The following is a 121,896-nucleotide window of genomic DNA, read 5'->3' as shown; positions in this document are numbered from 1 at the left end:
TAGCCAGTTCCCACCCTCCTCTACCCAGGGCTCCAGCGGCGCTCTGGGAGCACCGGCTGGGAAGCCAAAAAGGGCTTGGAGGCGTTCGTGGAGGCGTGTTCGTACCCAAAACCTTACAGGTGCCAAAGCAGACCTGAACTGAAGCACGTTGCGCTGCACCTGGACTTTCCGCGGGATCTCGAATCCAACCCACTTCCCAGAAACCAAACAGCAGCCTGGGGATATTTTTGAACGATGCTGCCGATTTCTTCTATCAGCTTCATCCAAATCGGCAAACTAGCCTGCCTCTTTCGCCAAATCCGAACTGGAGCTAAAAAATCAGGAAAGGGGAGGAGGGGACGGAGAAAACCTTGCCCTCGCACTTGTCGTCTCAGCGGGGTTGGGAGGATGTCCCTCAGGGACCCCTCAAACCCCGAGATCTCCACCGCGGGGCGTCTGCTCGCGTCCCAGCGCCGCGCGCCCCACCTTTCCCTAACCGCGCGCCCCCTTGCTGCCGGCGCCGCTAGGGTTAAAAGTTACCTCTCGGTTTCTTCTGCCTGCAGCCCCCCCCCCCCGGGGGCCGGATGATGTAACCCCCCTCTCCGCGCCCTCCCCGCCCCCATCCACCATGTGACACTTTAATTAATAATAGCGCCGTCAGCACAACAAACGCACAACACAAGGAGAAACTTGTGTCCAGGAGAGGCCCCCGGCGGCTGGAGCGCAGCGGCGGCGGCTGCGGCGGGCGCAGAGGCCGGAGGAAGAGGAGGCGAGGGGCGGCCCGAGCGCGGGGAGGGAGCGAAGCGAGCGATCATGTGCCCGTGCCCCCTACACCGCGGCCGCGGCCCCCCGGCCGTGTGCGCCTGCAGCACGGGCCGCTTGGGGCTGCGCTCGGCCGCCGCGCAGCTCACGGCCGCCCGGCTCAAGGCGCTTGGCGACGAGCTGCACCAGCGCACCATGTGGCGGCGGCGCGCGCGGAGCCGGAGGGCGCCGGCGCCCGGCGCGCTCCCCTCATTCTGGCCCTGGCTGTGCGCGGCCGCGCAGGTGGCGGCGCTGGCGGCCTGGCTGCTCGGCAGGCGGAACCTGTAGAAACGCGAGGCTTCTTGGTGGGGCCGGAGCCGAGACCCAGCCGGAGCGAGCAACAGGTACGCGAGCGAGCGAGCGCCCGGGCGCGGCAGCTGGGCGCAGAGACGCCGAACGGGCCCGGGTGGCGGGAGAGTGGCAAGTTTGGGTTTCTTCGTGTCTCTTCCACTCCTTCCTCTGCTCCGCTTTCTTGCAGGGATCTGCGTTCCCATCTCCTCCTGAGGATCAGGTCCACTGCTGTGTACCCTCTGTCCCCGTCTCCTTGAGGGCATCTTGCCACTCCCTCCAGCGCGGTGGATTTGGGGGTGGGGGTGGGATCTCAGCCACCAAAATTGCCCCCAGCCCCACAAATACACACAAGATAGCAGTGTAAAGTGCCCTTGCCATGGGAACGAAGTCATTACCTAGCCAGAAATTAACCATTGCACTTTCAGGGCCGATCTGCCCCTTCCAAGTCGCCTGCCTGCCCCATCACTCGACTCGGCAATCCCCTGTCCCGAAAGACCCACGTCTCCGGTGGCGTATCCGCACCGCGCCCCTTCCTCTGCCTCCAGGGTTCTGGCTGTTCGCGTCTTTCTCCTTCAGGCCCGCACATTTAGCAGTTCTCTGTGGTGCCAACTTCGGACCTCTGCATCAAGCTGTCCCGTGTGGGAAGCTTGGCTTCGTCCCCAGACGGTGGTGGCTGTGAGGAGGAACTGTCCCAACCCTGGGCTGGGATTGGAGACTCTTAGGGAAACTCCAAGGGAAGCCTTCATCAGGAGCTGCCCTGAGTTCGTCGCTGGACCTGGGCATTGTTGATGGAGGGGCCGTTTTAAGTGCCTGCTGTGCTGGGTGCTACACAGGAGTGGAAAGGGGTAGTGAATACTGAGTACCAGTGTGTTTGGCATCGGTGGAGGAAAGGTAGGAGTCCTTGGGCAGGGAAGTTAATGGGCACTGGCTGTGTGTCTGGCACGGTACTGAGCACTTTGAGAGAGCTGAGATCGTCTCTCCAAGGTTCTGCAGCAAAAAGGATCGCGGCAGAGAGTGAGGGTGGAGAGGGTTAGGCAGACCACTCCCACACCCCACACCCCTCTAGGGAGTGGCCAAGGAAGGAGAGCAGGAGTTGAGATGAGAAAGAGGCTTGGGATGTCTGGGTCGCAGACGAGCCCCGTGGCGCGCAGACACCTTGGGCCCGAGTGTGTGCGCAGGCGGAAAGAGGCGGCAGCCGGAGCGTGGGGGGTGGCAGTGCTTGGGGAGCTGCGGGGGTGCACGGGGTGTGAGCCGGGAGCGCGGGTGACAGATGTCGCGTGGGTGCGCTTCGGGGCGCTCTCTGCCCTGCTCTCGGAGATGCCCTCTGCCAGTCCCAGACCAAGGGCTTCTCCAAGGGCATGGCTGGACGCTCTTCGGCCCCGGAAAATCTAGCCCTGGCAAGCTGAGCCAAACTTGGGAAGGAGCGCAGGGAGCAAAAGGGAGTCAAAGCTCAAAGCGTGGACTTTGGGAAAGGAAAAAAGAAAAAGATGGGAGGAAACGGGAAACTTATAAAGGGTGAAGTGAGAAGGAGGGAAAGTTAGGTCCAAGGGCCCTGGGAGAGGCCGGAGAGGTGGCGAGCCAGAGGGGAACGACTGAGAAGTCTGATGAGCACAGGGAAGGGCGCTGATCTTGGAGTGCTGGACAATTTGGGCACCAGGCGGTGCATGTGGAGGGCGCCCAGCGCTCCGCGGAGACATCGCTGGCTGAGTGCGCGCGTTCCGGCTCCCCACTGCTGGGAGGATCTGGAAAGCCTGGGTCCGCAAGGCCTGGGCATCCCGAGAGGGCAAGTCATCGCGTTGATGCCGCCCCCTCCTTTGCTTCTTCCTTAAGAGTTGCTTAGTTCTGCCTCGGGACTCAGAATGACCCCCTGCTGGCCCCTGGGCTCTAGGAGGGGGGCCCTCCTCCCTGGGTTGGGTCCCTCCGGGGAGTCAGCCACGCCCTCCAGAGTCCTGGCGCCCAGACCCTCCCACCCCCGCTGGCGCTTCCTGTTCTTGCTGGAGTGAAGGATCCTGTCTGCGGCCACATCCCGCAGCTCCTGTTTTAGGTTTGTGGCTTATTTGGGGGAAAACCCATCTTGCCCTAGCCCTATTCAGTTAGATAGACGGGCAAGGTAATCCGTGAGCGAAAGTGTCTTGGCAGAGCTCTGTCCTAGAGAGAGGTTGCTTTCTGGGTTCTTCATTCCCAGGAGAGGTGGGAATGGCTACACCTTACCTTAGGTGTGGAGGGAGGCCGGTGCCAGTCGTGGAGGGCGGGGAGTCACCAATTTCCTGAGAAGAGTGGCTTAAGCTGCCTGCTGGGGTCATAGATAAAACAAACTGTGAGCCAGCGAGGCCTTTCGCAGAAGTCATGGTTAACAAGAAACCAATTAGAAAGAACCACCCAAGACTCAGTTTTCACGTATGTAAAATGGGAACAAGAATAGATCTTATGTGTAAGTCTTAAGACAGTTGATTGAAGACATACATGGGAATAGTGCCTGGAACAAAAGAAGTGAAAGTCCGGGTGTGCCCCTGAGATTACTATAGCTTGCTTAATTCCCTTTTTTCCCTACAAAGTAGTAAACAAGTTACCATCCTTCCATGGCTGGCAGCTGCACACCATGCCCCCCTGCCTGCTTGGGAAACCATAGTGTCAAGGTGATAGGGTGGTTAACAGTGTGCGCTTAGGGGTCTGGTGTAGCTGGATGCAAGGGTCGAGCCACTTGCTGGCGGAGTGACCCGGAGTAACAAGCATTGTCTTTCTGCTCTGCAAACTAGAGCCAACCTCCTCCAGGGTAGAGAGGCGGGGAGATAAGAGAGCATTCAAGCACTGGGTCATGCTTGGCCCACAGTGAAGTCAAAGGAAGATATTCTGCCTATAGCAAAGGGGAAACTGAGGCAGAGTGCATTCTCACCCCGCAGTTGGAACTGGAACTGCTGTCTTTGAGGATGGGCCCACCGTGGCACCTGCATCCTGGGGCGGCTGGCAGAGGTGGGGGTCACGGAGAGGAGTTGGGGAGACTTACCCAGTCACCGCTGTGAGAGTGAGAGCTAAGGAACAAAAGACGCTTTCTGGAGAGAGTGCTGGCTGGTGCCTGCAGTGTGGGAGAGGTGGGAGAATTTTGCCTTGGGAGAGGGTGGGGAGAGAGTGAATGAAGCTGGGGACTCTGAACGGGAGAGGGGGCCAGGACCAGGCAGAATTCTGCCCTGGGATTAGGGGAAAGGGGAGGGGGGCTCTGTAGGCCCCAGAGGTAGGGTGGTCAGCAGCAAGGAAGATAATGGGCCTGGCAGGAGCCTGCGTTAATGAATTAATGAGGGGTTGGCTGACCCGCCAGACATGCTAACTGTTCTTGGCAGGTACTCTGGGGATCAAGTGGTTAAACCTGGAGGCAGGCCTCCCTCCCAGCCCACCACACCTCTGCCAGGACGACCTGGGGAGGGGGCTCGGAAGCCCCAGCTTCTGCTTAGGCTGGGGAGGGCTGGGGCTGGGGGAGGCCAGCTACCAGGAGGCAACTCCACAGAAGGGGCCAGATGTGCAGCCCCCTGTAGGAGGTAGGGGGTCATTCGACACAACCCCAGATGTGGGCTGGGTGTGTTGGCCACTGCACAGCTTTTCAGACAGGTGGGCAGTGGAGAGGGAAGCTGGGAGGAGGGAAGGGCATGGTGGGTCAGGGGCCTCTGATTCCCCTCTGCCTGGTGGCACTGGCATTTGCAGGGTAAGATTTCACAGGTGCATCAGGCCACGCCATGGGGACATGGTACCCACACAGTAACTCTATGCTGAATAAACAAAATCAGTTGGAAACTACACAAGATACTATGGTTGCCCAAACCCCACTCCTTTGCCTTATTCAGCTTGTGAGTACTCAGTGCCTACTGTATGCAGGACACTGAGGATACAGGAAGGACTATGACTTGGAAACCTGCGGTCTTGGTAAATTAGCGACAGGAAACTCTGTTCTGATCATAATCGCTATGTAATGAATGACTCAAAACCTAGGGACTTAAAGCAGCTATTCCACAATGCTCCTACAATTCTGAGCTAGCTTCTGTGTTCTGTGGGTTAGTTTCCACATTCTGTGATTCCATGAGCTAGCTCCCGTATCCCATGAGTTAGTTCCTACATTCTATGAGTTCTCACCTACATTCTATCAGCTAGCTCCTATGGTGTCTGAACTAGTTCCTACATTGCATGAGCCAGTTTCTGGGCTAACGCTACAGTGGGTTAGTTTCTACATTGTGAGAGCTAGCTCCTACATTCTCTGAGCTGGATCTTACAGTCCATGAACTAGCTCCTGCGTTCCGGGAGCCAGGAATGTGACAGCGGCCTGAGCTTCCTCATAGCCTGGCAGCCTTGGAGTAGTTGGGTTCTGACATAGTGACTTGGAGCTCCAAGAGCAACTGACTGGGAGAACAAGCTGGAAGCAGCTGCTGGCCATACTTGACCCGAACAGTTCCCCAAGTCACCTTGGTTAGAAGTGAATTGCAAGGTGGCCCACATTTAGGGGAGCAGTGTGAGATTACACTCTCTGGGCAAGGTTCTAGAACAGCATTTAGAATTGGTGCTATTGTTGTGCCTATGAGGAACATATAGTCTTACCCAGAGATCATTTCAAAAGGTTATGTGGGCACCAGGGGAATGTAATAGAGAGTACCCTGGTGCATGGAGGGCTCCTCTCCCATGGGAGAGGGTTGCGGTGGCCCTAGGGGCCAGTGCACTTGAATGTGCAGATCTGGGAAGTCTTGGAGGATGGCTAGTCCAGAGTCCTGGAGGAAAGACTGCAGAGTGTGTGTAAGAGCCACAAGCAGTGCAGCCTGGTGCTGGAGTGGGCACAGGTAGACACAAACAAGCCCTGACCCCACACTTGATCGGAAGAAACCAACCTGGCTTTGACCTTGTCCCAACCTTTTCAAAGAAACAAACCAGCATGCCTCTTAACAAGACATGATCTCTGTATGGCTCATGGAGGCCCTCAGGCAGGGAACACACTGGCCACCCACTGGGTTTTCCTTACCTAAGAACTTTCTTCAAGGGAGGAAGAAGTGGGGGCTGGAAAGAGGACGGCTAACAGATAGCAAAACATACTATGAAGGAGGGATCCATCTGTTTTGTAGCAAGGTAGGAGATCACGGGTCTCCAACAGTCTGATGCATTTCAAAAGAACTAGAAGAGTTAACAACACAGAGAAATGGTCCATATTTGGGAAGAGAGAAATGGCAGTATCCTGATTTGATCATATACCTCACATACAGGTATTGAATGATTGTACTGTGCCCCACACATGGGTATTACGTGCCGACTTAAGAATGGCTAAGGGGGAAGCTGTTTGGTAGAGTGATTATGAAGATGGGTTGCCTGTATTCCATATTGCAGGGCCTGGGTTTGAGTCCCAGCCCCTCTGCTTCCAATTCCAGCTTCCTGCTCGTGTATACCCTTCGATGTAGAAGATGATGACTTGAGTACTTGGGTTGCTGCCACCCATATGGAAGAGCTGGAGTAAGTTCCTAGCTCATGGCTTTGGCCTGGTCCAGACCTGGCTATTGGGAATCTTTGGGATGTGACCCAGCAGAGAGATAGTCCTGCCTTTCAAATAAAGGAAAATAAATGAATAAATTACTTTTTTCTTGATTACAAAAAATATTACAAGTTCATTGGCAACTATTTAGAAAATGTTAATAAAAGAACGTTGTAGCAATGCCAGCATCCCCTATGGGTGCTGGTTGAAGTTCTGGTTACTCCATTTCCCATCCAGCAGCAGAATATGGTCCAAGTACTAGGGCTCTTGAGACACCCAGATGAAATTCTAGGTTTCTGGCTTCAGCCTAGTGCAGTCCTTCCCATTGTGGCCATTTGGGGAGTGAACCAGTGGATGGAAGATCTCTTTTTCTTCCTGCACCCTCCGCCTTCTCCCACCTCAGTAACTCTGCCTTTCAAATAAATGAATAAATCTTGGGCCCAGCACGACAGCTTAGTGGCTAAAGCCCTTGCCTTGCTTGTGCTGGGATCCCATATGGATGCTGATTCATGTCCCGGCTGCTCTACTTCCCATCTAGCTCCCTGCTTGTGGCCTGGGAAAGCAGTAGAGGATGGCCCAATGCCTTGGGACCCTGTACCCACATGGGAGACCCAGAAGAGGCTTCTGGCTCCTGGCTTCGGATCAGCTCAGCTCTGTCCATTGTGGCCACTTGGGGAGTGAACCAGCAGACAGAAGATCTTTTTCTTGCTGTATCTGCCTTCCCAGTAAAATAAACAAATCTTTTTAAAAAATAAATCTTTGAAAAAAGGAAACAAAAGAAAATAATCTCTTTTCCTTTTGAGAAAGGAGGTTCCGCTTGGAGCAGAGGACCAGGGAAGCAGATGTCACTGTCTCCCCTGGCCTCCTTGCTGTGTGGAGACCAGAGGGCTCCTCCTGAGCCTTCCCACTGGGACAGCTCTGGCCCTGGCTGGTGCAGTCACGAGGGACTCTAACTGAAGCTGATCACCCTTCTCAGGAGATGCTTCCCATCTTCAGCTGGATGAGAATTGTGGGACCCTGACTTTTCTGTGTCTTCCCTGTCCCCTTTACAGGGAACCCCGTCCCTTAGAAATGCCCACCCCCTCCCGAAAACTTTCAGATTCCTGAAGCAAATGTCTCCATGGCAAAGCTGCAGAAAAAAACTTGTTCTTCTTCAACTTTGTTGGACTCTCAGCCTCTGAGCAGGGAGGGGCTCCCTGTCACATGTGATCAAAAGAGAATGTTCTATTGTTTAAACAGCATCTCCTAAAAATGTGAAGGCTGCTTCCTAGAGGCACTGATTTTTTTTAAGAGACAACGTATTCTATTTCCAAGTCATGTTAGTGAGAAGATGTATATGTATGTCTAACTTTCTTAATAAAGATCTATATGTAAGTGTGGAAAGAAAATTATAATGGAGTGCTTTTATTGCACCATGCATTGTTAACGTTGTGGTATATTTCTTTTCATTTGAAAAAAAGAATGCATGGACAGGTTCTTTAGCAAATGGACTCACTCTAAATGTATTACCTACAGCCCGACTTGTGCAATATATCATGGTCATTTCTCTGTGCTTGGTGTCTGTGCGGCATACTTCCAAGAGGCTGCTTGCGTTGCAATTATTTGTATCAGTAACATTGCTCATCCACAACTGTTGCATAGTTAGATGATTTTGCACATCACAGATGTTTTCTTTCTGAATAATGATTTATTCCAGTGTGTGTATCGGGGGTGGGCAGGGCGCCTGCCCGCTGGATCAATCCCCAAATGTCCGCTATGACCCAGGCCTGGCTCTGGAGGAACCCAGAATCGGGCTCTTGGTGCACATCTGCATGGGTGATACGGACCCAAGTACTCAAGTCATGTCCAACTGCTTCCTTGGGTCAGCCCTGGCAGGAAGCTGGAATCGGGAGCCAGATCCAGGTGTAATCCAGGCATTTTGTGAAAGGGTACAGGTGTCCCAGGTGGCATTTGAAACTGCTAAATGCCCACCCCAGAGCACCATTTGCAAAGGCAGCTCAGACTTAAATATTTTCACTTGTTGCTACAGCATGGGTCTTAAGTCTCAAGTCAATAAGATTGAGCTGCTAGCAGCTGTTTTTCTTATTCACCCATATTGTATGTAAAATTAAGGCAGATCGGTAGAGGTGGCACCAATGTGGGGATTAGGCCAATGCTCAGAGAAAGTTTCCACCTGCCGTTTGTCAGGGTCAGCTCTCCTGATGTGCAGGTGACTGTGAGAACTGACCCTGCCTTGTCTGGAACTGGGTGGAAGCTATTAGTGTAATGGAAGGCATGCCCCTGACATTCAGAGGGTGAGTGGGTGTGCAAGTGTGTTTGGGTGGTATTCAGAGGAGTGAGGGTGAGTGTGTATGTGTTGTTCACAGGGGTGATGGTACGTGTGTGTGTTTGGGTAGTGTTCACAGGGGTGAGAATGAATGTGTGCATTTGTGTGTTTGGGAGGCATTCAAAGGGGTGAGGGTGTGCGTGTGTGTGTGTGGGGGGGTGGTATTCAGAGAGGTGAGTGTGTATGTGTGTGTGGGTTGTGTTCAGAGGGAAGAGGGTGGGCCCAGTGTGGCGGCCTAGCAGCTAAAGTCCTTGCCTTGAACGTGCCAGGATCTCATATGGTCGCCGGTTCTAATCCCAGTGGCTCCGCTTCTCATCCAGCTCCCTGCCTGTGGCCTGGGAAGGCAGTCGAAGCAGGCCCAAAGCTTTGGGACTCTGCACCCGCATAGGAGACCTGGAAGAAGTTCCTGGCTCCTGGCTCTGGACTGGCTCAGCTCCAGCCGTTGTGGTCACTTGGGGAGTGAATCATCGGACGGAAGATTTTCCTCTCTGTCTCTCTCTGTATATCTGACTTTCCAATAAAAATAAAATTAATCTTAAAAAAAAAAAGAGGGCAGTGGGTGTGTGCGTTTTTGGGTGGCGTTCAGAGTTGTGTGTGTGTGTAGGAGGGTGTGGTTCTTTTCTGGTGCAAAATTTAGTCGATGGGACGTTATTCTAAAATGTAGGTGGGATTTTCTGAGCATTTGGTTATAACAGTTGCTAAATTGCCTACCCGGAAATGCTATTCAGCCACTCTGCCAGGACTGGAGGAACTTCCAAATGGAGCTTCCTAACCTAGTTAGCACTAGTCTGGGTGCCACAGGATACAAAACAACACGCCTCTTTCTCTTCATTGCATCCCAGCTCTGGGGCATGGTGATGGATGGAGTGGGCGTTTATTACCTTCTGAATGAAATGATGTGGACAGCAATGAGTGGATGTGGGGGAGGCTTTGGGATTTTTGTGAGCCCCTATACGTCAGGTCAATCACATTGGCCTATCTCCTTAGTCCTTGAGAGAGAAATCTCAGTTTTTGTTTCAGCTCACAAAAGATTTATGGCCCCCAGAAGGCTCTAGAAACGTAAGTAGAGCTGGACAGGACTAGATACTGATTTTATTCACTTGACAAGAAGAGAGACAAGATCGTATCTCCTGGCTCATCCCCCTTAATATCCACAACAGCCAAAGCCAAAAACCTAGAATTCCACCCAGGTTCCCCATGTGGGTGGGCAGCAACCAAAGCCATCACCTGCTGCCTCCCAGGGTGCACTTTAGCAGGCAGCTGTAGTGGGGAGTGGAGCCAGGATTTGCATCCATGGATTTCAGCATGGGAGGTGCATAGTGATAGGTTAACCTGCTGCCATCCATGAAGGGGCTTCTGAGATCGTGCAGTTCAATGCCTTTACCTGGCACATGGGGACACAGGAGCTGAGCCATCGCCACTGAGGGTTGAGATGAGGCGGGCTGCACTGCCAGCTGATTTGTCCCTGTCTTTGAGACCTTGAGGGGTTGAAAGCAGGTAATCCCCAGCTGTATCTGATCTGAAGTGAACTTGGTTTACTGTGGAATCAGGCATGCCTATGTAGAAGCCTGGATTTCCAGTATTTTCTGAGAAACAGAAATATCTAGCAGCCTCCCCACATGGCAGCAAGGGGTGGGAGATGGGCTCTGGAACCTCTTTGGACAGGACGCAGCCACTCTAGGCAATTCCAGGTCTCCCCCAATCCGGGTATGCATTTTAACTCCTGATCCCTGATTTCCAGGACCATCCCACAAGGCCTCCCTTTGGGGGCATATGCCTACCCATGCACATATCCTATTTTTAATTAAAGGAGCTCATCCTGTGCATGTGGTTTTGCTATCTGCTTTTTCCTTAAATAAAAATAGGTGGTTGAGATCCACACTTCTTTTTCATGACTGTGTGGCGGGTCATGGTTTATTTGGTCGCTTCGCTAAAAAGGGACATTGACCCACTTGCCTGTTTTCTGTCAGTGCCCACAAAGCCTCTTTGCACTTTACCGTGTGTCTCTAATACTGGGGCATGGTGGCCTGCAGAGCAGGCACACACTGACATCCTTGTTTGGCAAACTATGCAAACAAAAAGTGCAAGTTCCTAGAGATCACATTGTCTGATCAATGAATGTGCCTAGAAGGAACTTCCAAAAGTTGATGGAAAATAGAGTTAAAAGATCAGTTGAAAGCTCAGCATGGTAGCCTAACAGCTAAAGTCCTCGCCTTGCATGCACCAGGATCCCATATGGGTACTGGTTCGTATCCAGGCTGCTCTACTTCCCTTCTAGCTTCCTACTTGTGGCCTGGGAAAGCAGTCAAGGACGACCCAAAACCTTGAGACCCTGCACCCATATGGGAGACCTGGAAGAAGGTCCTAGTTCCTGGCTTTGGATCAGCTCCGGCCATTGCCACTTAGGGAGTGAACCTGCAGACAGCAGATCTTTCTCTCTGTCTCTCCTCTTTGTAAATCTGACTTTCCAATATAAATAAATAAATATTTTTAAAAAATCTTAAAAGGAAAAAACGGACCAGAAGATATGAGTGTTTTTTCCTCCTTAAAAAAGAGTTGATTTTGGTGCAAAAAATTTCACGACCCATTGTGTAGCTTTGTTATAATACACAGGAGCTTTCTAGAAACTCCCCTCATGTTCTAGAACATGAAAAAATATGCTGGCATGACTCTCTTTATGGCCACAGTTTGCTTCAGAAAGGGTCTGTCCATCCCATTTGGTGTTGAGTCTGTGCAGAGCTGTTTATTTGTATGGCATTCAAGACCCACCAGCTGTAACTGGCAATGTGTTCTTGGGTCTCTCCCTCTTTTTTTTTTTTTTTTTTTTTTTAGGCTTTTATTTATTCTTATCGGAAAGGCAGATGTACAGAGAGGAGGAGACACAGAGAAGATCTTCTGTCCGCTGATTCACTCTCCAAGTGGTGCAATGGGCAGTGCTGAGCCAATCTAAAGCCAGGAGCCAGGAACCTCTTTTGGGTCTCCCATGCTGATGCAGGGTCCCAAAGCTCTGGGCCGTCCTTGATTGCCTTCCCAGGCCATAAGCAGGGAGTTGGAAGAGAAGCGGGGCCACTGGGACATGATCTCGTGCCCATTTGGTATCCTGCCCGGTGCGTGCAAAACAAGGACTTTAGCCACTAGGCTACCTCCCCGAGTCCCAAGTATCTTTCTTTGATTCAATAACTGTTCACTGAGGTGGGCATTTGGCCTCGTGGTTTTGATGCCCGCATCCTAATTGGGGTGCCTGAGCTCAGTGTTTGGTTCAGATTTCTGATCCCAGCTTCCAGCTAATGCGCACCTGTGAAGGGTTCCTGCCACACCCTCACGGGAGACCTGGGTGGAGCCATCAGCACCTGCCTTTGGATATGGCCTGCTCTGTACGTTTGGAGAGTGAAATCAACTGTTGGGAACTCTGTTGATCTGTCTCTCAAATTAATTTAAAAAAATCTTTTTAGATTAAAAATCACTTTTTACTTCTAGTATTAATAACTATCCCCTGCTAGCCAGGGGCTGGGCCAAGGGCACTGAACTTCTTCCAGAAGCTTCCAAATGGCTTTTTCTCACATACCAAAAAATGCCACCTGCTTTTGCAGGCCCCTTCGCGCAGCCCCCTCCGTGCCAGGCTCCCCAGCTGGTCAGTATGAGAGCCACAGATGGGGATTTAAGCAGTGCTCTGACACGAGCAATCTTCTTCCCTCTCAGAATCTGCCTGGAAAGCTTTTTCTCCCAGTCTTAGGCACTAGGCCTGCTGGCATGACCTTCATTCCTGGGTCAAAATTGAAGACTGGGGAGCTGGGAGGCTGCATCTTGAGTCACTAGCGACACATGGTGATAGCGAAGTGAGCACCTGTTGTGTGCGTCACTCTGCACATAGCATGTTTAGAGAAGGAATGCAGAAGGCATTTGGTGCAGCAGTTGACTCTGGAATTCCTTTATCTGAGTGCCTGGGTTTGAATCCCTGCTCTGCTGCTGGTTCCAGCTTCCTGTTGATGCACAGCCTGGGAGACAGCAGGGGATGGCTCAAGTCACTAGTTATGGAGAACTGTATGAGCATATGTACAAGATAAATGTGATAGAAATAAGCACATTAAGTAAACATTGCAGGTCCTCTTCTGCTGTACCCACAGATTCACTCTGCTGGAGGAGACAGGGTAATGTACTGAACAGAAAAGAACTCTTCCAAGAATAACAGTAATAGAGACTGTCCTATGTTTCCTCCCTACATGGAGACTTGGAGGCTTGCCTTGGTTCTGTCTCCCTTTTGCATCTAAGGACATTGAAGTCGCCAGAAAGGTGAAGTAACTGGCCCAAGGTCACACTGCTTTTGAGTGTCTGGATCAGGGTTTTCAGTTCATGTGTCTCTGCTCCAGTATCTGTGATCTGAACCAATTTGGGAAGTAATAAAGTGATCTCCTCCACTCTCTCCTATATCACTTGTTTGTATCGTTCACTTACATGGGAGGTCTTAGACCCACATCTGAGGAACATGTAAAATCCTATCTCTTCCATTATATTGCAACCATAAAGTTCACCCCATTGAAGGTGTACAAACTGGTGATCTTTAGTAGATTCACAGAACCAACTCTACAACATTCTTTCCTTTAGTAGGCACTCTGTTGGTTCCCATTCCACATAGCCACAGGCCTCTGTTATTTTATTCTCATTCTCTTTTTACTACCTAAAATCTTCTGGGCCTTTCCCATACATGCAATCACACCTCTTTGTCCTTTTGTATCTGGCTTCTTTAACTTAGTTAGCATCATGTCTTCAAGGGGCATCCCTGCTGAGCAAGTGTAAAAATACTTTTTCCTTTGATGGCTGAGTAACAGTCCATCCAGGCACCTGTGGACATTGGGTCATTTCCACTTGCTGGCTCTTATCCATCATACTGCATTCACATCCAAGTCTCTGTGGTGTCCTTAGGTATGTGCCATTTTTGCTACACTGCCTCATTTGTTCATCCTGGCTCCTTCCCTAGTAACTCTGATTCTCGACAACGCCTAATACCTGTTTGTCTGAGGAGACTTCTCTGACTCTTCCTGCCCCTGAAACTGTCTCTCCATGGGGACTGCTAGAGCCCTAGTTTGCCCAGATGCTTTTCAGTGTGTTTCTTCCCATCTCCCTCTGTTGGTCTCTGAGGCCAATAAAGGCAAGAAAATGACGTCATTGCAACTGGAGCACCTGGCGCAGTAGTTGGCATGTTTGGAATGGATGAATGAACCAATAGATGGTGAATGAATGAAGGAAGAGAGCAGAGGTAGTTATATGACTCTCCCTTGAAAATGTATGAGATGAACGTCTGCTTCTAATTTGGAGGGGCAAGAAGATAGTGTGGCTCCAAAGTATAATATTTGCATCTCAGAAGATACCTGTATAAACATTTCAATTTGGAAACAGAAGTGTGTGTGTGTGTGTGTGTGTGTGTGGGAAACAGAAGTGTGTGTGTGCGTGTGCACACACATGCAAATGTTAATTTTATCCTTCATTTTGAAAGGCAGAGAGACAGACAGACAGATCTTCTACTCCCTGGTTCACACTCCAAATGTCCACTACAGTCTGGGCTAGGCCAGGCTGAGGCCAGGAACTAGCAACTCAATCCAGATTTCCCATTTAGGCGGCAGGGATCTCTGCCTCCCAGGGATGCACATTAGCAGGAAGCTGGAATCAGTAGTGGAGCTGGGACTTAGCTCACGCACTCCAGTATGGGATGACAGTATCCCAAGCAGTGTCTCAATTGCCATGCTCATTGTCCTCCACAAATATCTATTTAGGGAAGGTTGCTCTAGGGACAGAGCTCTGGGGAGAGGGGATGCAGTAACACCAGTTTGGGGAGATCTTCCTTACAAAACTAGTGCTTGGCCTTAACTGCACTCCACCCCCTCGCCCCACCTTATCCTGACATCCTCGGCTGACTATGCAGAGGGCCAGTCTGTTTGGGCTACAGCAACATCACCCCACCAATGACCATAATGCAAATCTTTGTCTCTGCAGGTTGGTGAAATCCCTGTGTCCTTGGAGAAAGCTGGTTCCCGTTTTCCTGAGGGGGAGCCCAGAGCTTGAAAGGCCGCGGTTGGCACTTCGAGAAGGAAGTGGAGAATAAAGTCAGCGCCTGGAGCAATCACAGAAACACGGAATGGGACTGGGGAAGCCCTTCGGAATTCCAGCTGCAGGAACAGACACCCCAATGCTATTTACATATAGCTCTATATATAAGAAAGAGAAAATATGAATATTCCTTATCCATGCATGCCTTGTTGAGGACATGGTCCCCTCCCCTTCCTGCACCTTGCCTTGTGAACTCTGTAATGTCTGGGGCACTGGAAAAGCGATGCCTGCTGTGTACCTAGACCATTTGCAAAGACCAATGGGAATCAGCCTCAGCAGCGACCAGCTGTCTGGGGATAGATGTTGGTGGAGTAAGAGGTAAAGTTGCAAAAGGCAAGGTAGAAGAAGAACGTGAGGAGGACTCGGGCCGACTGGCAGGGGCAGGAGGGCATACTTTTGTTGCCTGACACATGCTGACCTCCCTCTCTCCCCGTCTAGGTAGGTGGCTAGCTCCTGCTGTCACATCAAGAGAAATGGGATTTTTCCCCCTACCCCTGTGGTGCTTCACCAATCTCGCTGGTGCTAAGTATGGTCTCGCTGGCGCGCAAAGCCCAGGGGATGAGACAGATTTCCATTTTGCTGTTCCAGGAGGAGTTGCAAAAATGCCACTTCAGAGTCTCTTCTTTTTCCCAGTGTGGGGGACAACGATCCAGGGTGGTACTGGAGTATACTCTGGTGGGTTGCAAGGTTGGGAGGGAGTGTTGTTGAGTGGCCCTGCTGACTGTAAGATACAAAGCTGATCTTGGGCACAATGTGGCCGCTGACTTTCCTGCCTCTCCTAACAGTATCCTGGGGGCTGGATTCATAGCCTCCCCAGACTCCAGGGAATTTTATGGTTTAGGTTATGACTGAGAGAGGCAAGAAATAGCTGTGGTCTGGTTGAGGGTGATTTATACAGCAAGGGACACTGGAGCAGGGGCAGGGGTCACTTACATGAAATGCACCAGCATCTCATTGACTGACAGGTCTGAATTTTTTCGTCCCCAGGATAAACTATTATTTTCAGAAATTTCTAGAAGGGCTAAAAAAAAATTGTGGGACCAAGACTCGGCTGCAGACTCTTCAGGGAGCAGTGGGGTTTAGTTTTTATTTCTTGGCTTTCACTTTAAAAAAATACAATACGAACAGGTGTTACACCACAGAATGCATTTTCATGACTGAGATGGAAAGTGACTTTCCCAGGCTGTATTCATTCACACAGGTCCAACACTTAGGACAGAGGCATCTGGTAGGTTGGGTATCACACACCGGCAACAGTATCAGCAGCTCTAAAGCTGCCTAGGGTTGAGTTGGGCAGTGCCCTGCACAGCCAGTGCTGAAGACCACAGCTCCTTCCCCATGCAGAGCCCTACAGGGCTGCTATAAGCTGGGGGCTGGGTTCTTTTTTTGTGTGTTTTCCTAAAAAGCCCTTGAATGAAAAGATGTACCCCAGAATGACTGAAAGTGAGGAAAGTACCCACCCCAGCTTTGCACTTAGCAGAGCCAACAAGAAAGCCTGTTTCTAGGGAATTTGTTTTTCTTCCTGGCTCCAGCCCGTTCCTTCTGTTGATGTTTACAGGGGACCAAGGACCAGGCAGGGGCTTCAGAGAGCAGCAGGCGACAGCCCTCATCACCTCTTCCCCCTGCTATGTTTAGTCACTTCCCTAGTCAGAATCAGCTCTGACTCATTCTATTCCTGGGTTGGGGGCTTTCCTTGCTGTTGTTTTACACAGTCACAGTTCCCTGCTGGTCACCTAGACACAGGGGAAGGGTGAAAGGATTTATTTTCCAATGCTGATTTGTCTCTTAGCATATGGCGCTTCCCCTGCAGGGTGTAAACTTCAAAGGCACGGGTTGACATTCTGATTTTGATAGCACTGGAACCACACTGCTGAGGACCCTGGGCACCCACTACCTTTCAGGGCGGAGCCTCACAGCCAAGTCCCTTGTATATATCCTCATGTCTTGTTAGAAGCCGTGTATTTACCAGATCCTGGCTTTTTCTTGCACATCATTCATTGGAGTGCACTTCTCGACTGCCCCGATTTTTGTCAAGGGGTTGTTTTTAATGTTTGTTTTTATATGAGATTTGACTTCTTGGTGGATATTTGTATTAGGAAATGGGGGCATGATGGATATATGTATATATCATCTCCACTGCCTCTTGTTGCATTACTTGGATTGCATGAGATAGTGGGGGGTGTTATTTTTTTCTTAAAAAAAAAAGAAAAAAGAAACCACATTTCTACCCTGTGCAAAGTGCTGGCACCACCCCTTCCATCCTGCCTGTCTCTCCTTTTCTCTCTGGCTGCCAAGGAGCCATTGATTTTGATTAGTTTCGCTGCAGAGCGTCTGTGAAGAGAGAGGGAGGGAGGGAGGCTTTGAAATAAATTTTAAAAAAGACCTCATCTCGGGTTTCAGCAGACAGCAGTGTGTGTGTGTGTGTGTGTGTGTGTGTGTCCATGCAAAGCCAATGGAGGACTCTGAGATCATCGGTTTGGGAGCTTGCTGCATAATGAGGTGAAGGCTGTTCGCCTCCTTCCTGATGGTGCTACCTGCTCTCAAAGGGTAGGGATCTGGGAGCCACAGGGACTGGAAACCCCTGGGGACTGCACCATTCCAATGAGATCCACTCCCTTCTGGAGGCTTCTCTTCTCCACCCCAACCCCCACAAGCCTGTATGACCTCTTTTCAAATATAAGTTTCTAGGTCCTATTCCCTTTGTCATAGATGCAGCCTGAGTAATTCATTAGCCCTCTTGGCTGCTGTCCATGGTCCTGAACTGTAGGTGTCTCCCAGAGCCCGATTCTTGGTGCCCTGTCTCTCAGTCTTTCATTGAGAATGTAAAGTCTTTCTTTTCCACCGTTTCCAATGGATTCCTTTTGTTCCATTTCAATGGGGGAAATGGCTGTCACAGAACAAGGGAGCTGTACTATTTATATAGCTGATCTCATGTAGTCCTAACTGGATGCATGTTTCTTGCCGGAACAAAATATCACACTCCCTCACTGAGAAACTGGGGGAGTCCTCTTCCATCCACCTCCCACACAAGTATCGTTTAAGGACACTGGCTCACCAGGGTGGGTTTTTTTGAGTGTCCATCTGGTATCAGAAGCTGCAGTGATCAGAACACAGGTTTTGTTCCTGTGTGTTGATAGCAGCTTTCTGTTCTGAATGTTCCCTTAAGTCACCCTGTACAAGTGGAGTCACAAGTTGGTTCCAGGGTGAGGGACATTCTAGCTACAACCCATGGAAGCTGGTTGAAAGGCTCCAAGGAGGGAGGACACTGATGTCAAAGTGTCATTTTAAAGCGTAAGCTGTGAGATTATTGTTTTAAATTTCCATTCATTTAACACATATTTGCTGGGCATCTACAATGCACCACGTTTGAATTCCATCTCAGAAGAGTTCACTTCTTGAGGGTGGAGGGGTAGCTCTGTTTGGAACCAGACCATGTGAAATGTCCCTGTCTGGTCTGGTTCACAATTTTGAACAGATTTCTCAGGTCACCATTGTGACCCCCCTGCCTTGCCGACGGGTTGCTACATAGTATTTGCTTAGAGCCACATTGTCAGCTGACGATGATGAAAAGGCATGCAACTGTGACTCACCCTGGCATGGAAAGGCTGGTCCTTGCAGCTTCCCACAGTAATCACACCACTCTTCTGTGAGTGCTTGCCACTGCTGAGTACTGTGCCACGTGTTCATGGTCTCTCCTTTTGGGAGGCCTTGTGCCTGCTCCAGCAAACACTACCGTCTTCATTCTCCTTTCACAGTCATGGAAGCTGAGGGTTGGCAACCTAGCAGTGAAGAGGCTGGGCCAAGATTTCAACCTGAGTCCATGAGCTGGCTGCTGTGCTCCTCTGGATCCCTTCAGGAAGTGATTGCTTAGCATGGCTGGTTCAAGGGTGAGCACAGTTCATGTGGCCCAGCAGGGGGTCCTGGGGAGCTGTTCTGGACACAGTGTCACCATTAACGACACCCAGGGCAGGCTAAATGGTTTAGTAGTGGTCTTGATATATTCACTCCTTACTTGCTGCATCCCTGATTTCTACAAGGTCCTGGGAAGGAGCATTTAACTTACACTGCTCTCTCCAATTTATTTCCCAGAACATGGGAAACTTTACTTACCTCCTCCTTGCCCCCTTCTCCCAACTGCACTCCTAAGTTACTCCCCGCAAGGTCTTTTGCACTATAAGCCAAGGAGCCTGTGTGCATGTCAGGGATGGCTGGCTGTGAGGGCAATGGGAACCTCGGTGAGGCCTCTGGCCCAGCCGCGGAGGCAATAAAGCTTGGGGACATTCCGTTCTGGGTTCTGATGTTGATGGGTCATTGTGCTCTTTTGTAAGAGGAATTTCATACCTTGGAGATGCTTTGTACATATTTGTAATGACTTTATTATTAAAAAAAAACTGATTGTGCACTTCTAGTTAAAGGCCTTTGTGTTTTCATTTCCCCTTGGGAGGTTGGTCCACAAACCCTGGGAGAACCCCTGTCCTTGGGTCTTGTACACTTGAGTCTTGCTGGGGCAGAAGCCTCTAATTCCTCTAATATCTCTCTTCTCGAATTTCTGAGAACTCTTCAAAGGGAGGTTTACCTTGAAACAATCCTCTTGGATTAGGTAAAAGGTTGGAGAAATTTGCCCAACAACACAAGGTCAGTATATAAATTCACCATTTGTGCATGGCATCACGTGGATAAGCTAATGAGCTTGTGGACTAATGTCCTTAATTATGCCTCATAGGCCACCATGGTTGGGCCCGTTTTATCTGCATTCACCTGATCAGAGACAGGCCAGAATACCAGGTCACTTTCTGAGAATGGTGGGTGGGCTGACAGCAGGTTGGCCTTTTCCTTTAAAAACTTACCCTTTCACCCTGTTCAGTCCATAGAACTCAGAGGGGGTGACTGCCTCCGTCATACGCCCCAGTTCCTAGCTGCAGGGCTCAACATTCCACCCAAGCTGGCCACAGGTCCACATGCCACAGGGCATAACTGTTGGTTTGGGGACAGGTGAATGCAAGCCCATCTCAGGACTCTTTGCTGGAGCTCTGGGGATGAAGAAGACTCCTTTTGTTGGGGTGACTAAGCGGCTACGTCATACACACAGGGCTTTTAGGGGTCATCCTGCCACCCACAAGAGACCCCAACTGCTTGAAAACCAAACTGAGGGAAAGTCAAGGAACAGAGACAGGATTCTTTCGTTCCTGCAGTCCACATTATGTTCTCTTCCTTGAGACAAATATATTTGAGTTGGCTTCATTTTTTAATTTTTGTTTTATTTATGTGAAAAGCAAAGACAGAGAAATCATCCATCCATTAGGCTCCGAAACTGTTGGGGCTGAGCCAGGCATTCCATCAGAGTCTCCCACATAGGTGGCAGGGACCTAAACACTCGGGCCATCTTCTGCCTTACGAGGTGCATGAGCAGGGAACTGGATTCAGAGGCAGAGTCGCCAGGACTCCAACCAGCTCCCCAATAAAAGCATGCCAGCCCCACTTATGAGCTGATTTTGGACAATGGCAACCAAAACATTCTGCCTGTTTCCATGGCCAGTGTCATCACGTTGTCTTCAGAGGCACAAACAGCCACCTAATGCCATCAGCACATTTACATATCCATTCTAATCTGGCAAACCCTTCTTAAAACAATCCATGCATTCTGGGGCCAATCAGTAGCTAACTCCTACAGTAGGCAATAGAAGTACAGTAATGAAGCCCCATTACATCCTTTTTACCAGTTTTGTATTCTGATCCTGTATATGCGTATGCTCTCTCAGCCCCTAAGAACTCTGGAGCTTGCCCTTGGACATGGGGCACTCTTCAGTGAAAACCCCAAAGTGCCTGGGAGGCTTCCCATCCACCCAGAGCCAATGGGCTGGTGTGTTTTCTTGAATACAAAAGCCAGGGGCCGGTGATGCAGGCTTTTGGTGCAGTGGTTAAGATGCTGGTTGGGATACCTGTAGAGTGTCTGAGTTCAAGTCCTTTCTTCCCTTCCAGTCCAGCTTCTTGATTATGTACACCTGACAGGCAGCAAGTAACTGCCCAAGTTTTGGTCCCCAGTATCCATGAAGGAGACCCGGACGAGGTTTCTGGCTTCAGCTAGCTGGAGCAGGTCTTTAGGGAGAACCAGCTGTTGGGAAATCATCAATTTCTGAATCAGTGGACAGAAAGTCTGTCTCTCCTCTTCCTTTCAAACAAAACAAAATAACAAAAAACCACAATAAACCCCCATTGTGGGTGGGGACAATCTTTGAGACAGCTCCCCACGTGACCCAGCTGAAACTGGGACTCCTAGCCTGGCTTTCTCTTCTTCCCTCTTCACTTCATTCATTCCCTTGCTGGTTTCTCCTGGGAGCACCTCCTAAGTCAGTCCCGCACACTTCGCCAGAACCTTTGAAAGTTCATCTACCCATTCCACCACATGCCTCTCCACCCATCTCAGTCAGTGTGCTTTCTTCAGTAGTCGGCAGATCAAGGCCAGGAATAGAATCACGTCAATACAAGATCTTTACTGTCAGCAGACACTAACAAACGGCAGGCACTGTCTGGCCCACAGCACAAAGCTTAGAGATCCGAGGATTCCCAGCCTTGGCCTTCTCAGAAGCCTGCATGGCTCCCTAAGCCTCAGTCTCTTCTTTTCCAAAGATGCTGAACCTGCTCATGCCAGGCCCAAAGCTTGTCTTTCTCCCCTCGACCCCCACATTTATTATTCTCAGGATGCGTTGTGCGAATAGGACCATTTCTGAGTACTACATGGAACTTGAGTCAGTGAGTTAGAAAACATTAGGAGCAGGATCCTTGGACTCTTGATACTGATTAATCCTGTTGATGATGACAAAAGTCTCATGAGCCAACAGGAGGAGAGCCCATTGTTTTTTCCAGTGGAGTCTCTTGGTTGCTTCTGCCAGTGTCTGGGAAGTCACCAGACCTACTGCTTGAAAGGTTGCATTAGCCATGGTCCCCACCTAGGTGGAAGTGAAATCTACCCAGGAAAGACCCTCCAGACAGGACAGCCCCCAGAGGTGGGGGAGTGAGTCCAGCCCTAAACTAAACCGTCTCACCTGCCCCTGGCTTTCCCCTCCACATGTCTTTCTTTACAGTGTTGGAGTCTGGCTCATTGCAGGATGTTAGAGAAGTTTTTCTTTGGGTTTGGTGAGCCTATCCACCAGTTCAGACCACTTTGTGCATTGCCTTGATTCTGGTGGATAATCCAGTAGGTTGTGTCTCCTTGGAAAAGACCACAGAGGGACAGTGGCTTCCCAGAGCCATGCAGAGTTTCAGGCCTCGGTATTTCAGGTCTGTTGAGACTGCTCCATCACATGCTGGGGCTTCAGTAAGCCTCTTGTGGCTGCCTTCCCTTGTGCTTCTTCAAGGGCAACTTTGAGCTTGGGGAGATCTTCCTGGGCCTCCCTTCAGTTCTTCCTCAAGAGGGAAGACCCGAGCAGCCTTGTGCCCTCAGCCTGTTTCCCCTCCACTTCCTCTTCCTGCTTGTTTACCCATGCAAGTGGGACTGTAACACCATGACGATTGTCATGGCAACAGAGCTTGAAAGATACCATGTGATCCTGGAAGAGATGTCCTACTGGGGTCCAGCAAGAACCAGGCTGTCAAGCAAAGCAGAAAGTCCAGGGTGGCAGGGCACAGGGGACCAACAGCCTGAGTCTGCTGTGGAGGGAGGAGGTGCTAGCACTGGGGGATCCTCGGGCTCCCCCAGTTTCTCTTGGGACTTATGTGCTCATCTGCTCATTGGCTACATGGATGGTTCTCCTGCCATGCTGTCCTTGGCACTGGTTCGTGGTGCTGAGGTTGACAATGAGAGAATAGAGTTGGGAGAGGAGAGAGGTGGGCACAGCTCCAGCAGCTTCTGTGTGGTCACCTGTGCCGGCTCATTCAGATGTCAGAGCAGAGAGAGTTCCACAGGCAGACACAATCTGGCTGGAGACACTGGCAGTGCATTGCTTACAGAGATGACAGGAACAGATTGTGGCTGTGCTCTGTGCCACCACCCTGACTCTGAGGAAAACCCTGATGGGGGTCATCCCTGCTACTCTGAAGGCTACTAGGGGAGACAGCAACATCAGCAGGAACTACTGAATGACTTGGGATTTCATGAGGGACAGGATGGAACGGGAGGCAGAGCAGCAGGGAAGAAAAGAAACTCAGGGTCCCCAGGTCTGGGCTGAAGCTGACCTTTCCTGAAATCCCTTTGGGTTTGGGCACAACAGTCATGGCCAAGGGGAAGAAGACAATTCTAAGGGCCACAGCTGTGTGGACGCAGACACAAGGGGATTTCAGGAGGCAGCACTGACTGCTCATGCTCTGTGCCATCTCTGTACCTGGGACACTCATTCTCCCCACCAGGGATGGCCTCAGGTCCTGCGCTTCTGATAAACTCCATCAGCCAGGTCTCATCCCCGCAACTTCTGAAGCCAGAAGCCAGGCTGGCCAGACCTGTGCTGCAAATGGAGACACCACCACACTGAGCCCTGAGCCTCAGTTTCCCTATTTGTCAAATGGGGACAACCAACAGAATCCCCCATCACTGCACTGACAGGAGGTGACTCACACAGGAGGCAGCCTGCTGGAATTGGCATACAGAGTGTTCACTCCCTTAGGTTGGTTCAGGTACTTGGCAGAGGTCATCTGCCGACATAACTCACACTGACTTGAGTCTGCAGGACTGGGCCCACAGGGGGAAGGCAGTAACTTCTAGGTTTTGCCCTAGTTTGTACCATCAAGTACTAGGTACCATGTACTAAGATAAAGTAATCAGTCGATGGGGCCTTCTCACAGCGCCAAGTCCTTGGCATGAAGGGAGAATGGATGGCCTACCTGGGAGGAGACTGGAGAATCTCCTGTCAGGAGGCGGCAGTGTACACGGTTTCATGGCACAGGGGAGGAGGGTGAAGGAGGGGAGGATGGGGCCTGGGTTGGGGCTGGCATTGCTGGAAGGCAGGAGACAGATGCTAAGTGGTTGACGCTGCTTCCAGGAAGTCTTCAGGGCTGGACCTAGGGACGCTGACCCTCCTGCACCTCCCCGGGTGGCGCTAATACACCTGGAAGTGTGCGGAGGTGGCCCCATCCTTCCAGCAGCGCAGGGTGTCCACGGCGACCGAGCGGCAGAGTGGGCAGGTGCGCTCACGATCCAGCCACAGGCAGAGGCACTCCTCACAGAACACGTGCTGTGGGGACAGCACTCGGCATGACCAAGAGCTCTTTACTGAGTGTCCACCTCGGTCCTAGAAGCTGGAGGTGCTGTTGCAAACCAAAGAAATCATCCCTGCCCTCCAGGCAGGGCACAACCCTCGCCAGGGATCTCTAGGCTACAAGAGGCCAGGGTAAGCACTAAAGTGAGAAGGCAGAGAAATGACATGAGGTGCGTGTGCGAGGGCTCAGGATCTGAACGAGGTGGCTGGAGACACTGTTGTCTGGGTAAATCTTGAAGGAGGGTGCCGAGGGAGCCCTGATGATATCTGGGAGGGATCCTGGCAGAGGGGACAGTTTCTGCTAAGGCCCTGAGGTCTGCAGGTCCCCTGCTGTGCTAGAGAAAGAGCAAGGAGAGCTGGCTGAATGTTGATGGGGTGAGGAGATGGGGAGGCAGCTGCAGGCAGGGCAGGGCCTCATGGGATGTTGTAGGAACTTTGGTTGCTATCCTAAGGGGAATGTGGAACTCCAGGAGGGGCGCTGAGCAGGGGATTCATGAGACTGAAGATAGAAAGTCCCTTTGCATGCTGGGTTGACAAGAGAACAGAGTCAAAAGAAAGCAGAGAAACAAACAAGATCAACAGGCTCCCTCATCCTCTGGCTAGGCCCCAGGGACAAGTGACTTAACACCTCCATGCTTCAGCCTTTTAGTATGTAAAACGAGATAGCACCCTCCCTCTCCTCTCCTCTGCACCCCCATAGGAAGATAGTGTAAAAACACTGGAAGGCCTGGCATCTGGCTTGATGCTTCAAGGCACCTGTTAAGACGCCCATATTCTGCACTGGAGCGCATGGGTCCAAGTCCTGGTTCCACTCCTGATTCTAGCTTCTTGCTAACACACATCATAGCAGGGAGTAGGTAATAGCACAGATACTTGGGTCCCTGTCACCCATAGCAGAGACTTGGATTAGGGTTCCTGGCTCTCTGCTTAGGCCTGACCCAGCTCCAGACGTTACAGGCACCTTTAGACGGAACCAGTAGATGGAAGCTAAGAATCTCTTTGGTTCTTAAACTCACAATCTATTATCAGGGGACTGGCATTGTGGTAGAGTGGGTAAAGCCGCCACCTGTGATGAACCATCCCATAGGGGCACTGGTTCAAGTCCTGGTGGTTATACTTCCAATCCAGTTCCCTGCCAATGTGCCTGGGAAAGCAGCAGAACATGACCCAACAGCTTGGACCCCCTGCTATCCATGTGAAAGATCTACAGGAAGCTCACAGCCAGCTGTGCCCACTGTGGCCACGTAGGGAGTGAGTCTGCAGATGGAAGATTTTTCTCTTTTGCTTTCCTCTGTGTTATTCTGCCTTTCAAGTAAATAAATAAACACATCTTTATAAACAAACAAACAAAAATCAGCCCTGGGAAGACCTGAATCCTGCCAAGAGCCACACGATGGGTCCTGCAGGTGAGCATGGCCGTGGTCAATACCCTATTACGTCCTGTGGACGGGGTCCTGCTGCAGGGGATGTGGGCTTGCCTTCCTGACCCGCAGATGTGGTGAGGTCGTAATTGTTTTTCACTTGAAGTCCGTAGGTGGTGAGGTGATTCACTGTGCACCACTGTCAAATGATACCGGAACTGCCCAAATCCACATCAGGCGCTCTTGCCCGCTACACTCAACTGTGTGATGTTCACACACGGTGGGTGGCAGGACCGGGGTTTAAAGCACTTATTTCTGGAAAGTGATATCACTGAAAATATGACACAGAATATAATGACACACACCTCCCTAACTACAGGTCTCTTCATTGCACACCAGCCCAGCCACGTCCACAGTTAAACACTAATGCTGAATCCTGTATGACAAGCTTTGGTGTTCAAAACTCATACAAAGCTACACACAGCATTTTACATGACTGACTCAACAAAACCACAAGCTGTTCAGGGCAAGCACTTTCACTCCTGGGTGACAGATGACACGCCGCTCAGGATTGTCATGTTGGTGCTTGGGGTCCTGTTGCTGCTGAGCAAGTGAACAGAGGAGGGGTCAGAAGCAGGTGTTCAGAGCTCCTGGTGTTTCAGCTCAGCTGAGCACTTGTTCTGAGGAGGTGTGGTATACAGGCTCAACTCGACACAGCACAACCCAAGGCCGGGAGTTTCCGGGACAAGGACTCTGTTCTTAATGAAACTTCTGGGAGACCTCAGAGCAAGAGGCCAAGCCTCATGGAAAGGGCTTGGCCAATGGTGTTCAAGGCTCAGGCTTTAACTCTTGATACAGCTTCCAGGAGCAGTGAGACTCAGGCTCCTGGAAACAGGGGCTGGCGCTTCCCTGCAAGGTGTCTGGAAGCTGGAGACACACAATGCACACTGTGAGGAATGGGAATCTATTGGAGCTGATGTCTCCCAGTTCAATTTCACACAACGTGTGGAATTCTGAACTCACTGTCATCAAGGCTGTGAGGGCAGTCTGTTTTCTAAACATCTGCTTGTTCTTCCTTGTGGCAAGGAATCCTTCAAATAAACGGGGTTTCTCATGCTGCTCAAAATGCCCTTTACTTGGTCACCTACAGTCTGGTGGGGCCACACCAAAAATACTGGCAGAGTGACAATCTGGGTGAGTGCCCGTGCAGAGTGCTAACCTCTGTACACACTCTGACCTGCTTGCTGAGCATCGGCCTGAATCTGTCTCCAAGCCCTGGTTTCTGGTGGGGTGGGGGGATGGGAGTGACACCCAGTCGCGGGTTGGTGATCTTCCCTTCCTTTCATCCATCCATCTACTTCATTCACTCATCAATCCCCATCAATGCATCCATTCATCTATCCACCTACCACCTATTTACCAACCCATACGTCCATCTATTTGTCCACCCACATGGTCATCCTCTTCTTATACCACAAAAGTACTTACCCCTGCATATCTTCACCCACTCCTCAACCTGGTCACCATCCCATCCATCCTTATATCCAATCATCCATCCTACCCATTCAGTCACCTACCCATCCAATCATCATCCAATTGATTCACCCACCCACCCACCCCTTAATCATCATCTACTGAGCCAGAACTGAGGTTTCTGTTACTAAGCAAGACAGGCATGGTTTCTGGTCTCAAGTTCCTTATAGTTTGGCTGAGGGGAAATAGACCCGGTACAACCAGTTACAAACTACCATTGCTAAGTGTGGCCAAAAGTATTTTTAAGAAGGCAAAGCACAAGGAACTATAGCCAGGAGCACAGCTAGTCTGGGGAGGCAGAATCAGCTGAGCCATTCATTTATTCATCCCCTGAGGGAGGTCGGAACCAGCAGGGCCCTTTCACCTGTGCTGAGTCATCCCCAGCCTTGCAGGCCCAGCAGCAGGGCTAGGCTAGCATGGATGCTCAGCCTGGTGATGGCTGTCTTTAACCACCACTGAGCTGAGACAATGGCATCTGGTTGTCTGGCTGGAGCCCTCCTAAGGATGTCTAACCCAGCTGAGGGAAGGCACCGTGGAACCAAATGAGAAAAAGGCCCACAGACTGTGGCTGAGAGAGACTGCCAGAGAAGAAAGACTTCTACCTTGACGTCATGTGCAAACAAGCCCTGCTCTTGAGAAGGAGACACAGATGGCTCGGGAGGATCTGAAAAGATGCTCAACCAGGCTCATAATTAGGGAAATGCAAATTGCAAGTACACGGAGACAACATTTGTTACCTGTCAGATGGGCACAGCTCAAAGAGGAGCTGGAGAACACCCGAGTGCTGCTGAGGAGGGAGCGGGAGGCCTGTCACACCCGGAGCTGGGAGTGCATGCGGGTGCCTTCTCTGAGGAGGGTAATTTCACAATAGCTGTCAAAACTGCGCACCCTCCGACCCTGTGATTCTATGCTAGAAATTTATCCTACCAAGAGCCTGTGAATGTGTGAAATGGAATGTGCGCCCATAAGGACTAATATTTATTGAACTCTGACCATGTGCCAGGTGTCGTTCTAAATGCTACACTTGAAATAACTCATTTAATCAACACAATGGGCCCAGGCAGGTGCAATTGATCGGCCCATTTCAGATCGCTTCCGACAGTCATATTTGTCATAACAAAAGATTAGAAGCTACTAATGGTCTATCAATAAGAGAACGATTAAACAAACACTGGTCTATCTATGCAATCGCATGTTCTACAGCTATCATATACAGAAGCAGCAATTCTGAAGACAGAATTTCAAGTTAAAAAGGCAAGGTGTAGGAAGCAGCTTGGGTACAATATGCAACAACTTATGTTGTTTTAAAAAAAGAGGGGTCTGTGTGTGTATACACATGTACATATATGAATATGTAAATATATGTAAATTGTATAAAAACATGTCTTGAAAGACACCAATGGATCTGGTAATGGTGGCTGCCTGTATGAGTAGATTATTAGGGTATTGTAGGAGGCTGGTCCCCATTCTTCCTTTTCTGTCTTTCAATGCATTTTAAAAATATTTTACTCTGAAATCACTTGAGACTTTACAGAAAAGTTGTAAAGATAGAATGAAAAAGCTCTACACACCCCTCACCCACTTTGCCTCCTTGAATGTCATCAACTTACATTCCCATGGCACCTTCATCAAAGCCAGAAGACCCACCTTGACATGTTCCCATAATTACACTGAAGACTGGATGTGGGGTTTAGCAAACAGCTGTTCTACTAAACACCTTCTTTCCCTTCCAGAATCCAACTCTGGCTCCACAATGCATTTACTCATCCTGTTTCCTGAGGTTGTTTCTTGAGTCTCAATTTATACAAATAAGTGATCAAGTTGAATGGAAAAAGAGTTAGGGGAGGGCATTTGGCCTGGGAGTGGTGAAGACATCGGCATCCTGCAGGCAAAGTGGTTGAGTTGGAGCCCCAGCTCTGCTCTCGATTCCTGCTAATGTACACTCCGGGTAGGTGCAGATGGTGACCTAAGTATTTGGGTCCCTGCCACCTCTATGGGAGATCTGGAATTCATTCCTGGCTCTGGCTTCAGCCTGGCACAGCCCTGGCTGCTGCACGCATTTGAGAAGTGAATCAGAAAATGTGTTTGCTGTCTGTCTCTGTTCCCCACCTCAACTAAAACAATCCCCCTCCAGTATCTTTAATCAGCAATAACAATTTTTGTCAATGCCGAAGGAGGACGCCCACCTTCTTCCTTTCCCCCTTCTGGAAGTTGGTGAGGGGAGCCATCTGCCTTTCTCTTCCTCCATGTCTCCAGGCTTTGGTCTTCTCCACACAGCCTCCTGCCTCCCTACCCTTGGACTTACGGGTCTCTATCCCCTGGGATGCTGCATGAATCTCTCTTCCACAGCGCTGAGCACTGCCTGCCTTGGCTCACAGTCATTAAAGTGTCTGGCTCTCTGGGGACACCAGGAACTCTCAGAGCAGGGAACAGGCCTTGTGCCCTCACTTCCCTGGAGTCTGATGGGATGCTTTTGCCTTTTGCCCAACACACATCTGGTGACCTGACACCCAGCCCCTGGGATTGGGGGTGGGGAGCAGGGATGTGCAGAAGGAGTTCAAACATGATGGACAACGCTTCCTATTGTGAACTGATGACCCACCTCTAACAACAAAAACAAATGGTAGTAACAATGACGCTGATCATATAAAGCTAGCAACTTCTATGGCTGAGTAATTCAAACTCGGCTTTTTCCCACATATGGCCCTATTCCGTGGTTGCAATAGCTCTAGGATAGCAGGTGTTGCTCTCATGTCCATTTTACAGAGGAGGAAAAACCAAGTCTCAGTGGGATGGAGTGACCCACTAAGGGTCCAGAATGTCTCTGAGATTCACACTTGGGATACTCTGATGGGACACTACTTTGACCAAGGAAATGGGTGATCAGAGAGGGTAAGTAACCTGAGCAAAGCCACTCAGCTAGTAAGAGGCACAGCTGAGATCTGGGTCTGGCTGACTCCAGTCTTGACCCACACAAGCACGCAGCATTTTGGTCATGCAGCAGACCGCAGCTCGTCTCCAGGGTCCTGGCCCTGCTGTCCTGAGCTTCAGCTCCACTCACCTGGCACAGGAGTATCAGAGGGTCTCGGAACTCAGCCTGGCAGATGGCACAGATGTCCCCGGCTTCTGTGCACTGCTGCCCTGTGGCTCGCACCCCATAATTCTGTTTGAGGCAAGGGAGAGGCAAACACAGTTATAGACCGTGTGACAGTGAGATTCTGGGGAGCACCATGAGATCTGCAGGCCAGGGAGGAGCTGTCGCTGCTTCCACTTCCTGGTTCCTGCGACCTCAGCGGGGTCACCCACTCACCTGAGAGGTGCAGAGTAGCTTCAGGGCTTTCCTCACTCCGCCCACGCGGCCACAGATGTCGAAGGACTGTGAGGAAAGCAGGACCACTGTTGAAAGCATCCGGGGGTTGTTCAGGGTCCCCCACCTCCCAGAGCCTCCCCACACCCACTGTCTGACTCGGACCATTTTCAGGACATTTCTTCTTGTTTGAATTCTTCATTCTCACTAGTTTCACTGCCTGATGCCAACAGTCTCCCCAGCTCCCTAGGTCAAGATAGCTGAGAAATGGCACACACACTGCCTTTCCCAACTCCTGAGGCTGGGGCAGGCACTGCTAATCAATCACAGAAGTATGCCACCGAGTCCAGCGCGATTCTGAGAATCTTTCTCCATTCCATAGTTAGCCACTGCCAGTTGATCAGAAATAGCAAACAGGGTAAGTTCCAATGACAAACACTGCATGGTTACACGTGCCGGGGAGAGGAAAACAGAATATATGCCTTCCCCAGGAGTAACTAGTGTCAGAAATAGAGAAGGAAGAGGAAGGTGCAGTTTTGAATTTTCCATCTAAGTGTGGGGGAGAGGACTTTAACCCACTGGTTCACTCCACAAATGCCACAATGATGGGGCTGGGTGAAGGACAAAGCCAGCAGCTGGGGAGTCAGTCCAGCTCTCTTCATGAGCCATCACTGTGCCTCCCAACATCTCCATGAACAGGAAGCGGGCATGAATGTCAGGAGCCAGAAACGGGTATTGAACCCAACAGCAGATGTGGGTGTCTTAACTACTAAGTCAAATGGCTGCCTTTGGACTTAAGGGCGGGGGAGGAACCATGATCTAAAGCAACGATAAAAAGAAAAGCACTGGCAAATTCAGTGGCAATGTGGTTACCAGATCCCAGCCCTGTAGGCAACCGGCCTGTGCCTGACGCTGTGTGGCTCAGTGATCACAGGCAAGGGACTTTACGTCCCCAGGCTGCAGATTCCTCACCTCTGGGGCGGGGGTAATTATGGAGTCTGTGTTGAATGGCTGCTGTCAAGAGGAGGAGAATGCAAAAGGAGAATAAAATGATGAGCTGCTTCAGCGAGATGCCAGGTGGGCGGAGCCCTAAGTGCTGAGTGAGTGGTGATCCGCCTAGAAGATGCCCATGGCTTTTACTAGAGAACCTTGGTGCAATCCCAGGCTTTGGCTCCTAATTCCAGGTGCCTGAAATGCAGCAGGTGACAGATAGCCCAAGTACTTGGGTCTCCCTGCCAGCCACGTGGGAGACCCAGACAGAGGTCCAGCTTCCAGCTTCAGCCCCAACCTAGCCCCACTGGTTGTGGCCATTTGGGCAGTGAAACAGTGGGTCTGAATTCTTTCCCTGCCTGTTTATTTTTCTGCTTCTTACAAAAAATTTTTAGGGCCCAGTGCAGTAGCCTAGTGGCTAAAGTCTTTGCCTTGCAGGCTCCTGGATCCCATTTGGGTTCCAGTTCGTGTCACAGAGGCCTGCTTCCCATCCAGCTCCCTGCTTGTGGACATGGGAATGCAGTGGAGGACAGCCCAAAGCCTTGGGACCCTGCACCAGCGTGGGAGACCTGGAAGAAGCTCTTGGCTCCTGGCTTCAGATCAGCTAAGCTCCAGCCGCACAGCCGCTTGGGGAGTGAATCAATGGATGGAAGATCTTCGTCTCTGTTTCTCTTCCTCTCTATATATCTGACTTTCCAATAAAACTAAATCAATCTTTAAAACTATTTAAAATATATTACAATATGGATGACCTACAAAGGCATTACACTAAGTTAAAGAAGCCCTATGCCAACAGGCAGACATTGTCAGACTGTTAAGATGAAGCCGTTAGAAAGTGGACCAGTGGCTGCCATGAGCTGGGGAGGGGGTGGGGTGGAACAGTGGGGAACAGTACTTGAGGGACACAGGTCTTCTTTTTGGGGTGATGAATGTTATCTTAAGCAAAGGTGTTGGCTGCATGCCTCTAAGTGTCCTGGCAGTATACGCTTTGAAAGAAGAGTGGGTTTGTTGAGTGCCATGTAGATTTCACATCAATCACATGATGACTGGGTTTCCGGGAGCCGGGGGTGAGTGGGCCCTCCCCCAGCACCTCACCTTGCAGAGACTGTAGAGAATGATCAAGACTCCTCCCAGGAAGTAGCTGTTGGAGGCATCATCCCCCATGATGTACTTGTACCACAGCTGGATGGGGACCAGCGAGCGGAAGAGCTGGCTCAGTTCCTCGATGATCAGGTAGAACTTGCCCTGCAAGCACACAGGGGGCAGCCATTACCATCCCAGAGGGCAGGACCAAGTGGCCACATGTTCTAGTCCTCGCACAGACCACGTGTTCATCGGTTTCAGGGAGCACGCACAGTAAATGGGGACAGGACTAGGCAGAACAGCATGCTATCCAGAGGTGGACGAAGGAATGTGGCTCTGGGTGCTTCCCGAACATCCAGCACACAGCAGGTGCTCACTTAACTCTGAAGTTAGAGTCTACCCTCATTACTTGCATGAGCTTCCTAGATGGGAAAGAGCTGGAACACCTCCCTCCACAAGCAGGCACGGGTATGCCAGAAATTAAAGTGCAGGCCACGAGTGCCGCCACAGCACCAGGGTAAAGGCAGCAATTAGCTTTGAGAGGGAGCATGAGCCATCGGGGAAAACTGGGCATTTCCCAGTGAAACTTTCACTCGCTAATTAAGTCGTGTTATAATTCCAGGTTTCGTGAGCATGTTATTTCTGAAGACTACTGAACGGAACATGGAGCTTCTCTGGGGTGTGGGAGAGCCAGGAGAGCGATCAGATTATATGGCAGCAATAGCTGTTGTCAAGGAATTTGCTGGGCAAGCACTGGCTCTTGGCTTGGATTCTGATGGAAGGAGGCGGGCATGGTGGAGTTGGGAAGGTGGAGTCTACTCCCCAGGGCCAGGAACAGGGGCGGGGAAGACAGGGAGTGCGGGAAGCCAAGCAAACAGCGGAGGGCTCCCTCCAGGAGGGGCTGGCAGATGAGGGAGAGCCAGGTGCTGCGAACCAGAAGACAAGGATGGAGAGGAGTGTTTGAGAATGCATTGATATGGGACAGTTGTCTTGGGGAACTGTGGGAAAGGGGGCAGGGGAGATGTCATCAGACACCTGTTAAGCCCAGCTAGGGAGGGAAGGCTTTCTCTCCGCCTCAGGATGAATAACGGGTATTTATACAGCTCTGCTGTTTCTGAATCTCTTTCACACACATGTGCTTGGCTACGGGGGCTTAAAGGCCTGGTGGTGATGGGCATGGGATTTGGCATTCTGAGGTCACATTTGATATCTTACTAGAGTGCTTAATGTAGAAAATAGTTTTTGTTTATTTGTTTGCTTGTTTTAATTTGAAAGGCAAAGTTGGCGAGAGAGAAAATCTTCCATTCACTGGTTCACTGGTTCACTGTCCAAACTTCCCAAATGGCTGCAACGGCTGGGGCTCGGCCAGGCCGAAGCCAGAAGCCAGCAGCCAGGAGCTTCATTCGGGTTGCCCACGTGGGGTAGATGGGCTCAAGCACTTGGGCCATCTTTTGCTACTTTCCCAGGTGCATTCATAGGGAGCTGGGTTGGAAGTAGAACAGCTGGGACTACCAGAGGCCATATGGGATGCTGACACTGCAGGCAGCAGCTTTACCCACTGCTCCACAGTGCTGGCTCCTGATGTGGGCAATAATGTAACCTAAATACTTCTAGAAGATCAGGGGAAAATATGGAGTGGGTGATTGAACCTAGGAGTGAAGATGCTTGGGTCCCAGAACAGAACATCCAGAGTGGACGGACAGTGGATCCTGACCCTGACTCCAGCACCCAGCTAATGTAGACCCTGGGAGATCACGGCTGCACTATAATTGGGTTTCTGCCACCCCTATGGGGAGACCTGGATGGAGTTCAAGCTCCTATGTCTGGTTCCAGCTCTGGCCCAGTCCCAGCCACTGCAGGCATTAGAGAGTGAAGCAGAAGATGAGTGACCTCTGTGTTTTAGCCTTTCCAAAAAAGAAAGAAAGGAAGAAAGGAAGAAAGGAAGGAAGGAAGGAAGGAAGGAAGGAAGGAAGAAAGAAGAGAAAAAGAACTCAAAGAAAACAGTTGAATGTATGATTGATTTTTGGTGCAAAAATTTTGAGTTCTGTAAATAGTTTTTTCATAGTATACATTCTCAATGCAACTTTTTGGAGACCTTCCTATGTACGGATTTCACATCATAGTAGTTTAGCTTAATCCCTCCACGAACATTTGGAAGCACTACTTGCAGATACATACATATACATGTATGATGAGAGACAGAGATGATTTGCACATAAATAATATACACGCAGAGATGTGCTGGTAGATTGAACCTCTTGGGGGAAAATGGTTCTGATTTGCATGTTTGCCAATTTCTGGGGTGTAAATACTCCCACAAGGCCCACTTGAAGCCACCAGTGTCTTAAGGAGTGCTCACAAACTTCCTGGAGATTACTCTCAGCTCTCACAAGGCATAACAACCCAGATCCAGCACAGCAAAACAACTGTGAAAATTAAGTGAGTGCAGAAATGTAAAATACAGGTGCACAGCCTAGGAACAGCTGGTTGCGACTTCTGATAAATGAGGAATATGACTGTTCTGCTGATTTCATGCAGTTCAGGGATAAGCAAAGACAAGTTCAAAGAACTAAGGAACACTGAAATGGAGACTGAAGATATCTGGGGCTCCAAATTTAGGCCTAAAGCAACCCAGCAGCACGGCCCCCTCCCCTCACTGGATCTGCTTCCTCCAGCAGCCAGGTTGGGAGAAATTAGCCAATAGGGAGAGCTGGGGAAGTGGCCACGTGGAGAGGGGATGGCTTCGAGACTAAAGAGAGGAGGAGAAGCAAGGATCTCAGCTCACTGTGCGCCCCGAGAGTTCCAATCCAGGACTCCCACAAGCCACACCAGCCAAGGTAGATGCCCGGGACTCAGACGCCATTGTGGGTGGTCCAGCCCCAACATGTACCATGTGGAAGAGGAACTAGATGTCCTCCTGGAGCCCTGACCAGAAAAAAAAAAAAAAGAAATCCCATTTAAGGCCATGTAGCAGGTACTGTGGATTGAATGTGTCCTCCCCCATCCCATTTCATGCATCGAAGCCCTAATCCCCATGGTCCAGCCCCGTCTTAGTATCCATGGGAGACAGGTTCCAGGACCTCCTCTAGACACCAAAATCCACACACGTGCAATTCCCTGATGTCAAATGGCCTAACACTGCATGGAGCCCACCTGCATCCTCCCATTGTACGTCATATCTTCTCCTCACGCTTTTTAACACATCATACAGGGCAGACAGCAGTTCTGCTGTACTGCCTAGGGAAGAGTGAGTGGGGGAAACTCAGCTTCAGTACAGATTCACTTTCCCAAAAATATTTCTCTTAAAAAAATGATTACTGGGTAATTATTAGTGGTAGCCTAGTAGCTAAAGTGCTCACCTTGCATGTGCCGGGATCTCATATGGGTACCAGTTCTAATCCCAGCTGCTCCACTTCTCATCTAGTTCCCTGTTTGTGGCCTTGGAAAGCAGTGGAGGATGGCCCAAAGCCTTGGGACCCTGCACCTGCACATGGGAGACCCGGAAGAGGCTCCTGGCTCCTGATTGGTTCAGGGCTGGCCGTTGTGGCCACTTGGGGAGTGAACCAACGGACAGCAGATTTTTCTCTCTGTATCTCTTTCTCTCTGTAGATCTGATTTCCAGTAAAAATAAAGCAAATCCTTAAAAAAAATAATAATTACTTATTTGAATGGTAAGTAATGGTAAGTACCTCCACAGACTGGGTTTGCAGGAGACAGAGAGATATCTTTCATCTGCTGGTTCACTCCCCAAATGTTTCCAACAGCCAAGACTGGACCAGGCGGAAGCTGGGAGCCAGGAACTCAATCCTGGTGTCCCACATGGGGACTGAGCCATTGTGCCATCCTCTGCTGCCTCCCAGGTGCACAGCAGGGAGCTGGATGGGATCAAGTTCACGGCCCGCCTACTCCACTTCAGATCCAGCTTCCTGCTAATGACTTGGGGAAAAGCAGCGAAAGATGGCCCAAGTTGTTGGGTCCCTATACCAGCTAGGAGTTTTTCAGAATTAAACGGTCCCAAAGCCAACACCTCTGAGGGGCTGAGCTGATGAGCACAGGGGTTCGGGGGTCTACTTCACAGAGCCTGGGAAAGTGGTGGTGGGGGTGTGATGGCCAAGAGCTGTGGTGGCTAGGAGCAGTGGAAGGAAGAAGTGGGGCAGGCTGAAGGTGGGGAGGAAGGAGAGAGAAATGGGAGGGGACAGAGGGACTTTGGGCAAGCAACATGATGAAGGTCCAGGCCAGAAGGAGCTAGAAGGAATGGTGAAGGGGTAGAGGAAGGGAAGCCGGCCCTGCTCCTCCTGGGGACGGTCCTGACCAGATCTCCTTTCCCAGATCAGAAAGCTCCAACTCAGAGACAGGGAAAGGAGCAGGGCAGGAGAGCAAGCAAGCCTAACTCCACAGGCCGACAACGGGTGAGAGAAGAAACTTGCAGACCGAGAAGGGTGTGGGCCTGCTGAGCACGCAGGGCCTGCATGCTGCCCCAGGCTCACAAATCCCGGGGATGGTTATCATCAACCCCAGCTCACAGGTGAACACGCAGTCCAAAGTCGCTAAACGGGGATGGGGGATGAGGCCAGGATTCAAGTATAGCCCGGTTCCCCAGCTGGTGCTCTGGGCCACTGGCAAGGAACACAAAAAGAGAAATCCCAGGAGAGAAAAAGTGAGATGCAGCGAAGGAGAAAGAAAAACAGCTTGGGGGCGAGGAATGAGGCCAGGCAACTGGAGAGGGATGATGTTTTCAGAATCACAGGGGGCCCTTGGTGGGCCACGGGAAGGCGAACATTGCACGTTTGTGATGTCCCTGGGTCCCACGTGGCTGCTGAGCTCTGGAGAGGTGGCTGATCAGGAATGAGATGTCAAGTAGAAAATGCACAGGGAACTTCAAAGCCTTGGAAAAAACCACAACAAAGAGGCAGCACTATAGCTCCCAACCTTCGCCTGTCAATCATGCTGTTCACAAACTCAGTGTCACCTGCCAGGGCCCTGCAGAGGCCTGGATCTGGGACGGATACACTTCGATACAGGATCAAAGAGAAACAGCAGAGCAACGCAGGATGCAGAGAGCAAAGCACGGTAGGCGGAGGGGGGCGGGGCTCGGGGAGCGTGCGTCGCCTGGCAACGGGTGTTGCGGTGATGTCACCAGCCGCTGGCAGCCACGACTCTCCTTCTGGGTGGAGCGGGTGGGTTGGGCAACCTCCCCCTCCTCCTCCCCGGGGCCGGGATGAGATCACTGCGGCAGGCGGCAGGCTGTCCCCGCGCTCCCAACAAATCGACTCCTTTGCGAGCACCGAGCACCGACATCTCATGATCTCATGGCCCCACGGGACGGCGCTGGCAGATGAGGTCAGAGCCCGTGTCCCGGGCTGCCTCGCTCGGCTCTGCACACCTCGGCTTTGCGAACCGCGGGATGGGGGCCCCTCTTTGAGAGACTCTCAGCCTCCCCGCACAAAGGAGCAAAGCTGCCTCTACCATTCTTGTCCCTGCCCACAACGGGACTCTCCTGCACCTGCACCATTCCCAGCTGATGAGCCAACCTGCAACAAACCGGGAACCGGGGAACAGGCACTTGAAGTGCACCAAGGGTTACGCTCTGTGGCTCTGGGTTAAGGCGTGGCCGCCACAGGGAAGCTGAGAGGCAGTTATTAGCAGTCCCACATTGTAGGAGAGAAAATGCGATTTCTTTGAACTACATTCACGTAGCAATGGGGTACAGATTTTGGCTCAATGTCATGATGACCCAAAGGCCTTTCTATTTAAGCCTTCCATGGATTCTTGAACTTTCTTCCTGGTGTTTGTCACAATTTGAAGTTTGGTGTTTTTAATGGCGATCTCCCCATGGCAGCGGGGTCCCTGTCTGTCAGGGCTGGCCTGCTTCCTTCACCCTCATATTCCCTTACCACACAGCACCTGTCTTTCAGTAGGTGCTCAGAACATATATTTTTTGGAATGAATGTGAAGAGCCAGTGGCTCTGGCTAGTGGATAGTGCTAATGAGGTCCAAGTCCTTTGGCACGGGTATCTAGCTCACAGTCATGACCCTCTGGTGCTTGCCCAAAGCCTCTCTATTTGCGAACTTCCTGCAGCACTGACAAGTCAGATGTTCTGACTTCTTAACCTACAGTGTCCTGGCATCATAGAGAGGGGAGGCAAGAAGCAGCAGCCTGTGGGAAGTCAGGTAAGGAAGGGAGGTTATAGATGCTTACACCTACCTACACTGGGCTTTCTAATCAGAGATCAGCCAGAAAGCAGACGTGAATACCACAAGAACAGGGCCAGTGCAGGGGCTTAATATGCTAATCCTCTGCCTGCAGTGCTGGCATCCCATATGGGTGCCGGTTCAAGTCCCAGCTGCTCCACTTCCCGATCCAGCTCCCTGCCTATGGCCTGGGAACGCAGTGCAGGATGGCTCAAGTCCCTGGTCCCCTGCCACTCACCAGGGAGACCCAGAAAAAGCTCCTGGCTTAGGATCTGCTCTACTCTGGGTATTGGGGCCATTTGGGGAGTGAACCAGCAGACAGATCTCTGTCTGTCTCTCCCCCTCTCTGTAATTCTTGATTTCCATGTTAAATAAGTAAATCTTTGAAAGAGCTTACGAGCTTACAAGGAAAACGAGGGGATGAGCGGGATCATGCTGCTCTGGCATTTTGGGGGTAAAGGGAAGAAAGGAGGTGTGCGCAGTAGGGTTCTGAGGCAGCCAGAGCTAATACTTAGGTGTCAGGTTTTGTTTTTATTCCTTACATATGTTATTAAAAAGCCACTAGCAGGGCCCGGCGGTGTGGCCTAGCGGCTAAAGTCCTCACCTTGAAAGCCCCGGGATCCCATATGGGCACCGGTTCTAATCCCGGCAGCTCCACTTCCCATCCAGCTCCCTGCTTGTGGCCTGGGAAAGTAGTTGAGGACGGCCCAATGCATTGGGACCCTGCACCCGCGTGGGAGACCTGGAAGAGGTTCCTGGTCCCGGCTTCGGATCGGCGCAGCACCGGCCGTTGCGGCTCACTTGGGGAGTGAAACACCGGATGGAAGATCTTCCCCTCTGTCTCTCCTCCTCTCTGTATATCTGACTTTGTAATAAAATAAATAAATCTTAAAAAAAAAAAAAAGCCACTAGCTGACAACCTGCTTGTTGTTGTCCCAACTGATGATAAAATCCGCACTAGCCAGGACAACTGGGTACTCCCAATCTGGAGATGAGGCAAACAGAGCCTAGGGTCTCAGAGCTGGAAGTGGCAGAGGAGGTATTTGAATGCAGGTCCATCCGAAGTCAGCACACTGCCACATCTGCCTGCCGACAGCTGGATGCCCCGGAAAGCGGGTGTCACATCCCCCCTCGCATCCCTGACCTCCGACACTGTCTGCTCCTCTGAGGCCAGCATGAGGACTCAGGCAGTGAGTATGGCTGGGGCTGGAATCGGGCCCTGCTGCTGTGGCCCCATGGGTGGCTGACAACCCAGCTGAGGTTTCTCCTGGGTGCCAGGCTAGGTAGAGAATTTTGTTTATGGACAGCAGCCGCCAGGCATCCAGTTATATGGGTCCTGGCCCCAGGCACAGGAGTAGCTGGGTAACTGCAGCAGGAACCTGCTCCCTGGCACCCAGGAGAAACTTCATTATAAGATGTTGATGATGAAGCCTGAACTGGCCTGGGCTCCGGTGAGCTGTGGACAAGGGGAGGTGGGTGGACATGCTTTCCTGTCCCCAGGTCAGCTGTGATGAGCACGGATGCTCTGGACTGAACTGCCCAGACCCGGGTACCTCCACAAGCACCACAGACTGGGTTTGCAGGGGAACATGCCAAGGAGAGGAGGCAGGAGACAGATGGACAGAAGTGCTTCATTCCCTAGTGGCTGAGAGACCAGGGCTTCCCAGCACACGGGCGCCAGCCCAGCTGTGGATCTGTTCTTTTCCTCTGAAGGTGACCTGGCCCACGTCACATGATTCTCATCAGCCCCAGCTCCCTCTTCTTTAAGGCAAGGAGACACTCTCCCCTGGATCTGCTGGAATGGGCAACCCTGCTGCCATCTTGACTTTAGCCCCGTGACATTGACATTGGACTTCTGCCCCCCCCCCCCCCGAACTGTAAGATAATAAAACCATGTCGTTTTCAAAGCTGCAAAAGGGTAATGAGTTACGGTAGCCAAACGCAACTTCTACAGGGAAGAAACAATTACTGTTGTCACCAGAACACCCACAAGATGGGCTGGCTGAAGCATTCAGGGTGGGCTGGCACCCATGGTACAATGGAAGGCCAGAAAGCACACTCTGGGAGTGTAGTCCGGGCCACCACTGAGGCTGCATCTCCTGTCACCAGCATGTGTGACACCAGTGTAGACTGGAATTCAAGGCTTCTGTTTTAAAAATGAAGAATTTCAAGACAGCCACATAATACATCTTTGCAACACTCCCACCTGCTACTCCAAGCATCTACTTTGTGCCATACACCATGCTGGGGATAAAACGACATATATAAGAGACCTGACCTCTGTTCTCACCTGCAGGAAAACCCAGCGATGTTGATCACAACATTGTGTGATACATTCCAAACAGAAGCAGCCTAGGGGCCACAGAAACACACAGGTGAGTCACCCAACCCCACCTGGGGCCAGGTGAGTGCTGGGCTTCTCAGTGGAAGTGACAGAGACACCAGGAGGATAGGGTGATTAGGGCTCAGCCACATGGGACTGAAGGGGCACCAGCAGAGGGACCAGCCATGCGAAGGCCTGGAGGTATGAGAAGAGCATGATGTGGGGGGTGCCAGGTGGTGGCTGAGTGAGGCTGCAAACATCTGGCAAGTGATGGAGGCGGCGAGAGGGGCCAGGCAGGTGACCAAAAGGACAGCCCTGTGAATACCACTGAGAGGCTGCAGGATTGGGGACAGGGTACATAAGCACACAGGTTTCCTCCTCTTCACATGCAATAGCCACAGACACAGAAGCCTGGCTGCAGGGACTCAGTCCCCTGCTCCCTCCTAGCATGGGGATGGATTGAGGGTACAGTCAGGACACATCCTAGCAGTCAAGACCGAACAGACACAGAAAACTGTGCGCCAAGCCTTCTCAACCCATGGCCTCCTTTGCTCCTCATGGAGCCCTTCTAAGGAGGGAGAGAAGAAACTGAGCAACTGTAAGCAGAAATCAGATTACAGGTGGTCAACCTGGACACTCCAGGCCACCACTCTCAGCTCTGGAAATCTCTGAAATCAGGAACACTTCTGCGCTCCAAGCATTTTGGGTAAGATCTTCAGGCTGTGCTGTCTGTCCCAGGGACGGAGGCAGCCACAGAACTGTCTGAGGACGCATGGCTAACGGCAAAGCCAGGCTGCCCCCAGACCAAGCCCAGGGCCAGCTCGGATAGATTATTAGCAAGGAAACATTTCCTCATCCTCCTGCTTCTATCTGTTGTTCACCCTGTTTCAGCCCTGAGAGTTAAACACCACGATTTCCTTTTTTCACAGATGAGAAAACCAGCAGGGGAGAGGGGCAAGGACTGACCAGAGGCCTGATGCAAATAACCCAGTCAGGAATCAAACTCACATCCACTGACTCCAGAGCCCTAGCTCTTTCCCAGCTACTCTGGAACCTTCTGGACAGACTCACACTGTGGAGGAAAATGACCCACAGAACAGCAGCCCTGGATCAACGGAGACCCTCCAGCCCTGGGGGCAGGGGATGAGGCGGGGGGGGGGGGTGAACCTCAAGGCCACGTCCCCAACCTGCAGCATTCCAGGGAGGGGTCGCTGACCTGTCCAGACAGCGTGGTTTGTTATGGTACGACAGGGTGTGTCTGACAGCCAAGTGCATGTCCTGAGGTACAAACACATCCCAGCCACTCCCACTCCCTCATCCCTTCACATCACAACAGGACCCAGTGCACAGCATGAGCAAGGCGGGCATCAGCTTTGCTCTTCGGAGCTGCCAATCCACCAGGATGAGATATCTGAGAAAGTTCTGGAAAAAAAATGCAGGCGCCAAAACAGTCACCCACTTTTATGCCATGGCTCTGGCTGACCCTTTCCTGGGCAGACCCTGTAGGCTTCGCATTGCCTGGCTGACTCCTACCCAGGCCTTGAAACTCAGTCATGTGGTTCCCTCCTTCTCTAGGAAGACTTTGCTGGGGTTTGGAGAGCCCTTCCGAATTCCTAGAGGGCCTGGAGTTACTGGTTCCTTGAGCTCCTCCAGCTCATGAGCTTCGAACTCAGAGGTTCGGGGGTGGGCAGCTCCTGTACCCAGTGTGGTGCCTGGCACGCAGCTGATGTCCAGTGACACAGAATGGGACAGATCAGGTGACCTGGCAGCAGTCACTCTGGTTCCTTTGGTCTCCTTTGCGCTCGGCCCTTCTCTAACTTCCCTATGTGCATAAGTCACTCAGGGTTTGGTTAAAATGCAGATTCCAAGGCAGCAGACCTGGGGTGCAGGCCTCAACTCGGCTCCCAGGCATTGGATGGCAGCTGAACATCCTCAGGTGGTGTGCCCAGCTACTTGGTTCCTCCTGGTGCCTGCCTGGGATGCCCAGTGGTGGGCAGGGGATGGTGGGCCTTGGGATGGGGATGACAGAAGCTGGGGCAGAGCCAGGCCCCACTCTTTAGCAGTGACCACGCACGAACTGGTGAAAGGTATCATCTTTCAACCTGGAAATCGATTTCCCAAGGCCCCCAGCGGCCGGGGCGTGGGGGCAGGAGGAGGGTAGGAGAGGGCGGGAGCATTAAACTAGCAGCTGTGTTCCTAATTTCCCCAGGAGGAGGCCTGGCCGCCCCTCCTCCCTGTTGAGTGTTTGCCATTAAAAACAAACAGCATCATTTGGTTCAATATAAAATGAATTAAAGGAAATTAAACCACAGGGGCCATGTGGTGAGCCTTGTCCTCCGTTGTCTGTGGCCGTTTTTCATCTTCCCCAGTGTGGTACGACAGCTTGGGGGGTGTGGAGCGGGCAGGACTCAGCGGCTAAATAAATAAATAAATAAATAAATAAAGCAAACGGTGTTACCCTCCCACCCTCCACTCGAGTGGTGGCCACCGGGGTGTGGGGAAGTTCCAGGTGCTCACTGGGGCTTGGGCCCCACGGTTTCCTTGGTGGCAGAAGGTAGACTTTGAGAGTCTCCCAGGGAACAGAGGGGAAACACACCACAACAAAACAACAACAACATGACCCTGCAGGCCCAGGGGACAGCCAGGGACCTGAAGAGGGCACAGGGGAACAAAGGTATGTGGCGCCTGGGGCTGCTGGGACGGTCCCTCAGCTGTGCACAGCGCAGTGACCGCAGAGGTGGGCAGAGGAGGGACAGAGGCAGGAGCCTGCAGAGGCAGGCATTTAGGCCAGTGGTTAAGGTGCCAGGTGAGATGCCTGTGGCCACTGCTCTTGTGGCATTCTAGCTCTTGCTCCTGACTCCAGCTTGCTGCTAATAATGCACAGCCTGGGAGGCAGTAGTGACTGGCTCAAGTACCAGGGTTTCTGCTGTCCGGGCGAGAGACCAGGATGAAGCTCCTGGCTTATGGTGGGCACTTTAGGGGTGAAACAGCAAATGGACACGCTCTCTCTGCCTCTGCAACAACTTTTTAAAAAGGAGAGAGAATGTGTGCACCGGACACATTCTGTGGCAGGGCATGAAAATTCTGGCAAGGCATGTGGCCTCTCTGTGCCTCAGTTGGCTCATCTGCAAATTGGGGATAATCAGAGTCCTAAAGAGGGTGATGGTGAGAATGGTCTAAATGAATGCAGGGGAAGCCCTTATAAGAGCAGCAGGCATGGAGCTGGCCATGTGGCATAATAGGAAAGCTGTTGCCTGTGATGCGAACATCACATATGGGCGCTGGTTCGAGTCCCAGCTTCTACACTTTCAATCAGCTCCCTGCTAATGCCCCTGGAAAAGCAGCAGAAGATGACTCAAGTGCTGGCCCTGCACCCACATGGGAGATGTGGATGAATTTTCTGGTTCCTAGTTTTGACCTGTCTCAGCCCTCATCATTGCAGCCATCTGGGGAGTCAGCCAGTGGATGGAAGATCCAACTGTCTTTCCCTCTCTTTCTGTAACTCTGCCTTTCAAATAAATAAAAAATAAATCTTGAAGGGAGAAAAAAGCACACCAGGCACATTATCTGTGTATTATTACTACATTGCACTATTCTGTAACATTTATTTTTCTATTACTATTGCTATTTTTAAAAGCTTTATTTTAGTTTAGTTTTTATTGGAAAGTCAGATATATAGAGAGGAGGAGAGACAGAGAGGAAGATCTTCTGTCCGATGATTCACCCCCAAGCGGCCGCCATGGCCAGAACTAAGCTAATATAAAACCAGGAGCCAGGAGTCTCTTCCTGGTCTCCCATGCAGGTGCAGGGTTCCAAAGCTTTGGGCCATCTTTGACTGCTTTCACAGACCACAAGCAGGCAGCTGGATGGGAAGCAGGCGTGGGGGGGGGGGGGGGCAGGATTAGAACTGGCGCCCATAAGGGATCCCAGAATATACAAGGCAAGGACTATAGGTTACTGTGCCTGACCCTAAAGCTTCTGTGTGTGTGTATGTGTATGTGTAAGGTAATTACAGGAGAGAGAGAGCAAGACACACAGATCTCCCATTTGTTGGCTCACTCCCCAAATGACCCCAATGACCAGAACTAGGCATCTGAGGACAGGAGCCAGGAGCTTCTTCCATGTCTCCCATGTGGGTGCAAGAGCCCAAGCACCTGGGTCATCCTCCACTGTTCTCCCAGGTACATTGACAGAGAGCTGGACTGGCAGTAAAGCAGCCAGGGTGCCCAGATGAGATACTGGTACCACTGGCAGTGGTCTCAACTCCCTCACTGTACTGCCAGCCCCACATTTTCTACTACTATTGCTATTATTTCTATTATGAGTCGGTTGGCACCTGCAGGACATGACCTCCCAATCACAGCGCTGCTGCAGCCTGACTGTGCGACCCAGGGAAAGTGAATACCCCTCACTGGGCTTTAGGTCCCTCCTCTACAAACAAGGCTCTATCATCCTGGCACCGAGACAGCAAGAACCTCCCATCTCCCTGCTCCCCTTCCTCTTTCAAAATGAGAGTCTGTATTTCTGCTTAGCCACCATGCAGTCTGCCATGCAGGTAGGGTGGCTGTGTGGTCACCACCACAGAGGAACACTGAAGAACGGAGAAGTCACAGCACGTGGCACCTCGGGGCACAAGGGATGATGTTTCCTGATCAAAGGCATTTACTTCAGGAGTGTGAGGATTGCAAGGAAATCCAATAACACGGCCCTGCATCACAACAGACAGAAAGGAGGAAACACAAATGCTCCTTGGGCAAACTCAACACCCATCTCTGATTTTAAAATGTTCTGAAAGTTGGACTCGACTTTTCTTGCTATGATCAAACATTGGCCTTGGCCGCAGAGCTGGCATCTGGGTCACTGGGGGCCTGGGGTGGTTGGTAGCCCATGTTTGACATCACAAATGAGGCTGCAGTGCTGGTTCCGCGCCCACATCCTGACTCAGGTGTGGCTGGATGGAGGTTCCTCAGCACCCAGTCTAGCAGTCCAGCTTCCAGGTGGCTGTCACAGACACTCGTCACCGTGATGTCTGTCAGAGCAAGGACAGGACAGAGAAACCACAGAGCACTGTGATGCTGCACTCACGGTGAGTAAACCTGAGGACGGGAGCTGCAGTTGTGCACGCCAGGGGTTCTCAGATGTCACCCGGAGGGGCCCAGAGCCAGTGACTCTGGGGCAGGATCTGAGAACTGGCATGTTTAAAAACGTTTTTTCAAAAATTTATTTGAAAGAGAAAGTGAACAAGAGAGAAAAAAAAATGATTCACCTGCTGGTTCACACCTCAATGCCCACACCAGCCAGAGCCAGGCAAAAGCCAGAAGTCTAGAATTCAACTCAGGCCTCGCACATGGGTTGGCAGAACCCTGCCTCCCAGGGTATGCCTTAGCAAGAAGATGGACTTGGCAGCAGAGCTCAAACTCGAACCCAGGTCCTCTGTTACAGGGTAGGGGTGCCCCAAGCAGATTCCTAACTGTTATACTGAATGTTCACCCCAGGGTCTGCACTTCAGACAAGCTGGCCAGGTGAGATGCAAGCCGCTGGACGTGGGATTACAACGGGACTGGCACGATGCACCAGGTGACTTCAGAAAGCTCATGAAAAATGGAAGTCCCAGACCCTCGTGGTTCTCAGGATGGTTCCTGGACCAGCCACATGAGCACCCCCTGCAAGGTTATTAAAGAATCAGCACCTCAGATGCTTCCAGGAAAGTGTTTTAATCAGATTCTCTGGGGGTTGCGGCCCAGGAATCAGCATTTGAATGATCTGTATATCCACAGTGAGAGAAACTCTAACAGATGATGGTTTCACTCGTGGAAGAAGCGTGGATCCCTAATACACCACATGGAGCAGTGCACATGAGCTGTCCCGCACTGGACTGTGACAGCTAACAGGAAACTGTGGCTGGCCTATGCCAGTGATCTGCTCTAGTTCACACTGTTCTCATTTCTGGAGGTTCCAAGGCTGAGACCAAGATGTCAGCCACATTGCTGCCTCCTGAGGCCTCCCTCCTTGGCTTGCATGTCGCCTGCAGCTTCAGCTGGTCTCCCCTCTGTGTCTAACTTTCCCTTTCATGTCAGAATTGTGGTCATACTGGATTAGAGTCCACCCACTGATTTCATGTGTTTTTACTTTGGGGATTTTTTAAAAATTAACTAATTTTATTTGAAAAGCAGAGTTACTGAGAGAGACAGAGATCTTGCACCTGCTGGTTCACTCTCCCAAATGATTGCAGCAGTTGGAGCTGGGCAAATCTGAAGCTAGGAACCAGAAGCTTCTTCTAGGTCTCTCATGTGGGTGGGTACAGGGGCCTAAACACTTGCTTTCCCAGGCATATAGGCATGGAGCAGAATTGGAAGTAGAGCAGCCAGGACATGAACCAGCGCCCATTTAGGATGCCAGCACCACTGCAGGTAGAGGCTTTACCTGCTATGCCTAGGTGCAGGCCATTACTAACCTCATCTTAACTTTACCTCTTCATAAGTCTAAGTCTAAATACAGCCTCACCCTAAGGTACTATAGGTAGGAAACTCAACAAAGAAGTTTCTGGAGACATAATTCAGCTCATAATGTTAGGGGAGCTGACCCGGGCCCTAGAGCAGCGCTTTATCCCAGAGTTCCTGCCCTCAGCCCTACTACCATTGGTGCCAGATGGTTCTCACTTGCAGGGTGTGAACAGCTTGTCTGGCTCTGTCCTTGACTACAACTAAAAATGCTCCCAGAACTGTCCTATGTGTCTCTTCTGGCTGCAACAGGTGTGGCTGGCTCTCCACGAAGCTTCTCATTTCCTTGGGGTGGCCTTCCATCTCTGCACCCAGGAAGGAGTGCTATGAGAACCACAGTGTAAACCTGGGAAACACAGGGCTGCCCAGGTGTAGACAAATGTCTGCTGGGGCAGGAAGAGGGGGAGTGGGAGAGTGGGAGATATCTGACCTCCAAGAGGGGAAAGGACACAACCAATGGAAAGCCTCCCAAGTGCTGGATTTAGGACCTAGAAAAAGTAGGGATTTAATGGCACAACATGTCCCATGAATCACCTCAGTTCTTATGTCTGGCAGACATTGTCTTCATTATGCCCATGCCTCAGAGTAAAACCAATAGGTCTGGAAGCTCAGGGAATCTGACCTTGGCAGAGCCTCTTGTCAGAAGGTTTGGCTAGGCAAGCTGAACTAGAATCCAAACACTTAGATAAGGAATGTTCAAGCTGTGTTTTAAGAGTGGGAGACATTTTTGGGGAATAGGGGATTTGGCTTCTTAGCTAAGTTTGGATGAGGTTAAAAGAAAGACAGGGGCAAGGGGCTTACTCAGGAGGCCTGTATCCCATATCAGAATGCCTGACTCTACTTGTAATTCATCCTTCCTGCTAATGCACACACTGGGAGGTAGCAGGAGTGATGGGCCAAGTAGTTAGCTTTCTGTTACCCACGTGGTGGGGACCTGGATTCAGTCCTTGGCTCTCAGCTTCAACCTGGCCCAGCCCCGGCCACTGGGAGCATTCGGTGTATGACCCAGCAGATGGATGATCTCACTGTCTCTGTATCTCTTCTTCTCAAATAAACACACAAAACAATGTTCATTTGCAGAATCCAAGAGAGTAGGTGAATGGTAGGTCAGGTGTCCAACTTGCATATTTTGGGACCTGGCACTGCCCCTGCAAGTACACAGGCCTGGACACATGTGCGAGCTGTGAGAGGCAGCAGTGGCAGCTGGGAGGAGGCAAGCATGGTTTTCAGCCTCCGAAAGATAATACAGATCAGGCTCTTGGTTCAGCCTATGACATCTATACTGTGCTCTCTGTGGGTCAGGAGAGAGACCCAAGGGACCTCGTGCCTGAAAGTTCCAAGTTCTAGTGATGGAGACAGAAAACAAAGACAAAACAGGCCAATCATTTCAGATCCTAACATGCTAAGGAGGATAAAAAAACAAATGGAGAAAACCACTTTCAGTTTGCTGTGGTCAGGGAAGACTTCCCAGGGAAGGTGACACTAGAGTCTGGAACTGATCACTAAGGAGACAGCCCCGGGACCTCAGGCGAAGGGTACAAGTGCTGGCAGCCTGAGAGAGAAGATGATGGGTATACTAGGGGTGCCATGAAGTCAGTCAGAAGTGTGACTGGTCCACAGGGAGTAAGGGAGAGGGATGTGATGTGGGTGATGAGGTCCCAAGAGGTGGAGAGGGAGCCAGGCTTGGTGAGGCCAAGACACACAAGCTATAGAGCAGTTTGCTGGGTTTGTAACGAGAGGCAGCACTAAGGTGCCTGGCCAGTGGGATGGTTGGGGATGAAGCCCCAGATCAATGGGCCCCACCTTTGACCCTCTTGGCTGGCCAGTGAGAGTGGCTGTCCTTGGACTCCCAGGTGCAGATTTCTGATGGACTTTTCTGGTTTGGGTGGGTGGGTAGGGGGGGCATTTGGGAATTGGTACTAGCAGAGGACTGATTAAGAGGAGGAGGCAAATGAAGGGAATCCCAGAGTCCCCAGACAAGAGGGCTGGCTGAGCCTCACATGTCAAGGCCATCAAGCAGACCTAAATGCCACAGCTCTTCCAATGCAGGCATTATGATATTAACAACTGAGCCGCCTGCTCCATGGATGGCAGGGAGCCCTGGGTGGGAGCATCTGGGGCTGTGAGCCACTCGGGGTCCCTGACAGATGTGCTGGGCCCCCACTCCCATGCCAGCTGCAGACAAGGCCCGTCCTTTTCTTCCCCTTAGACAAGGATTGATGAGGATCTGGGAGAGCACTCAGACAGGCAAGGAAAGGCTGTGAACCCCTTCCAGGCCTGCAATTTATCTTGGGTACAGCCTTCACAGCTCCTCTCACAGCCTGTATGGTGCGCTGACCTGGCACATCAATCTCACCGAATCAAATAATAATAATTTGAAAAAGGGAGCTGGACGGCAGCCAGGGAGGCATTAGTAACTGTCGCTCACACCTCGGAGGCGCAGGGAAGGTGTACCGGCTGCAGTCCTGGCCTTCACCCCCAGGAGTGCCCATGGAGGGGAAAGCAAGGAAGGAAGGAGGGAGTGAAGGAGGAAGGTAGAAAGGAAGGAAGTGAGGGAGGGAGGGGACTCTGGCTGGATATGGGGGAATTAAATGGAGATGGTGTAGGGAACTTGTTTCTGGAATCAACTCTGAGGAATGTCCTTAACTCAGGGAATTCTTGTGGGAATCAGGACAGAGGAGGGGCCCTGGAGTCAAGTTCAAGTCCCTGTCAAGCCACTTACAAGCTGTGTGACTTTGGGCTGTTTTCTTAACCTCTCCCTGCTCTTGTTTCTCCTTCTAGGAATGGAAAGCAGCTCAGCTCCCACAGAAAAACAATGTGAGAGTTCCCCAAAGGGTTAAACAGAACGACTTGAGAACTATCCACTCCCAGCTATTTACCAAGAAATCTGTGTTCAGGCAAGGACTTGCAGACAGATATTTACAGTAGCAGAGTAGCCAAAAAAGTGGAAACAGTCCAAACGCCTAGCCATGGATAAATGGCTAAGCTGACGGTGGCTGGCAGGTGCCACTGGCGGTGGCTCCATGTATTCCATGCACTGACATCAGCTCTGCCCTTGCTCGGATGACACCCTGAATCCCCTGCAGGATCAGCACCAGCGGGACTACGGGTAGCCACAAGCAGATCTTACCTTAGACTTGACTTTCAGGATGATCTTGGGCAAGGCCACAATCAGGCACTTGAGGGCGATGGTAATGTATTTCAGCACAAAGTCCGCAATCCCCACGATCCACAGCAGATCAAATAAGTCCAGCGTCTCCAGGTTGGGCTTCAGGAAGATAAGGCTGTGAGGAGGATTCAGAGAGTCATGAGCTTCTTTGAGCACCAAGGAGCCCCACAGATGTCACCTGTGGGAGCAAGCTGAACTGGGAGTCAGATACCTGTGCCTGAATCTGCTATGCACCTGCTGTGGGACCTCAGGTACGTCCCTTAACCTCGCTAAGCCTCAAGTCCCTTGAGAGTCAAGTGACAAGATTGGCTAGGAATATTGTTAAGCTCCCCTCTTGTTTCTAAGAGTCCACAACAGGATGTGCCAGAGGGAAGAGGAAGGAGAGAGGGAAACGGACACATTAGGCACTATACTAGAGCTCTTCTAAGATTTACTTACTTGAAAGTTGGGTGTTACAGAACATCAAGTCAATCTACCATCTGCAATACTGGAATCCCATATGGAGGCCGTTTCAAGTTCCAGATGCTCTACTTCCAGTTAAGCTCTTTGCTTATGTGCCTGAGTAAACAGTTAGAAGACTGGCCAATGCTTGGGCACCTGTCATCCCTCTGGGAGATCCAACTGAGTTTTGGGCTTCTAGCTTCGATGTGGCCCAGCCTTGGCTGTTGGGGCCACTTAGGGGAGAGAATCAACAGATGCAAGTTTTCTCTGTGTCTCCCTCTGTCTGATAACTCTATCCTTTAAATAAATAAATAAACCTTTCAACTGTAGTACCCTAGGAATAAACTGTTCTTAAGAGCGGTTTCTTTGAAAAGCAGAAAGGGAGAGGGAGAGAGAAACAGACACACATGCCTTCCATTGGCTGGTTCATTCTCCAAATGCCTCACAATAGCTGGGGCTGAGCCAACCTGAAATCTGGAACCAGGAACTCCATCCAGGTCTCCCACATAGGTAGCAGGGGCTCAAGTCCTCGGGCCACCAACTGCTGCCTCCCATGGAAGGGCTTGTGATTGGCACGTGATTTGTCCCCAAAGGACTGGTGTCTTGGGCGCTTGCTCCTCAGCATGGTGACGGGAAGGGTGGTCCTCTCCCTGGCTTCCTGACTTGCAAAGGTGCCCACTACTGCCACGCCAGCCACTGCGAGGCCCCCTGCCACAGCCCAATCCCCGACCTCCAGAACCCTGACCTATAGGAACCTAAGGTGCTCAGCCTCTGGCATTTTGTTAGAACAGCACAGAGCTTCAGTGAAGTCTCTACCTTGCCAGACATGCGTGCGAGCAGAGAGTGAGATCATGGCCCTGGCATACAAGCACGCTCAAGACAGGTGGCGTCAGGAAGAAGCCTCCACTCTGCAGCTTTGCTCATAAGCTGCATTCTCTTTCTCCCTCTGTGCTGCCAGTCTGACTCAGCCCTGGCTTGACAGGGGCATAGAGGTCTGTGCCTGGGAATCCCATTGTGCCCAGAAAATGGCATGAGCTGGAAATCCAAGCATGGTTCTGGGAAACCCCCCCTCCCTGCTGTCTGCCCCTGGACCTGGGTGTCTCCTGCACCCCATGCTGTCCCACACATGCAGGGTATGAGTGCATGTTGATGCCTTGGAACTAGCTTTCCCAACTGCCTTTCTGAGGTGGCCTTGGGAAACACAGGAACTGCTCACTCCTCAAAGTCCATTTGCAGTGGGAGTGGATGTGATCTGAAAGCCTGAGTTCCAGCTCTGACTGGGCTCTAACTGGCCAGTCTTCCTCAGTGCCCACCAAAACATCTTCTCTCAATCTGGACACCCCTGATGGTTGCTATTCACAGTGATCACCTGCAACCGGGTGACATGTCACATTCGGTGATTTCCAGCACTCTTAAAAATGCATTTATTTATTTCACATACAAATACACAAACCCCAGAAAAGGGATGGAAGAGACTGACAGAGAAAGAACCCCCACTAATTAATTTATTTCACAAATGCCCACAAAGACCAGGGCTGGGCAAGGACCCAGCCAAGAGTGGGAAAACTCAATCTGAGTCACTCATGCAGTTGCCAGGTCTGAACTATTTGATCCACACCTGCTGCTACCCTAATCGTACGTCTGTAGGAAGCTGGATTGAAACTGGAGGTGCTGAGACTTGAGTCAGGCACTCTGGATATAAAATGTGAGTATCCTAAGTGGTAAATTTAACCACTACACCAAATGCTTACTCTCTCGAAGTTATTATCTAAGTTTATCAATATATATTAAAAAAAAAAAGGCAGGGAGAGAGAGAGATCAATTGATCTTCTATCACTGGTTTACTCCCCAAATGCTTGTAACACCTGGGGCTGGGACAGGCCAAAGCCAGAACTCAGTTCAGATCTCCAAGGGCAGGATCTACACACAGGAGCCATCATCTGCTGCCTCCCAGAGTGGGCATTAGCAGGAAGCTGGATCAGAAATGGAGGCAGGACTTGATCCAGGCACTCTGAGAGGTAATACACCAGTCCCAAGAGGCATCTTAGTGGTTGAGCCAAATGCCTGCCCCCCTCTCCTGGATTTTAAAGCAAAAAGCGACAGCTAATGAAAAGTTAAACCATGCTAAGAGCTGGACTTCAAGAGCTTTCCATGAATTAATTCGGAATGCCAAATTCCAAGAATTTCCTTGGTTCCTCTTATCTAGGCCTAGCTGATCTGCTTTTCCTAGAATTGCTTGAAGCCCTGCACGGAGCAACGCCTGGTAAATATTCTCTTTGGCTTAAACCTGCAGCCCAAATGCCCTTTTTGGCATTTTTTTCTTAGCATAGTCCTTAATCTTCATTTTAAAACAAATAAACTTAATTTTAAAAAGTCCCTTTGCTATAAATGTGTTTCGGCTTGCTGGGTGGTAGGAATATTTTTGCTAAGCTGATGATAACTCACAGTTACATGTTCATTCCATTTCTTTCTCTGCCCGCCCCCTCCTGCCACAATGCTACTCAGATCTCTTAGTAAAAAAGTCACACAACCACAGCCGAAAGCAACTGTCTAGGTTGCCCTGTACCTAGTAAGTGTTGTACAGAAAGGCAAATAGCTGGCTGGCATTCTGGGCCTGGTTCATGTCAGCTCTGTGTTAACTATACCAGTGTGCCACCAGCATAGTTGCTTAATTGTTTAACGTTAAATCTGCAGGGCAGGGGCAGCAGACTGCAACCATCTGCTTACTGGAGACCCCAGGCTTGGGTAAGGGCCACTGTGGGCTTCTAAGGAGGGTAGAGTTGCAGTCATGGGCCTCCCTGGACCAGAATGCCTCACCTGCTGGTATGTGCAAGAGCTGGGGATAGGGATAGGCAGGGTCAGGGGCCTAAACAGCTGGTAAGCTTGGCTCCCTACAATAGGCTGAAGCATCCACCATCAGAGGAGATCCACCAATGGCTTTTGGCATTGGCAAGCAGCAAGTTCTTTCATCTCATGTTGGCCTCAGAAATGTCAGAATCTCTGATCTCAGGGTCCAGGATCCATGGGTGTGGTCTGGCCCTGGCATACAGGTTGCATGACTGGACTATCTACATTGCTGACTTCAGTGCAAAATAGCCAACGACACTGTAGAGTAATGATAGAGATGCAGGGGACATAGAAATTGGCACTGAGTGGAAATTCTCTGGCCCAAGAGAGAGATCTATTAGATGAGATAGAGTTCTCAACTCAGGATAGGCAAGCCTTATGCCCCTAATAAGCAGGAAGTAACTACCGAAGATGTGATGAATCTGCCTCTTGCAGGAATCCTTAGAGTAGGAGCTGAAAATCTCTGTGGTAGGAAATGAAATGAAATGGGACAGGTAGGCAGTAACTTAGATTCACAAACTGGAAGTCACACTCCCCAGGCTATTTGTAAATCCCACCCACCTACCAATACCCCAGGAAATACTTCCCTCACCAGGGACCTGTGGGGCTATCATGAAACTACTCCGCTTTCCAAGATCATACAATGACTGGCAATAGGGAGGGACAACCTTTCTCTTCTGGCAGACACAGAATGAGAGGCCAAAATATTTCCTGCTCTCTCACGCTTCTCTTTTTGATTCTCTCCATCCTTGAACAAGTCAGATATGGATGGCCAACTGTTCTGGGTCAAATAAATTTCTCATTAAAATGGCTTTCACTTGTTTCTTTTTCATTTTCTTAATGTGGGAACTAACAAATGTCAGCTTACCTGTGTGGCTTGCATTGTATTTCTAATAGAGAGAGCTGCTCTAGGCAAGCATGTGTCCTAACAGCAGGTGGGAGCTGAAAGGTCCCATGAGACAGAGCTGCTGTATCTTTCCCAAGTGAAGGGTGTGTGCCCCAAGTCCACAAAGCTCCTCAACTCTGCTGCGCTCACCTGTTATACAGCTGCTGGGAGCTGAAGGTGTAGAGCACATACAGGGTGTTCCCCGCCAGAAAGGCCAAGATCCACAAGATGACCAGCACCGACCTCTTTTCCTAGAGACAAAGCAAGAGACATGTGGGGACACTGAGATGGAACAGTCTAGAATTTTCCCTGCTGAATCTTCAAAGCTTTGCAGGAAGCATGGCTTATGGTAATGGGAAGGGCACTGGCATCTTTCTACCCACCTGGGAACCATGAGTGGTTACAGAAAAGCGAACAAGGTGTAAACTGTTTTGCGGAATCCTCTGGAACGACTAGAAAGCACTGTGGTATGCAAAACAGATTCCAGAGCCAGAGCGCCTGGATTCCAATCCTCAGTCAACTATGGGGGAACCATCCCGCCCCAGGCAAGTGACTTACACTTCCTTTCCACATCTGTATAGAGGAGAGAACCTCACCAAGTTCAAGGAAAAATGGAATTAAAAGTATGAGTTTAGGGTAGGCATTTGGGGCACTTGGACACTCATATCATATCAAAGCGTCATATCAAAGCTTCTGGGTTTGAGTCCCCACTGAACTGATTCTGGCTTCTTGCTAGTGGGTCCCCTGGGAGGCAGCCGGCTATGGCTCGAGGCCCCGCTAGCCACACGGGAGACCTAGATTAATTTTCCAATTTCTGGCTTCAGCCTTGGCCAGCCCACATTGCTATGGGCCTTTATGGGATTGAACTAGCAGATGACAGATCTGCCTCTGTCTGCCCCTCAAATAAATAAAAGTATTTCTATTTACGTACTAACTAGTAATACTATATACTAGAAAGTATTTTTATTTATATACTAAATAAAAGCAAACGTAAAGAACAAATTTTTAAGTTTAAAAAAGGAATGAGTTTATTTTGAAACAAAAAGATATAAGCCATGCATAGGTTTTTTTTCTATTATTGTATTTTCTATATAGTAGGAAAATAACATCGCTAACACACATGCAAAAACAAACACATGCATTTAACTTCCTTTTCCGTGAGCTCTGTGAAGAACGCCTGCATCACTGACTGTCTTACAGAACTGTGAGAACTCATGTACATCAATGCTTCTTGGGAGAGTGCCAAGCATGCGACAGTGGCAGCTTACATTCACTGTCAGCACTGAGACACAAAACACTAGATAATTCTTGCTCAAGGGCACACACCCAAGCTTTGCTGTCCTCATCTGAAACTTAGGGTGTGATGAAGGTCAAATTTATACACCTAAATATTGAGCTGAGGGGTGGGCCTTTGGCGGCATGATTAAGATGCCTGCATCCCATATCAGAGGGCCTTCATCTGATTCTGATCCAGTTTCTTGTTCACACAGACCCAGCGGGGTTCCTGCTACCCATGTGGGAGATGTGGATTGAGGCCCTAGCTCCTGGCTTCAGGCTGGCCCAGCCACAGGCATTGTGGGTATGTGGGCAGGTGCCAGGGTCCGTGCAGTAGGTGTGAATGACACAAAGGTGTGAAGAGAACAGCTCCCTGCATGGCAGGGCCCAGGGAGCTTCCAGCTGTTTGGCAGGGCCCAGCGGATTTCTCTCTGACCACCTTGATGCAGTCTCACCACCCTTTTGCATGGACACTCAAGCACCCCACTAAGAATCCTGTAATCTATTGAGGCATTGTTTGCCCCTGTGAGATGGCTTTGGCAAATAATATCAGCTTGAGAGTTAATGTTACTGATAATGTCTTGGTGAGTGAGCCTTTAACTGCACACAGGAGCACAATCAAGCCCATGCTGTTTCCAGACACCTTATTGTGTACCTACCCATTGCCATAAAATCTGGCCTGGACATTTAGCATGCTTTCTGGGAAATGGCTTGATAAGAATTTTACAAACTAATGGAAATGATGGGAGTATGGGTTAAAACTGCCATGACAAAAAATATAGCTACTGGGACCCTAAAAGCTATCTTGTTACTGGGACCCTAAAAGTTATCTTGTTACTGTGACCCTAAAGGCTATCGTGTTACTGGGACCCTAAAGGCTATCCTGCTAAAGCAAAAAATATAGTTACTGTGACCTTAAGGGTTAGCCTGTCCTTGCAACTCTTTAGAACATAGAAACTGTAGTTGCTTTAGCTGCTTTCATAATTTCTAACTAGAGGAAATATAGGCTGATTTCACTAACATCACAAAGATATACTTTTGATTATTGTTTGATCACTTATGAGGTTGTAGAACCTGCAGTTGTAGAGGAACTTAATGTTTGAAACCTTTTGTCTCAGATCTTTGTTTTTTTCTCTTTTGATGTATTCCTCACATTAAGTGATGGTTAAGTTGTAGAATAAGAATTGTAGCAAGAGTGTATTACTGAATAAGATGCGTTGCCTACTGAGAAATTCTTGGCTGCAATGTTGGAATGAATAATGCCCTGTCTTAAGGTGAAACAATTTGTAGAATTATCTTTGGAAACACTCACTTGTCCATTGTAGAATTGAAACTTATATGGAGTAAACTTGGCTCATTGCTAATTACAATTCTTTCCGCCGTTATAACTCTTGCTTTACTTGTTCAGATAACAAACTGTGTGAGCTTGCTGACCTAATGGCCTTTAGTGCCAATGGCCCGTAATCCCCATACACCAAGACCCCGGACTTACTAACCCATACATAATTCAAGGTAGGGGCCTGGTTGTCACAGGTGGCGCCAAGGTTAGAGCCCAGACCTGAGGAGAGCGGATGAAGACTGGCAAACCAAGATAAGCAAGGAATGTGGGACCCTTCCTCAATCATTTCTCAAGAAGTTGTAAATTGTGCCCCCCTGAAGCTTTGTCAAAATGCCCCTAAAAGAAAACTTTGTACTGCTTCTGTATAAATAAAGCGGACAGCTTTCTTGCAATGTCCACAATCATCAAGGAATCCTAGTGGTCCGTCTCTCCTTTCTTTCTCTCTTCTTCTTTCTACACCTATCTCATGCACCCTTCTCGAGCTCCGAACTCTCGGCTGGAGCTGGACTCCGGCAGGCAGGGAAGCAGAGGGGAGCTCTTTTCCTCTAGAGCTTTGACTTTCTCTTGGCCTATCACTTCAATGAATAACCAGCGCAATACAGACTCACATCTCAGGTTTGCCCCTGGGTGGGGCCCAGCAGTAAACTCAGAGCTAGAAACTATTGTTCTCCCTTTTTCTAACACAGACACTTACACCGCCACCCTACACTGATTGTTCGCCGTTGATCTATGCTGACAGCATCAAACTCAAACTCACGCACATGACCATCAACACGCTTCACAATCCAGCCCTCTCTTTTTCCTAGCTTTCTTCCTGTTAAGAGCCCAGAAAGAAAAGCCACAGCACATTCTGTTTTCTGCAGCTTCTGGGCAAGTGAGCCTTCCTAAGAACTGTCTGGATGTGGGCGTAGCCATGGGTGTGTTCCTGCCTGTGGACCCCTCCGCTGTTGAGTGTCAAAAGCTTGTCTTTTCCTGGACCAGGAGGCTGCATTGCTGGAACAAGATGAGGTCATAACTTTCCCAGTGTAACCTTCCCTGTGGTTTCGGTAAATGCTCAATACGTGCTGTCTCCAGACACAGCCCCAGCGACCCATGCACTGTTTGGACACACATTTCTAAGGAGCGGACAAAATAAATGCATCTCCAGCCACCCATTATGCCAAGAGTGGTCAAGGTTAACGATTCTGAAAACCACCTGCAACCAACTGACTGCTCTTATCAGTGTGATTAATCCACTTGGCAGCCCTTTTACCCCGATAAATAATAGATCCCAGTTTGATTCTTCAGACTCAAAGGAATGGTGGGACAGAGAGGGACGGAGCAAAAGCCTGAGAAGACACATTCAGATGAACAAAAGGGGCAGCTCTCCAGTAGAAAGCTCTGATGCCTACACTTACAGGAGGCCATCCAGACTCTTTTCTCACAGGAAATACTCATAAGCTGGCAACACACACATGTGTCTTCATAGAGTTCAGGCCCCCAGCAGGCCTGCCCAGGGATCCAGGCATCCACTTGGCCCCTAAAATGTCCATATCGAGGTATCACTTGGATGTTGCTACACTTGTGAGAGAGGGGTAGCCTCCATCTCCTCTCTGTATGGAGTTGAACTCACCTGTTGTTTAAGAGAGCAGCAGGTGAGGATTTGTGCCAATACAAGACTAAGGGTCAAGAAGAATCTCTGGCTCTGGGTCCAACCCTGGTGCACATGGAGACTGAACTGCCATCTACGTAACACGGAGGACCAAGTGCTAGTAAGCAAGCAGCTGATGCTACATAACGGACGGCTACGAGCAGCAGTGCAAGCATGGCTCAGCTAAACACTGCCTCTAACACATACCAGGCATTGCATGAACCACCTACTATGTGCCATCTCACTAACTCCTCCAGAGTAGTCTAAGAACGGGCATGAGCACAGGTGCCCCTTCACTCACAGTACAGTGGGGTTACATGCTGATATTCCCATGCTAAGCCAGAATCACAAGTCAAAACACACCAGCTAGACCTAACCCTCTGGAGCTCCAAGCTCAGCACAGTGTCTGTACACGACAAGTTGTTTTCCTCAAGGCTGTGATGCTGACTGGGAGCTGTGCTTGCTACGGCTGCCTGGCATCCCAAAGAGGACTGGACTGGGTATCGCTAGCCCGGGGAAGGATCCCAAAGCATGTTTTCTACTGGATGCCTTTGATTATGCATAATCCTAAGGTTGCAAAATCTAAATGGATCCTCGTTAAGGCCACTGATAGCCTTGTTCCTACAGGCTAACCCATCTGAAGGCTTACAGGTGGGTAGTGGAGCTGGATTTGCATCAACAATGAGCACAGGCTCTCTACTGGCAGGTTCAACAGCTGTGACTTCAAGTGAGAAACTTAGCCTGTCTGTTCCATAATTAGGACAACAGACCCAGAGTGTGTCCCCTCCTGGTTGCTATGCTGCATCTGCAAGAGATGAGAAGGGGCTCAGTGCTGAGCTGATGGCAGACAGTGCTGCAGCCGTGTCCCTGGGGTGGCAGTGGTGGAATCGAAGTGGTCCTAACCCTCAGGAGGGGATGTGGGTGAGCCAATGGGCTGAATGTCAGGAGAGAACAGGGCTGGATTGGGGCATGTGGATGAGAGGCTAGAGAAACTGGTATGGACAGCTGCAGGGGAGTCAGAGCGCACACCCAAGGATCTGCCTGGAGTGGCAAGATGGGTGGTGTTCCCCAGGTGCCCACACTCCAATCCCTGAGGCTTGTGACTGTCAGGCCCCTGGCGTCAGAGGGAAAGAAGGTTGGCTGCATCTGAATTGAGGTTGGGAGTCAGCACTGGCAGGCCGGTATAAGCATAAGAGCCCTTACAGATGAAGTGAAGTGAGATGCAAGCATGAAGGATGTGGAAGGTTATAGAGGTGCAGCACCATTGGCCCAAAGTGACAGGAAGGAAGAGGCCAAAGCCAGAGGTGGCAAGCGACCTCTAGACCCCAGAAAAGGCCAAAAGAGACCCTTCCTCTGGGGACCTCCAGGAGGAACTTGGCCCTGAGGGACCCGGGGTGGACTTGTGACCCTCGCAATAGTGAATTGAGCCTGTAGCCAGAGACTTACCTTCAGGGAGACCTGCTCGCGGAGCGTGGAGTTGGCGTAGGCGAAGGTGCTGGCCATCCCGATGCACACAGCAATGCCTGTGGGACACAGGAGCACCCGACACTGCTATTTAGTCTCATGAGGCCCAGCCCAAGTCTGTGAGACATGATGGACAGAGTCACATCTGGGTTCCCTGGGAGGTGGCACGCTACCCACACACAAGGGAGAAGATCCTGCTTCTGGGGATTGAGTGCCTATGAAAATCACTGAGAACCCTGAGCCTTTCTGGCTGAGGGTGCAGTAAGACCACCAGGGGTGATAATTCATACCACTAGGATGGGAGCATGGACTGGGCAGGTTGTCAAGACCTGGCTTCAAACCCCAACCCTGCCACCTCCTCTCTGTGGGCCTGGGTAAGCTATTCCACCTGAGTTTCCTCACCTGTGAAACGGACAGAAGAGTAACAGTCCTTTCCTAGTGAAGGGATAATTAGAGAACGTGATCTGTAGTGGTTGGGAACAATGCTGCTTACACTTCTCACTTTCTTTTTAAAGATTTATTCATTAGGGCTAATGCTGTGGCTTAGCGAGTAAAGCTGGTGCCCACAAAGCTAACATCCCATATGGGTGCCAGTTTGAGTCCTGGTTGTTCTGTTTCTAATACAACTCATTGCTAATGCACCTGGGAAAGCAGCAAACAGCCCAGGTCCTTGGGTCCCTGCACCTAGATGAAGTTCCTGACTCTTGGCTTCGGTTCAGACCAGCTCCAGCTGTTGTAGCCATCTGGGAAATGACCCAGCAGATGGAAGATCTCTGTTACTCCTTCTCTGTGTAACTGATTTTCAAATAAACAAATCTTTAAATGTATTTATTTGAAAGGCAGACCGACAGAGAAAGAGATTTTCTAACTGCCGCTTCATGCTCCAAATGGTTACACGAGCTGTGGTCCCAGAACTTAGGTCTCACGTGAACAGTAGGGACCCAAGCACTTGAGTCATGACCTGCTATTTCCCAAAGTGTGCATCAGCAGGAAGCTGGAATAGGGAGCAGAGTGAGAACTTGAACCCAGGCACTCGATATGGGATAGTTATGCTAAGGGATGTCTTAACTGCTGTGCCAAACATTCACCATTGTTCCTACTTTCAAAAGAGAATCTGAAGTGTGTTATTTGTGATAAAGCATACACATATAGCAAAAGAACACAACACCATAAGGAAATAAAATTTAATGTTAAAGGGGGAAAAAATCCTGGCTAACAGGCAAACATGACCCAGGCAGATGGGAGAACGGAACTGAATTTTATCCCACAACTCATTTAATTGCTACTGTTTGCCAAGCTTCAATCTTGGACTGCTTCTTGAATAATGATTTTCAAATGTTGTTGTTGTTGTTGTTTTGGTAGAAAGGATTCTGTTTTCATATAATGTTCTTGGAGTTTTAATGCTATGTATACTTCAGGTATCTGAGATGTAACTATTAACCACATACTCCATGTGTAAAAAATGTATTTGTCAATCCAAGAAATAAAATGAATAATGCCATGATATTTTTTTTTTCTATTCTTTTCTTTGGTTAATAAGAGAGCAAACAAATGGTGCTAGCGTCAGGTTAAGCAGCCGCTTGCGACATGAGCATTGCAGTCATATCAGACCACTGGTTAGGGTCTGAGCTGTTCCACTTCTGAGCTAGTTCCCTGTGGGTGTGTGTGTGAGGGGGCAACAGTTGATGGCTCAGGTGCTTGGAATCCTGCCACCCCTGTGGGAATCCCAGGTGGAATTCTGGGTTCTTGTCTGTAGCCCGGCTCAGACATGGCGGTTATGGCCCTTTGGGGAATGAATTGGTGGCTAGGAGATCTCGCTCTGTCTCTTGTTTCTCCTTCTGTCACTATGTCTTTCAAATAAGTAAAATCAATCTTTCGTTCTTTTTCTTTTTTTTTTTTTTAAGCAAACAAAGAAAAACCTGCACAACTGCCAAGCACAATGACTACACTTGAGAATATAAGTCCCTTGTACATGATGGCATGGCACTTGCATGTGAACCATGCACCTTCTCTGAGCTCTGCTTTCTCTTAATGACTTATAACACCTGCTACCATGCCATTCTCTGAGTATTTTCCATCTGCACATGGTAGATTCTGGGTTCAGAGCCCATGACTGTGGCACGGGGCAGCTTGTACATCCTACTATAACCCCCATCTTACAGATGATGGGCTGAGGTTCTGTATTGTTCCCAATGTTGCAAGGCAAAGTGGGGTTAAGGCCCCAGCAGTGGGAGTTCTTGGCTATTCTGATGTTTGCTCCTGCCTCACACCAACCAAGCAGTTCAACAACTGTCTGTTACTGTCCCTCATAGACAGATGAGGAAACGGAGGATCAGAGAGGCCCAGAGATGTGCCCTAAGTCACACAGCCAGTTGGTCAGATCTGAAGCCAGGTCTTATAAAACACAGGAAGGCCCTTCCCACCCCGCCCCTTGCAGGCTGCAGCGCTCCTCCACATGGAGCCCCCAGGTCCTCACCAAGCTTATGCTGGAAGCACACTTTGGCCAAGAGGATCAGGATGAAGGGCAGGCCTTTCTGTAGCCAGCAGATCACAGCCTTGAGCTCGGACAGGGCAGGCGCCGGCGTCCCCGGCTGCTCATCAGCTGCCTCTTCTGGGTGCCCGCGGTGGTCACCACCCACGTGCTGCAGCAGGGAGCCCCCGCGGGTGCCAGTGGCATGGTGGAAGTGGTGGTGGGGCGGACGATGGTGGAAGGTGCCACCCTCGCTGCGCCCACTGCCCTCCTCGCGTGCCGTGGGCATCTGGATGAACACGTCTCCGCCGCCAGCTGCGGAGCCCAGCACCAAGCTGGCAGGGAAGGGGCTGGTGGGCAGGCCACTGGCGAGGCCGGAGAAGAGCGCAGGCGGGGAGGTGGCTTCTGCCTTCAGACTCTCGAAGACACCGCCCCCATCCACGCTCGCCTCGGAGCTGTGCGCCTGGGTGCGATTTCTGCAGGACAGGGGCCGAGAATGCGCATGTTAATTTATTTTTATTTTCTTCCTCACATGGACACAGCAGATGGGGCTGGGCTAAGCCAAAGCCAGGAGCTAGGAGCTCCATCAGGGTCTGCCAAGCGGCTGCAGCAGTCCAAGCACTTGGGATATCACCTGCTGCCCCACCCCACCAGCCAGGGTGCACACCAGCAGGAAGCTGAAGGAAGACCAAGAGTGGAACCTGAGTACTGGATAAGGGATGTGGAGTCCTGGGTAGCATCTTAACCACTGGGTCACGTGCCCACCCCTCAACTTCTTATGCTGCAGTCCTGACCCCCAGTATTTAGGAATGGGACCTCCTGTAGAGACAGGTGTTAACCCAGACAGCAACAACTAGAATGAGCTAGGGCACTCGCTTTCTAAGACAAATGTCCTGATGAAGGATGAGGACAGAGACACACAGTGAGGACCACGTGCAGTCATGGGGAAAAGTGGCACCCACAAGCCAAGAACAGAGGATTCAGAAGCAAACACCCACCACACACACACATCAGATCTTGCTTTCTGGTTCACAGAACTGAGGGAAAGAATTCCTGTGGCTCAAGTCGCCTGGTCTGCAGGAACTCGGAAGGATGGCCCTTAGCCATGATCTTCACTGAAAACTTGCTCCGTGTCAGACCCTCCTGTATGCACCTGACTTCCACTAACTCCTAAAACCCGTTCACCACCCAAGAATTAGGTACCAGCAAAATCCCCATGTTATAGGTGAAGAAAAAGAGGCACAGTGGAGACTGAGTGTTGCATGGCTAATAAAGGATGGACCAGGGTGGGGGGCGGGGATGTCAGACCCAAGCAGGCCCACTCCAGAACCTTTCTCCATGCCCACAGCACTCTTCTGACAAGGAACACAGAATTCTGCATGGTTCTAGAATATTCTCAGGAACCCAAGGACCCCATGGCTCTGAAACCTTCATGTTCAGTGACTCCCAAGTCCCCAGAAAAGCAAACCTTGGTCATAGCTGGCATTTGGTGGGCAGCACACAGGAATGGCAAGAAGAAGCCCACTCCAACTCCATCTTCTCCCTCTGCACAGCGCTTGTCCACCTGACAAATGAGGGTCAAGTCCACTCATGTCTAGAATTTCCAAGGGATCAAATTTAGAATACTTTTTGCCAGGCCCCTGGTACATCCTCAGGGTTCTCTCACACGTGGGTTTTCAGCCTTCTCCAGTCCTGAGCTTGGGCTCCGGGGCTGGACTCAGAAGAGGAACTCAAAGAGTTCTTTCAGAGAAGAGGCTGGGTTGTGCTCTCACACATGCGGCCAGTCCTTCCTTCGTTCTAAAGCACATCAGAGAGCAGACAACAGGGTACTCCTGCCAGCCCCCTGAGCCCAGCAGCCTCACACAAACCAGCCAGCCCTAAAAAGTGCACCAGCCCCTGCCCTTCCGTCTCATGAACACATGATCAAGGCTGTGGCCTCTGTCCTCTCCTCGCTGCCTTACGACGGACATGGAACATGACCCTTGTTCCTCCTGCCACCTTGGGAAAGGTGAGCAAGAAAAATCAATCCCCGTGTAAGATCACTGGCCTCCCAGTATTATGGACCCAATGTCTGTGGGCCTTCCACAGTCCCTCAGTGAAATCCGAAAACCCAACAAGACGGCATTAGGAGGCAGGGCCTTCGGGGAGTGATCAGGTCACAAGGTGCAGTCCTCATTAATGGGATAAGTGCCCAGGTACAAAACATAGTGGTGCAGCACATTGAGCTGCCACCAGAGACACCTGCATCCTGTACTGGGCGGCCTGGCTTGAGTCCCGGCTAACCCCTGAACTCCCAATTCAGCTTCCTGCCAACACTCCTAAGAGGCAGCAGGTGATGGTTCAAATACTTGGGTGCCTGTCACCCATGTGGGAGACTCTGGGCTCTGACCCGGCCACCCTGGCTGTCTGTTGTGGACATTCGGGAAGTGAACCAGCAGATGGATGATCTCTCGCAACTCGGCCTCTCCACCTTTCAAATCAATTAAAAAAAAAAAAAGCCACCAAGAGATCTCTGGCTGCTAACACCCTGTGAGGACAGGTCCTGCCAGAGCTGTCACAGTCTGCAGAGCTGTGGCAGTAATCCCTGTTGTCAGGGAAGCCCCAGGGCTGGAAGCGCTGCTGTTTGTTGTAGAACAGCAGCCTGTAAGGATGCAGGCAGCACCAGCAGTCAGAACCCCACAGGGGGCTGTCACTGCGAGAAGGTGCCCCCGGGGGGCACCTGTCACAGGGTTGGGAGAATTCACCACCACAGCAACAGCCACTGTAGGCATTTGGACCATACTGCCAGGTCGTCGCTGCGCATAGCAGCATCCACTCCCACCATCTCGTGACTTCCTTCCACGGGCCCTCACTCAGAGAGGCAGGCACTATTCAATCCAGTTTGGGGTTCCATTTTGCCACTAGACACTCACAGCCCGCAGGTAGTAAGGGAACAAGGGCATCCCTACCTTTCAGGCGGGATGTTTTCCGTGTTGCTGCTGTGGCGTCTCTGCATCTTCCTCAACACCTGAAAGCCAACACACAGGTGAGTCACGACCGTGCAACCCACCCACTGCTTACCCGGTTGCCATGGGAACCATCACTCAGGCTGACTCTGAGGGTTCCCCCATGGAGCTCACTGATGTTTCATAATCCCACCAGAATTTTCTATGTGTCACCCAGGCTTCACTCTTTCAACCGCACAAGGAAGTGTTATGCCCCCTTTCCCAGGTGAGGATGACTGACGAGACCCACGGGTGGAGAGGAACAGGCAGTGACTTGCACAACTGGACAAGGTGCACTGAGCAGTGGGCTGGGCTTGTCAGGAGACAAGCATGCTGGACTGACACTGCCCCTAACTTGCCATGGGACCTTAGACACATCAGCAATTCCACTGGTCCCTTAGGAAGGGTGGGGGAGGGGGTGGTGAGGACGTGAATTCTCATGGACAGAGTCACCTGGTTCACTGTGAGGAGCCACATGGATTTTAGAACGCCATGCTGACCATCCCCAGGGCAGACTTCGGTGCTCCCAAAGGGGATGTGACTCCTGGATCCTGGAGAAAGTAGGCCTCCCCTCCTCTTCCTCTCCAGAGAACTGCACAGGTCAGGGGAGCTTCTTGGGGTGTCCAAACCCTGGATGGCACAGACACCTGTTTAACACCCTGAACCCCATGAAGTCTGAAAACACCACTGGCTGCAATGAACAAATGCTTTCATCAGCTCAGCATCCTCTGGCCACTGCCTCTTGGCAACTCTCAAGCAGTTAGGGTCACATATTTCACTCCATCGTCAAACCATAAGATCTGACCAGGGTATGGGAGGAAATATGGTTGCATTCTCCCAATACAATCAGAACAAACAAGCTCTTACAGTCCACAGGTCCTGCCTGAAGCAGTATCATCTATTTTTGTTGTTGTTGTTATTATAAAGTCAGATATACAGAGAGAAGGAGAAAGAGAGAGGAAGATCTTCCGTCTGATGATTCACTCCCCAAGTGAGCACAACGGCCGGTGCTGCGCCAATCCAAAGCCAGAAGCCAGGAGCTCCTCCAGGTCTCCCATGCCGGTGCAGGGTCACAAGGCTTTGGGCCGTCCCCGACTGCTTTCCCAGGCCACAAGCAGGGAGCTGGATGGGAAGTGGGGCAGCTAGGATTAGAACCGGCAACTATATGGGACCCCAGGCGCTCAAGGCAAGAACTCTAGCCACCAGGCCACTGTGCTGGGCCCTACCCGTTTTCAACCTTATTTCCTTCCACGGCCCCTCTGTGCCTCCCTGTTTGTCCAGTTGGTCAGCTTGTCTCTGCTTTAGTGCTTTTGATGTCTGCGCTCTGGAAACTGCATGTCAAAAGTCACCTCCATGGGGCTGATGCGATGGCTCAATTGGCTTACCCTTCACCTTACAGCACCATTATACCATATGGGTGCTGGTTCATGTCTCAGTTTCTCCACTTCTAATCCAGGTATGGCCTGGGAAAACAGTGGAGGACGGCCCACTGGGCTCCTGCACCCAGGTGGGAGATCTGGCTGAAGCTCTTGGCTCCTTGCTTTGGGTCAGCTCAGTTCTGGCTGTTGCGGCCATTTGGAGGGATGAAACAGAAGCTGGAAGACTTCCCCTCCTCTCTCTCCTTCAGGCAGTCCTGTTGCTGTTATTAAGGTCACCGAGTAGACACACAACCCATCAGCCAAGCCTCCTTGGCTTTAGTGCTAAGACATGGGTCAGCAGCCCACTACGTCCGTACACAAAGGAAAGCTCACGAAACAGAGTTTTCCAGCATTGCTTATGGGTCAATGCTTCTCATGGCCCTGGTCCTCCTCCAACACCTGCAAATTCTGGGAGCTAACACAGCATTCCAAGGTTTCACTCCTAGTGGAAATGCTTGCTTTCCAAGGCGTTTCCCAGTCTCTGCTGGAAGCAAGCCATAGGTGAATGATTCCAAAACGGAATTCTGTGGTAAACGCTCGCACGCGGGAGGGAAGCCTGTGACAGAACCTGTCAGCCCTTATTTTCAGTCCACCCTACTAGGGAGGACCGCGCCGAGAGGGTCTGAGGCCCGCGACGTGGTCAGTCATGCATTGCTTGTTATGGGAGCAGGCAGGGGCACCGGGTACAACGCCGCAAGCGCTTTCCATTCCCACCACCAAACGCACAGGACCCAACGCTCTGGGCCTGCAAGTGCGGACCACACAGGCGAACCCGGTTTAAAAAAAACAAACAGCGGTTCTCTTTTTACCTGCCCAGACAATTTAGCAATCACAGCCGCATCATTCACGTCCAGCCAAGCCAATCCTTCGTGCGTCCCGGCCAACACGTGACTTCCGAGTGCTTCCGGTTTCTCCTCAGCTTTCTCCTGGCTGCTCCCTAGGACCGCCGCTCGGCTACTCTGGTCGCTTGGCTACACGGCCCGCCCCCTTGCTTCAGCCAATAGCAGACCGCTACTTCTCTGCAAGGAACCAATGGCAAGGGAGGAAGAGCCGCAGGGGCAGGGAGGCGGGGCCGCGCGGGGCGTCACGTGTTGCGCCGGCTCCGGGGGCCTGTCGGGAGCTGGACTTGGACTGTAGCTTCCGAGGCCGGCGCTCCCCGAGAGGCATGGAGCTAGTAGACGTGTAAGGGGCCATGCCGCCGGGTGTTCGGGCCTGTCACGCTTCGCCCCCCGGCCGCCGCGCCCCGCGTCCGCGCCGGGATGGTGAACTTGGCGGCCATGGTGTGGCGCCGGCTGCTGCGGAAGAGATGGGTGCTTGCCCTGGTCTTCGGGCTGTCGCTCGTCTACTTCCTCAGCAGCACCTTGAAGCAGGTCAGTGACGGCCGGGGCGTCCCAGGGGAGTGAAGGGTGGTGGATCTTGGGGTTTCCCGGGAGCGAGAGGCGTTGCTGGGCCCTGGGACACGCCCCTCAGCGGCGGAGGCTTCCTGCATCCGTGCTTCGGTGCCTTACACCTGCCGGGGCGGGTGCTCCAGGGGCGCGTGCGCTCTCCCAGATCGCCCCCGCAGCGGCGCTGGGCAAGTGGGGTGCAGGGGTGTCCTCGCATCACGCTGAGGACACGAGGGAGGGAGGGTGGCTGTGGGGCGTGGAGGTGAGCCAGCAGCTCCTGGTTTTAGCTTGTCGGCTGCTTGGCGAGTCCACCCGAGTGATTCAGAGGTTGCGCCAGGTGCTCCCTTTGCGGGCGTAACTTAGCTTAATGGAATTTTCTTTCTTTTCTCTGTTTCTGAACCCTCTCGTTTTCTTGGCATGTGAGAAATTCTGGGAGAAATGGCAGGGAGCTTTGGTGAGAGACGGTCCCCCAAGCCTGCGGGAGTTTTTCCCCTAAACAGTGAGTGAGCGAGCACACCTTCTTAGACTGCACACAGGAAGGCCTTGGGTTGATTGTGCTGCTTGTCCGTAGCAATCATTAATTCACTCTCCCGGCTCGTGATAGAGTAGATAGAATATAAACACAGCTTGTCACCCTTGTTTTATAGCCGATTAGCAGTGCAACTATGGAAAGACAAGGTGTGAATTGTATGCAGACCTGGGCAAACAGAAGCGGTGTGTTGCAAGCCTGTTAATGGCAGAGTTGTGTAGGTGAGGGTGTGACTTGCGCAGTCACGTGCTGTCACTTCGCTGGCTGAAACAGTGTTTCAGGTTCCATATTATACTATACAACACATTTTTGTTAACAATCTTATTGAGATGTAATTCACATACAACTAGCAATCAAAGTGCATAACTGGGTTTTTGTGTATTCACAGTTGGTAGCTGTCCCCAAAATCTTGTTTTAGAACACTCTAGTCTTTGTACCCCTAAACAGGCATCAGCCCTAAGCAATTACAAGTGTTCTTTCTGTTCCTATAGATGCCTATTCTGTATATTTCATGTGCAGGGAATCATAATATGTGATGCTTCCCTGTTTTCCAGGCTCATCCTTTTTTTGCAATATGTACCTATGCTGCAGTGTTATGTGCAGACTGTTCCACCGTGTGCACCTGTTGCGTTCTTGGTCTGTTTGTCATTAGTGTGCATTTCCGTGGTTTCTGCCGCTGCCTCCTCTGGGTAACGTTGCTGTAAACATTCGTGCTTGAGTTTCCAAGTTTCCGTGTGGACATGTGTTTTCCTTTTTCGTGAGTGAGGTGGTAATCCTGTATTTAACATTTAGGCCGTTTTCCAAAGTAACTGCACTGTTTACGTTGAACTTTGTAGAAACTGTGCTTGCCTTGGATGCTTTATTTGGTGTCCATAATTTTCTACAGAAGCTGCTACCACACACTTCTCTGTTCTGGTGCAGATGGAAGGCCGAAGTAGCTAGCTATATGACCCAGCTGTCTTTTATTAAGCCAGATGTTAGGTTTGCAGAAATCTGAAACATTGTTTCTCTTAATTTTTGAAACCTTTTTCACAGAAGTTGTGCTAGCATGCAATGAATTCATTGTTTTTAAGTGGATGTCGGACTTAAAATATTTTAAGAATTTAAGTTCTAATTTTTCACCTTGGTATGTCACTGTCTGCAGCTCAACGAAGACCACATGGTAGGGTCCTTGCTGCTTTCATTGTGTGAGAATGGGCGACCATGTGCAGTGGTCAGGATGCCAACTGGGATGACCACATCCCACGTCCAAGCGCCTGGCTCTCGCTCCGTGTGCCATTTTTATTTCCACTTTCTTGCTTAAGCACATTCTGGGAGACAGCAAGAGATGACTTAAGTACTCAGGGTCCTGCCATTACATGGATGGCCCATGTCGAGTTCCTGGCTCCTGACTTTGGCCTGGTCCAGCCCACATTGTTGGAAAAATGTGGGGAGCAAAGAAGCTGATGAACCATGTCTCCATCCCTCTCCTGGTTTCTAGCTCTCTGCCTTTCAAGTTGGAAAAAAAAATCAAAGTTTTGAGGAAAAAAAAAAAAAGCAAAAAGCTTGTAAAGGGTTGTGGGACCAAAAACAGTGCCGCTGCACAGCCCTTCTGACTGGTGGCCGCTGCAGGTGTGCGAGGTGGCAGCTCTCATTGGCTCCTGTCTTGGGCATCACCACGCACCAGCTCTGTGCCTGCAGTTGTTTGCTGCGTGTGACTCCCCTTCAGGTCATTCCACTGTACACAGAGCTGGTTCTCATCTGGAACTGATCTGCTGTGGGGACTCCTTAGCCTGTGGGGGCAGACTCGGCAGCGTTTCATCTGGAGCGGCTGATCATCCTCCGCTGCCCCAGTCCCTCCTCTGTGCTTTCCATGTTAAGGAATGCTTTGGGGGGAGATCCGGAGCACAGGAAGGATTAGGAAGCCACTGCATGAGGGCCTTGGGAGGGGCAGGTGGTGTGGGCTGACTTGGATGTGTTCCTTTAACCTGCATGTAGTGGATGCCGAGTGTATGCCTACAACTCTTCTGCCGCTGCGGGAGCACCAGTGCAGGACCAAGCAGACGAGTGTGCACTCTGGTGCTGGGGACAGGGCTGAGGAGGAGTGATAATAAGCAGAATGATTGCAGGTAGCGATTGATGACACCAAGAAAACAGGCAGGATGGTGTGATGGGGTGGCAGAGCGGGCCTGCCTCCGGGTGAGGTGTTGGACCCCATTGAGAGAACCCTGGCTTTAGAGGGATCCTCTTGCTGGAGTGGCACAGCACCTCGAAGGCTCTGCGTCAGCTGCCGGCGCCTTGAAAACATGTCGGCGTCTTTGGCTGTCAAGGGAGCATGGAAGTACGGGATGGAGATGAAAGTCAGGAGAAGGTGGTTCATCTGGCTCTTGTTTCTTTCCCTGATGACCGAGGTGCAGATGTTTCATTGCGTTCATAAAGTACTGCATGGAATGAGGGGAACGGTCACCTGTGCTGTCACCCACCCGAGGGGCCGTTGTGTGTATTTGGCCATAGTTTCTTTTATTCATTTGAGAAAGACAAACCCCTTTTTTTGTTGGTTCACTGCTCAAATGCCCTAGAACCAGAAATATATTTGCGGTTTCCCATGGGGTTGCAGGGGCCCAACTCCTTGAGCCATCACCAGCCATCTCCCAGTGTGTGCGACAGTGGGAAACTGGAATTGAGAGCACAGCCGGGGCTCAAAGCAAGCCCTCCAGTGTGGGAGGTGGGCGTCTCAGGCAGTGTGTCCACCAGCACACCAACTCCCCATCCCACTGTACTTTTCACACATTTTTTTTTCAACACAACCGTAGAGCATCCTTGATACGTTCACTTAATAGGTAAGCATTTCCCGGTCTTTAAGAGCTCCTTTTAAGCACAAAATTTTTCATGACTCCAGTTTTCCACCATCAGGCTGCATTTAGCATTCCCCAAGTGCTAGACATTCGCGTGCCCTCTGCCTTTATTGCCATCTCCATTTTTGGAGGCACATAAGAACAGATCTTTTTTCTATCACAGTGATTTCTCTTGTTTCAGTGCTTTGCTGCTTAGGTGGAACTGTTGGCCTTTACGATCATCCCTAAAAAATACACCACAATTAATGCAGCCCTTTTAAAACCTGAGGCAAAACACTGCACAGCAGCAGTCGTTACATTCCCATGGCACTGTGCCCTGTATGAAGAAGATTCTCCTGTGTTTTTGTTCCTCTTTGTGCCCATCCTTGTGCCCCGTGTGGACACCTGTCTTCGTGCCCACAGTGGTCACCTGTGCTGATTCATGTGTGCCCCTATCTCGGCAGCCCTGCGGGTGCTTGAAAGGAGAGAGCCTACCTTTGTCTCTGTTTCTTAGCATTTGTTTAAATGTTGATGCTTTTGGAATATGTTGTGTGTGTGTGTGTGTGTAAGAATTTAAAATTGAGACAGTTTTGTTATGTTGATTCATCAGTTTTAGGGAAAGTTGAAATCCGTAGGGAGGGCTCCCTTCGGTGCCTCTCTCCCCTCCTGGCCACCCTGTGTCTTCAAAAAGCCAACGTGAGCTAATTCATTGCAATTGCAATTGTGTCATCTCTGCCTTGCTCACACGTTCCTTTTGGCAAAGTCCCCATTGCTCGTGTTTGAAAACAAGCTCAAGTGCTGAGAGAATTGCTTTCTTGTATACCAAGAATCTCATGCAGTGGAGGTCCTTCTGGAACACTGTCCCCCGTGCTCTCTTGCTGTTCTTCCGGAAGAACAACAAGCTAGCATGCGAGTGATGTTAAGAACGCTTCTCGCCTCGTCCTAAGGACCGGTTTGCTGTATGCTGAATGGCCTTCTGATGGTCTCTGTGGCTGTTAATTTATCTAGAGTAGCATTTGCAGTTCAGTTGAGCTTGCACATGGCTTGGTTGTGCCGCTGACGGCCACAGGGTCCCCGGAGAGCCTGCAGGTGAGTGTTCAGGTGGTGGAGCAGCGTGCACCCAAGTGACTGTTGCAAATCCCCAAGACTCCTGAGCGTAATTCCTTCTTGCACCAACTGAGGAATACAGATGTTGTGCAGCCGCTCCTCCTGCTGTGCCAGCTCTTCCTTTTAAAATAACAAAAGGGAGGGGCAGGCTAGAAATTAAAGCCACATTGGAGGATTGTTCTGTACTTGGCAAACTCAAGAGCAAAATCCAGTCCTGTTGTAAGTGTGGTGAGAATGTAAAACCGTGTTAAATGAAACCGTGCCACTTAAATGGTGGCAAGGTTACAAACCATAGATGTTATCTTTGAGCAAGTTATTTGGCACTGTAGCATTTCCTACTAACTCTTCGACAGAAGGTTTTTACAGCTCCCCATTTTAGTGCAGTGCTGTCTATGACAACAGAAACACACCCTTAATTTTGATCTATAGAGGATGTGTTTGCTAAATTACGGCACATCAACATGATGGATTCTCATGGTATAGCCTTGAAAATGTGATGATCGGGATAATGTAGGGCCTTGGAAATGTTTTACTCACCAATTAGTGTCAGGAGGAACTGAAAGCAGCACATCCTAATTTGTACTGTGAACACCAGGACCAAAGGCTCAGTACAGTTTTACCTAAGAGATGGGATTGCAGGCAGTTTTTGTTTTAATTGTTGGTTCTTTTACACAAGCCTTTTTCTGTTGGAATAACTGTAGGTATGCTGAAAAGTTTCAAAGACAGTCTAGAATGCACTTGCTTTCTGCTATTGCTAATCAATTTCCTCTTCCTTAAATAATATTTTTATCATTTTGCCTTAAAAGAATCCCCTGTCATGTGGTGAAAAGTCATTTTACTCATTATCTGCACCTATGTTAAAAACTTGTGCTATAGTTTTCCATATCTTTGTATCAGTTCTTTTTTTTTTTAAGATTTTTTTTAAATAGAAAGTCATTTTTTGTTGGAAAGTATGGAGAGAAAGAGAGACAGAGAGGAAGATCTTCCATTCTCTGATTCACTCCCCAGGTGGTTGCTACGGCCAGAGCTAAGCCGATCCAAAGGCAGGAGCCAGGATCCTCTTCTGGGTCTCCCATGTAGGTGCAGGGTCCCAAGGCTTTGGGCCGTCCTTGACTGCTTTCCCAGGTCACAGACAGGGAGCTGGAAGGGAGCTGGAGCAGTCGGGAACTGGTGCCCATATGGGACGCAGGTGCATGCAAGGTGGGGCCTTTAGCCATTAGGCTCCCGCGCTGGGCCTTTTGTCTCAGTCCTTATCAGCGGTCTGTGTGTAAGATGTCAAACTTCTGAACGTACTGTAGTGATGTTCTTTATGCACTGCATTCTGTACCTTGCCTTTTCGCTTGGTATTCTTGGTGACCACAGGTGTTAACATCATTTGCTTTAAAAACATCGATTTCCAGGCCTCATCCACGAAAATTGTCTTCTCACTCTCTTGGCAGGTTCAGGAGTCAGAATTGTTTTAAGCTCTGTTCAAAACCTAAGAGTTGCTACTTGGTTTTGGGCTTGTAATGTAATAGGTTAAGATGCTGCCTACAGTGTCAGCAGCCCATATGGATGCTGGTTCGAGTCCCAGCTGCTCCACTTCCCATCCAGTTCCCTGCTAATGAGCCTGGAAAAGCAGCAGCAGATGGCCCCTTGTGCTTGGGCCCCCGGCAGCCATATGGGAGACCCGGATGAAGCTGCTGACTTCAGTAGCTATCTAGGAAGTGAACCAGCCAGATGCACAATCTCTCTAACTCTGCCTTTCAGATAAAGAAAAAAATAGATCTTAAAAGAATTGCTGCTTGATGGGGCCTGGCACAATAGCATAGTGGTTAAGGTCCTTGCCTTGTACGCGCCGGGATCACATATGGGCACCGGTTCTAATCCTGGTGGCCCCGCTTCCCATCTAGCTCCCTGTGGTCTGGGAAAGCATTTGAGGATGGCCCAAAGCCTTGGGACCCTGCACCCGCGTGGGAGACCCGAAAGAGGCTCCTGGCTTCGGATTGGCTCAGCTCCAGCCGTTGCAGCCGTTTGGGGAGTGAACCATCAGATGGAAGATCTTCCTCTCTGTCTCCTCTCTGTATATCCGCCTTTCCAATAAAAATAAATAAATCTAAAAAAAAAAAAAAAAAAGAATTGCTGCTTGAGCCAAATTGCGGGCAAATCTAGTTTTGAGGTTGACAACAGGCCTGTGCTGGTGTGGACGCAGACCCCGCTGCACGTCCAGGCCCCCTGCCCTTGGAGCAGCGCTGCGGTGGGGCTGCGGTGGGGCTGCAGTGGGGCTGCTCGGCGTGCCTGAAGTGCAGTGTGCGTGCACACTCATGTTTTATATATGAACTGCTGCTCTTCCCGGATTGTTTTCCTGAAGAAATCTCACGAACTGCAAATGTGTTTCTCTCGGCATCTAAGATTTACCATCCCATTGTCAAGGTTAGTCCCGTTTTCCTAAAAAGCAACACGCAGCAGATCGTTCTTAATGGTAAAAACCACAGAGCTCGGTTAGAACGGCGATTACTTAAAGTGCATAAAAACCTCTGGGAGTGAGCCTTCCATAATTGTTTTGTTTTGCAATAATAAAGCGTTCAGGAGAGGATTGTCTCATGCTAGGCTTGTTTTCTGGTATGTGGGCACCTTCAGCCTCGGATTCTTAATAGCAGAGAGGAGGCAATTATGAAAGCCCAGCCTAGCTGAGCCCTGGCATAGCTTCAGGGTGGGGAGAAAATTCTGGTTTAAATTTTGCATCTCTTGCCCCGAACATCAGCCCCCTAATTCCGTGCCCCAACAAGCCTGAGTAGTTGCAAGCCAGAGACACCCGGCAGGCACCGGAAAGGTTCCTCTTTTGTTTTAAAAGTTAGTTTGCATTTTACATTCTGTTCCACAGCGGTTTGATGACTCGCCATCAGAAGAGGTTCAAAGCTTCTCTGTAAAACTTCCACTCAGCAGCCTTGTGCATGTGGGACATGCAGCTCCCTCAGGGCAGGGAAGCCTGCCAGCTTTGAGCCTGCTCCTTTTCTTCTCTCCTGCTGCTTCATTGTGACTCCGGCTCATGCTCTGAGTTACAAGTGCAGTTGCACTTCGTGTTTCGTGGTGCTTGTGTCCTCTGCCTGTAGTTTATGTGGAAAATGGCTGAGACGGCAAGAGAAGCTCTGACCTTGTCATTTTCGGTCTCTTTGTAGGAGGAGAGGGCAGTGAGAGATCGGAGTCTCCTCCAGGTTCAAGACCATGATCAGCCCATTCCTTGGAGAGTGCAGTTTAACTTGGGCAATAGCAGTCGGCCAAGCAATCAGTGTCGCAACTCCATCCAGGGGAAACACCTCATCACAGACGAGCTGGGTAAGGTTGGCCCCCCTTCCCGTCCTGGTACTTGAAGAGTTCCTGCAGCACGGAAACAGGAGCTAAGTGTAGGGACCGGCATTGTGAGACGGTGGGCTAAACCACCTTGTGGGGTGCCCACACCCTGAATCAGAGCACTGGTTTGAGTCCTAACTAATCTGGTCTGATCCAGCTCCCTGCTGGTGTGTCTGGGAGGCAGCAGCAGATGGTGGCTAAGGACCCAGGACCCTGCTGGCCAGTGAGGCCTGGTTCCTTATTGCAGACTTGCGGAGTTACAAGCTCCTAATTTAGACCTATCCCCTCCTTGTCTGTTGCACACGTTGAGAAATGCGCTAGCAGGCAGACCTCTGTCACTCTGGCCTTTCAAATACTTCAAAGGGAGGTTTATTTGACTGCAAAGCGGTTTTGAAATTCATACTTTTTTTTCCCACATAGATTTTCGAATATTTTTATTTTTAATCCAGAGTTCTTGTAAACATAGAAAGTTTTAATAGTTGACAAGATTGGGTGTAAAAAAACTGATTCTTGCCTCCACAAACACCGCCAAGTGTCAGTGGGGCCGTGTGTAAAGTTTTTTGTCTTAACAGGGCTTCCCCTGCAATGCAATTTCCCTTGCACATTGTGGTGTCCAAATACTGTGAGGATTTTGTTTGTTGAAGGGTAAATTTTAGAGTCTCAGAACAGGTGGATGAAGAAGGTGCAATATTGAAACTGCTGGAAGTAACCTGGCATCGCAGTCTTCATGCCTGATAATGCTGAACCATGTGGGAGACACATGCGCTTTGCACCAAAAACCACAGTGCATTTATTACTTAGAGAAAAGGGTAGTTTTTATTTTCTGCAAAATGCAAACCAAAACGTGTTGAACAAGACCTCAGAATCACCCAACCAGAGAGAAAATTATTTGGAAATGAAGACAGGAGTTGGAAAAAAGCTATCTACCTGGGTTATAAGAGCTGGGGGATGGACCCAACGTGGTAGCCTAGTGGCTAAAATCCTTTCCTTGTAACTGTCGGGATCCCATATGAGTGCCGGTTTGTATCCCAGCTGCTCCACTTTCCTTCCAGCTCCCTGCTTGTGGCCTGGCAAAGCAGTAGAGGACGGCCCAAAGCCTTGGGACTCTGCACCCATTTGGGAGACCCGGAAGAGACTCCTGGCTTCAGATCAGCTCAGTTCTGGCTGTTGCGGCTACTTTGGGAGTGAGCTGGTGAATGGAAGATGTTTTCTCTGTCTCTCCTTCTCTCTGTGAAATTTGACTTTCCAATAAAAGTAGATAAATCTTAAAAAAAAAAAAAAAAGAAAGCGCTAGGTCACATGTGGTGGCACAGTGGATTGTTGAGAGAAAAATTGTGGTTTGTACTCCCATTCACTTGTTTACTCTGCGCATGCCCTCGACAGCTGTGGCTGCTCCGGGGCCGAGGCCAGGTGCTCAGAACGCAGTCCTGTCTCACAGGTAGGTGACAGGAGTCCAGTGACCTGAACCATCACTGCTGCCTCCCATGGTCGGCAGCAGGAAGCTGGAGTTGGGAGCTAGAACTGTGTACCAGGAACCCCAGTGTGGAATGTGGCCATCTTAACTATGGTAAATGCTCACTGGTTGAGTTTGTAACGTATCTCTCATTATATGTATTTTTATGTGTATTTATAATTTAAATGTATATATATATTATATATATGTATATATAATCTCCAAATGGCTGCAATGGCCGGAGCTGAGCTGATCTGAAGCCAGGAGCCAGGAGTAAGGAGCCTCTTCCGATCCCCCACATGGGTGCAGGGTCCTAAGGACTTGGGCCGTCTTCTGTTGCTTTCCCAGGTCATAAGCAGGGAGCTGAATGGGAAGTAGAGCAGCCGAGACCGGTGTCCATATGGGATGCCAGCACCACAGGTTGGAGGACTGGCCTGCGGCAGGACTCCCATGAGGTTTTTTTTTAATGGAATGAAGTTCAGCAAAAGGAAGTGACTTGAACAGATAGCGTACCTACCCAATGGAGCCCTGATTTGGAGTTCCAGGCTGACTTTTTGTAATGCGTGACATTCATCGGGAAAATATGAAATCTTAGCCTTAAGTTAGAAATGCAGCTTACTGTGTTCGTTGATCATATCTAGCAAAAGAATATTTTTCTGATTAGTTTAGGTAAAACAAACTCTCAGATTCCTTGATTAAAAATTTCTGAGAATTATTCACACACACACACACAAAAAAACCACAAACCATTGTTTGTTATTTATTATTTTACCTCTGTAAATAGGAGAGAAAAGGTAAGTAGGTTGATAAAACTTGCAAGAATTCCTTAGCAGGCAGCTGTCCACAGCAGTGTGGCCTGATAAAGGCACTATTAAATGAGACAACTGATTAGAATCACAAACTTTTCAAATGTTGGAAGTTCCTTTCCCAAGCAAGTAGCGAGAGCGTGGTCCTAGCTGACCTGTGTTGGAAATAGCGTTTGCCAGGAGTCAGTTGGTGAAGGACTCGAAGTGAGAGGGCTCGGCGGGCATGGGTTTGGTCCCCCCAGAAGGCGAGAACTGCTGTTCCAAAGCTTAATGCCACGTGACCTTCCACCTTCTGTGACAAAAATGATAGAATCACTGCGTTTATCACGTGGAGGTAGAATTTTGCAAAAATACCTGCTGAGATTTCTGTGGCTTACAATCCCTATAAACATGCGTGCGAATCATACACAGACTCCCCGACATTTGCTGTGAAATTAGATCATGTTCTCTTAGGAGACAGAACAGCATAGTTGAGCAAGAGGATCAGGCAGCTGGTCCCAGGCCCCCTGGAGCTGCTTTCCCGGAGGCCCAGTGTCTGCAGGGTGGGATGTAAGACCCTGGCCGTCCCCGCTGTCCCCAGTGTCACCGCTGCTCTACGGGTGCCCCCAGCACTGTGCACACACAGTCTGTTCAGAGTGTTCCAGAGGCGTTTCTGAAAACAGCCACAGGTCTTCTCATTCTCTGAGGAGTGGGAAGCTGGGGCCTTTGGAATAGAGTGATCCTGGGACAGCTGCTCTGTTCCTGCGAGCAGCTGTGGGCCTGAACACACACCCGTGCGCTCCTGCTGGCTCCTGGGAGTTCCCCAGGGTCACGGCCTGGCCCCACGGACTTGGCACTCATACGTTTTCCTGTCCCTCTCCCAGAAGGATGTAGGGAGATGTCCGTGAAGCAGCTCTTTCTCTGCAGCTGAGCAGGAATGGGCTGGGTTGGAGGGGTATGTGGAAGTGATGGGGTTCGGTAGGAGTGGCTGGTGTTGCTGGGCTTCCCTTTGCCAGGGTGTTTCCTGACCCTGAAGGGACGTCAAGTCTCTGGCACCTGTGTGCACACAGCCTACATCCGTTTCAGGTGGCTGGGACTGTTTGCCTTTCTGTTGACAAAGGCTAGCTGTTTCTCCTCTCAGAATCCCGAGTTGCTAAATAAACACGTATTTGAAAGGTATTACTCATTTAAATGTAGAAGGATCTCTTACGAATGAATGCCTTGTTTTTCTCCTGTTTCAGATTTTTGTTTGAAAAAAAAATGACATTTTTCTTCAGGCCCTGATGAAAGAGTAGCTTACTTAAGTTAGGACAGGAAAATGTAGGCTCCACGCGGCAATGAGGTCAACCGTGACCACAAACCAAAAGGAACTCTAGGCCACGGCTGAGCAGAGCCCTGTGTTCACAAAGGAGCCCCTGCTTCCTGGAGCTGTGGCCTGGGGGAAGCAAGGAACGCCCAGCCTCCGGATCCTGGGTCAGTGTTTGTCTTGGCAGTACTGTCCTTGCTGCCTCCTGGTGGCGAGGGGCTGAGGGTCCCTGAGGGCTTCGTGCTGAGGTTGGCGTCTGACTTCCAGGCTATGTTTGTGAGAGGAAGGACCTGCTGGTGAACGGCTGCTGTAACGTCAACGTCCCTGGCACGAAGCAGTACTGCTGCGATGGCTGCTTGTCCAACGGCTGTTGCAGCACCTACGAATACTGCGTCTCCTGCTGCCTGCAGCCCAACAAGGTACGGGAGCCGCTCCCTGCCCCTTAACGTCCCCTAGTCCCCTCCTGAGAGGTGCTTTGGAAAATGGAAACAGAATTGGAACTGAGCTGTGTCTTCCAGACTAGGAAGTGGCTCTTTGGCCCAAGTGAACCATTGGGTTCCTCAGGAAAAATCTTGGGAATAAGACCTGTAGCCTCACCACCTCCTTCTGCTAGTTTAGGAGGGATTTTCAAGGTTCCTTGGGCTGGCTGGGTCTGGAATTTGTTACTGGTACAACTTTTATTTCCATAGCAACTTCTCCTGGAGCGCTTCCTCAATCGGGCAGCCATGGCTTTCCAAAACCTCTTCATGGCGGTGGAAGATCACTTCGAATTGTGCCTGGCTAAATGCAGGACCTCATCCCAGGTCAGAGGCTGGGCTGTCTGCAGCTGGGGGTGCCGGGGTGCGGAGCAAAGCTAGAAGACACACCCGGGTTGGTGGTAGTGGGCTGGAGGGGTGCAGCGATGCAGAACCACATCATATTTGGGGGGGTGGTGGAGCTGGTGAGGGCAGCATGAGGTTTGCCCAGCATGGGGGTGGGAAAGCTTTGATATTAAATCAGGGCTTGTATTTCCTCTCTGGTTGGCAATGTTTGCATTTTAAGTGGAAGCTTAAAATTGCTTTTAAATCTAAGTGGAGTCTCATAGTCCGGCTTCTTAGAGAAATTGTCCACTACCCCCATCTTTGAGATTTGACAGCGACCACTGGATTAGAGGAAGTAGCCATTTGGGCAAAGTTATGTTTTGTTTTAGGACTGAGGGGGAAGGGCAGGTGGTGAAGGTTGTGTGACTCTCAGAACGTAGTAGCATGCTCTCAGTGATCAAGTCTCTCCTCAGCTGCCGAGTGTCGCACCTGCTGCTGGCAGCACCGCGGAGTCTTTGCCTTCCCACCGTGCAGCGCCCAGCTTTTGTGGCTGGCCAGTGGCCACAGGCCTCTGTGTGAAGCCACCGGATGTACTTAACAGAGCAGCACATGCTTCTCCCGCCTTCTGGTGGCTTCCTGGTCACCAGGTCTCGCTGCTTCCCCGAGCCTCGTGTGTCATTTCGCAGAGCTCCTGCACTCTTGGCCGGGGAGTTCTGCACCCCGCTCATTCATTTCCCACTGCTTTTTGTGTGTCTGGTTTGTCCTGAGGGTTTTCAGTGTCGCTGGTAAATGTTTCAGGAAAATGTTAGGAAGTTCCTGATGGTCTTGGTTTGCTTGAAGAGCTTTCCACATGACTGGGCTTGAAATGTGGAGGAAGGCTGAACGTGTGACTCAACTTGATTCGGATTCTGTCATTGTGAGAAGTGCTAGAAAAGGCCCAGGTCTTCTCTTTGCTTACCTGATAAAACCCGCGAGGACTTCCAGTCTTCCACGAAGCTACCATCCTTTCAGATTTTGTCTTTTTATTGTGAACAGTGATTTCCCAACTGTCACTCAATGTGTTTTGATAACAGTGTCCCAAGAAAGAGATGATTTGGCAGTTTGTCTGATAAATTGGATTAATACTTACAATTCAGTTGCTTAGCATTGGTCTCAGGATAATTAGAGAACCGTAGATGAGCCAAAAACGCAAGTTGCTTGTCTGAAAACAAATTGCTGAAAAATGAGCCACCAGGGATGATTGTGTGATTTCCACCACGCCCGCGGTCGGCTCACCCCAGTGACGCTCCACCGCACCATCAGCTCTGTTCCTGCAGCCGGCTGCTGGGCAGGTGAGCCCTGTGAGAGGGGCTCCTCAGGGTGGGATTCCTTGCTAGGAACCAGCTCACGTGGACACGCCCACTGGGTCTTCACCTGTGTCAAATCGTTTAAGAAAGTATAGTTGTCTTGAGTCGCCAAGGTCTCAGCCACGTTACTGAAAAGCTCACTGGTGCTCATGGAAAGCACCAGCCACACAGTGGTCATTTTCCTGCCTTTTTCTGGCGCTCTGTTGAGTATCCCTCTTTGTTTAGCAAGTTCCTGGGAGCCTCTAGTCCACGTGAAGACGGTCCAGGGCCGCCTCCTGCAGGTCGTGTCTGCCGGCTGTTGTCTCCCACCCGTGGAAAGGAACTGTGTGGGCGTGTCTCACCACGCTCCTGTCTCCCTCTTGCCCACAGAGTGTGCAACATGAGAACACCTACCGGGACCCCATAGCAAAGTTCTGCTACGGAGAGAGCCCACCCGAGCTGTTCCCTGCATGACAGGTGCTGCAGGCTTGGGGAGCAGGAGTGAGGAAGCCCCCGCTGTTGAACTTGGCACCTGGAGCTGGACTGTAGCATTGAGGCAAGAAGACAGGCAGCGCGAGGAGACCTTGGCTGTGACCGTCCTTGTCACTTGCTACCTGGGCACCATCAGATGGACGTCCTTCTATGAAGCATCCTGGAGTCCCCACTGGTCTGGTTCCCCAAGGACTGACTGCGGACTTGGCATGGCCAGCGGCCTTCTGAGAAGACAATGGGCTGTGTGGGAACCTGTGACTTGTGCTTGTCTGGGGCCAGGTGTTCACCTCCAACAGTTTTCACTTAGGACTCTGTAAAATTATTTATTGGATTTCTTTGGAATAATGGAAAAATTATATTGTTTTATGTAGGAGCATACCTTGTTGCTCTAGTCAAATACATTCAAGGAGATTTTTGTAGTGGTCGTTGGTTCTTATGTTACATGAATGACATTGCCACCTCTCCTCTGGAATATTTTACTTAGAATGGGTGGGCTCTGCAGGTACTTCATAGCCCTGCATGCACCTGTTAACCGTGTCCCGGCCTTGGAGGTTATGCAGCATTTCAGCCACTGTTCTGTTCAGACTCCAGGCCAGATCTATGGCACTTTACCCGTGAGCCCCATGCTCTCTCCTCCTGGTGTCAGCCTTGGCTCCTGACACGCTGTCCTGGAGTTCTGTCATTTTCCACGGCACTCTCTAAATCTCTGTCATCCGCTCAGCCCTGAAACCAGGAGAGCCTTTGCTCAACCCTAGGCTGTTGCCTCTTCTCTTGCCCTGGAAGCCAGTGTGTGGGCAAGGATGGAAGTGCAGCTAGCAGTGTGCTGTGTGCCTGCCTGCCTGTGGTCCTCAGCTTCAGAGCTGTAACAGGTACGGATGTTCAGTTTCCCTGGGATGTGAGACGAGAATTCGGCTTCTGTCAGAGGGCTGCAAACGAGTCTTAGCTAGCCTTGAGTGGGTGATGCGTGTGATTCCGACAACTTGGAAGGGGCCGCCTGGGGCGGCTGCGGCGATGGCTGTGGCGGCTGCTGCTGCTGCGCTGTCCTAGTCCACACACTCAGTGCACTCCGAGTGTTTCACCTGAAATGTACAAGAAGATTTGGTTCTAGGATGAAGGCATGCCATCCGTCTCGTAGCACTGCGCTTTGGCTGGGGTAGGCCCACCTCTCCAGGAATCCTTTGTGAACCCTGGCTTTGGGCAAGGTCTTTTCTGTTCACGTTACTGACCTGGGTGCTAGTTGCACGATCCCCCTTGAGCATCTTGTGTTTCTGCTGTGGAGCTTCTTCTCAGGCCTTGTTTCCCTTCCAGTGCTTCCTTGGCTCCCCCGCTTCTTCCCCTTGCATTCATCTTACACTTATCCCAAGGTCATGGGCTCCCCTGAATATGTTTTCTTAGAGGGTGAACTGCCAAGCAGGTGTTTGTGTGTGTGTGTGTTTTTCCATTGTCAGACCCCAGGAAATCTATTCTGTTTGCTTTCGACTTCTCAGGTTCTGTGTGTACTGAAGAGTGCTAAATCCAAGCCTGTGGGAGAGAAACGTGGCATGCCCTGCTTGCTTTTCTTTTTTTAAAATTTTATCAAACCTTATCCTTTCTGGTGCCACGAGGTGGAATTCGAATGGCTTTCTTTCCCTCGTTGACACTGGTAGCAGCCAGAGCTTTGAGTCTCTGAGTTTGTAATGCTTGAGTAACTTGAGTCCGGCTCAACATGAGCAGTGTACGGCCAAGGCCAGTCCGTGGCTGCTCCCTGAGCCTTTCTGACCTTGGCTTAAGCAGCACATTGTACATTTTCAACACTTTTACACCCAACACCTGTGCCCTAACCACTCGTGTTTCTACCCTGTGCGTGGGGAGTCAGCAAGGGGCACCGTAACTGCCAGAACCCCCCGCTGAGATTTCATGGCAAAACCCAAAACAAGAACTTCATCTCGAATTCTCGGCCCTGTGTGCATGCTGCCTCTTGCCCACTTGAATGCTGACTCATCCGAGAGCATCTCCCCCGAGAGCATATAGATTTCAGATCATGCGGGTCACAGAGAGGAGAGGTGGTATAAATATCCAAATCAGGCTGATAATCCAAAGGTCATTTTCATTTGGCCACAGAGTATGTTGTTTTTGTCCTTGAACCCAGTAGGGGTGTGCTCACTGTTTTGGAAACCTGTGGTGCCCCAGAACATCTAGGGAAGCCAGGCTGCTCCAGCCCGGCCTCCCTGGCCTCCCTGGCCTCCTGTCCTGATGGGGAGTCGTGTTCCTTACTCCGCTTTGTTTCTGTTTCCCTTGACCAAGGCTTTCTCAAGCAGGGGCCTTGCCAGAGCTTGGTGAGTACCAAGCCCAGCGAAGGATGAGCCAGACTTCGAGCCCTTAAGAAATGGCTGAAATGCCAGCTGTTTTAGGCTGTAGGTCGCTGGGTATTTGAATGTGTCTCTGGCAGTTCTGCCCCTTGCTTGCCAGGCTCGTTGCTGGAGCTGTAGAGAGAAGGTGGGTTACCCCAGGGAGGAGCATGCTGCGGTGTGAGCATGGTGCTGAGGCCGAGGAGCGCCACCATGGAGGGCTACACTGCTCCCAGAGGAGCAGACGACTTCAGAGCAGCCACAGCTCCACCCTATGTTCCCCAGGGCTCTTTATTCAGTGTTGGCCTCAGGGGAAACAGGCACACGATCTGTAAGATTCCAAGCAAGCTTTCCCCATCCCTGGGATCTGCAGATAAGTTGTAGACACAGTTGGTACAAAAAGACCACTTAGTTGGTATCAGAGTGATAATCAGTTTGGTTTTGACCATCCTCGTCGCCCCATTGACAGATAGTGAAGAGACCATTCATTTAGCAAACCCTTCAAAGGCTGCTTTCACCTGTGCCTTGGAGTTAGTCACCACTGCTTGCTTCTTAACTCTGCTGAGTCCCAGGCCTTTCATCTGTGGGGTAATGAGACCGAGCTTTTGAGTGCCTGCCACAGCCAAGGTAGGGTGGCCCTGAAGGCAGGAGCCAAGGGACCCGATGTATGCTTCCCACATGGAATCCAACCACTAGAGCTGTGATGGCTGCCTCCCAGGGTCTATGGGAGGAGGAAGCTAGGGTCACGAGCCGGAGCTGGGAGTGGAACCCAGGTACCTCTGGTAGGGGCTGCACGTGTCACCAGCATCACCTAGTGGCCGCCGAGGTGCACATTAGCAAGAAGCTGGAGCAGAAGGAGAGGCAGGACATAATTCCAGGCACCTGATACAGGACAGTGGCGTCCCGGCAGTGGCGTCTACGCAGCTGTACCACCCCACCGTGTCTACCCCAGTGTTACCATTTTTAAACTCTCTGCCAGTGCCTCTCCGTGTCCTGACTCGTGTTTGTTTCATTTCTAGTGAGATGAACCCATTCCATGTTTTGTTTGGCAGTTTATTGTTTACATGGGATAGATCACTTGTTTGTGACCTGGTTGCTTTTTGACTTTTTCTTCCTGATGACTATAGGGCATTTTTTAAAGGGTAAGAGGCCTCACACCCCTTCTCTCTTTTTCAGTCCTATGTTAGTCAGCAGCAAAGTAGCTCATGAATTCTCAAAAGTTTGGGGCATTGGTTTTCAATCTGAAACAGGCTCCCCCCAACACACACACACACACACACACACACACGTCAGGGGACACTTGGCAATGTTTAGAGACATTTGTTACAACTGGAGGTGGCACCTGGTGGGCAGAGGCCGGGGGTGCCGCTGGATGGTCCTGCAGTGCCCAGGACACGGAGTCCTCTGGCTGCCACTGTTGACAGCACCCAGGGCCAGGGGCTTTGGCCTGCAGTCTCATGTCCCACACTTGGCTTGAACTGAGGAGCTCCCCGTGGCTGAGTGCAGACTTCATTACCTCCCAGCCCTTGCTGCATTGCTGCTGATTCAATTACCCCGCGGTCCCCGCAGGACCTGCTGCCTCCCCGCAGGCCCCTGCCGGCCCAGTGCTGCCTCCAGTCGTGACCTGATCACCCTGCCACGCTGCTGAGTGCACATGGCCTCCTGGCTGCTGGATCAGCTGCAGTTTAGAGCACTGCCAGTCCCCTCCCCTCCACCACAGCCCAGCCCCCTCCCTGCCCTTCCTCACCCCCAGCCTTCCTCCCCCTGCACCAAAGTTGCAGTTCTTTGAGTGGAGTGGTGAGTTCTTTGGGGGTGGTGATGGGAAGCAGGCGTGAACCTGTTGTGCCAGATTCTATTGAGCAGATTAGTCATTCCCCTTAAAAAAAAAAAAGTATCACTTAAGTAAATAGTAAGCACAGGAAGAAATTAGAAGATTGAGTTTCTGCTTCCTGTCTTTGTGGCATGTTAGAACATTGCCTTCTGGGCAAGGCTCTTCGTGTGTGTGTGTGTGTGTGTGTGTGTGTGTGTGTGTGTGTGTGTGTGTGTGTGTGAGAGAGAGAGAGAGAGAGAGAGAGAGAGAGTCAGTCATTGATTTAAAAGCCAGGGTGACAGGGAGAAATGCAGAGAGATCTTCCATCTGCCAGTTCACCCCCTGCGTGGCACAGCAACCAGGTCTGCCGCTGGCTGAAGCCAGGAGCTGGAAACCTCATCTGTGTCTCCTCCACGGGTGGCAGAGGCCCACGCATTCTGGCCGTACTCCAGTGCCTTCCCAGGCACGTCCACAGGAAGCTGGGTGGGAAGCCGAGTAACTGAGACGTGGCCTGGTGCTCAGACACAGGCTGCCGGCATCGCAGGCGGCAGCTGAATGCACTGTCTGTCTTGTGCAGTTTGCTGTCCTGTTGTGAATGTAGCCCATACTTGAGCGAGTTTATGGAGGGGTCAGCAGTGTGGTGCTTCGGGTAAAGTTGCTTCCTACATGTTGGCAGGCTGTATGGACACCTTTTTGAGTCCCTGTGAATGTGCTTGGGAGGGCTAAGTGCTTAGGATGCTGCACCCACACGAGAGACCTGGAAGAAGCTCCTGTTTGGATTGGCTCACCTCCGGCCGTTGTGGCCACTTGGGGGGTTAACCAGCAGATGGAAGATCTTTCTCTCCTTCTCCCTGTAAATCTGACTTTCCAATAACAATAAATAAATCTTAAAAAAAAAAAGTTGACTTGGATGCTAAGAAAAGAAAGACCCAGTTTTCATATAATATGCATTGTTTTGTAGCCTTTTAAAGAGACTCCAGGGATGCATGGAATTCAAGAAAAAAAAGTTTTCACCCTGCCCCCAAGAGAAATTTTATGCCAAAGTAAACTTCATCATTTTAAAAGAGGGTTTGCTTTAAAAGTTGTTTTCCTCATACTTGGAAGAGACATAAAGAGGCATCTTGCACTCACTGATTCACTCACCAGAAGCCAGGTACAAGGTAGTGCTGGACCAGTCGGAAGCAGGGGTCCCAGAGCTCCTTCCAGGTTGGTGAAGGAGGCCCACGCACCTGTACCAGGCCCCACGTGGGCAGGAAGCTGGACTGAAGTGGAAGTGAGACCCAAAACAGGCTCTCTGATATTTGGGTGGGGGTACCCCAGTGACTTACACTCCATGCCAAACGGCTGCCCCAAATTCCATCTTATTAATTCTACTCTCTGTGAACATGTTGAAGTCCTAGTCCTGTCAGATCTAACATCCCTGATGTAGCCTGCCCTCCACCAAAGTGGAGCAAGTGGCTGGCCCTGGCCTGCGCGGAGCTCAAACGCAGGTGGACGGCTGTGCACCTCACACAGCCAGGCCGTTTGTTTTCATCTGCTTTGCTGGGTTCATTTTGGTTTGGAGCTGAGCTGCTGGATTGTCTCCGATGAAAATACAGCCTCCAGTACTGTCGTGAAGGAACAAAAACAGTGTGCCATTTACAACCGGGAGAGGAGCAGTACGTTTTTTAGTCGTGTTTGACAAGTGGAGCACCCAGCTGCTGCTTCACCCCAGAAGTGCCCGGTGGCGAGAGGTGTTGAAGCAAGTCGATGACTTGAGTCACATCACGTCGTCCCAAGCACACGTTAGCAGGAAACTGGGGATCAAACCCAGGTACTCCAGGCGTCTTGATTGCTAGGCCAACAGCTTGTCCCCATGGGTCAGATGTTTTAACAGGAGCTGGTTTACTGTTTTACAGAACTACATGTTCTGTGGGACCAGCAGGACCCACACATACCATAAGCAGTGCATTGCTTGTCAGTGTGCATTTTTGAGTTTTGTAGATGCAATAATTTCTTTGAGTTTTTGGAATCTTTTTAAATTCATGCATTTTCTTGAATGCAGCCTTGCATAGGATAAGCTCTTGTCAGGATGTCTCTAGATCATCCCCAGAGAAAAAGGAGCATTGGGCAAATGAGAGACCAGCATTGGCCGTGAGTGAAGGTGCTAGACTGTGGGCCACAGCTCCCTGTTACTGAGCAGGTGTGTATGTGTGTGTTGGTGTCCTATAAAGATGAGCCATTCCATTGAGTTGTATTTGGGGAGGTCGCCATGGTAAGACATTTTGAATAAAATGCTTCCCACACAGTGATGCTTATTTGGAAGGTATTGTAGGGTAACCTGCACTTGGCTCCTCAAACTCAGGCAGATGTTGAACTTCTGAAGGCTTAATGTGGAGGGATCGATGGGTCAAGGTGAGGGGATTTGATCCCGGCCACTGAAGAGGTGGGTGTGGTGTGAGGTTGTTACTCCACGGGAGGCTGCCTTCCAGACGGTTCTGGCCAGATCCACCTTTTGCTTTCCAAGAAGCTCTTCCTGGGTATCTTGGTTAAAGTAAAAGACAGCTGACATGTTTGAGCTATGACGTCATGCATGCTTCTCTACATGTGTCCCCACTCATCGCCCATCGACGTGTCGGTAATAGAAGTGTGAGCTGTGTAACAGCTGGCCCGATCCGCGAGAACCCAGGCTCCGGAAGACCTTGGCTAACTGACCTTGTGTCTCTGGGTCCGCTCGTTGGCCCATCGAGGACAAGGCATTGTGCAGGTCCTGAATTCTGACTTTTTTTCTGGGGCTGTGAACCTCACAGGGGAAGTGCGTTCAGCCATCTGGAACCCGTTTTTCTCAGACTAGGCCTTCCCTGCCCCCTCCCCACAGGGTCCCATCCGGAGCGAACCATTTTCCGCCTCTTTCTCCTCTGATCTTAAGTGCACTCCATCTCTGTCTGCTGGGAGCACCTTCATCATGTGTGGCTGCCCTGCACCTGTGAAAACAGCTGCTGCGCTCTCTCGTAAAAGCAGCTGCCTTTTGGCAGGAAAACCCAGAACCATGCGGTATAGCCAGCCACACCTTCACACGGTGCTGAATTATTTAATGTGCTTAACCTGAGAGACTCAGAACAACGTAGAATTGCCAAGCAGGGCAAATTTCTTTTGTGTTACAAGGAAGAAGCCCTGCAATGTACAAATTTGCTTTAAAAACGAGAGAGAGAGAGTTAAATTGCTGAATCAGATGCTTTGCTCCTGACGGAGCCGCTGGTGAACGCACCTGCGTGCCAGAGTTCTGCGCACATTTTTGTAGGTAAACGTGTGTTTCCCGTGCAGATATATGGAAAGGTAGAACGGTGCTGCATGTATTACTTCAGTATCATCTGTTCCTGGGATGTGGCTTCAGTCCTTTGCTGGCAGAACGGGGAGGTGCATGGTCCCTACCCCGAAGACAGAAAACCCTGTCCTGAGCGTGTCACCCAGAGAGTCACGGAGCGCGGAAACAAACCAGACGAGCAGGTCTGGGGAGCAGCCGGCAGCCGTCCTAGCGAGCCTTGGCTGCTGTGAACAGATGTTGTCTGCTCAGGGCAGCCCCAGGTTCCCTCCACTCAGGCCTGCTCTGATGAATGCCTGCTAGCTTTCAGGGTAGAGGATATCATATATTTTCCTTATTTGTTTGAAGAAAGTTACTTGTGGGGCTGCATATTAATGGCATAGCAGGCTCATCCTCCATTTGTGCCTGTGGTATCCTATTTGGGCACCAGTTTATATCCTGGCTGCTCCACTTCCCATCCAGCTCCCTGCTTCTGACCAGGGAAAGCAGTAGGGAATGGCCCAAGTTCGAGGGTCCCTGCACCCATGCGGGAGACCTGGAAAAAGCTCCTGATTCCTGGCTTCTGATCAGCTCAGCTCTGGACATTGAGGCCATTTGGGAAGTGAACCAGCAGATGGAAGATCTCTCTGTCTCTCTGTGAATCTGCCTTTCGAATGAAAATAAATCGTTTTTTTTTTGGGGGGGGGTGCTGTTTATTTGAAAGGCAGTGTGACAGAGATAGATATGTTGATCTACTGGTTCACACCCCAAACTGCCGCTACACCTTTGGTCGTGCCAGGCCAAAGCCAGCAGCCTGGAACCCCATCCAGGAGTCCCACGGACCTGAGCCATCCTCCACTGCTTTTCTGGGCTGTAAGCAAAGAACTGGATGGGAAGTACAGCAGCTGTTGCACTCTGTGTTAACAAGCGGCAGCTTAAACCACTGCTCCGTCCCACCAGCCCGGAGGATGCCAGTCCCTGACGAATGTGCTGCGATGTTTAATGTTCAGTGGTGGCCACCAACAGTCCCTGTTGGGAGCTTGAGTCAGCTATGCTGTGTCCTAGGGGGCCCAGGGCCCCAGGAGCTTCTCCTGCGGTGGGGGAGGGCGTTGTGGGGGGGAGTGATGAAAGGGAGGGGAAGATCGGGTCCATCTAGGCCCCATCACCTGCCACGGGCACCCATAGCCTGCTGGACGGGAACTGGGGAGCCAGAGAAAGAGGCTTGCATCAGCTTAGCACTCAACCGGGGTAATTTATTTGACACAAATAAGCTCCTTGACCTGATTTAGCACACGGCGGAACCACAGAATCAAGTCAGACAGAGCTCGAGGCCCTTGCATTTCACCGCAGCCTTTTCAGAGCTTGAAGCTCAGACGCTCACGCTCGGGGGCCATTTCAGGGTAGGAAGGAGAGGCGACGCAGGGACAGAGGCAAGCGGGCGGCTTGAGCGCCAGCAGTTGCTCCCCGTGCCACTGGGTGGCGCCAGCTCCCTAGGTTTTCCGTGCCTCCGCGATCTCCCCCTTCCTCTCGCCCGAAACAATGAAGCTACTTTTCCAGTGGACAGGACAGCCGGCTGGTGATGACGGCTCCCGGGGCCCTGGTTGCCCGCTTTCAGCCTCCCCCTCCTTTCAGGACAGCGGGCAGTAGCATCGGACTCCGGTCTCCTGAGCCCTCTGCCCCCAGGGTAGAAGAGGAGATGGGTGGCTTACCGCGTCCCTCCCCACACAGGCACCATGATTACGGCTTCATTTTTAACTCCTTGATTGATTGTTTGAGAGACAGGAAGACAGAGCTCCCATCCTCTGGTTCACTCCCCCTATAAAGGCCTGAAAATCGGGGTCTTCCACGTGCGTGGTGGGGACCCAAATATCTGAGCCATCACTTGCCATCTCCCAAGGTGTAGGTGGGCAGGAAGCTGGAGCGAGGAGCCCCGTCCAGGGACGCCAAGGGGGACAACACGGGGCTCGCCACTGCCAGAGGGAGTACCAGCTGCTCACACCAGTGTTTCCTAGAGGAGCTCCAGGCCTCCCTAGCAGATGGTGGACCGGTGTGCAAACCTGTAGTCCGAGAGAGACCATGGGACTCCCACATGGGGATCCTGGTAGGCAGTACGTGGCCTTGTCACGTGGAGGAAGACTGTCTCCTAGCCATCTACTGTAGATAGGTGCTGTGCAAAAAGGGACTTTTATGTTAGAATCCTAACAAGCCCCTTGAGCCGGAGATGGAGCTTGTTAGCCCTGTCGCAGAGTCGGGGAAGTCCATGCGGTCTCCATGCTTTAAACCAGAGTGGTGTTTTGGGTGCAGGAGGTCTGTCTTGCCCTCGGGCATGGTGTTTTAGCCGTGTATTATGCTGGGCTCTGAGTGCCATGGCCTGGGGTTTTACAATGCTCCTTTGGATCAGAGCATCCTTGGTTTAAGTGAACTATGCCAGCTTCTGGCTGCCAGTCCCTGCCAGGAAAGGTTTTTGAAGAATGTACTGAAAGGGAATCTGGGATTTCAATACAGCCACGATGAGAGGCCTGAATCCTAAAGTCCTCCTCTTGAGCAGAATCCTCGCTGGGGCCTGAATCCCGTTCCCACCCGTGCCCTGACCTCGACACTCCTCCTGTGGGAGTTCCGGACACGCAGCGTGTGGCTGTGTTGGAAGATGGGGTCTCTAAAGAGGTGTTAGGCTGGGGTCCTAAACCAGAATGCCTGGCACCCTCATGAGAAGACCGGGCACGTGCCACAGAAGGGCAGCGACACCACGTGAGGACCCAACGTGAAGGCAGTGCCTGCAAGCCAAGAAGAGGGACTTGCCAGCACCTTAATTTTGGAGTGACAGCCTCCAGCACTTTCAGCCACCCAGTCCATAGTAACTTGTCACAGCTTGTCGCTGCCGCCCCTTTGGGGGGAGGAAGCTGTGAGGCCGTATGCCAGTGTAGGAGAGCCTGGCACAGGTCAGGCCCTGCTGAGCCACATTCAGGTGGATGTGAGGTGCTGGGTCACCTGTAGGTCCCTGCTAACTAAAAGTGTCGGGCATGCTGTCGGCCCCTGGTGGCTCCTTGGGCAGGTGTCCGTCCAGCTCCTCGGCCCGATGACATTCTCCAGGGGTTAGGGTTTGCATCCTCCGGAACTCATTACGGTATTCAGACGGTTCTTCTGTCCTGTAGACTCGGTCAGCACCTTTTTGGGTGGTGCCCTGGGAAATGGGAGGATTCCATTTTTTATGAATTTACTTCATTGTTCCTTTCTTATTTGTGCTTTTGGTGTCTTATCTGAAACCGCTTGTTTCTGTGATTTCTGGGGATGGACGTGCCATTGGGGGGTGATTATCAGATCCTAATTTTCACGAAGCTCTTTATCTCCAGTGTTTCTTTCCTACAACACCCACCAACTCACAGGTGTCTTCAGTTCACACTATCGTCTTGCATGCCCCTTTCCTGCTGACACAGATGAGCTTAGTGGTATTCCGACCTCTACGAAGCCATTGACAGGTGCACAGGGCTCTGGGTCCTGCAGCCTCAGAGGTCCCCCAGGGCACCCGGTTCTTGTCAGAGTTGCACTGCCACAACCTTGTGGGATCATGTCGCCATCTGGTGGCAGGGAAGGTTGAGTGCAGTGACAGGAGCGTTGAGAGCCGGCTGGTGCTTCCTGCAGGGCGGGAGGTGGGAGCCCACCCGCCAGCGCCTTCCATGCCCGCCAGCTCCTGTTGCTTTTTCAGGCCTTCCTACCCAAGGAGCTCATGTTTAAACACTGAACCACTTCCTGAAGCAGAATCTGCTTTTCACCTGCTCCCCACCACCACCACCTTTTTTTTTTTTAAGTTTATTTATTTTATTACAAAGTCAGATATACAGAGAGGAGAGACAGAGAGGAAGATCTTCCATCCGGTGACTCACTCCCCAAGTGAGCCGCAACGGGCCGGTGCATGCCGATCTGAAGCCGGGAACCAGGAACCTCTTCCAGGTCTCCCACGCGGGTGCAGGGTCCCAATGCATTGGGCTGTCCTGGACTGCTTTCCCAGGCCACAAGCAGGGAGCTGGATGGGAAGTGGAGCTCTTGGGATTAGAACCGGCGCCCATATGGGATCCCGGGGCGTTCAAGGTGAGGACTTTAGCCACTCGGCCACGCCGCCGGGCCCACCACCACCTTTTAAAACATCGATTTATGTATTTGAAAGGTGGACTGGAAGATCTACTGTCTGCTGGCTCACTCCACAAATGGCTGAAATAGCCAGAACTGGACCAGCCCAAACTCAGGAGCCAGGAACTCCAGCCAGGTCTCTCGGGTAGGAGCTGGGACCCAAGTACTTAGGCCAACTGCTGCTGCTTCCCCGGTTCATTAGTGGAGAATTGGATCCGAAGTGGAGCAGCCGGGACCCGATGCAGTGCTCTGACCCGAGATGCTAGACAGTGGCTTCACCTGTCGCACCAGGACGTCAGGCCCAAGCACCTGTTCGTACAAGGTAAGAAAGCTTGGTCGGGTCTCAGGCACTCCGGTTGTTGGGTTGGGGGGCAGTGCTTTGCCTCGGGCAGGTGGGGGACAGTAGACGCTGGTCATTTGTGGGGTCATCATGGCTTGTGCAGGTTGCTTCATTTGTAGGAAACAGGATTCTCCCTTGTGTCTGTGTGCCTGCTTCTCCCTTCAACCCTTATTAAATGGGATGCTTCGGGTCCGGCGCAATAGCATAGTGGCTAAAGTCCTTGCCTTGCACGCACAGGGATCCCATATGGACACCAGTTCTAATCCCGGCAGCCCTGCTTCCCATCCAGCTCCCTGGTTGTGGCCTGGGAAAGCAGAAGAGGGTGATGGCCCAAAGCCTTGGGACCCTGTACTGTGTGGCAAACCCAGAAGAAGCTCCTGGCTCCTGGCTTCAAATCGGCTCAACTCCAGCTATTGTGGCCACCTGGCGTGTGAATCAGCGGATGGAAGATCTTACTAGCTCTCCTTCTCTCTGTATATCTGACTTCCCAACAAAAGATAAAATAAAATGGATCTTTAGAAAACAAAAAAGTATAGAAAAACTTGGACAGCCAAAAAGCAGGAACAAGCCCAGTGTCTGCCCGCCGATGTGTGTCTAAAGCCGACGACGCAGGCTGCCTGCCCGGCGGAGCGTCAGTCAGCCGTGGAGAGGGCTGAGTGCTGCCCCAAGCTGCAGAGCCATCGCCTGCTGCCCGCAGGGTACGCATTCATGAAACTGGACTGGTGGTGGAGCTGGACCTCGGGCCCTGGCGCTGACATATGGGATGCAAAATCCTCTACCTCCCCGCCAGCTCTGAATCTTACAGGTTGCTAATGACATCTCAGTAAACCTGTTTTGAAACAGTGTAACAAAGATTCAGTGTCTGTGGGGTGGGAGGGCTGAGCCAGGCCATCATACACATGCTAACCCTGCCCGCTTGCTGGTGGCACCATTTGACAATTTCACGCCAATACTACACTGCTCTGCAGCTCGTTTTCCGATTTGCAAAGCAGCCATGCTACTCGGTGCCCACGAGCTGTTTTGGATGAAGGAGATAAAGTTTGTAAAGTTTCTTATGCCTGCTATGTCCTACAAGCACTTAACCACAGGCTCGCTCCCAGCCCCGAGATGCTGCTGTCGTCCACTGTGTGACCTTACGACATTTCTGTCCCTATTGGGTTTGCTGGATCTTGTGTTTTGACCTAGCATGTGGCCATGGGTGCCCTGTTGATGACTTAGACACCTGGAGGAAAGTGGGTGGGTTGAACCCAGGCCAGGGCTGTGGGGGGAGTTTGACCTGCTTCTGTAGAAGGTCATGGTGAAGTAGATCCCCAGGTAAAAATCCAGGTAGCCCATGTTTTCAACCGTGCAGCCCACGCTGTCCGTTAGAACTGCTTTACAGTGTCATGGTGATTCCAGAGCAGAGATGCTGTGCAAGCAAATGAGCATGGCTGTGTTACAATAAAACTTTGTTAACAAACACCGAGGGGTTACAGTTTCCCAGCTTTTGGCTCAGCATTTATTGCTCCAACTTCTTGCCCAGGGCAGCATCTTGTTGTAGAGCCTGAGTTCTAACAAAGCTGGAGTCCTGCTCTCAGTGCCCCCACTTCCGGGGTCAGCTGCTAAAACAACATGGAGCCATCCCCGGAGGGGGACTTAGAGCGAGTGGGAGCTGCCGGAGTCTGCAGTCGCAGGCCTGCTGCAGATGCTCGGAAAGGACGACTTTCCTGTCTGCTCTCCGGCCCTCAGTGGAAAGCTGGGTGTTTTAATTAGCTAACGTTGGCAAATTGCTTTGTAGAAAATTGTAAAATGTTTCGTGCTCCAAGTGCCAAGAGTCCTAATTAGCTTTCCTTAAAGATACCACCTGGAAGTGTGAGGTATCCGTTGCTCGAGGCCCAGGCCTGCAAGCATAACCTGCGGATGAAAAACTGGTTTTTAAGTAAACATAACCGAGTGCACGGGTCTCTGCCTGGACGTCACGTTTTTCTTCCTCCTGCAGAATCTGAATTGCAGCAGCTGCACGTCAAACCCGTGATTGGAGGGAGGGGTTTCTTTTTCTTTTATGTTTGGTTGGTTTCTTTTCTTTCTTCCTTTTTTTTTGTTAGGGGTGGAGGTGGGTTTGTTCCGATTTGTTTTTGCACAAGAGCCTGGTGGCAGCCAGGGTACAGAACAAATTAACCCATCCGTTACTTACTGCCATTTGGAGCTTTAGCTGGTGCGCGGGAGGCCCGGCGCTAGGATGTCAGGGTCATGGAGAGGAGACTGACAGCCACTCAATCACTCTCAGGTACCTAAGTCGGGCCAATGTGCGCATGCCTCGCACCCTTAATGGCTGGGAAATGAATTTGCTTTCTAACATTCCACTCGCCGAGTGGCAGCGGCCACAGCAGCAGCATCTGATCCGTGTCACTGTCAAAACAAGTGAGATGTAGTTAATTCAGGCCCGAGCTGCTGAGACGCATCCACCGGTGGCTTCCAGGCACTTCGCGGAGGCCCTGCTAAATTGGCAGAGCAGGGCCAGGTGTGCGTGCGTGAGGGTCCCCGGAGGGCAGGCCCTGTTGGCCTGGGCGCTGGTGACAGTCAAGGCTGACTGGCTCTTTGTGGCGGGCTGTCCTGTGCACTGTAGGGCATTGGGCAACATCCCTGGCTGCCACCCACCAGATGCCAGGGGCAGCCCACACCCCAGTGCTGGGCACTACAGGTATCTCTGGAAGCACAGTCACCCACCAGGGGAGGGGGAGGAGGTCCCTCTTTCCAGGGACACACTTGGAGCAGGGACCTGTTTGAAAGCAGTGTCACTCGTGATCCTCTCTGTCACCCCTTCATCTAAACCTGCTGGCCAGTCTCACAGGACAGGCCTGCCCCTCCTGCCACCGTCCACAGCATTGGCCTTGCTTGCCTGGCTAATGTTGACAGCTTCCCAACTCGTCCCCAGGCATCCCTACAGGCTGTTCTCACGTAGCAGCCAGAGGGGTCCTGTGGGGGCCTCTGCCCTCCTGGGATCTTCCCCCAGGTTCTGTTGTCCTTGGCTGGGACCCCAGCTCCTCCTACCCACCTGCAGCCCAGGAGCCTCCTCTGGCTTCTATCTCCTCTACCCGAGATCCACTACCACAGCCACCTTTGCTTCCCTAGAGCCCTTCCACGATCCTACCCCGAAGGGCACACCCAATTTCAGCCCAGGGATCCTTAGTCTCCCACTGGTGACACTTGGAGCTGGGTGACGGTTTGTTGGGGAGGGGATGTGTCTTTTGCCTGTAGGACACTGAGCAGCAGTGTTGGCCCCCCTACTTGGCAGATGCAGGAGCGCCACCGTCACCCACTGTGACACCAAAGCTGCCCTGGTTAGAGCCGACTCTGTCTTCCACCATGATTCTCTAGTGGGGTCTCTCTCCTTTGTGGGACACAGGCTCCACCGAAGCAGAGGCTTAGATCTGGTCCTTGCTGTATCGCCAGGACACAGCTGCAGAGCAGGTGGTCAGGCAGGGGGAGGAATGGATGTACTTCCTACTTTTTAACAACCTGGCCAGCGACGGGGCCACGGGTTTGTGGCAGGGCTAGCCTGCAGAATGTGTGTCTCAGGTTATGGACACCAGCAGTGTGTCCCTTGGACCCCTACAAATCCCGACAAATACAGAGAAACTTCTGGGAAACCTAGTCCAGGGCTCTAAGAATCGCTCAGGGCACCTGCTGCCAGGCGGTCTCTGGTTGGAAATGCTGACTGGACAGGACAGGACAGAGCCAGGGGAGCCAGGTTTCTAACAGGCCACACCTGGGGCAGCCCTGATGGGCTGCCTGGAGAGTGATCACACGTGCTCAGAGGTGTGAACCCAGTGGTGGGGTGGGCAGAGCTTTAGAAAGCAGGTGAGCTTCTGTTCTTGGGTGCCCTGGCCCTTTCCTCTGTGGCACCACCAGGCACTGAGTGCTTGTGTTCGGAGGGGAATCTTCTGGGGCCGGAAGCGTGGTTAGCGAGTAAAGCTGCCGCCTGTAACAGCAGCAGCCCACAGGGGAGCTGACGCACCTCCCGCCTGCTGCATGTCCCATCCATGACCTAAAGACTGGCAAGGTCCAAGTGGTTGGGTCCCTGCCACCTATGTGGAAGACCTGGCACAAGTTCCTGAATTTGGCCTGGCTATTGTGGCCATTCAGAGAATGAACCGGTGGATAGAAGACTCTCCTCTTTCTTTCCCTCTCTGCAACTCTATCTTCCAAAAGAAAAAGAAGACAAGCCAAAAGTAGCAGGTCACTTTTGCTGTTTCTTTCACGGCCCTCCTCCTGCAGTTTGAACCCATGTGCACACCAGTGCTGTGGGGACAGCTTGCCAAACACACTCAGCTCTTTTCCTTTAAAAACAATGAGAGACAGATCTCCTTCCTACTGGTTCACTGCCCCAAATGTCCTCAGTGGTGGGGGGGCGAGGGTCAAAGCCAGTGGTCAGGAACTCAATCCAGGTCTCCCACGTGGTGGGGGAGGGACCCAGCTGTCCACCACCACCTGCTATGTTCCTGGAAGCTTGCTATGGAAGGTTGGCTGCCAGGCTGCGTGCCCTGCCCCGTTCCTCCAGGGGACCCATCTGTAGCTCCCGCAGTCTCCCTGTGGTATGTTTCCCCTCCCTGTGCGTGTCTGTAGCAGCGAGACCACGTGCCGCCACGTGCAGTGATTAGAACTTTAGCTCCCTGTTTGAGCCGCTGCCACAACCTACACAACTTCTTAACTTCCCTCAAGCCCACTTCGCTGGCCTTCCTGGTGAGGGTCATGCCCCACTCTCCAGTGGTCACAAGAGGCCACACTACATGAGCAGAGTCCTTCCCCTCGCCTAGTCACCCTGCGTGTCCACTGAGGGGCCGCTACCATCATAGACTCTTCGTCTATGCGCTTCTTTTATCCAATCTGCCTGTGCCCAAGTTTGCCACCCTGCTCCTCACCCGTCTTGCCTTTGCCGCCCCTCCTGTGTCATCCACACCCCCCCCCCCAACTCTCACCCTCTCTCACTGGCTTCCCAGCACGCTGGGCTCATCACCATGATTATGCCATATTAGCTGTAGTGATTGTTCGCTACCTTGGCACCTCATTACTGAAATAAAGTTAACATTAATGGGAGTCCTGCCGCTAATCCTCTGCTCACCTCTCCTCAAAATGCATCCCAGTGATTAGTGGGAGAGACACATGCATATATTCATTTTAGATCCACTCCCCTCCCCAGCTTCCCTTTGCTGCTGGCGGGGGGGTGGGGGCCTGGCTTATAGCTGCCAACAGGCAAGGCTGAACTGGGACCTGGCAGGGCTTGGGCAGCAGGCAGCACCTCCCGCTCCACAACCCTCCCAAACTAACATATGTGTGTCCTGTTTCAGGCGCGGCGCAGGCAAAAACCAAACCAGCATACGTGGGCCTGGGAGTCTGGTCCTGCCGCTCACAACTGGGGAGATTCTGGTGAGGTGGCTTGAAGCTTCGCAGCCACAGCCTCCTGCTGAGTGGGAAGACTGTGCCCCAGGACCTCAGGCTTCTCCTTGGTCCACGGCACCAGGGCCCAGGCGTGTCCATGGGTGGCTCTCTGCCTTGCTACCCCTAGTACCAAGATGTCCTGTCTGTGCTGTGCACGGTAAAGACCGATGGTCTCAGCGGTGCATTCTCCTTTATAGGAGCTACCAAGACCCCTGGGGAACTGAGGGACCTGCTCCTGGAACCCAGGAGCGGGGCGTCGCTTTGGTGCATTCCCCCCCCCCCCACAGGTGACAAGTGGCAGCAGGATGATCACGTGAGCCGGAGCATAGCAGAGGGAGACATGGGCTGTGACAAGAGTCAAGGAGACATATTCAGAAAGGTTTGACACAGTGTCCTTGCAGGTCCCGGGGCCAAGAATGAAGGTGCAGGTCCCCGTGGTCCTAGAAGCCGACTTCTGTTAGCAGAGCAGCCCGCATGCATGTTTTAACCAGGCCGCCCCAACACCCTGTTCAGCAGCTGTTCCCACAAAGAGGGACAATGGCCCAATCCCACCCCTTCCCGAGCTGATTTCAGCCTTGTCTTGGCGGCTGCCAGTCCTTTGATCAGTTTTCAGTTCGAATCTGGAGGGCACGTTACAAAGTGCTTTGGGCTGGCTGCCAGCAGGCACCTCACCAGAACATGACAGCAGCCCAGAAGTGTCAGCGCCAGCAGAGAGACGGCGCTCGCAGGACTCCTTTTAAAAAATAATTATATTTGAATTTTAAAAGCAATCTCCCTATATGTAAGTGGATTCATTTATATGGAAAACTATGCTGGTTCCTCTACCCTTTTAATATTTGATGTTACATCAGCTTCCTTCGCAGTTGGGAGAGCTCTCTGTGGCTTTCCCGGGGACTTTGGGGACTTGTGGCTTAAACAACCGGGGAGCTTGGAACTGTTACTTCTCTCCTGTTCCTTGTTGGTCCCCTTTGCACCTCAACTACACATTCAGTTGGTAACTAGATCACGGGAAGGGTCAAGGTGAGGAGGGGGTCTTGGAAGGTAAAGGTTGCCTGGCGATGTAATGACATCATTGGATTTCTGTCATGCTAAACCAGACGTCACCTGAGAGTTTGCATTTTTGCTACCTTTAGGTGTGCAGTTTATCAGTAGTAAGTTCATGTGTGCCTTTGTGTCGCCATTACCAGCATTCATTCTCAGAAGTTTTCCATCTCTGCAAGTTGAAGTCCCATCTTTTTTTTATAAAAAGAAAAAAAAAGGCATGCATTTTTTAAAAATTATTATTTGAAAGGCAAAGTGAATGAGAGAGAAATAACGAGATCTTCCTTCTGTTGGTTCACTCCCCAAATCCCTGCCACAGTCAGGGTTGGGCCAGGCTGAAGTTGAGAGCCAGGTACTCCATCCGGGTCTCCCGCATGAGTCCCAAGGACGGACGGACTGATGTTTCCCAAGTGTGTCAGAAGGAAGCTGGGTGGGTGATGCTGGAACCAGCGCTCTCATACGGTCTGGAGGCGTCCCAAGCAGCAGCTTAATGCCATGGTACCTGACCCAAAGTGGAATTCTGCTCATTCCATACCAGCCCTGCTTCCCCCTCCTCTAGCCCCTGGCAAGCCCCGTTGTACTTTATGATTTTGACGACTCTGGGCACATCGTGTAATTAGAATCAAACTGCATTTTGTGTGTTTCCACTTAGCATAATGCCCTCAAGGCATTCATCTGTGTTGTAGCAGGTATCAGAATTTCTTTGCTTTTTAACACTGGATAATATTGCATGGTGTGGATGGACTATCATGTGTTTGTTTACTCAACATTTGGGTCATTTACTAGTTGTTGAATCTGTTTTCTGGCCAACCACGTTAGGCGTTCACCCAACTTGGAGATAACAAATGGAGTTCTTACCCCTGGCAATCTACTGGTGAGAACTGGAGAACAGATGCTACAGGACCTTGCTTGCAGTAGCCAGTCGTTAACTTGGTTTTAGGCCTTCCTGGCTCCATAACTATGATTCTCAAGTGTTGGTGTATTCTGCCGTTGCTCAGCAGATGTCATTAAAATAATCTTTGGACCTTTGTCTTGAGCTGTGCTGATTCAGGAGGCCCGCAATGTGAACCCCAAATTTGTGTTTTAGCAAGCTCCTATTCTAGCATTAAGTTTATCAGAAAGCTACGCCTCCTTAAATATACTCTGAAGTTTAGGGTTTTGAATGTTCTTCCGTATGACCTAGTTCCTAGGAAAATTGAAGGCAACTTTCTCAGAAGGCGCTGAGATAAGACAAACAAAAATATTCCCAGGAAAGAAGGGAGAGGAGGGACCCTTGTACACAGATGCCATGGAGTGTTCATGTGTGGGAGCTGGGTGTGAGGACTGCTGCTCCCACTCCGAGCTTCTCAACAGCATGAGCAAAGAGTGGAATAGGTATGCAGTTGGCCGCGTGACTCGACCCACCAGATGCACAGCCACTCCCTAGATGTGCATGTGAAGCGTGCTGATGGAGAAGACCCCCTGGTGTAAAGGGAAATCATCTCACACAGTCCTGAGTTAATAGGGAAGTCCAAGGCCCAGCCCAGCCAGAACAGACCCCAGCAAAACCCAGCTGAGCTGGCCCCAATCCGCTCTGCTTCTCCGCCAAAAGCAAAGAGTGAAGTCTTGCATCTGGGCAGCCTATCTCTAGACTCTTTCTCTAGTTTCTCTCTATTTGGGTCCCTCCCTCCCCCTCTGGGGGATCACAGCCCAGTGGGGAGGCTTCTGTTTTAATGGCAAGGATGCTTGTCTTTAGAATTTGCGAAACCACTGGCCAGCTTGGCCCCTCTTCCTTCGGCATGCAAGAAAAGCCACTGTCTGGTTGAGTGAGCTCTGCTATAAATCAAAGTGTCACCACTTAGCCAGTAGAAGTGATTTAATTAATCCGCTGTGTTGTCCCCTGAGCGTCACTCCACCTGACTGCTAATCAACTTCCATCAGCAGGAGGAAAATACAGGCCCCCCCCCTTTTTTTTTCTGAAGCACATTGCAGAAGATGAAGGAGGAGAGGGAGGGGGAGAAAAAGTTAATTGCAGCGGGGCGCTCAGCCTGTGACAAGAAGCAAGTCTCTTGTCTGGCATCTGCAGGCTGCCTCTTTATGCACGGCCCCGTCTCGGGTGAGTTGCAAGAGAGGACCACTTTTTAGTGATATTAATACAGACATTATCTATTGTCCATATCGATTTATCAGAAATAATATCTTGCCTAGAAGCCCATGACAACTGGCATATTGCAAAAGAAAGGCAACTATTCTTTTTATCATGCACCCACTATTTATATCATATTCTCTCTCACACACAATCCCTTCATTGATAATCAGAAAAGACTGAGTGTGTAGGCACAGGGATGTTCCTGGCAGATGACCGTCCTGATTTCTGTCACATTCAGGTGAAAATACATGCAGGCCATTGCTCTGCAGTGTAATTAGGCAGGTCTGGTTAATGCTGCAGTGCTTTGAAGGTGAAACGAGCTACAGCTGATGAGAATTCCAAGTTCAGGGTACTTAAAATGAGCCTTAAGAGCTGTAAGTTTTCTTACCTGTCTTTGCATCATTTTGCAGAATGCAGAACCTGAAGCAAACACAGGTAGAGGGCTTTTCTGAGAAGTCACAGTGCTGGCGTCGGCATTCTTAAACAGGATCCAGCTCTTGCTGTAGGAGGCGCGCTAGATACAGATTTTTGCAGTCCCTGCATAGTGGGTTTTTGTTGTTGTTTTGTTGTTGTTGTTTGGTATAAAACACATTTTCATGAACCTTCCGGTAGCCACTTGGATGCATGGATTTAAAAATATTTTTGCACTAAAACAAACTTGTCTTTTAACTCCATTTTCCACAAACTTTAAATCTCCCCATATACAACAAACTTGTGGAATATTTCTTTGGGAAAATATAGACTAGAAAATCATGTATGTGATCCAAATATAACAATTGGTATCAACTTTACATACATTTGGTTCCCTTTCCCCCGGGGGCTTCCACCCCATAATCAAACATGGAGTTCCTGCCCCGTTGATGTCTTTACAGATGGCGGGGGAGGGGGGCAATTTGCCGAGAGAAATCATGTTTAGCACACAGGTGCTTGGGAGCACAGAGTCCCTGCTGGCCCGAGGCCGCTGGGCCCGACTCTCTAAAGAAAAAGAGCACGGGAATTGAATCACCCTGGATGTAGACACCCGTGCATGCCAAGGGCAAGGTGTGTCGGCACAGGACCTCCTCACTGTCGCCACGTGACTGTGCTGCTTCTTGTTTCCGGCAACTTGAGAAGGAATTCGGGATGAAGTGTATGTAAAGGTCGGCGAAGAAGCGAGACTCAGTTGCATACAAAGCAAAAGTGCAGCCAAGGAAGATCAGCCATGCTAGTGGGAGAGCTGCACTTGGTGAAGGCGGGGCCTTTGTGGTGAAGAGGGCGGAGTCTGAGGCGGTACTTGAGTCCCACTCCTTTCCTCGCTTGCCCTTTGTTGGTCAAGATCACAGGGTAACAAGTGAAGAACCAAGAACCAGACCTGCTGGTCCCCCCATGCTCCCAGTTGTATTGGTTGATGTGACTTGGACGTAGAAGAGGAAGCTGGAGGGGAGGAGGGACAGCTTGCAAAGGACTTTTCATGCAGGGTGATGGAATCTGGACTTCCTCCTGTAGGCAGTGGGAAGCAGCAGAGGTTTTAAAGCAGCTGTTGACTCCACTACTGATGGGAGATGGATGGGAAGAATACCCCATGTTGAGTCATGGGAGCCAAGAGCTGTGACTGTCCATTGGATCCTTGTGCTGTCCCTTGGCCTTGCTGCCAGCCCGGCTGCCCAATACGGGCACTGGCATGGTATAATGGGAGCCTTTTTCTTTCCTTTATCCTTTTTTATTTTTTTCCCGTTAGCTTGAATATGCTGTTTGACTTTTTCCTATCATGTTCACATAGACATGTAAGTGAAAAATAAAAAGTGGTATGAGGAGGGCCTGGCACAGTAGCCTAGAAGCTAAAGTCCTCGCCTTGCACGTGCCTGGATACCATATGGGTGTTGGTTCTAATCCTTACAGTCCCACTTCCCATCCAGCTCCCTGCCTGTGGCCTGGGAAAGCAGTCGAGGACGGCCCAAAGCCTTGGAACCCTGCACCCGCGTGGCAGACCCGGAGGAAGCTCTCGGCTTTGGATAGGCTCAGTTCCGGCCATTGTGGCTGCTTGGGGAGTGAATCATTGGACAGAAGATCTTGCTCTCTCTCTCTCCTCCTCTCTGTATATCTGACTTTCTAATGGAAATGAATATATCTTTTTTTTTTAAGTGGTATGGGGAGAGCAGTGGCAGCAGAAGCCTCCCCGTAAGCCCTGTTTCACTCTCTGGCTGTAACAGACGTAAACAATTTCCTGTAGAGCTTTCCCGGCCATTTTCTATTCCTACATGAGGATTAGTGTATATGCTGCAGGCTTCTTCTTTAATTTTAAATCGCATCTATTTTTGGCCAGTTAATACATACACACGGCTCAACTCTCGGGAGGGTTTCATAGGGAGATATCTCTCCCCTGCCTACAACTCTGGCCACTGTCTCCCCAAACAGTGTAACCATTTTTTCCCCGCAGTGTGACACTTATAGGTGTGATGTCTCCATTTAAATCCAAAGCTTACTTGACACCCCCTACACCTCTGTTTCTACTGCTTGTTCTTTTGCTTCGTAATTAATTTTTTAAAAATTATATTTATTTGAGACAGGGAGGAGGAAGGGAGAGAGAAGCCACATGCGTACCGATTCACACCGCCGAATGCCTGCAGCTGCCAGAGCTGGGCCAGGCTGAAGCTGAGAGTCAGGGATGCAGTCCAAGTCCTCCACGTAGGTGTCAGGAGCCCAGTTCCTTCAGACATCACCTGCTAACCCCCTTAGGGTGTATGAGCAGGAAGCTGGGGTCGGAAGAAGAGCCCAACTCGAACCCAGGCCCTCAGACGGGGAGGCGGGGATCCCAGGTCACGTCCTTACTGCTCTACCAAAGGCTCACCCCTGTGGTGGTTATTTCTAGAACCCCAGTATCTAGACAGCATATATTAAATTTCATGAACTCTCCAGCAACCCCCCTCAACACCACCACCACGTGATTCCTAGGAGGTGGGCATCGTGTGTTCCTCATTCCGCAGCAGGAAACCGGAGCACGGAGGGATCGCAGGGCCTCTCCGAGGGCATGCAGTTACTGGGTCAGCCCTGCCTTTGTGCTGGAGCTGAAGGGAGGCGGGCGAAGGGGCACGAAGCAGGACTCCTGCCACGGGCTGTGAGGTCTCTCCCCAGCCGGCTGCGGGCACCACCCGTTCTCTTCGTTCTCTTGCGTGGTGGGGAGCTGATTACAGTTATCTGTCCCTGGGGACCAAGGTTGCGTCCCACACCTCCTTGTCCATGGAGTTTCTACTGAAATGTCTTTGCGTGCACACCCAGTGGTAATCGAGCTAACAGATCCTAGACGTTGACTTGCTGGCCATGGGGTTATGGTCTTCTCAGGAAGGTGGAGCTTGCTGGATCGCCCTCCGCACAGCTGTGACTCTAATGGGCTCCCCTTCCCAGAACACATAGGCAAGTATTGCCTGCACGCCCAAATACCCACCCAGGGCATCGTCATCAGCCTTTGCCAGTCTCCTGGCTGAAAAATGAGCTCATTTTCATCTGCACGCATTATGGGCGGGCTTTTCCCCTCATGTTTATTGGCCATTTATATTTTCTTTTATGAACTGTTGTGCGTGTGTCCTTTGTACATTTTGTATTTCGACTTTTGTTTTCTTCCTAGAGATATATGTAACAGCTCTCTGAATACAAATATTTCTCCAGTTTATTGTTTGCATTTGTAATATTTTCACCATATAGAGGACTTTAATTTTTATATAGTTGGATCTATTAATCTTTTCTTTATGGCTTTTGGGTTTCTTGCTTGCCTTTTTCTTGCCATGATTATATATATTTTTAATGACTTTTTTTTTCTCCTCTCTGCCTGCTTATGGCTTTGATTTTTAAAATGTAACTCTAATCCATTTGGAATTTATTTAGGAGTAAGGGGTGACATAGGGGTCTGGCTTAGTTTTTGGCCTTTTGAGATTTCCTGGCTCCCAGGCTTTCATACAATTGGGGTGACCACTAGAAAGAGGCTGAAATATGGGGGAAGAGCATTCTCTCAGCAGAGGTGGGGGTCCCATTCATAGCAGCCAGCCCTTCTGTGCTTATCCCACTGGGAGTGGGGGGTCCACTGTGGGGTGTGGGTCTGGGCAGCACCTGTGTCCGAGCATGGGGACCCCGAGGAGACGAGGCCTCTGTGTGGGATGAGCTCCTTTGCCTCCCCACCCTGCTCTGAATCAAGGCAGGTAACCATGGTTTCTGTTGTTTCCTGTTCTCTCCAAGCCACAGTCTCCCCAGCATAATACCGACCCCCCAGAGGCAACTGCAAGCAGGAAGAGAATGCCAAATGTGCTCCCACTTGGGGGGCTGCAGATGGGGGTGCAAGTCAGAAGGGCAGCTCTGTCCCTGGGAGGCCATCTACACCTGTCCGGCCTCCTACACCTGAGAGGCTCAGAGGCAGCTCAGTCTCCTTACGCGGCTTCTTCTGTTCCGTAACAATTAATTAAAGTTTTGAGAATTATACTTTATCCCTTGTGGGATATAGAGATTTCCTTTTTTCCTTTTTTTTTCCATTTTTAATGAGAAAGGGCAGCTTCTAAACAGCTTTTTCCAAATGAGCTCTTATACAAAGTGATGTTCACCACCATTTGCATGTTTCCTATCTTTGAGGACACTGAGAAGGTCTTGGAACAGAAAGAGTGTGTCGAGGAGACCAGAGACATACCCAAAGCAGAGCAGGGAGTTTACCGAGGAGCATTCTGGGCACTCCAGCGTTATCTGACTCCAGGTGAGATCTAAGTCTCTTCCAGGCCTTAGGTTCTCCTTTAGGCTAAGAAAGAGATCTTATACCCAAGAAAGCTTGGCATGGAATCAGTAGGGCTGCCCTTAGGATGCTGGAGCACTGCCTTTTCAAGACAAAGGAGAAATCCAGATGTTTTAACTGTCATTTTAGAGTATTGGATAAAATCATTTAAGGCATTATACTGGCCCAACACAACAAGCCTGTGGGGTGGATCAACCTATGGGGTGGATCGGCCTTTGGAGTGGATCAGCCTCTGGGGTAGATCGGCCTGTGGGGTGGATCGGCCTCTGGGGTGGATCGGCCCCTGGGCCCCTACTTCCTGACTTTTGCATTCTTCTCATTTCACAAGAAGACATACTAAGAAATTAGCATGCACTGCCAAGTTATTACATACATGGCATCACCTAGCCAAGCAATTTTATTTTTATTTTCCTCAATTACTAAAGTGTTGCATCATCATAAATCCCACCATTCCAACGCATAGGTTGCCATAATGTCTGCAGACACTACAGCCTCTTAGGAAAAATGAGATGGAAAGTGTTGAGTGTTTTCCTACATCATTAGGTTGAAAGAAAGACCCATGTGGTTCACGGTCCAAAACAAGCTCTTACATTTATGTCAGTTATTTTTTTTCAAACCATTTTGTTAAGGTGTGCTTGGCATGCAAAATGCTTATATGTTTATTGTAAGCATTTGATCATTTGGAAATGGGTATACATCTGTGAAGCCATTGCCAAAATCCATGCCATGAACATGCCCATCCCCTGCAAGAGCTTCCTTCCACCCTCATTATTATTATCATTATTATCATCACCATCATTGTTTTGTGATAGGACCGCTTACCCTGAGATCCACCCTGTTAGCAAACTGTTGGGTACGGAGACAGCAGGAACTATGCTGTGCAGATCCCAAGTACCTGGTCTGCTTACACAGTGCAAAGTTTGTACTTATGGACTAACGTTTTCTTATTGATCTCCCACTCCGCCCCACCCCCCAGGGCCTGGTATGCACTGTTCTACTCTTTGTTTCCACAAGCTTGACTGTTTTGGATTCCCTGTGTAAGGAGGATCATATGGTATTTGCTTTTCTGTGTCTGGCTTATTTCACTTAGCATTCCATATTCCACCTTCATTTATGTTGTCCCACGTAGCAGTATTTCCTTCTTTAAGGCTCCATAGCATGTCATTCTATATACAGACCGCATTTTCTTTATCCATTCATCTCTCCATGGACGTCTAGGTTGCTTGTAAATCATGGTCTTTGTGAATAGTGCTGCAATGCACTTAGGAGTGTAGATATCTTTAGGGCCTTATTTCATTGGCCCAGATGTGGAATAACATCTCACACCTGTTGGGATAGATATTATCGGAAAAGCAAAAGTTGGTGAAGGTATGGAAAAAAAGAGAACTCTATATATTATTGGTGCGAATGTACATTTGTGCAACCACCATGGAAAACAGTATGGGAGTTCCTGAAAAATTATAAGAACTGCTTTATGATCCCGATTGATTTTTGACAAGGGTACCAAGACAGTTCAACGTGGGAAAAACACAATTCTCAACAAATGGCACTGGGACAACCAGGCGGCCACACACAAAAGAACGAAGTTGGAACCTTTACCACATGCCAAACACAAAAATGTGTCAAAGGCCGAAATGGAAGAACTCAAACTATAAAAACACCCAGAAGAAAGTATAGGAGTAAATTTCATGACAGCGATTCAGACAGTGGCTTCTTAGCTACAATACCAAAAGCATGAGTGGCAAAAGAAAAAAAAATGATCTGAACTATATTACAATTAAAAACAAAACAAAACAGAACTTGTGCCACCATGGATGCCATCCAAAAAGTGAGACAATTCACAGAAGAGAGAATATTTGTCAATAAGCTCTATCTGATACAGGAATCACAACCAGATTATATGGTGTATGTTTGCGACTCAATAATTTAAGAACAAGCCAATCAGTACCCTGGGGGACGACTCAAGTGGATGCTTCTCCAAACATACAAATGGCCCACAAGCGCCTGAAAAAAGGCTCAACATCATTAGCCCAGAGGACAAGGAGAATGAAATAAAACGATGATACCACTTCATCTCCACTGGCAGCTAGAATTAAAAAGACTTCGAGAAGTCCTGGCAAGGAGGCAGAAAACTTGGAACCCTTCAGCGTCACTAGTGGGAAAGTGAAATAGGAAGGCTGTTTAAAGCCAACCAATGGATGTTGAAACAAAATGTAGCACATCCATACTATGGAATTGTTTTTGGCAATGAAGCTGGATGAAGTGTGTGGTGCTGATAGATAACTCCCAACATGGACAGTCTCTGAAAACACGGTGCTCACTGGAGGAAGCCGTCCGTGGGGCACCACTTGGGGTGATTCTGTTTGTGTAAAATAGAAGGCGACCTCAACAAGTTGACAGAAATGGAATTTAAAAATACCTTTGTTTTGATGCAAACGTTTGAAATCCCTGCCCGTTTTCTTTCTTTTTTTTTTTCAGAATATGCATTTTTTAAAAGAAATTTTTAATTTCAGAAAGTGTAAAGCAAAGAAAGACAGGAGCAAGAGAGATGTTGCATCTGCTGGCTTGTTCCCCAAATGCCCTGCAGCCATTAGGGCTGAGCCAGGTCAAAGACAGGACCCTAGAACTCAACCCTAGTCTCTCGTGTGGGTGGCTGGGATCCAAGCATGGGAGCCTTCACTCGCCATGTCAGCTCTTGGCAGAAGGAAGCTGGACTTGTTTGCAAAGCTGGGACTTGTACCTAACACTTGGTACTAACAGGATGGTGTGGAAGCAGTGTACTAACCATCTGCCAAACATCCAATACCCTGAACTTTTTTGAAGACCTTCTTAGACACAGATTACCCAGAGGCATACAGACAGAAAATGGGGGCAGGTTTTCAGCGTGGTGAAAACAATGGCCTAGGATGCTACATTCCACATTAGATTGCTGGGGTTGGAATACCAGCTGAGAGCCTGATTTTAGCTTTCTACTTACATGTACCTGGGTGGCAGCAGATGATGGCTTAAGAAATTAAGCCACCTACTTTGGGAGACCTAGGTTAAATTCTCATTGGACCTTAGCCTGGCCCAGCCCTGGCTGATGTAAGCATTTGGGGAGTGAACGAGAGAATGGGAGGGCGGTCTCTCTGCATCTCTAACTTTCAAATTTAAATACATGTATTTAAATATACATACATACATATATATGTATACACACACACATATATATAAGAATATATTCTTTTAAAGAGAGATGAGGCGACTGGAGGGAAACAAAACCTGGGACTAACCACTGTCACTGCAGGGTTTCTTTTAAGGACAAAGATGCTCTAAAATTAGCTTGTGGTGATGGTATTTAAACATGTGGCTCTTCCAAGAGCCTTTGTCTAGTATGAACTACATGGGATGTAATTTGTATATGGAAAGCTGTTCAAAATAAAGGATGACTCAGCTCATGCTATGGCGATCTCTGCCACATCAAGAGACAACATCCGTCAGCTCGGCCCTTGAGCACAGAGGACAGTGACATCACAGCTGCTGTTACCCTCTGCTAAACACACTGCAAGTCAGTAGCCATCACCAAAGTCAGGTTCATTCCTATGTCCCATGCTGGTTCCCTGTCTCCTGATTATGCTTAAAGGGTCTCCATGGCCACCGCCAGCACCACAAACAGTGGTGTTAATTTTTGGACTGTGAGTGCAAGGGAATTTTCAGAATGCCAACGCCTCTTCCCACAACCTGTCCAATCGCAACATAGAGGAGTCCCGGCCACCTGTCCCAGCAAGGCCAAGTCAAAAGTGGTTCCGGAGGATCTTGGCTTGCAGCCAACATCCGTCCTGTTTGCTACCCACTGGGGATTGGGGCTGTCTATAGTTTTCTTTTTGGCTGTGATTCAGGCCTCCCCTTTATAGATTTTACCTTCTGACCCCATCTCTCCTGGGACCTGGAACCAGTGCAAGGAATGGCAGTGGAAACCCCCACCATTTTTTGCCAGATGAGAATGAGTGAGGGCAGCCAGTGGAAAGGAAGTGGGCCCCACCACCACACCTGCCTCATCTTTTCCTTCTCAATAGGCTCCTGTTGGCCCCTCTCTGTTGTGTGACATGTTTCCTGTCCCCGTAGGGTGTCTCTCTCCCTCTGCTGACTTTGCTTGCCCAGTAATACCATCAGTGTTCTAACCCCTTTCTCCACAGCACCTTGTCCAGCATCTCAAGCCTGGCCAGTTCCCCAAGTCCGTGTATTTGCCTTGCTCCCCACCTCTTGTGCACTCTGAAGTAAGCTGCCCCTCCTGTTCTTTGTTGCTAGTCCTTGGCTTTACCCCGCTGGCTCACTTAAGGGCTTCCTGCCCCAACAGAAAAGGACCTACTGAGAGTCTCCTGGGGTCCCTGCAGGCATATAGCATCTCACTTCTAGGGGCTCCAGAGTGCTGGACCTGCACACACAATCAACTGTATGAACTACAGACCAGGAAATGTTTGTTTATACCAAATCTCTTCCATCCACTGGCTCCTACTCGCCTAGGGCAGACACTGGGCATGGCCATTCTCCCACATCTGTCATCTTTCCTCTGGGTTCGTGTCCCTTTGAGGCTGCAGGCCAGGTGAATGATCAAATGGGGATCAAGGGAATGTTCTTGAGGAACAAGCCCATTCTCTTTGTTTAGTCTTTCCTGCAGCGAATACGTATCATGGGTATACTGAGGGACCAAGTGTCGTGTGGAATGCGGTGTTCAAACGGGAGCAAATCTGTCTTGGTTGCTATCATTGTTGACCTTGCAGTGTAGGGGGATACATGTCAAATTGTGATTGTACTAGTTGCCTTAATGGAAATGTTCAAGGCACAGTAAAAGCACTAAATAGAGAAATGTGGCTGCCAGGCGCTGGGCCACCTGGGGGCGGTCAAGAAAGGCCTCTGGGATTTTTGCCTTGGTGGGCTCCTTTCTTACTTAAAAAAAAAAGGAAAGAAAACAATTCCATTTTCCATGTGCATTTGTATGAAAGTCAAGCTGAAACCCATCATTATATAGTCACCTTTTTTCTTCTGATTTTCAAGGAATTAAAATCCTTTGTTCAGGGGCCCCTACAGGCAGCATAGGCACTCGGCATTGTGCCTGCTGTGGCCTGAAGCTGAAGTCGGCGCTGGAGAAGGCTTCCCTGAGCAAGAGGGAACTGAGTTAAGATCTGAGGAATAAGCCAGAGCTCATGAATTCGGAAATCGGATGTCGGGTGGGTCTCTAGACTGTGGGAACAACCCAGGCAAAGGCTCTGAGAGTGAGGGGCCCCACAGTCCGAAGAGTTTCCACGAAATGAAGATAACAGCGATAGTGAGGCTGGCGATGTGGGAAGGTCCTATGTGTCCTGCACCCAGGAGCAGTGGGAATCAAGGCGTGAGGCTCTGTGAGTTTTATTTTTTTTTTTAAAGATTTATTTATTTTAATTACACAGTCAGATATACATAGAGGAGGAGAGACAGAGAGGAAGATCTTCTGTCCGATGATTCACTCCCCAAGTGATCCGCAATGGCCGGTGCTACGCCGATCCAAAGCCGGGAACCAGGAACCTCTTCCGGGTCTCCCACGTGGGTGCAGGGTCCCAAAGCCTTGGGCCGTCCTCGACTGCTTTCCCAGGCCACAGGCAGGGAGCTGGATGGAAAGTGGAGCTGCCGGGATTAGAACCGGTGCCCATATGGGATCCCGGGGCATTCAAGGCGAGGACTTTAGCCGCTAGGCTACGCCGCCGGGCCCGCTCTGTGAGTTTTAAAGACATCAATAGAAAAAGCTAGCCAGAAAACCAGAATATCCGCTACTTCTCCCCAGTGAAATCTGATCTCCCCATTAAATCAAAACTGAATGAGAGCCAACTTGCAATGGACCAGGTTTCAATGTCACATCTGCTGTCCCAGGTGGGTCTTCGGGAAGCAGATTGTGGGCTGTGTCAAGAAGTGTGGGAGGGTGTTTCGGGAAAACAACAGGCCTGGGGAATGAGGACAGGGTCCGATGGGCGCCATGGACCTCCCAGACAATCCCATGGAGCTTCCAGAGCTTGGGTGGCCTTTCAAACACATCACAGATGGGCGTTGGTCTGTTGGCAGCAAACAAGCCTCCTTTTCTTCTGAAGCTGCTATGATGGAGGTCTACGCCTCCTCGGGAAGCCAGGGGTGGCATTTCCAGCACTTGATCCTGCTTGGAGAAGAGATACTGGGGGCAGGCATGGTCTGTGTCATTAAAGCATGGTGGCCCAACCTTGTTTAGGGTATCAGCCCCCAGCGTGCTTGTTCTACGTGTAGGTGACTGGCCAGTCTCTTCCCTGAAGATTAGGATTTAAGTGTGAGTTTATCAGCAAGCAGGAATCCCAAGGGATCCCTTCCATCATTTTTTGGAAAGTTCTGCAAACCCCTTCACCCAGGACTCAGCAACTCTGAGTCTGGCTGGACCCTAGAGTCACCTTGGGAAGCTTTGAACTTGATATTGGTGAGTGGGCTCCACCCCTGAGATTCTGAGTGTGTGATCCCTTTAAACTCCCAGACACTCAAGATTCCTAAGCACTGCTCTTGCCTCCCAGAATGCCCTATGCTTCCACTCGGCTCAGAATTCCAGGAAGCTTCCTACCAACACCCTGCTCAGCAGGTCCCACTCTCACACTGGCCCCGGGCCTTATCAGACTTCCCTTGGATTCTGAAAGTGAACTGCTAATGGGTCTTTACCTTTCAGTTCAATTTGGTCATGATTTGAATCAGAGGAATACAAAGAACATTCGGAATGGCTGTCATCCCTAGTCAACACACCACACAGCTGACTCGCAGTCAAACTTACTTGTCCACACCGGCTGCCACTACCACAGCCCAGGCCCATAGTTAGGTCCCAGGCCACCTGCCGGCCAAGTTCAGTTGTCAGCATTCACCCAGTGCTGCATTGGATCTTGTCAAGCTCCTGCAAGGTGACAGTGAGGTACCCACACCTGGTTACCTGGGGAGCCCTGCAGCGCTAGACCAGGACCACTGACATCCTCTTATCTGTGCTTCTTTTTAAAGATTTATTAATTTATTTGAAAGGGAGAATAAAAAAAAATAGGAAACAGAGAATCTTGCATCCACTGGGTTACCCTCACAAATGGCCACAGTAGCTGGAGCCGGGGTCATCTGAAGCCAGCCTTCTGGAGCTTCTTGTGGGTCTCTCACTGTGGACATAGGGGTCCATGTCCTTGGGCAATCTATTGCTGTTTTTCCAAGAGCATTAGCAGGGAGCTGAACCAGAAGTGGAGCGTCCAGGACTGGTACTGGCACCCAGATGAGAATCTGGCACCACAGGTGATCATTTTACCCACTACACCAGGGTGCTGGCCCCTACCTATTTTTATTTTGTAGTGCAGAAAACAGTTATGCATCACTTGGATTCAGAACTTTTTGAAGAAGGAAAGGGAGGGAGAAAGAACAAAGGGTAGACAAACTTGTTGAGGTTCTCAGAGCCCCAACCTCAGCTGCCTTCAAACTTGACCTCCTGGCTGCAGACACCTTGCCAGCTTGCTGTCTTGAGGAGGTTTGTCCTGTTACTCAGCATGGTTTTCCCAAGGACCCCTGTGTCCTAACAGCCTTCCTTGCTCCATCCCCCTCCGCCAGCTGGGTGTTCCTGTGGCCAGAAGGTCACGGTTCTAGGGAGGAACCATTCCCCGCTCAGCTTCAGTTTGTGATGGGCTGTTCCCTGGGAGCAGTTGCTGCAACAACATTTACTTTGTACGGTGGCCAAGAGAGAGTGAGTGAGCAAGGGAGAAGCAGAGAACATGAGCCTACCCCATTCCAAAATGTTTCCGACAGAATCTGGCACTCCTGGTTCTAGTCAAAATACTGAACTTTGGAAGAAATTAACATTCCACAGCCCTCACAGAGAAGGCGAGCTCAGCCGACACGCTGTGGGTTCACAACTGCAACAAAAATAGCTCTTCCCAGGGAAGACACATTCTGCTAACAAGGTCACTTTTGTTTTGCTTCCTCTGCCATCTGGCTGAGTGGCACCAGGGGCTGGCTCCGGTACCAGCTCGTTCTGCGGAAAGTGGATGGCAGCCGGGCGCCGCCGCAGAAGCTGTCTCCGCCTCCTGGCGCTGGGTGCAGGCACGGAGTTACCTTCAGACGGCCCTAGCAAGCACACGGGCAGATGGAGCCCCAACTTCACCCAGCCCAACTCAGCTTGGCGCGACGAGGGTGCAGAAGGCGCGACATCAAGCAGAGAGCAACAAGCAGGTGGGGCTCAGAGAAGGAAGTGACAGAATGAGGAAACCATCTTCATCTTGCAGAACATTCCAGAACTCCGTTGTCTCTGGAGAGTTGCATGTTCCAGAAGGGGAACAAAGAAACACAGATTTTGTCTTTGTCTTCCTCTACTTGCCTCCTTCCCACTTCTCTGCCTCCTCCTCCTCTTTCTACATCCAAGGTGCAGCTTCTTTCACTGATTTATCCTGTGACCTTGGGGATGTTCAGGAACCTGCTTTGGCCCCAGCGTTCCCACCTGAGACTGGGAATCCAGTGCTAACAGCCGTGGAAAGAGGCAGTGAAAGTCACTGCCTGGGGCCTCTGGCTGACTCAAAAGAGGATCAAGGGGACCTCCTTTCAAAGAGAGCTTTTAGGCTTTTGGGGAAGGTGGGGTGCTTCCCTGCCTTCTGAAGCACTTCAACATCACTTGCCTGGTCTGCCGGCAGCTATTTCGTCCACTGAACCCTGGCTCTGTGACTTCCAAGATGACTATGTTTCTCCTGTTAAGAAGGGCCTGTGCCTGCAGTCTCCTGCCTTTCCACCTTGCGCCATGTCTGGATGAGCACAAGAGACGTCTCAGCTTACAGTGGTTTTCAGTCTTTTGGAATAGGATGGAAACACTATGAATTTAACACACAACATGTCACATGCAGTTTTAGGGTTTATGTCCCCCTGAAGTCATGCACCTCCTAAGAAGAAGAGGCCAAAAGTCTCAGTGTATCTACTGAAGGTTGGGCTCAGGGAATGGAACTTTTCCCAGCTACGTTTAAATGAAGAAAACTCAGAGGGCCAGCCTTGTGGCATAGTGTTGCTGCAAAACTCATTCTGGCATCGCAAATGAATGACAGTTTGAGTTCTGGCTGCTCTGTTTCTGCTGCGCTTCCCTGCTAATGCACCTGGAAAAACAGTGGAAAGTGGGCCAAGTTCTCGGATCTCTGTTAACCATTTGGGAGGCCAGGAAGAAGTCTTGGCTTCAGGCTGGCCCAACCCTGACCGTTGTGGCTATCTCAGGAATGAATCAGCAGATGCAAAATTATCTATCATCTACCTATATTTCTGTATTTCTCTGTCTCTTCCTCTCTCTCTGTAACTTTATCTGTTAAAAACTAAAATGAATCTTAAAAAGAAATAAGTGCCTTGGAGCATCTCCTACAGGATTTGATTATTCTAAAAAAAAAAAAAGGCAAATGAGGAACTTATGATTTCAAAGTAAATTGAATCTGATTTCTGATGGAGTGGAGGAAAGGCGAGGAGCCCTGCCACTCTGCAGTGGGAGTGAGCAAGGGTCCCAGAGCCTGGGAGCCACAGGTAGTCCCTAAATCAAGACCGTCTGGTACAAGACCAATAGGCCTACAAGAACCATAGGACCCCTTGCCAGCTTTCACTGGTGTTAGGACCAAGCCCTCCCCATTGCACGAGGCTCTCTGGTCCCTGGACCCATCCTCCCCACATGACATGTGGCAGGCATGGCACCACCTCAGCAGGGAACACCCCTGCCCATCTCTGGCCTGTTCATCTCCCTTTCTTATCTGCTTGACATCTGCCATGAAGGCTGCCTGGATCTTGGGCTCAGTTGAAAGTTGCTATATTTTTCAGTGTGTCTCTTGCAAAAGCATGTGTTGGAAACTTCACCCCAATGTACCAGTGTTGGAAGGTGGGGCTTCATGGGTGGCGTCTATGTCATTTGCCCCACTCCCCGCTATCAATTGTGTTCGTGCCAATCATAAAAGTCTTGAGGTTATAGTTCCAGTCTCCTGCTCTGTCTTACCTTTATGTTACCTCAGCTTACCCTTTCTCGCTCCACCACGGAGTGAAGCAGCAAAGTAGGTTGTACGGTCTTTTAGCCTCTTCAGCCTCTCCTTGAAGAAATCAATTTCTTTTCTTTATAAGTTACCCAGTCCAGGGCACTCTGTGATTGCAACACAAACAGACTGTGATGGATCTCCCAGACATGTTTGTGAAACAAATATTTGAGCCTTAATGACACACCAGGCAGTGTGTGTGGCTCTTGGTATACAACGGAGAGGAAAAGAGTCAGGGTTATCCTAGGGGGCTTTCAGTGTAGTAGGAAGCTGGTCAGTTAACACACAGTTCCTTCACAAATGGGTTGATGTAGATCTGGGGCATAGATGTTCTAGGTAGACCAATATAGGCCATTAGAACATCTTGAAGCAAGAAAGAAAGTTGATGGCTCCAGAATTGTCTACATCAAAGAGACACATTGATAAATTGAGGCCAATTGATTTTCATATTGTATTCATACTGATGAATTATGTTGTATTCGATCTTGAGGATGTGAGAATTGTCTAAATCAAAGTGATGGAGGTCGGGGCTGGGGGCTAAAGATAATACCAGACCCCTTCTGGACTGTGCCAATGAGAAAGAGCTTAGCCAGGAGGTCATGGGCCAGGGGAATGAAAAATGACACTGCAGTGGGAGAGAGGAAGTAGAGGACAAGCCCAAAGCGTAGGGTTGCAAGGCAGGATTTGCGTGTAACCTGTTTCAGGATGCTCTTGAGGGCTTGTTCCAAGTGCAGGTGCTTGGTCGGGGCCCTCTCTGATTCGCAGAAGCCACATCTCTGGGGAGGCGTGAGGAATCTGCTATATGGGTCAGGATTATTTCTTGTATGGAACTTCAGAAGGCTCATTAAGGCTTTCAGGAATTGTCCTAAATGTGAAGGGAGGCCACCAAACAGTTTGGACGCTGTCCATTTTTTGTTTTTTCAGTGTCTTGGCTAGGAATTGAGTGGAATGGAATGAGAGGACAGATAGAGCTGGGCAGTTATGGCAGAAGTCCACACTGCCTCCCTTGTCTTTGTCCTTGCCTGGAAAGATTTTTTTCTTCCCCTTACTCACCGGGCCATTCAGTGCCCCTGTGCCAACGAGAGACACATTAGCCCTGGCTCTCAGATTGTCCATCAGCCACACAGCACTTGGCTGCTTAAGAACTCATTTTCCTGTCACCTCACCTCTCCAGGATGGCTTGCATAATATCAGGCCTGAGGGCAGGGATGAATCTCTAGATTCCCAAGGTTCCTTTGGTCCCCCCGAGTCTGTGATATGAACTTGGCTTAGATGACAGGGACCCACCCCATTCTCTACACTGGGTCCTACTGGAGTAGGCTCCTGGTTTGAAAACAGGCAAGAAAGGGTCAACTCTTACCAATCAAATGGCATCTGATTCAGACTGGTGCTTTCCCAAGCTGGCCTCCTTCTCTTCAGATAAATGACATATGTTTCAACCTCTGCATTTTTAAAAGGAAGCCAGCAGTGCACATTGCGAATCACAATCAGTTTCCTGCAGCAGAGCACACAAAATGAGAATTGATCTCATACCTTTCCCTGTCATCATTTACTGAGCACTGGAAAGACATGCATATTAGTCAGCAGAGAAAAACTCACAATCCTGGTCTCCAGCCTCCCATTAACAAAGCACATGGATAACACAGACTCTTGCTGCGAGGAGAGCCAGGTGAAGGTGCAGCCAAGCTTCCTTAGGCTGGAAAAATATCCTGAAAATCTTGACTTTGCTTTCCTTATTCTCCTCTTCAACTTCATTGAAGTAGGATTTGCAAGCAATAAACTGCATCCATATTAAGTGTACGGTTCGATGCTTTGACAGGCATGTACATCCAGGTAACATCCCTCAATTAAGGCATACAATAGCTCTGTCACCCTCCAAATTCCTTCCAGCCTCATTGGAAGTCAATCTTCCTTTCACTGCTGACCTCAGGCAGCCACCCATCTGCTTCCTGTCACTCTACATTTCTATTCTTTGTAATTTCCTATAATGGAATCGTGCAGCGTGAGTCCCGGTGTCTGGCTTTTTGTACTGTTTATTGCGATTCATTTGCATTGCTGCAAATGTTAGTAGCTCATTCCCTTGTATTACTGACTGGTCGTGTCTCTACCTTGTTTACCCAGCCACCTGTGGATGGGCATTCGGGTTGTTCCCAGGCTTTGGGTTTATGACTAATACTGTTATACACCTTGCTATACAAACCTGTGAATAGACATACTTTAATTTCTCTTGGATGAATATCTGAATGTAACAGCCTCATAATGTTCCCTGACCCTTTTCCAAAGTCAATGCACCAGGCCTCGTATGGTAGCCTAGTGGTTAAATACTTGCCTTGCATCTGCTGGAATCCCATATGGGCGCCGGATCATGTCCTGGCTGCTTCATTTCCCATCCAGCCCCTGCTTGTGGCCTGGGAAAGCAGTGGAAGATGGCCCAAATCCTTGTGACCTGCAACCATGGGGAAGGCCCAGAGGAAGCTCCTGGCTCCTGGCCTTGGATCAGCTCAACTCCGGCCGTTGTGGCTACTTGGGGAGCAAACCAGTGGATGGGAGATCTTTCTCTCTGTCTCTCCTTTTCTCTGCAAATCTGACTTTCCAATTAAACACACACACACACACACACACACACACACAGAGTTAATACACTGCATTTCCTTTCCATCTAGCAGAGTGTAAGGATTCTAGAGGCTCCACAATCCTGGCTGTTGCACACATGGTATGGTGTTCTACTCTGCATTGCAATAATCAGGTAATTAGGGAGCTAAGTTTATTTAAAAAAAAAAAAAAAAAAGGTTTATTCAGCTCACAGTTTTACAGGTTCAAGCTCAGGATTGGGTGACCCCATTGGCTTGGACTCCAATGAGGTCAGTGGGTGGTGATAGTGGAAAACACACAGCAGAAAGATCTGATGGAAAATTAGAGAGAGATTGGGTCCAGACACAGGTCTTTATTACAGCTCTCATGTGAGACCTCCCTTCTGAGGGCACATCTCCAACCGGCTAACGACCTGAGCCCTGTCTCCTAAAGGCTCTGCCACCTCCTGGGGACCAAGCCTTTAACAAGCAGGCTCTTGGGTGACACTCAACTTGCAAACTAATATCTAAACCATAACTCATGGTATTGTCAATCTTTTTTGTTTTTAAGGATTTATTTATTTTTGTTGGAAAGGCAGACTTACAGAGAAAAGGAGATACAGAGAGAAAGATCTTCCCTCCATTGGTCACTCCCCAAATGGCCAGAATGGCTGGAACTGATCCAATCCGAATCCAGGAACCAGGAGCTTCTTGTTGGTTACCCACCTGGATGTAGGATCCCAACACCTTGGGCCATCCTCCACTGCTTTCCCAGGCCACAAGCAGGGAGCTGGATGGGAAGTGGAGCAGCCAGGACATGAATCAGTGCCCATATGGGATGCCGATCTCGGAGTGGAGGATTAGCCGGTGGAGCCAATTACCAACCCTTTCAATCTTTTTAAATTTTTAGTCATTCTAATAAGTATGTGTTAGTATCTTGTCTGGTTGGTGTTTGTGTTTCCTTGGTAACTGTTGACAAACACCTTCTCATTCAAATGTCTATTGGGCATCCATACATCTTTAGGATTGTTTTCTCAGAGCTTGCACCTATTTCAAAAATTAGGTTATCCATCTTGGATTATGCAGATTTTTTGGTAGATTTTGATCAGAAAATCTACCAAAGTTTATTACAACCTTTATTACAAAGTCAGATATACAGAGAGGAGTAGAGACAGAGGAAGATCTTCCGTCCGATGATTCACTCCCCAAGTGAGCAGCAATGGCTGGTGCTGTGCCGATCTGAAGCCGGGAACCAGGAACCTCTTCCAGGTCTCCCACGCGGGTGCAGGGTCCCAATGCATTGGGCCGTCCTCCACTGCTTTCCCAGGCCACAAGCAGGGAGCTGGATGGGAAGTGGAGCTGCCGGG

At 50.5% G+C, this 121,896-nt stretch overlaps 3 protein-coding genes across 4 annotated transcripts; 2 read left to right on the top strand and 1 right to left on the bottom strand.

Moving 5' to 3' along the window:
- The first annotated feature begins 709 nt into the window (after window positions 1-709).
- On the top strand, window positions 710-1,475 carry HRK (harakiri, BCL2 interacting protein). The gene has a single exon (XM_004597775.2). The coding sequence runs from the start codon at window positions 793-795 to the stop codon at window positions 1,066-1,068; it is 276 nt and encodes a 91-aa protein (XP_004597832.1). The 5' UTR covers window positions 710-792; the 3' UTR covers window positions 1,069-1,475.
- A 21,977-nt stretch (window positions 1,476-23,452) lies between these two features.
- RNFT2 (ring finger protein, transmembrane 2) lies at window positions 23,453-68,371 on the bottom strand. Its single transcript, XM_004597773.2, has 11 exons — window positions 68,203-68,371; window positions 66,429-66,605; window positions 65,940-65,998; window positions 62,998-63,467; window positions 60,504-60,580; window positions 54,964-55,064; window positions 50,601-50,754; window positions 32,468-32,617; window positions 30,386-30,451; window positions 30,137-30,238; window positions 23,453-24,157 (listed from the first exon to the last, which is right to left on the bottom strand). The coding sequence occupies exons 2-11, from the start codon at window positions 66,450-66,452 to the stop codon at window positions 24,023-24,025; spliced, it is 1,338 nt and encodes a 445-aa protein (XP_004597830.2). The 5' UTR covers window positions 66,453-66,605; window positions 68,203-68,371; the 3' UTR covers window positions 23,453-24,022.
- A 95-nt stretch (window positions 68,372-68,466) lies between these two features.
- SPRING1 (SREBF pathway regulator in golgi 1) lies at window positions 68,467-83,133 on the top strand. Of its 2 annotated transcripts, XM_004597772.4 has the most exons (5): window positions 68,494-68,763; window positions 76,386-76,542; window positions 80,369-80,520; window positions 80,791-80,904; window positions 82,617-83,133. In XM_004597772.4, the coding sequence occupies exons 1-5, from the start codon at window positions 68,653-68,655 to the stop codon at window positions 82,698-82,700; spliced, it is 618 nt and encodes a 205-aa protein (XP_004597829.2). In that variant the 5' UTR covers window positions 68,494-68,652; the 3' UTR covers window positions 82,701-83,133. The 2 variants fall into 2 exon arrangements, with proteins under 2 accessions (XP_036352313.2, XP_004597829.2); XM_036496420.2 differs by lacking the exon at window positions 76,386-76,542 and having other exon boundaries at window positions 68,467-68,763.
- The last annotated feature ends 38,763 nt before the right edge of the window (window positions 83,134-121,896 follow it).

This window comes from Ochotona princeps, chromosome 29, assembly GCF_030435755.1.
Source record: "Ochotona princeps isolate mOchPri1 chromosome 29, mOchPri1.hap1, whole genome shotgun sequence".
Taxonomy (NCBI): Eukaryota; Metazoa; Chordata; class Mammalia; order Lagomorpha; family Ochotonidae; genus Ochotona; species Ochotona princeps.
Note: the sequence above shows the minus strand (reverse complement) of the source record. Positions and strands in the feature narration are given on the sequence as shown.

Excerpts from the sequence above, each read along its gene's own strand:
- HRK (XM_004597775.2), top strand. The coding sequence starts at position 793 with ATGTGCCCGTGCCCCCTACACCGCGGCCGCGGCCCCCCGGCCGTGTGC.
- RNFT2 (XM_004597773.2), bottom strand. The coding sequence starts at position 66,452 with ATGTGGCTCCTCACAGTGAACCAG. Across the intron at positions 65,999-66,428 it reads GGCTCCTCACAGTGAACCAG|GTGTTGAGGAAGATGCAGAG; the intron begins GTGACTCTGTCC and ends GTTGGCTTTCAG. Across the intron at positions 30,452-32,467 it reads TTCTCTACAGTCTCTGCAAG|TCCTTCGACATCTGTGGCCG; the intron begins GTGAGGTGCTGG and ends CTTTCCTCACAG.
- SPRING1 (XM_004597772.4), top strand. The coding sequence starts at position 68,653 with ATGGTGAACTTGGCGGCCATGGTGTGGCGCCGGCTGCTGCGGAAGAGA. Across the intron at positions 76,543-80,368 it reads CCTCATCACAGACGAGCTGG|GCTATGTTTGTGAGAGGAAG; the intron begins GTAAGGTTGGCC and ends TCTGACTTCCAG. Across the intron at positions 80,521-80,790 it reads GCTGCCTGCAGCCCAACAAG|CAACTTCTCCTGGAGCGCTT; the intron begins GTACGGGAGCCG and ends TTATTTCCATAG.